The sequence below is a fragment of the Mchenga conophoros genome, linkage group LG9, assembly GCF_057382185.1.
Source record: "Mchenga conophoros isolate Kocher_MC1m ecotype Shallow Benthic linkage group LG9, M_conophoros_male_GT1.1, whole genome shotgun sequence".
Taxonomy (NCBI): Eukaryota; Metazoa; Chordata; class Actinopteri; order Cichliformes; family Cichlidae; genus Mchenga; species Mchenga conophoros.
Window position 1 is genome coordinate 30,772,745 of NC_140534.1, and position 144,179 is coordinate 30,916,923.

At 40.1% G+C, this 144,179-nt stretch overlaps 4 protein-coding genes and 1 long non-coding RNA gene across 7 annotated transcripts; 3 read left to right on the forward strand and 2 right to left on the reverse strand.

Moving 5' to 3' along the window:
- Window positions 1–1,464: 1,464 nt before the first annotated feature.
- On the forward strand, window positions 1,465–23,814 carry LOC146567551 (uncharacterized). Of its 3 annotated transcripts, none has more exons than XM_085287500.1 (4): window positions 1,465–1,554; window positions 2,984–3,086; window positions 6,503–7,099; window positions 22,983–23,814. In XM_085287500.1, exons 2-4 carry the CDS (start codon window positions 3,069–3,071, stop codon window positions 23,670–23,672), a joined length of 1,305 nt encoding a protein of 434 aa, XP_085143626.1. In that variant the 5' UTR covers window positions 1,465–1,554; window positions 2,984–3,068; the 3' UTR covers window positions 23,673–23,814. The 3 variants fall into 3 exon arrangements, with proteins under 3 accessions (XP_085143626.1, XP_085143628.1, XP_085143627.1); XM_085287502.1 differs by lacking the exon at window positions 1,465–1,554 and adding an exon at window positions 1,784–1,900; XM_085287501.1 differs by lacking the exon at window positions 1,465–1,554 and having other exon boundaries at window positions 2,784–3,086.
- Window positions 23,815–38,670: 14,856 nt separating this feature from the next.
- LOC146567552 (uncharacterized) lies at window positions 38,671–39,440 on the reverse strand. Its single transcript, XR_014893773.1, has 3 exons — window positions 39,363–39,440; window positions 39,099–39,165; window positions 38,671–38,818 (listed from the first exon to the last, which is right to left on the reverse strand). It is a non-coding gene; the product is annotated as an uncharacterized LOC146567552 (long non-coding RNA).
- A 2,847-nt stretch (window positions 39,441–42,287) lies between these two features.
- LOC146567553 (zinc finger BED domain-containing protein 4-like) lies at window positions 42,288–105,493 on the forward strand. Its single transcript, XM_085285856.1, has 8 exons — window positions 42,288–42,440; window positions 42,527–42,644; window positions 72,914–72,923; window positions 75,074–75,203; window positions 100,138–100,608; window positions 100,715–101,312; window positions 101,508–101,726; window positions 105,309–105,493. The coding sequence occupies exons 1-8, from the start codon at window positions 42,339–42,341 to the stop codon at window positions 105,491–105,493; spliced, it is 1,833 nt and encodes a 610-aa protein (XP_085141982.1). The 5' UTR covers window positions 42,288–42,338.
- On the forward strand, window positions 75,832–77,139 carry LOC146567554 (zinc finger BED domain-containing protein 4-like). The gene is made up of 3 exons (XM_085287826.1): window positions 75,832–76,429; window positions 76,467–76,711; window positions 77,131–77,139. Exons 1-3 carry the CDS (start codon window positions 75,853–75,855, stop codon window positions 77,137–77,139), a joined length of 831 nt encoding a protein of 276 aa, XP_085143952.1. The 5' UTR covers window positions 75,832–75,852.
- nanog (nanog homeobox) lies at window positions 82,248–84,004 on the reverse strand. The gene is made up of 4 exons (XM_085285980.1): window positions 83,970–84,004; window positions 83,121–83,479; window positions 82,947–83,030; window positions 82,248–82,551 (listed from the first exon to the last, which is right to left on the reverse strand). Exons 1-4 carry the CDS (start codon window positions 83,998–84,000, stop codon window positions 82,297–82,299), a joined length of 729 nt encoding a protein of 242 aa, XP_085142106.1. The 5' UTR covers window positions 84,001–84,004; the 3' UTR covers window positions 82,248–82,296.
- Window positions 105,494–144,179: the final 38,686 nt, after the last annotated feature.

The window sequence follows — 144,179 nt, forward strand, 5'->3', positions numbered from 1 at the left end:
ATGAGATTTTTGGAAAGTTCTTATCAAATCAATTAGTTGCCTCCACAAAGCAGGTGCAGACTTATTGTTAAAGAGTTGAATGTGGTTCAAATGGCACCTGACCAAGAAATATGTAAGATCTAATGTTCATAGAGTTTATATAACACCACATGGGCTCGTCCGGGAGTTGAACCCGGGACCTCTCACACCTGAAGTGAGAATCATTCCCGTAGCGCAAAATGCAACACGGGAGAAGAATGTATGAAAGATTGTGTTGAAAGCTGACTGAATGTCCTGCAGCTGTATGAGACGCATTCAGGGAACACTGCTCATTTAGAAATCTGTTTCAAAAGTGTTACAAATGCACACAGTATGATCCACAAGTGCAAACTAAGATTTTAAAAAGTATTCATCTTCAGTGAATGTTGTGTAACTTCTGAGGACTCACAAGCGTGCGCTTCAATCTGAACACAAAAACAAAACAATGTGACCACACGTAAAACTGTTTGACAAATTCCATAAAACATTCACGCTCCAGTGGATGCATCAGAAAGCAACTCGGAATTAGTATCTTGGCCAAGGATATGTGGCTTGCAGACTGGAGCAGCCAGGGATCAAACCACAAAGCTTCTGATCAGAAGGTGACTTGTGCTAAATGTTGAGCAACAGCCACACTGGGATGAGCCATTTTAGACATCCAAAATAAAATGTCACATTGGTTAATTACAGAGTTAGGGATTGTTACATGGAAGACAAAAGAAATGTTCCTGTCTCGTGTGTCTTTGTTATTCAGAGATTTCATGGCTTCATGGTGCTGATGAATGACTTTTTGCACCAACCAGGCCGAGTTTATCTGCAAAGCAACACAAGTTATTGTGAGGTTCATCAATCAACCAGTTAAAGATCTAACCTTATTCAGTGGGAACAAGTATCAATCTATACTTCTCCTATGAAAAACCTTCTAAAGCTGTCTATAATTTTACCTCCAAAGTTCATCAGCAAACAGTTTGAATGCCTGTAATTATCAGGCTGTACTCAAACCCATTAATTAAACCTGAAAACTGTGCTGTGACTCCAAACCCAAGTACCCTCCTCGGAAATTAAGGCTAATGTCACACTTGGATCTGATGATAGAGAAGTGAGTCAGTTTAACCTTTATTAAATCAGGAAAAACAACATGTATGCTGTGGCGGCCTGCAGAAAGCAAAACCTCTTAAAGAAATGGAGCTAATGGTAAGCTGAAGACATCTGATGTTTATGTTTATGAATAAAACACACTGAAACATTTTGTCCTAGTTTTTATTGTTTATTAAAATACTTTTAAATCTCTAGTTTTAGCTCACAAAGAGTGACACTCAATTAGTTTTTTTCTTTCATGAGAAACAATTTAAGCCATAAAAAAGGAATGATGACATTTAGGATATTATCCATCTAGTCCAGCAGGTGGCGGTAATGGACCTTAAAGCTTTAACCGCCAAAGAAAAACCCAAAAGAAGAAGAAGAAGCCACAGTTCCCGCTTGATTGCGTTTGTGTTTTAGTTTATTGTTCTGGCTCATCTAAAGAGAAGCACTAAGGTAACTTTGATGTGAGTTCGGTCAATCTTGAGTTTAGCTCCTGAGTGAAGTTTTCTGTTGCTCTCCTCGGTCTCTGTTGTCAGTTATTTGTGAACCCTGTGAAAGAAAAAGCCTCTACATCAAGTCAAGCTGCTATAAACTAATTTACAAGAAAATATCAACAAATGCTAATGAAACACAGAGAAGAAAACAGTGGTAATATTAGAAAAAATCTTTAAAATGAGCTAAGCTTCTATTATTTTTTGGTTTGTTACTAAGCGCTAGTTAGCATCTCTGTGGCACCTGCACAGTTTTTGAATGCAGCTAGCTAACCAAGCTAGCTAGCGCCACCCTTCATCCATTTAAGGTAACTTAAATTCCAAAAATTCTGACATGTTGGCATTAAAAGCGCTATAATAAAATACATTTATGAGAAATATAAAAATAAATGTATTCCAGGCTAAAACACAGCTGCCTTTTTCTTATCAGGGCAAAGTTGTGTCGGCCCACAGGGCATGTGATTGTAAAAACTGGCCTCATTGTGAGAGGCCTGTTATTAGAATCATTTCAAAGATTATTTGATATATACTGATCAGTATTCAGCGAGTGAGTCTGCTTAACTGTTAGCAAAATAATAATGATAGGCCAGAGATACCAGAGATGCATTTTTAAAACAAATACAGCCTCGGCCCCTAAGAGGGGATCTGTGCTCTAATTTTATCACATTTAGAAGTACTGCTGATTTTTTAAGCTCCATAATTTTTTGGAGGGTGAGATAATTTTCATGTTTGCAAACAAAACTGAAATGGAGGAACAAAGATAAATAGAATAGAATACAATAGAATAGTTTTTGTTATTTTCATTGTACATATTCAGCTAAATTGTGGGTGCTCCATACCAACTGTGCTTGGAAAACATTATAAATAATAAGACAGCTAGAATAAATGACAGAGAGGAGGAGTAAATACAAAGAGGAGGAAGGCACACATTAGAGGACAGGTTTCAGAATACTTGAAAGTAGTGCAGTGGACTTGATCCATGTATAGAATCCAAGTGTGAGTGGACTGAGTGATGAGGGTTATTCAGATCATGGCTCAGATTTCTACACCCACTCAGACAGGATAATCTTGTACGGCACACCTGATCATTTCTCACGGCACACGTATGTGCCCCACGGCACAGTGGTTTGGAAACACTGTACTAGTTTTTGCAGCTCCATTGATTGTTTTGTATTTGTTTTTGGCCAGGACATTCTTTAAACAGGAATTGCTCTCCTGGTACTGGTGTGCCATACTGCTAAATTTGGTATCGGTGCTCAAACCTTTTGTGTTTATTTCAACCAAGTTGCCCACCCAGGGAAGCTAAATATTTGTTCTTTGTGTTCTCAAATGAACATATGAGACACTTCAGTGCAGTGTGGAGTCTAACAAAGATCTGTTTTGTGTCCCAGCTGATCAGCAGGAGGAGAAGAGTCTGACGGAGCAGCAGAGGAACAACAGCTACTTGGACTCAGCTCAGCCACTGCAGAGAAAACAATGAGCTCAACACAGAAGGTGACAGAAACTAGTGTTAAGAAATACTCCATTAAAAGCTGAAGTACCGATATATGTTTTATGCTAAACTAACTGAACCTTGTGCTAGGGCTGCACGATTTTTTGGCTTAGAATTGAGATCACGATTCTCTCACGATTCTCTTTTCCAGTATAAATATTTATTGCGCTTATTAACTGCACATCAACTTCGTAACAGTTGAGACTGAACATAAAAACAATAAATAAACATAAAAACAACAAATGTCTCACATTTTGTCGTTGCCACAAAATGTTGTACTGCTTGAAATTCCATCTCCACCGTTGCTCGACACTGCGTGTATAGAGCAGGCAGTGCAACAATAGAAAAATTGTTGCGGGACGGCACTGTATAGCGTTTGTCTAGGGTGTTGATCATTTTCCTAAATCCCTCGTTTTGCACAGTGTTGATGGGAGCCATATCTTTGGTCAGGTGATAAGTAATAGCCTCCGTAATTTCTTTGTGCCTGCGGAAGTTCGACGTGTATAGGGAAGCGCTGTATAAGGTTCCCGTTATTGATGTTTGGGTGGTTGACTGGGACGGATTTTCTCCTGTCACTTTCTCGTCATCCCTGACGTGCTCTCCGCTGTTTTTTCCCTGCTAATTTTAGCATCACACGGCACAGCTTCTGTATCACGTGGTATAAGGCTCCGCCCTTGTCATTTGTTGAGCAGGAAGAGTGAGCGCTTGTTTTCATGCAGATTACGTCCCGGATCAAAATGCGGTACAATCGTCGTCGTCGTCATCTTTTTCTTTTTTTTAAAATTGTTGTCATTTGGAAATGAGATCGCACATAAGTATGAATCGAGATCGCGATTTTCTAACGATTAATCGTGCAGCCCTACCTTGTGCTATATTAATGTAATGTAATAATAATGTAATAATACAATGCAGTAAACAGTAAACTTACCTGCTTATCCTGCACTAACCTGCAGAGGATTTTTACAGCAGTCTTTAAATCACACTGAGACAAAATGCACATAAAGAGTTTTGTGTTTGCTGATATTTGTTGAGCTGATAGAAACGCTGCCACATAAAAAATATTTTCTTTGTTGTCTTTGTATTGCTAGATGTTGAAATACCGCGACTGCACCTTATCAGCACCTGCAGTCGTTCAGGTTTTGTGCCAAAAAACAAACACCGGCCCAATTTAACCCCTGACTAAAGCACACAGTTTTGCCTCTTTCATCTCTCATGATTAGTACATTATCATGATTGGATTTCACATGTTACTGTTTAGGTTCAAATCAATTTGATCTTTGATACCTGCAGTGATGAAATAACTCCCCTCAAATGCCTTAAACCAGAAGTAACAAGCCTATTTTGAAAAAGTAAGGAGTAGAAAATACAGATATAATTTTTTTAATGTAGAGAGTAAAAGTAAAAAAAAAACCCCTCAGGTTACAATCAGACTCTGACATCATCCTGCACTGAACCAAGCTAGTAACTGTTACATTTGATTCATTATCATTGAATAAATTAGACAATTACAGAATTATACTAGAAAGTGCATTTTCTGAAGAAACTGCAGTGTGAATGCTTGAATCTGAATGTATGCACTGAAATGAATTAATTGCTGAATTTTGAGTTAAAAACATTGAATGAGATTAAAAAAAAAACAAAAAAAAAAAAACGAATTTAACCTGAAAACAAAAGTGCTGAACTGCTAAAAGCTGAAGGTTACACAGAAGAAGGAGTTGGAAAAAAACTGAAAATGTTTTAAATGTAAATTAGAAAACCCTAAGAAATGAGAAAAGAACATTTAGAGTCAGAAAACATCTGAATGAATATTAAAAGGTCATATTCTTTGAATCACTGAATGACTCAAATGTGATCCCTCCACTTTGATCCACACAGTTTAAAAAGTTTAAATGCCTGAGCTTTGAAAGATACAGTGTTGGAAAGAGAACAATAATGGCGACAATTTGAGGGTAAAATGATGGCTGTAACACTGTGGACACAGCAGCAGTTGAAAGAGAAGTGCTTAAGATGAATCTTGGTACAGTGGCAGGCAGAGCTCGTTAAGCAGGCAGGTGTGAGCCTGGTTGCTATAGTGACCGCACCCAATGGCTCCATACACACGTACACAGACATGCGCCTCACTTTTGCTGCTTAAAATGAACAGAAAAGTCAGGCCGAAACAAATCGTTCCCAAATGAAAAGTAAAAGTCGTATTGACAAAATTCTTTCACCGTGAGCGACAGCAGCTTCTAGTCTACTGAATTCTCAGTTTTCATGCCTGTGGAGTTTATTATATGGACGTGGTGACAGTGGAAAGACACCATGCTCTTCTGATTTTCAAACGAACCTTCTGAGCCATTTTAACATTAGAGTCTATGGAAGAGTTGGAGGGAGGAGGCTGTGCATTGGTGACATTTACGAAAGAACCATAACACCTAGGACAATAGTAAACACATTGGATGAAAGAGGACAGCGATGGCTACGTTTTGAGGGTAAAATCATACCTGTAGAGCAAACGCTGCGGACACAGCAGCAGTTTTAAAAAAGATTTTAAGATTAATTTTTTTGCTCCTCTCACTCTAGCAGTTGAGCTGCCTCACTCTAGCCCCAACATTCCGTCCCATACACACCCATTATAAACTCTGAAACGGGTGAAAAAACATCATGAAACTTAAACTGGAACTGAAGAAAAAGTATAATAGATATTGAAAAGATAAATGCAAGTTGAATAGTTGAATGTCTTGTCTTCGTTTTAAAGTTTGAATGGTGGCTCTATGTCAATGTATGTGGAAGTAGTAAGAGTTTAAAAATGAGTAAGTTGAATGAGGATTTGAAGGGTCTCCCCATTGAAATACATGGGAAATTTTTGTTGAATAAAGTTGAATAAAATTAAAAATATAAATGTTAAAAATATGAAAAATGGAAGCAGTGTTGTCCAAAAGAATAGGAATCTAACGGTGTTTGAATGGTTTTTCTAAGTTGAACGGTTTTGAAGTTATAGGATTACAAAAAACGTACGGAATACAGAATAAAATATAATAATAATAATAATAATAATAATAAAGATTAGAATAACAATACTGTGAATGCTTTTCAAGCATTCACACTAATAATAAGAATCAGCAACAGGAAATATAAAAAAGTACAGACCTGGTAAACATTTATTACTATTCTGAGTGTGTTAGCATTAATATTTGTGTACAAGCAGGAGGGATGGGCATGATTTTAGAGTGTTTACAGTCATTAATTATCTTTAACAGCAGGTTGGATGTAATGTGTTACTACTAACAGTAGGTGGGGATAAGAGACCTTTAAGGTGTTTGGTGCCACGCTCCACCTTCAGGTTTAAAACTAGTGTTAATGGAGGGAGTTTGAAGCTTCAGTTTGTTTAATGACTGCATTTCACTCACTGCCTCTGTTTGTATCTCTGTCACTGCAGGACCAACGTGGACCGAGAAGTCAGCGCTCTCAGGAGGCCGACAAACCTCACAGAAGAAAGAGAGAGAAAAAATACACCTGTAACGAGTGTGGGAATGGTTTTACTTTGAAGTTTAAACTAAAACAACATCAGCTCATCCACACTGGAGAGAGACCGTTCAGCTGTGACTTGTGTGGAAAGTCGTTTTCCTGGAAGAAAGCCCTAAAAACACACCAAGTCATCCACAGTGGAGTTAAAGCGTACAGCTGTGATCAGTGCGGCAAAGCTTTTACTCAAAAGATCAGCTTACAGAGACATCTAGTTACCCACTCTGGAGTTAAGGCATACAGCTGTGACTTCTGTGGAAAAACCTTCAGCCAGCTACGGAGCCGAAATATACACCTACGCATTCACTCCGGAGAAGATGTGTACTGGTGTGATCAGTGTGGCAAATACTTTACAACAGACACACACTTACAAAGCCACATGTTTACCCACACTGAGGAGAGACCTTATCAATGTGACCTGTGTGAGAAGACTTTTAAAACTCCACAGTACCTGAGAAAACACCAACAGATCCACACCAGAAAGAGACTCTACAAGTGCAGTTACTGTGAGGTATGTATTTTTATTTTATTCTTGTAAGTTCAGTCTGACTGTTTGGAACAAGCCTGCTCATTAAATTGTGTTAGCATGTTAGCACTGCTACTGCACCGAAGAGTAGCTCTGAGCCATTATTCAGAGTTTCATTTCACTTATGATTTTTGTTTACACGATCATGAAAAACTAAAAATGCTGAAAATTGATATGTTGCTGTTATTTAATCTTCAGGCAGCTTCGTGGTATATCATGGTGTTATTTCTGTATAAATGGCCTTTGGTTTACAGCAGCTCATTCCTCTGTCAGGTGTAAATGGAATAAAATAAAACATAAATTAAGTACAAAACCAAACCATTCAGTAATCTTCTGATATCGTTAACAAAGTTGTATCGTTACGTAATGTTTCGTAGTATTGTAGCTGTAGTATCATTGCTTTCATATAGCTTTAGTACTTTTAGTGTTAAAATAGCCATTTAATGTTATAATTGCAGTGTCATTGGGGGTAATAGTGTTTTTTTGTGTCCCAGTCAGCTGAGTGTTATAACTGCACAATTACAGTGTTTTTAATGCAGTATTAAATTAGTATTATTGCAGTGTTACAGTAGTTTAGCACTATGTTCCATCTTGGGACCCCCTCTGTTTAACATTTACATGCTCCCACTGGCACAGATTATAAAGAACAACAAAATAAACTACCACAGCTATGCAGATGACACACAAATATATATCACAATGTCACCAGGAGACCGAGGCCCTGTACAGGCTCTTGGTAAATGCATTGAGGAAATTAATGACTGGTTGTGCCACAATTTTCTCCAACTAAACAAAAACAAAATTGAAGTAATAGTCTTTGGCGCCAAAGAAAAACGATTACAGGTCACCAGAGAACTTCAATCTATACATCTAAAAACCACAAACCAGGCGAGAAATTTGGGTGTAGTGATGGATGCAGACCTAAACTTAGAAAAACACATTAAGACAATAACAAAATCAGCTTACTATCACCTCAAGAATATTTCAAGGATAAAAGATCTGATGTCTCAACAGGACCTGGAAAAACTAGTCCATGCATTCATTTTTAGTAGGCTTAATTACTGTAACAGCATCTTTACAGATCTATCTAAAAAATCAGTCAGACAACTACAGCTCATTCAGAACTCTGCTGCTCGAGTCCTCACTAAGACCAAAAAAGTGGACCACATCAGTCCAGCTCTGAGGTCTTTACACTGGCTGCCTGTCCGTCAGAGGATAGACTTTAAAGTTCTGATGCTGGCCTATAAAGCGCTGAATGGTTTAGGACCAAAATACATCAGTGACCTCCTAACCCAGTATGAACCTTCCAGATCCCTCAGGTCATCTGGATCCGGTCTTTTATCAGTTCCCAGAGTCAGAACCAGACACGGAGAAGCTGCATTCAGCTTTTATGCTCCTTATATCTGGAACAAACTCCCAGAAAGCCTCAGATCAGCTGAGACACTCAGTTTATTTAAATCCAGGTTGAAGACTCACCTATTCTCAGCTGCATTTGAATAAAGCACCAAATCCACACTTTTAAGCTTAAATTTCAAAACTTACACTAACTACTGATCTTATCTATTTCTGATTTTATCTGTTTTGATTTTATATACTGTTTTGTTTGTTTGTTAATTAGTTAAGCTTAAATTTTAAAACTTACATTTAACTACTGATTTTATCTACTGTTCTGATTTTATCTGTTTTGATTTTATATACTGTTTTGTTTGTTTGTTTGTTTGTTAAGTGGGATTAGAGCTCTGGGTAGCTCCCCAGCTGGGTCTAGACTGGGTCTAGAGAGTATTTTAAATTCAGGGAATTTAAAATAGAAAGTAGCTCGTCCACAGAAGGACTGGTAGCTCCCCTTACGATAAGTGTCGAACAGGTCGCGCGAACAGGTGTGAAATGTGTGTGTTTAGTTAGTTTGTTTGTTTGCTTGTTTTAATCAATTTTAAATCATGCTTTTTATTTGTTTTTGTTTCTAATGTCTCTGTAAAGCACTTCGAATCACCTTGTTGTTGAATTGTGCTATACAAATAAATTTGCCTTGCCTATGTGGGTACTAGGGGTGGGGAAAAAAAATCGATACTGCGTAGTATCACGATATTTTGTTTGCTAATAATGTTCGGAGCCGGTAGCTGGCGCAAAAAGATATTTCTTGGCCAGGAGGCTCAGTGCTGGAAAAGCAACTTCATGTTCCCACCATTTGAGAGGGTCAGCATCACTCTCTACACAAACTGACAACAGGTAGCTAGAAAATTCGATTGCTTCCCTTTTTGTGAAACCAGTGTTGGTGGCTGTGCTGTGCTGGAAGAAGCTTGCCAGTGATCTCTTTTTTTTAGCTGTGTGTCCTACTGCTGCTTCTTCTCGGTCTGCAGACTCAGGCACGGCTGGATCAGTCAGCTCAGACAAACACGTACCCTGATAGCTGAGCAGAGACTCTGCCTCCAAGATGAGCTTATGTTTTAGTGCATTAATCTTCTCACTAGGGATGTATTTCGCCCTGAACCGTGGATCCACAAAAGAAGCCATGTCCAACAGGTCACTGGTGGATGGATCTGCATATTTATTGTTGAGGTAATCCACAATGCGGGTCTTGATGGATTTACACAGCTCACTATCCTCCTCTCCAGGTGCCAGGAGACTAGTGTTAAACAGGTGTAGCACAGGTCTGACATAGGACAAGGTCACATACTTCTCTCCTGAAAGTGCATCAGTGAAGTCCTGACAGGGTTTGAGAGCTTTCTGAACTGCATCCAGGACCTCTATGCCCTGCCAAGTAGGGACTAGAGGTCTGGTTTTCATGTCGACAGAGAGGACTTTAGAAAGTGCTCTTTGCTGCTCCAGAACTCTCTCTATCATGAGAAGCCTTGATCCCCAGCGAGTTGTTGCCTCTGTGAGTAGCTGGTGACTTGGAAGACCCACCTGTATTTGCACTTCAGCCAGCTCTCTTCTCTTCCTCCAGCTGTAGGAGAAGCTGCTGACGACTTTCTTACACAGAGAAATAGCCCGGGTAATGTGAGCATCATCCATAGCATGTCCTGTGACACACAAAATACAAACTTTTAAAATCACTTTAATTGTTATGTTAAGATGCAAATCACTCAAAGGCAAATTAACATCCATCTCAGTTGTATAGAATGTGATGCATAAGACTTAACAATATTTGCAAAATGTGTCGTGTATTGTATAACCTAGAAATGGTTCTAGTTAAACTATCTTGGTAAAATCACCAGATCACCAAATGATTAGAACATGTATTTTTTTTTTTTTTTTTAAACACCTTTTAATCTCACTATGTATTTAAAAATGTATCCCTGTCTTGTCTCAGCTGTGGTCCTCATTTAGTGTCACAACTCAATCTAATACAAAGACAAATACACCCCAATACGTTTATTGGATTTAATAGGGATAGTTTATTTATTTATTCAACTAACTTTCGATTTCTAAGTGATAGATGTATATGCTGGCTATGACTTATAAAAATATTTGTCTTGTGGTCCATAGGCATGTTTAGCTCTACAAGAGACTCTATACACTTTTCATTTATTAGCGTTTTTTTTTTCAAATCAACAAATTCAGTATTGCACTTACCAATGGCCAGATGAAGCCTGTGACCAAAACACTGGATCCTCGGCCACTTGTTCAGTTGAACCGCCTTGACAATATTAGCCCCGTTGTCAGCTGTTATAGCAACCAGTCCTGTCGGGTTGAGCTTCCAGGTTTTGAGCACATCCTGCAGGGCTTCAGCTATATGCTCTCCGGTGTGGTCTTGAGGAAAGTAGCTGGTCTGGAGACAGGCAGTTTTCAGTTCCCAGTCTTCCATGAAATCTATAGTCACACTCATATATGGCTCGCATGTCCTGCTGGACCACATGTCGGTTGTCAGTGCGAAGTGAGACACTTTGGTGAGCTGGGCAGCGAGACTCTGTCTAACTTCAGTATACATTTTTGGCAGTGCTTCTCTGGTGAAGTATTTCCGGCTAGGTAACTGGTATCTTCGGTCAAGAGTTTTTAGCAGCTGTATAAAGCCCTCTTGTTCCACATTTGAGATGGGGACCATGTCTTTAGCAATATGATAGGCCACTGCTTTAGTAATTTCCCCCCACAGCACGAGTATATGAGTGTTGTAAGGTGGTCTGTTTCACGGCAGGAACCTCGGAAGACGAAAGGTTTTTAAGCAAATCTGAGACCAGAAGTTTAGGTCTAAGTTAACTGATAAATCCGCTTCCCATTTTGCAATAGGAAGTGATATTAATTCATCTGTTTTAGAAAGCATTCAGTATATTTTGGATAGTAATTTGGGGGGTTTAAGAGTAAGAAATTGAACCACACTTGGTGGTGTTTGTAGTTCAACTTGACCCGGTTTAAATTTCTTTTTTACTATGGATTTAATTTGTTGATATTCTAAAAATCTTTTCTTGTTGATCCCATATTGTGTAACTAGTCCGTCAAATGAAATAAATTCTGTTCCTTCTAGTATATGTTCTAAATATTTGATTCCTTTATCACTCCAATCTGAAAAGTTTATCATATTATTGTTTTGTAATATGTCAGGGTTGTTCCAGATAGGTGTACGTTTGCATGGGATTAATGAAGACGCCGTCAATTTTAGAAACTCCCACCATGCTGTCAGAGAAGAGCTGATGTTGATGCTTTTAAAGCATTCATGTCGTTGGATGTTTGAGCTGATAAATGGTAGGTCTGAGATCTCTAGATTATTGCAGAGTGCTTGTTCTACATCTAGCCAAGGTTCATCTAAGAGGGTATGTTTTAGCCATCCTGAGATAAACTGAAGCCTGTTGGCTAAGAAGTAGTGCTGAAAGTTAGGCAGTTCTAGTCCTCCTTTATCCTTGGTCTTTTGTAGTGTTTTTAAGCTTATACGTGGGGGTTTATTTTTCCAAAGGAATTTGGACATACATGAATCTAAAGATCTGAACCAATCTTGTGGCGGTTTAGTTGGGATCATTGAGAATAAATAATTTATTTTTGGTAAGACCATCATTTTTATAGCGGCAACCCTTCCCATGAGTGATATGGGTAGACATTTCCATCTAGCCAGATCATCTTCTACCTTCTTTAAAAGTGGGATATGGTTTAATTTAGTTAGATCTGCAAGCTTGGGAGAAACATTAATACCTAAATATTTTATATTTCCCGATTGCAGTGGTGTAGAAGAGGAATTATGGAAGGAGCAATTAATCGGTAGGACTGTAGATTTTGACCAGTTAATTGAGTAATCTGATATTCTTGCAAAAGAGTTTATCAATTCAATCACCCCAGAGATATTGGTTTGTGAATTTTGGAGAAAGAGTAACACATCATCCGCATAAAGGCTGATTTTATGTTCCACGTTCTTGCATTTTATGCCCTTAATTACTGAATTCTGTCTAATTGCTGCTGCTAGTGGTTCAATAAAAATTGCAAATAGTGAAGGGGAGAGTGGGCATCCCTGCCTGGTGCCCCTCAAGAGACAGAAGCTGGAGGATGTCTGGTCATTTGTTCTAACACAAGCTGTTGGGGAATTATATAATATTTTTAACCAGTTTATGAAAGAGGATCCAAAACCAAATTTGTGTAAAGTTGCAAATAGAAATTTCCAGTTAACTCTGTCAAATGCTTTTTCTGCATCTAAAGAGAATATTGTAGTTTCTAGGTTTTTACTGTATGAGTAGTCTATCAAATTAAGTAATCTACGTGTATTTGTTGATGAGTGCCTACCTTTTATGAAACCAGTTTGGTCAGGATGAATTAAGAGGGGGGTTATTTTCTCCAGTCTCTTTGAGAGAGCTTTGCAGATTATTTTAAGGTCTACATTTATAAGGGATATTGGACGATAGCTTGAGGGATATACAGGGTCTTTGCCTGGTTTTAGCAGGAGATTAATGTTTGCAGAATTCATATTTGATGGAAGTCTGCCCTTTTCTTTAATTTCCAACAACGTTCTGTAGAAAACTGGTGCTAGAATCGACCAGAATTCTTTGTAGAATTCTGCAGGAAAGCCATCTGGACCTGGAGCCTTATTATTGTGCATACTTATCAGGGCTTCCTGGAGTTCACCTGGTGTCAGTGGTGAATCCAGTGCCATTGCTTGAGTGTCCAATAATTTTGGAAGAGTTATGTTGTCCAAAAACTGATCAATTTCTTTTTTAGATGGGTTTATTTGTGGTGAATACAACGTTTTATAGAAATCCCTGAAAATGTTGTTTATTTGTATCGGATCATATATTGTGTTCCCAGATGAATCTTGAACAGCACATATAGTTGTTTTTTCTTTATTTATTTTTAGCTGGTTTGCTAGAAATTGACCGGATTTATTACCATGTTCATAATTTTGTAGGCGCAGTCTTTGTACTAAGAATTTTGTTTTTTTATCAATTATCTCATTTAATTCTAGTTTTGTTTTGCGTATTTTGTTCAATGTTTCCTGATCTTGGTGGGATGCGTAGGCTTCTTCTAGTGATTTGATGTTTTTTTCTAATTCCTGAATATTTTTGTTTTCTTTTTTCTTTTTATGTGATGAGAAAGAAATTATTTTACCTCTCATCACAGCTTTCCCTGCTTCCCATAGAACAGAAGCTGATGTTTCGGGAATGTCATTATAGTTCAAATATGAAGTCCACTCTTTTTTAAAATATTTAATAAAGTCTTCATCTTTAAGTAGTGATATATTAAATCTCCAGTTTTTTCTTGGCGTAGTATTATTCTTGTGCATTAGTGTTAAAGATACAGGACCATGATCGCTGACAGCTATAGGGTGAATCTCAGTGTCTGAAATGTCGTTCAGCAGTGAGCTGCTGACCAAAAAATAATCCAGACGAGAGTAGGAGTGATGGACATGTGAGAAAAAAGTATATTCCTTACTGGTGGGGTGAAGGGAGCGCCATGCATCGCAAAGACCAAAGTCGCTCATATACTGTTTGATTATATTTGTGGACTGCCAATTACGCTGAGTTCCCGCTGTATTGAGCCTATCCATGTCTTCATTTAGTCCAAGGTTGAGGTCACCTCCAAGAACAAGTGTGCCATCTAAGTGTTCAGAGAGTGCACTGAAAAAACCGTGAAAGAATGAGGGATCATCAACATTTGGACCATATACACTTGCAATACATAGCTTTTTATCAAGTATAGATAGTTTAATGATTAAGAATCTGCCCTCTGGATCTATAACTGTATCGAGTACTGTGAAATTAATATCTTTATGTATTAAAATTGCTGCTCCCCTTTGTCTAGAATTATAACAAGCTGAGAACACATTAGGAAACTCAGGTGTTTTAAGTTCATTCGAACCTCTAAGAGGTCTGTGGGTCTCTTGTAATAGGACAACATCTGCCTGTAGTTTTTTGAGTTGGTTAAATATTTTTAACCTCTTTTCTCTGGAGCCAGCTCCATTTATATTCCATGTAATGAACCTCAGTGTACCCATAGATGTTTGTGTATAACTAGGGATGTATGCTATGTGCGTTGCTTAGACAGGTGGAGAGAATACGTCACTTGTTCATAAATAAAGAGAAGGAGAGAGAGAAAAAATGTGTGGCGAGATGCTCCCTGAGTCTGACTTTGTGTATGCATAGTTACTAATATGAGTAGGCTTGGCTTAAGTGTGTGTGTATCTTATATGACTGTGTGCGCTGTCTGACTGATGTAAATGTGCTGCCGTTGAGCGCATGGTGCGTATGTGTCGAAATAAAGGATGTTTGTGGATGAGTGTCGAAGCAGGTGATCGAGGCAGTGAAAGGAATAAAGAAAGAAACCAAGGACAGGGGTGAGCAGCATAAAACCAAGAGGGGGAAAAGAGAGGAGGAAAAAAAAAAAAAAAAAACGAGAAAAAAAAACAACCCAGAAACAAAACGTAAACATTCCAATTAAATCACTGACGGAGAGTGACGGTGTTAATTCTGCTATGAAATCACACTTTAAGATGCGATTTGATACTGGTAAGTTAAACAGATGTTAATGCAAGTTAGTGTGAGTGGATAGGGAAATGGTGTAGCTGATTCTTATCTGGTGTGAGGTTAATACAGCCACGGAGTGATGTTGGGGTCGCGGTGGAGCTGTCCGTCCACGTACAGCCGGTCCACAGCGATGACAGCGCGGGAGCCCTTCTGGATGAAGCCGCGTCGGATTGGGAAGAGGACCCTGCGTCGTTCCAAGATCTCTTTGGGGAACTGGTCGTTCACGCTGAAGTCCGTTCCTTTTAATTCCCTGCCGCGGCTTTTCACATGTTGCTTTTGTTTGAAGTGGCCGAATTTGGCCACGATAGGACGTGGTCTCCCGGCCGTAGCCCGAATGGGGCCGAGGCGATGTACCCGATCGAAGACGATGTTCTTCACAGTGTCCTCCGGCAGCTTCAGGTGGGTTTTGATGAAGCTTTTTACCGTGGTCTCCGCGTCCTCTCCAGCGGCTTCTGGAATACCAGAAAATACCAGATTATCACGCATGCTACGAGCTTGTAGATCGATAACTGTTTCTTTTATTTTTTTATTTTCTCTATTGAGCTGGGTAACATTATCTGTGAGACATTTCACCGACTCCCTTAGCGTGGCATTTTCAGCAGCAAGCGTTTCCACCTGCTGCTGGGACCATGCGCTTACCTGCTGCTCTCTGGCAGGTAGCTCCAAGCCCTCCTGGGTTTTAAATGCACCTTAGAACACACATGCATCAACATTACAATGAGCGGGTGGAGGGAGGTTCGGAGTCTTCTCTCACCCCCGTTCTCTGCGACCTGCTGGAGCAGGGGGGCTAGGACTAGGAGGAGGAGTTGGCCGTCCGACTGCGGTCTGGAGTGTGGAGCCTTCCTGCTGCTGCGGAGTCGGGGCGGTCTGCCTCCCCCCACCGCAGGGAAAAGGGAAACACCACCTGGGTCTGGGTGCAGTTCCCCCCTCCAGGGGCGGGGGCACCTAGACCCGGTTTGTAGAGTACGCTTGGGGAGTGTGATCGTGTGTACAACGTCTCTTTATGTCTGTCTCCACGTTGGTTGAGTGTGGAGTAAGTGCATATGAGAGCATGAGGGTGGGAATGGATGTTTGTATCTGTGTGTGCCTGTATGTCTGTGTCTATATGTCAGGTTGGGTGTCAGGCGCCACCTCTCTGGGGACATCTCAGGCCCTCCAAGGTTTGGAGGCCTATCTCCCCCTACCACCACTTCCCCTGCCAGTGGCGGACCCCCTCAGACATCGGTGCGTTGGTGGTTCTTTGTGTCCGGGGATGGGCGTCCAGGTACACACCGGCTCACTCCTTGGCGGCCGCTTATCGGGGCCTGGAGCCTGGGGCTCGCTCGGGTCACTTCGGAGGTGGGGTGCACCCGGCCTCTCGGCCTGGGGCTCGGTCACTCAGGCGCAGCTGGCTGCCGGCGGAGCTCACGGGCGCGTCACTGCAACTCCCCCTGGCTTCTGCTCCGCGGCTGCTGAGTGAGCCCTCATCTGGGACTCTCCTCAGCTCTTTCCGGGACAATGGCGCAGCTGCCCCTCTGTTGGTCTTCCTTGGTCTCTTGTGTTCTGGGGGCCTCTGGATGTCTGGAGTTTTGATCTCCTCCACACCTGCTTCACGCCCTGGAGGACGGGGCTGTGGCCCCCCCACACCCTCTAGCAGATTATTACATGAAGGAACCTTTTAAAAAAACAAAAAACAAGCGTGTCCATGCTCACAGGTGTACACACGGGTGATCACACCCACAAACTACACCCTTTTTGGCTCCTACCTCAAAGCACACTGTGTTCTGTTGATCTTATGTGCTGCACAATAATGTTTAACATTTAGTATTTACTGTCATATTCCCATATATCATTGTGATGTTGTTTATTCTATTACTCTTGTTCTCTTCTGCTTGCTTTCTTTTTTCTTTCTCAGCAGGTGATCCAGGTGATTGATATATGCATTTTTTTTCTCTGCCCGTTCTGTTGGTTTTTGTCTTTTGCCCTTCTCCCCCGTCCCTCTTCTCAGCTGTTTCTCTTTCCCTCTTTCTTTCTCCCCTTCTTTCCCCCAGTCAAGTCTGTCCCGTATTCATTAAGTGAAAATAAAATAAACAATAAAAGGTGAATCAAATGGACCATTACGGCAAGGCTGGGATGGTCAGTTTGGTAAAGTAAATCCGTTGGGCATCTTCCTTTGCCTTTAGACAACAATTCTGATGGCAAAAGAGCCAAACGGGACAGGCCAAAAAAACAAAAAAAAAAAAAAAAAAAAAAGGAACCTCGGAAGACTTTGCGGTCTGGGCTACAGCACGCAATTTCACACACTCTTCATACTGCACTTTATGGCGCAGTTGTAAATGGTGGAAAAGATTAGTGGTGCTCGAACCTTTCGTTGCGACGCTTTTTCGACATTCTCTACAGAATACATTACAGGGAGTGCAGAATTATTAGGCAAGTTGTATTTTTGAGGAATAATTTTATTATTGAACAACAACCATGTTCTCAATGAACCCAAAAAAACTCATTAATATCAAAGCTGAATGTTTTTGGAAGTAGTTTTTAGTTTGTTTGTAGTTTTAGCTATTTTAGGGGGATATCTGTGTGTGCAGGTGACTATTACTGTGCATAATTATTAGGCAACTTAACAAAAAACAAATATGTAAAATGTAAGAACATAGAACATAAAATCAGTCTATGCGGATGATGTGTTGCTTTTTCTGCAAAACACACAAACCAACCTCTCTGAGGTAATTACTCTAATAAACTGGTTTTCAAGAGTTTCAGATTATTCAATTAACTGACCAAAAGCTACAGTTCTCCCCATTAACTGCTCCTTCCATAATTCTTCCTCTGCCCCACTACAATCCGGAAATATTAAATATTTAGGTATTAATGTTTCTCCTAAGCTTTCAGACTTAACTAAATTAAACCACATCCCACTTCTAAAGAAAGTAGAAGGCAATCTGACTAGATGGAAATCTTTACCCATATCACCCATGGGAAGGGTCGCCACTATAAAAATGATGATCTTGCCAAAAATAAATTACTTGTTTTTGATGATCCCTAACAAACCATCACAAGATTGGTTCAGATCTCTGGATTCATATATTTCCAAATTCCTTTGGAAAGATAAACCCCCGCGTATTAGCTTAAAAACGCTACAAAGAACCAAGGATAGAGGAGGATTAGATCTGCCTAATTTTCACCAATACTTCTTAGCCAACAGGCTTCAGTTCATCTCAGAATGGTTAAAACATACCTTCTTAGATGAGCCCTGGCTAGATGTTGAACAGGCACTATGCAAGGATCTAGAGATTTCAGACCTACCATTTATTAGCTCAAACATCAAAAGACATGAATGCTTTAAAAGTATCAACATCAGCTTTTCTCTGACAGCATGGTGGGAGTTTCTAAAAATAACGGAGTCTTCATTAATCCCATGCAAACGTACACCTATCTGGAATAACCCTGACATATTACAAAACAATAATATGATTAATTTCCCAGAATGGAGTTGTAAAGGAATTAAATACTTAGAACATATATTAGAGGGAACAGAATTTATTCCATTTGACAGACTAGTTGCACAATATGGGATCAACAAGAAAAGATTTTTAGAATATCAACAAATTAAATCCATAGTAAAAAAGAAATTTAACCTCAGTCAAGTTGAATTACAAACACCACCAAGTGCGGCACATTTCCTTAGTCTTAAACCCCCCAAATTATTATCTAATATATACAGAACACTTTCTAAATTAGATGAATCAATAGCCCTTCCTATTGCAAAGTGGGAAGCAGATTTATCAGTCAGCTTAGACCAAAACTTCTGGTCTCAGGTATGCTTAAAAACCTTTAAATTGATTAAAAATCCCAGTCTGCAATTAATACAATACAAAATACTACATAGAGTGCACTATACAGGTCATCGGATGTTCAAGATGGGCTTTACATCTTCCAACAACTGCTCACACTGTCAAGGCAATACACCAGACAATTACTACATTCACGCTCTTTGGTTCTGTCCACCAGTGCAGAAGTTTGGGCACGAGATATGTGAAGACTTATCAAAGTGTCTGAAATGTAAAATTCCAACCTCCCCTTTAGTATGCTTGTTGGGAAAACTGGATGAGGTCACTACAGAAACTAATACAGTCCACATGGTTTTTACTGCCCTATGCATCGCCAAGAAAACGGTCCTCATGAACTGGAAAAATAAAAATAATCTTAATTCTAGCCAATATAGAAACCTTCTAATAGATCACATTAGTCTCGATATAGCCTCTGCCACCACATTAGATCAATCCCTCTGGGCTCCTTTGATCGGCTCCATCACCTAGCGGGGGTAGGGGGTCGTGGTTTGGTCCCGCCTTAGCTACTGTGGTTGATATGGAGTTGGGACGGGCTTAGGGTGCCTGGAGGACCCCTAGAGACGTTATCCCTGGAGGGCTTAACCCGGGGGTTGTGTTCATAACCTGGTTAGTGGCTCTGGTCACTCTTAGAGGTTGTTCTCCTCGTGGCTGCGTGCAGCGGGGCTGGAGGATGGTCTGTACATTGGCCTAACTGGGGGGCTCTTCAACTGGCGGGGAGGTTGTTCCGTTGCAGGTGGGGGAGAGACATAGGAGAGGTGGAGAATAAACTTAACCTGGGTGTCTGTTGTCTTGTGTAGTCTGGGAGACGATTGAATGTTGGGGTGCGTACAGTTTCCTCTGCGGTGGGGTAGGGTGGGCTGCCCCGGGTCCTGTGGGGCTTGGCAGTGCTACCGTAGGCCCGGTCTGGATGGACCTGGGCTCCCTTGCCTTGGTGGGTACCAGAGGACGGGGGTGCCTACTGGGGTCAGCGGGGGAGCTGGCCCTAGGGAGGGGCATCCTCCCCTCCCTCCTTTTCCTCCCCATCCCCGGCTACCTCCCTCTTCCCGCTCCACCACACTCACCCACACAGGTAGGGCCTTGGGGTGTGGGTGTGTCACGAGGGTGCAGGGGAGACATTCCCCCCCCCCCCCCTGTCCCCTTCTGGCCACCTGTGCCTCAATTTTATCTCACAACTTAGACATCCACATTACTTACACTCTCATAACACACACATATATATAGGGCCTTGAGGGTGGGCACGTTAACGGCGTCCAGTGGACGGTCTGTGTACTCAAACCTACCTCTGGCGCTGGTGCCCACCTCTCAATTTTAAATCCATGTAGACATTGAGGGTTCTCGGGAGGGGCCGTGCTAACTCTAGCAGCAGCACCATGCTCTCCCTTGTTTTAAATGCACTTTAGAACAACACGCAGCAACACTACACATGAGCGGGAGGAGGGAGGTATGGGGTCTTCACACACCCCCGTTCTCTGCTAATCATCGGGGCGGGTGGCTGGGAGGAGATGTTGGCTGTCCGATTGGCCTCCCTGCTGCTGCGGAGCCTGGGACGGTCTACTTGCCTCCACCCCGGGGGGAAGGGTAACATCTCTTGGGTCTGGGTTCCTTACGTTGGGTGAGTGCTGAGTGTTTGTATATGTGTGCATGAGGGTGGGAATGCATGTTTGTGTCTGTGTGTGCTTGTTTGTCTGTGTCTATATGTCAGGTCGGGTCTTAGACTCCACCTCTCTGGGAACTCCCAGGCCCTCCAAGGCCTATCTCCGCTCACCACACTCCCTGCCGGTGACTGATGCCCTCAGGGGTCGGTGCATTGGTGGTTCTTGGTGTCCGGGGCTGGGCACTCAAGTATGTACTGGCTCACTCCCGGTGGCTACCTGGCGGGGCCTGGCGCCTGTTGCTCGGTCAGGCCTCCTCCGGGGTGCGGGGGGCCCTCGGGCCTCCGGCCTCTGGGCCTGCAGCTCGGTTCACTCTGGCACAGCTGGCTGCCGGCAGAGCCGGCGGGCACGCCGGTGCAGCCCCCTCTAGCTTCTGCTTGGTGGCTACTGGGTGACGCCTCGTCTGGGGATCCTCAGCCCTTCCCATGAGGGTGGCACAGATGCCCCTCTGGTGGTCCTCCTTGGGCTCTCGCACTCTGAGGCCTCTGGATGTCTGGGGCCTGGATCTCCTCCATGCCTGCTTCATGCCCTGGGGGACGGGGCTATGGCTCGCTACATCATCTTGCAGACCATTACATGTGGAAACCATTTGAATACAAGCGCGCTGATCCACACAGGTATGCACACGGATGTTCACTGCTCGTAGACTTAAATTACACCTTTCTTGGCTGCTACTTCAAAGCACATTGTGCGCTGTCTGTCCTGCGTGCTGCACAACAACATTGAATATTTAGTATTTACTGCTGTTTACACTTAGCTAGATTAATGCGATGGTGTTGTGTTTAGTATGTTGCTTTGGTTTTTTTTTTTTTTTTTTGCTTGTTTTCTATTCTTCTTCTCTCAACAGGTGATCCAGGAGATTTTTTTTCCTCCCCCCCTTTCTCACTGTCCCTCTCCCCTTCCGTTTTTCTTTTCCTTCCTCTTTCTCTCTCCCTTTCCTATCCCTCACTGTCCAAATGTGTTTAATTTTTTAGGGCAGCAACAAACAGGACAGTTTACTTATTTTAATTTAAGAAATGTTTTATTTTATTTAAATTTAAAACTTTTTTATTTAATGTAAAATTATATTTTGTTTTAAGCTATAATTGTACCAGATATTTACGTTCAGTTAAGTTAGTTACTAGACTGTTATACAAACCGTTCACTTTGTCAGCAATAAAACTGACTGACATGAAAGACTGAGTGTGAGACTTTATTATTAGATAAAATGAATATTGATAAAGTTTACCTTTATGGACAAAATCTGCAGTAGAAAAAAATATGTGATAAATCACAAAATATCGTATTGCAATACCCAGAATATTGCAAAAATATATATTAAAAAAAAATCGCAATAATATCGTATCGTGAGTTAAGTATTGTGATAATATCGTATTGTGGGGTTTATGGTGATTCCCACCTCTAGTGGGTACCCTAAAAACATTAGTGTGGTAGTACTTAAGTGTAAGTGTTGCACACTTGGACAAATGACACTTCCAGGCGTGCATGAGTTCAGAATCGTTCTCTTTACTTGCTCTTTTGCAACTGCAAATACAAAACACAAGCACTTCAGTTCAGCGTAGCTGCGCTCTGCAGGCTATCTGTGCAGTAGAACACACGCGACCATTTTACATATAACTACTGAACACGTGTTAACAAAGTACTCATTTACTCAGTATTTTCCCACCAATGTTCATATTACAATATTCTGCACACTCGTATGCTCCTCCAACTAGTATTGTTGCGCATGGAGACTACCCTCTCGATCCCCTCATTTGCGATGTGACATCCCGTTTAACACCAGTTCAGGTACATCATGTAAATCACAAACTCCGACATTAGCGGTGTGTTCCATTAATGACAGTACCATACTCTAATACATTTCTCATACGTCAACATCATTCCGTTTATCAACACATAACTTGTGCTCACCTGCAAATACAAAACACAAGCACTTCAGTTCAGCGTAGCTGCGCTCTGCAGGCTATCTGTGCAGTAGAACACACAGGACCCCAAGGCTGCCCGATTCAGTGCCTGCGTGAGCCCGAAGCTGCCCGTTTCAGTGCCTGCGTGAGCACCACCCGTGGGAATCATCATTGATCAGAGTATCCTAGCTATATTGCCAGTTATCACAGTATGTGTCAGAAATAGTAATACAAAACTGAACGCATAACATAACAATGATAAGAATGCATGAGATTATGGAGGGGGGGCAATATCTATTACAATACTTCCATCTGTGCCCACCCATTACATGAGTCCCACATAAGTCAGATGTTACTATAATATTAAAGAAGTATTACTGTAGTATTATGGTGGTAGTATTGTAGTTATCGTAGCCCAGTAAACTGAGTGTGTTAATTGAAACAATTAAATATAATTGGACGTCCGCAGAGATGCTCTTTATTTCAGGCGACGTTCAGGATAAAAGTGTTGAAGGACTGACTTACACTGTCTTTGTGTCTTTGTTTAGAAGCAGAGCGACACAGATGGATCCACTTCTCAACCCTGTCATCGCTGTGGTGGTGGGAAAGACTTTCGTTGTGACATCTGTGGAAAAACTTTCAGTCAGCAAGCCGGCCTAAAAATACATCAACGTAAACACACTGGAGACAAACTGAAATACTGCAAACAATGTGGGAGAAGCTTCCCCACATCAGGTGACTTAAAACGACACAAACTCTTTCACAGTGGTGTCAAAAAGCACCTCTGTGATCAGTGTGGGTCATCCTTCACCACTGCAGGTCACCTTAAAACACACAAACGAGTCCACACAGGAGAGAAACCATACAAGTGCAGACACTGTGACAAAAGCTTCTCACGTTCAGATAATTGTAACGAGCATGAACGTACACACATGGAAGGAAACTACAGCTGTGAGCAGTGTGACAAGAGCTTCAAAAATCTCAGTTCATACTCTGCACACAAACGATCCCACGTTACTAATAAACTGTTTCACTGTTACCAATGTGCCAAAACATTCACTTCATTATCTGCTCTGTGCAAACATCAGCGCGATCACGCAGGGCTGAAATCGTTCCCATCACAGGATCAGAGTGAATCTGAAGAGAGAGAAACATCCTCTTCTGGTTTCAGAGTCCAACTTAAAACCCTGGAGATCAGGCTCCACAGAGTTCAGATAGACTCTGCTGTAAAGATCTAATGAGGCAGCTATGAATGAAAATGTTCCCGTAGTTCCATTTGAATCTTTGTAAACTGTTCTTCTGTGGTGTTTGTGTTCAGTGGTTACCTTTTTTTTCAGTGATTTCCGTTTTCTTTCTCAAAAGTTCAATGAAAAATCAGTTCCCTGTTCTTAAGTTTTTATTGAATTTATTTTGTTAAATAAAGTTAAATGAAGTTAAAAAATGTTAAATAAAGGAATAATTTAATGACAAAGATTTTGAGCCATGATGTCATTTCCTGTATTTCAGAGTAAAGACTGAAGTGACAAATGGAAACATGTTTACAGTCAGAGTCTGATGATCTGTTTTCAGTGGCACAGATGGAGGTTTATCAGAGGAGGAGACTTGGCTGTTCTCTACTCACACTGAACAGGGTTCCTGCAGCTTATGAAAAATCTGTCCTGAAAAATAAGATCTTTAAAATCTTTTATCTTTTATCAAACTTGCTGTAGGTATGAAAACTTCTGATTTTCTGTTTAAGCTGTCAAAAAGATTCATTTTGGAGAATAATCTTTTAAAGTTGTGGTTTCACTTGCTCAATTTATCAGCGTTTCCTGATACAAGGCAGGATGGATCCATGCTTTTGTTGTTTAAGACAAATTCTGGCACTAAAATCTGAGTGTTGCAGAAATTGAGACCCATCAGACCAGGCAGCATTTTTCAATCTTCTATCGTCCACTTTAGTTCAAAAATCATTTCATTTTCTATAAGAATGTCATTAAAAACCTGTGAGAGTGCTGTTTCAGTGGAATGTAAATGTTTAAAACTAGATTAAAAAACCTCCATAATACCATTAGTATCAAAATTTTATTGAATTGGGTAAATACTATGTTCTGGGAGTTTTGAGATCGGTCTACAATTTGAGCAAACTGAGGGTTCAAGGAAAGTTTTTTGTAATAAAGGATGTACAATTGCATGTTTAAAACCATCGCGAACCACACTGGAAGTCATACTGCTATTTATAACAGCAAGGACTGAGGTTCCAATCGAGGGAAAAACCTCTTTAAAGAGCCATGCAGGGATAACATCCAGGGCTCGCAAAATTTTAAAATCCCTGGTAGCCCTTCGGGCAGGCACTCTTTAGTTTTTGGTAGCCCGAAATAAATTTGAGTAGCCCGAATAAAAAAAGATTGTTTTTATTGTATAATATTGTAAAGGAAACAAAACATCAATCAAAAAATTGTTAAAACACAAATTACAACAACTGTGTAAACATTACAATCAACTCAAATATCTGGTTCTAATTAAACAGAATTTTCTGTGAACTTGTTAGAACTGTGTAGAACATGAATTAGTCTGTGTCAGATCCTGAATCTGAAATTTCCACTGAAGTCTCGGATGAGAAAATGCCACTCGACGTTGAGGGCACAGCATCTCCTTCATCAGCTTTCTCTTCGTGTGCATTGCCCTCCATTTCACTGCTCTTTGTTCTTGTCGGGGTTTTATGATCCAGGTGTCTTGAACCTTTTCCAGAAAACATCCAGAAACGAATCGACTTGTCAGGGCAAAAAGATTCAACTGTTTCCCCATTAATGGAGAGTTGCATGCAGTCATTCAGTGTTTCAGGGTGTAGAGAGGTACGATGTGTTGTCTTCACTCGGTTCATGCAAGAAAATCCTCTCTCACAGATGGCTGTCGATGGACTAAGTGTCAACATTAATTTCACCAGCAACAAGATATGAGAGAGGTGTTCTGGATTCTCAGAGAGGAGATCTCTGTACAAGCAATCTACTTTGCGACCCCGGCGTTCTGCAAGCCACACTTTTAGATCCATCCATTCTTGTGGAATTTTCTCTTTCTCTTCTGCATCTAGCAAACAGGCAAAATGTGTGACAAGATAATCCACCTCTTCATCCCCATAATTTGCTAGTTCTTCTCTGGGGTAGGGAAGAGTGGAAGGGTCAAAAACCTTGAAACAAGAGAGAGGCTTTTCATGGAGATTTTTAAATCTGTTGTCCATGTACTTGACTGTGTTGTCAATAATCTTCTGGATCTCTGCACCAAAGGTGTCTTTGTCTGTTCCCTCACCTCTTCTAGCAGGTCACTGACTTTTTGTTAGCTGAGTTCCACAGTAGCAAATGCTACCATCCTGGTTCGCTGTGAACTTTGTGTCCAAGGTTTTCTGATATTCGCCTGGTTTTGTTTTTGGGCTGAGTAAGCGTGATGTTGTGCTCTCAACTAACTGATTTGTTCGTGTGATGTTTAGGTTATCATGCTGAAAATCAGTAGAGCACTTGGATAAGATGGTACTGTAGTCCAACATGAAATGCAGGAAGCGAACAAATTTCTCAGTCTTCATCTCCTGCACCACCCCCTTAGCCTTGGCTGCATCCTCGGCTTTGACATCACTTCCTTCTGCCATGTTCTCCATATGAACAACAGTGGGAGTGTAATTTTTTTCCACAGCCTTTAGACATCTCAGCCGGCTTAGAAGCCACCGTGTGCTCTTCAGCCCACTGAAATGTGCCAGCCTCTCATTTAGCAGTTCACTTATTTCTGTCAGCTCTCTTCGCTTCTTTGGGGAATAGTAGTACATCTTAACCCTTGTGTGGTGTTCGTATTTTTGTTACTCAGCCAGTGTTCATGGGTCTGGTGGACCCGCTAGAGTTTTGGCTTTCCAAATTAACACTATCAAACAATTTTATGTTAAATTACTCAACAGATGTTTACTTCATCCCAATTACAAGACATATGAACAGCAAACATGGTTAATTTTTTCCCTTTACCTTTGTTAGATCACATTTATGAATTAATGTGCTTCTCGTTTTTCTTTTATATAAAATGTTATAAATAAATCAGTTATAATCAAGTGGAGTGAGTGGAAAGACACAACACATTTACACGTGAAAAAATAATTAATTGTTTAATTTTTCTTTTGAAAAAAACTGAACACGGGTCTCACAGACCCGAACACCATACAAGGGTTAAAGATGGTTTTCAGTGTATCTTCAAATTTCACCAGGTACTCACAGCCTTTCACGCTATCCAGCACGGCTAGCTCTAGTTTGTGTGCCACACAGTGGATTGTTATGATGTGGGGTATCCTCTGTTTCAGTCTCCCAGCTACTCCTGTTTTCTCACCCATCATCACTGCAGCACCATCAAAATTTGCACAAACTACTTTCTTTTTCCATGTGTCCTCTCTGATACCCATGGTGTTCACTGCTTCATCAATAGCCTCTAAAATACCTGCAGGATTTGCACTCTTGACTGGCTGACATTTGATCATGTATGTGGCTATGTCACCATTATCCCTCACATACCTGACGTGAACCAACTCCTGTTCTATTATACCAGTGTCTGTACTGCCATCTGCAAGAATGGATAAGAACCTGCTTTCTTGAATTTCCTTTTCAATCTGGTCTCTTGAAGTTTGTGCTATTGTTCCAATAAACTCTCTGCAAGCATGGTCATTGAGGTAAGTGGAACCAAGATCTAGGCCATTTGCTTTCTGAAGTTTGCAAAGACTGCTAAATTTTGCCAGTGGTAGTTCACTCTTTGCAACATAGTACGCAGTTCTAAACAGCTTTTTCAGGACTTCTTGTTGTGCTTGGTTTATTTTTAGTATGGTTTTTGCAATTGGTGTTTGTTCTGGGACAGATGCTGCAGACTGAGCACCAATGCATTTCTTGTGATGCAGAGATTTCTCATGAGTTCTGATGGGGTCTTTCCTAAAATTACTGGTCCCAGTAACAAAGGCGCTTGTCGACTCAGCAATAGAGGGAAACTCACGACACACCCGGCAGAACATCATGTTATTTACCTTGTCATATTCCAGCCACAGAAATTCTTTTGTCCATGAATCCAAAAAACTGCGCTTTCTTTTTGCCTCGTAATCTGATTTATCATAACTTTTCCGCTTTGTGGTAGGCCTTTCTTTGCCTGTCCCTTCTTCATCCTGACCTGTCTTTTTTGGCTCAGCTGAACTAAAATACCTGCGTAAATCCATCTGTCTTTACACATGCCAGAGATTTTTTTTTTTTTTAAAATTCTCTGCGCAGTCAACCTCTAGCACGTTTAAGCTTGCTGCGGAAGATTTCACGTGCCACGTTTGAAGAGTAAGCTAGTGAGTGATGTTGTGTCCTGTCTGACTATACCATATTGCACCACTAGAGGGTGGTGTCGTGAAATAAGAGGAAAGTGCAGTCGGGAAATTGTAGAGTTAGAATATAGTTAAGACGGCTATATGATAACTCGATATGTCTCCCTGTTACCTCTACGATGTAAAGTTATGTGCTGCATTCATTAAAGAGCACTGTTCTTTGATGAGGACTCAGCTACATTTGCAAAAGAAAGCAAAGGCATTGTCATATATTTTTACTTCCTATGATAGCCCGACGGGCAGGGCTGAGATAGATTTTGGTAGCCCGACTGGAAATATCACTAGGGCTAGCGATTTTGCGAGCCCTGACATCTGCAGGAGAATCAGAGGGTTTCATTTGTCTAACCAGCTCATTAAGAACTGTGAATGAAACAGGCTCAAACGAATGTAAAACAGCTGAGCAGAGAATAAACACTGATGGGTCATTTGTAGGAAGTACTATTGCTGACCTGACAGACTCGACCTTGTTTACAAAGAAATAAAGGAACTGATTACATGTGTCAGCAGAGGCTTCAGGGTTGTTTAGAGTAGAGCTGATAGTGTTAAAGAGAACACGGCGATTATGACAATTTAACACAATGATCTGAGAAAAATATCTGTTTCTCTCATTTTCATTTGTCTTTCTTCCACTTTCACTCTGCTCTCCTACACTGACGCCTGACTGCTCGGGTGGATTCATTTAACCAGGGCTGAGGAACACATTTTGAGAGCCTGGTTTTTAATGGGTTCACAGTGTTTAGGGTCTGAGTACAGGTTTCCTGGAACTGCAAAAGCAGCTCATCTGGGGTGGGCCCAATAAGTAATCTCGGGATCGGTAAAGATTTTCTTTATAAAAGTGGAGGAGAAGACAGCAGCGGCGGGGTGGAGCGCGAGCTTTAAACTCATGCACAAGAGAAATGTCAAATAAAACAGGTTTGTGATGAGAGAACACTGAATCCCACATTTCCAAATATAAAACAGATAAACCATATGATAACACCAGGTCAAGAGTCTGCTCCTGCTGGTGTGTAGGGCCTTCTACAAACTGTACAAGGTCAAAACACTGAATAAGATTTAAAAACTCCTGAGCAAGCAGTCCATCAGGGCAACAGACATGAATATTAAAATCACCAACTATTATAATCCGATCCTGTTTCGATACAATTTCAGCCCAAAACATGAAAAGTCATTTAAAAATCTTTGTTAAAGTTAGGCGCTGATAGATTACTGCACACACAACCGGTTGAGAGCGTCAAAGGTCAGATATGAGAAGTTCAACACTGGAGGGGAAACCAGTACATGGAGTTGTTTGTAGTGAAAGTTATTTTCTTAAAAACAGTCAATATTCCTCCTCCTCTACCTGATCTCCTTGGAGCATTAAGAAATGAGCAGTCGGAGGGTAACAGTTCAGAAATAAAGCTAGGCTCACCCACTCTCATCTGTGTCTCAGTCACAAACAGGAGATCCAATCCACTGGAAGAAAAAAAATTGTTTATAATGAACTCTTTATTTGCTAAAACCTCACATTTATCAGAGCCACCCTTGTTGGAGCTGGAGCCTGAGTAGAAGTTGTCTGTGTAGCCCACGTTAATGCGTACAAATTCAAAAGGTTTATTCAACGACTCTCAAGATGCAAAAAACAGTGGCGAGCAGGGTTATGGACACCTCAGCCCACAACAGGAACCAGACAGGAGAAAACAGGATCCAAGAGACGCCTTTGGATGTGACAGAAAGGACCATAACCATCTGGAGCGGCCATTGAAGAAAAGGTAAGGCAGCTTTAAGCTTCATGTTTGTGTTTATGCCTGTGTGTTTCAGTGGAGGCTGGAGGCACTGAAAGGCTTTTCTATCAGTTCCTGATGAAAGATTTTTGAGTTTTGTGATTATGTTTATTTGTAGCTTCATTTAAAGGAAGAAGAGCTTGTGAATTGGAACCACCACAGAGAAAGGGAGTGAAAACATATGTGCAGAGGAATGCTGTGACATACGATATTACTTCCTGTGTTAACAGACAAGTTAACTGTCTCTCTCTCTCTTTCTCTCCTTATAAGGGAATGTTTTGTTTTCTATACATACCAAGTTATCTCCTGTTTCAACGGACAAGCTAAAGGTCTCTCCTTTTAAGGAGATATGATCAGTTCCATACATGCCACTCCTACTGCTGTGGAAACTTGCTTGAAGTATAAATAAAGAATACTCTGAAAGCCCTGGGCAGTTTTTCTGTGTCACATCTGTTGTGCAAGCCAGTGCAAGGCAGATCGGACCGGGACCGCCCATGCGCATGTAAAAAATAGATATCTGAGTTGTGAGTTTCTTTATCTTCTAAACAATTTTCTCCTCACAGTTCCTGTTGAATCAAAGAAGAACCATAAAGGCTGCTGGACTGTATGATGGCCTTACCCCCGAGAAGCCTTCCTGTTAAAGGAGGAACCAATTAGAAGCTATTTTCAAAGTAGCTGAGCTGATTTCATCTCAAGTAAGTGAGGAACTGTTTGTTCATTTATTCTGCCACTTAAAGGACATTTAAGGACGTATTTTGGCTACGTTCACACTGCAGGAGAAAGCGCATATCCGATCATGCTATGACAGTGTGAACGGCGCAAATCCGATATTTTCAAATCCGATCTGGGTCACTTTCGTATGTGGTACTGAATCCGATACATATCCTATGTTTTAGAAAGCGACTGCTGTTTGAACGGTCAGGTCGCATTAAATCCGTCTTTTACGTCACCGACACAAGACAGACGCCAATTATCAGTGCCAGAGAAGCGCCCGAGAAGACATCGCGAACGCTTCCTGGCCATCCCGTGTAGATGTCAGTGAAACTGTTGGGAAGACAACGTTGGAGAAATGTGAACATTTTATTTGTACTGTATAATCTGCAGATTCTGACAGAAATCTGCAGCTATCCTTTGAAGCACCGCTCCTCTCTTAAACAGCAATAAGGATAATTATTAGGTTATTTACATTATTATGTAAATAACAAAATAACTTAAAGCAAAAATTGAGAAATGTAAAGTCCGAAGTCTTTATATTAACAGCCATCTGTCAAACAATACTGTTTGCTCTGGGTCTAAGCAGAGCGTGTTGTGTGTGAAGTCTTCTTTTGCGCATGCGGGCCGCTTTGAGCGTTCACACTAGAGCACGTTTGCTGTCGCATTTTATTTGTAGTGTGAACACGAAGACAAAAAAATCGTATTTGATCAAAAAATCGGAATTGAGCATTAAGACCTGCAGTGTGAAAGTAGCCTTTGTCTTGTGTGTCTAGTTGAATTTATTCTAGTGACTCTCAAGAAGATTTAGATTAGATTAGATTAGATAGAACTTTATTAATCCCTCGGGTGGGTTCCTCTGGGAAATTTGATTTCCAAAAAAGCACAGCACCGACAGAAGTTAGAGTTACAGAATATTATTTATATATATATATATATATATATATATATATATATATATACACACACACATATATATTTATATACACATACACACACACACACACACACACACACATATATATAAATACAGAGACAATATAAATAAAATATACGAAGGGGATAAATAGAATAAATAGGAATAAAAATAAAAATACAAGTGAATTGCACATCTCAAGTATTGAGTCTATTGCACCGTTGACTATTTACAAAAGTATTGCACAAGGTATTGCACAGTGAGGTGAAGAGGCACTACAGCTTAGTTGTTCCCCCCTCCTTTGTCCCCCTGTTTCCCCTCCCTCTCCCCTCCAGAGAGGAGTTAAACAGTCTGATGGCGTGTGGGACAAAGGAGTTTTTAAGTCTGTTAGTTCTTGTCTTTGGGAGAAGCAACCTGTCACTGAACAGACTCTTCTGGTTGTTAATGGCCGTGTGCAGAGGATGCCTGGCATTGTTCATAATGTCCAGCAGTTTATTTAATGTCCTTTTCTCTGCCACTGTCACCAGAGTGTCCAGCTTCATGCCGACCACAGAGCTAGCCCTCCTGATCAGTTTCTCCAGCCTGGATGAGTCCTTCTTTGCTGTGCTGCTCCCCCAGCACACCACAGCATAGAAAAGTACTCCAGCAACCACCGACTGGTAAAACATCCTCAGGAGCTTCCTGCAGATGTTAAAAGACCTCAGCCTCCTGAGGAAGTACAGTCGGCTTTGGGCTTTTTTATACAGGTGCTCTGTGTTGCATGACCAGTCCAGTTTATTGTCCACCCACAGCCCGAGGTACTTGTACTTGTTGACCACCTCCACCTCCTCCCCCTCTATCTGAACCGGTAGTGGACCTTCTCTGGACCTCCCGAAGTCCACAACCAGTTCCTTAGTCTTTGAGGTGTTGAGTTGCAGGTGGTTTGTGTGACTCCATGCGACAAAGTTCCTCACCAGACTTCTGTACTCCTCTTCCTGATCATCCCAGATACACCCCATGATGGCTGTGTCGTCTGCAAACTTCTGAATATTGGCATAATTCAGAGTTGTAGCAGAAGTCAGAGGTGTACAGGGTGAAGAGAAGAGGGGACAGCACAGTTCCCTGTGGTGCTCCTGTGCTGCTGACCACTGTGTCAGACGTGATGTCCTTCAGCCTGACGTACTGTGGTCTGTCGGTGAGGTAGTCGGAGATCCAAGCCACCAGGCAGGGGTCCACCTCCATCCTGTTCAGTTTTTCTTGAAGCATACAGGGCCGGATGGTATTAAAGGCACTGGAAAAGTCAAGAAACAGGATCCTGACCGTGCCTTTTCCCCCATCCAGGTGTGAGTGGGCTCTGTGTAGGAGGTACAGGATGGCATCCTCCACTCCGACACCCGCCTTGTATGCAAACTGTAGTGGGTCCTGGGCATGTTGTACCTGTGGTCGGAGGAGGTTGAGGAAGAGCCGCTCTAGAGTCTTCATAAGATGTGACGTCAGTGCCACCGGTCGGAAGTCATTCAGCTCATTGGGCCGGTTCTTTTTGGGGACCGGGACGATGCAGGACGTCTTCCATAGGGTGGGCACTCTCCCCAGTCGCAGTGATGGACATGTTTTTCATGTTCATCCAGCTATTTATTGTCTTCAAACCAGCAGACAAAGGCTTTGGAATAAGAAGTCGGGGAAGAAATTTAGGCCATGAGTAGTAATACGTTGCTACCTGTCCAATATGGCGGCCAACCAAACCGGTTTGACAACCTGTTTGACAGATTTCGTGCGTGTGCGCATGTGCGTTCAGGTGTGCTCGGGGCTATGCGTGTTCATGTGTGGAAATACACAGGGTGTCAGAGGGGCTATATGAGTTCATGTGTTTTTAACTGGGTTTTAATTAACCCTTTAAGACCTACCATAGAACCAAGTCCGCCAGAGCTTATATTATATTTTACAGCCTTCAGCTGTAGTGCCATTTTTGGGAGCATTTCAAGTTGATATACATCAATACAACCATTATAGCCTAAACTTTAATAATATGTATGCATTAAGTGCATAGTAATTGCATAAATTGCAAAAAAGTGCAATAAACTACAACGAAATATAAAATCGTTTTTGTCTTTTTAACATATATTTCTAGTTAGAGAAATTTAAGAGGCTTATCCCTCAAAACTGTAAATACAAAAAAGTTGCACAAAACAGTTTCCCACCACAGGAAATTTATTTTAAGTGTCTTCATAGTTTTATTTTTGAAATACACCAATTTTTATATACTGCAGGAAAAACAAAAAATAAATATTATAATCCAAATTTGCAAAAACACAGCATGTGCATCAAAATAAACTATTTCCAGCAGTGCAATATGAGTCCTGAGCATCCCAGAAACGACACGGAAAGTCATAAAGTCAAAGATAACTTTTAAAGACACAAGTATAGGCTCATGAGGCCTTGATGGTAAAAAACTACATTTCCGCGAAAATGACGTCACTTCCGGTTTCGGGCAGGTCATGGCGGACATGCGATAGTTCGCGCTGATGGACGTAGGAAGTGTTACAAACAGCTGATCGGATCGGCAAAGCATGTTTCTGGAATATTATGTTTTTGTTGCTGCAAGTGCTTTTTATGCAGTTTTTGCAAAGCTTTATGTGGAAGGAAACTGACTTAGGACAAGCTGATGGCATAAGATGTAAGTACAACTCCTTCGGTTTCATATGCAAAAACAATTTTTTTCGCTAGCTTACGTGGTTGCAGTGCTACCGGGATTTAAAAATAGTTACGCAAAACGGAGCGTGCCCGCTCTGACTGGTTTTAAAGGGTTAAAAGGTTATTCAAAATGTGCCAGAGCTCCTAATTTAAGTCGACTAAAGCGCTTACATTTATGAAAGTGCTGAATGAATATATATGAAAAAGTGTCATGAGTTAAGAGCAAAACTAGAAAAGTGCTACATAAATGCCAGTCCATTTCACTTCACTCAGGAAAAATCACAATCTGTAAAACTCTTTTCTGGCCATTATCCAATGTCACATCTCAGGACTAGAATGAAGCCTGTGGCACACCTTGTGACACTGGAGGAGAAGAGAGCAGCGGCGGGGTGGAGCACCAGCTTTAAACTCATGCACAAGAGAAATGTCAAATAAAACAGGTTTGTGATGAGAGAATACTGAGAGAACACCCAGCCACAAAGTGAACTCAGTTAAAGATAACAGGGGAGCACATGCACCTAACCAGCAGGACATTTCTTCCTTCTAAGTTAAATGAACAGATGGATGGAAGTTAAAAGTTCAGTTTTCTATTTTGATGAGCACCGTTTTTAAAAAAAAGTGTTGTTTTCATATTCTTTCTTTGAAAATCTATAAAGTTCCTGTTCATTTTCATTAAAATGACTTTTACATAATTGTTACCGTTTTATTTAAGATCCTCTAATGCTTATACTACACTGTACACGTCAACAAAAAGCTTAACATTGAAGGTCATTTTCTTCCCACTACTTACTATTTATGACGGCTTGGACCAATAATGTATTTCAATATGTTGCACACTGATCTCTTGCACAAAATCACTAACACACACCACAAATCCCACCAGTGATTCACTTCCTTATAAACCATTGAGTCAAGGACTAAAGCAGTGACGTACTGAATTAAACTTCAGACGTACCAATCCCCGACACAGTATTTCTGCAGCACAGTGATGCGGTCTTCAGCTTCAAACGGACCATCATTAACTGCTGTTGCTCACAGAATTGTACAGTTTGAGACAATTACATCACGTCCAATCAAAATTACAGTTCTGCACTTTTAACACTGTCATCTTTGCACTGATATTACAGGAAAAGTCTTAGAAGTAATGCAAATATTAGTTAAACAGGAGCCAAAATGTAGTTTAATTGCATTCTGTTTTGTTTGCTAAAAAAATCCATAATTTATTTTAATAAATCACATTTTTAAGCTCCTGTATAACTTAATTCCAGCAGGTAATGGTATGGGATGAGATTCACTTTTATTAGCTGAATCAATTGAGGTTCCTATATCATCATTATTTGATAATAAATAAAAATCGTTCAAGGGATTAAAGAAAAATATTTTTCCATGTTATTTATCATCAGTTTACTAGCGATTGAATTTTTCAAAGGCCCAAATATTGTATGTTTATTATATTCAATTGTAGTTAAACCAAGTCTTCAGAGATTATTCTCACAGCAGAGCACTTTATGGTTTGATGATGAATCCAAAGAACAGAAGAAGTCTAAGTGGAGGCAAATTCTTGTATGTTTTTGGTCTGTTATGTTTACAAATGTTAAATTACTAGTAAAGGGAGACCACACCATTGTTCATGTTTAAACAAATTTATTCATCACATTTATTCATGAGACAGACAAAATTGTGTCACACAGAGAAAAATACAGGTTCAAAGCACCACAACGTTAGCCTGATATCAGACAGAATTATCACATGATGTTAAACAGAAGCTGTGACTGGGCAATGATAATGAAGCAGTTCATTTCAAAGTTGTAGATTCGAGCTGCTCTTCATACTTTTGGCCAATACAAGCTTCAACACTTCAGAAAGCTTCATTTGGCCATCACTAACAGCAGTACTTGTAGTCTGGAGTATAAGTAGACTAGACTAGAGTGCAATCAAATACACCTGCCTTCAGTGAACCCAGCCCAATCACAGCCACTGGCTCACAGCATTTGTGAAACAAACCCACTCACACATCAGTGGCCATTTCCCACAGTAAATGTGGAGGCGAGTTAATATGCAGATGATACCAGGCTACCATCTTACACAGCTGATTACAAATTTATAAACGACCTCTTGCAGCATCACTTTGACATCACTGGTATAAAGAAACTGAAATCCTGCCGCCCAATACTACAAACAGGTCATTATCTGTGAGATTACACTTTTTCTTCAGACATCAGTGGTTAAAATGATAAATTGCAAACAAAGATGAATATTCAGAAAGATAAGGTGGAAGGTTTTAGGAGAGCTCATTTATTTGACCACTTTCTAAATGTTTTTTTTTTTTTTTAAGTTTTCTAAACAATGAATCAATGAATGTGGATCAATGAGGGAAAAATGATTTTTTCAGTCCTGTGCATTCTTGCCTACACCAACTCTAGGCCTTAAAATCCACTCAGCAGTTTACCCTGGTATAATTGGCTTTTCTACAGTGAGTCATGGCACCACAGATGAGCTGAGCCATGTGGACCATATAGACTTGTGGAGTTCTGGCGGCAGCCTTGAAGGAAGTCTCCCCATGGCAGAGCTCACTGCATGGGTGGGGAGTGCTCTCAATAAGGAGACGAGGAACAACATCTTTGAGGCTGCTGAAGCTGTTTCCAGCTCTGTCACAGAGGAACAGTTTTGCTGTCCCACAGAACCAGAATGTCAAAAGCACTGTGTGAGAGAATGAAGAAAAGACCCAGGTGGTCAAAGGAAGGACCCGGGGGCTGTTCTCAGACAGCCAGATAAAAACCTCTTGTCCATCACTTTAACCAAAAACGTTACCATGACCCATGGGAGATGACAGAGGTGACAGGACTGACCTACAAACAGGTGAGTGTTTTTCAAGGTTACTAGAACATGAGAAACTGAATTCATTTTGAATTTTGGGTCTATTGTACTCATTAAATATTTTCTGTTTTCTTCCATCTTTAGGTGAAGACTTGGTTCAAAACAGAAGGAGAAAGTTTAGGAGGAGTCCAGATTCTCAGCATCTCAATCAGGGCGTCCCACTTCATGCCAGTATCTCCAATTATTAAACAGAACTGTTTTTAATTCAGTCATTATCTTGGGAATTAATTGCATTTGGTGAAATGTATTGACTATAATTACACAAGAACTGACTCTGCATCTTTCAGTGATTCAGTTTCAGGGAGTACACCCAACACCTGGAGGTAAACTCAATCACAAAGGGTGCAAATTATCAGGGCCCCTATCATCATCCTGTGGGCAAGGTTGTGCCTGGACCTCAATGGACCCTCCACAAAAAAAAAAAACAAAACAACAACAACAACAACAAACAAACAAACAAAAAAAAACAACAACATACCAGATGTTTGGCTGGTCGATGCCACTGGACAACTGATATGAATTCAACCCTGTTGTTTTAAACACTGGTATGAATGTAAACAAATTCGGGCTTCACAATACAAGTTTTGAAGGAGCAAGTGGAGAGCCTTGCCAGCTGCTAATGCTCCTTTAATTACAGACACTAATGTATATCAGCTTTTTTGTATTAAATTTTACTATTTCTGCTTTTATGTAGCTCAACATAGCAGAGTCTCAGATTTGATCTCTTTTAGTAAATAGAAGTCAGGGTAAATTTTAGGTCCTTTATTTTTAATCCATTAGATTTTAGAAATATTTGAATTCAGTCGGCTCTGGCTATTGTAAATACATTTTAGTCTATCCAAAACACAAACTGGAAAATCAGAGAGAGCACCATCACAGGTTTTTTTTATATAACATTAAGAGATGAAAATGTGTTGTTTCATTTTCCAATAATTGTAGAAATAATGTAGATGATGATTGCAACACCAGTGTCTTCAGCACCGCATTGAATGTAAACAACCCCGGACTTCACAGTGCAAGTTTCTATACAAAGTGGAGAGCCTTGCTAACAGCATAAAGATGGCTGTAGCTGCTGTTACTGCCCCTTTTATTTGTGAATTCTCATTCTGGAGCCTCAAGATGAGGATTTTTGCCATACTGGTCTCAAAAACAACATGGCAGAAATATGATGCGTGGAGGTCTGATTATGAAACCACATGCTGGTGGTTTTCAGAGAAATTTAAAGCACTTCCACATCTGTGTTTTTCCAACATGGAAACTAGCTGGCACTGGCAGCATATCAGGTTTGCTGTGGATTTTATCTGACAGCCATTTTAAATGTTCTGTTCATGTTTCTTGACATGACAGACTTTAAGGCTGGAGGTTAGTCCAGGGTTTTTAATAAATATTTAAAGCCAATGATCTAGACCTGCATCTTTTCTGCTGTAAATATTGACTTTGTTAAATGAAGCACTGCCTGTTTCTTGACTGCCACCTTTTCTAGTACCAAATATTATTGAAATGCATGAATTTGTTGAAACTCAGAAATCTGGTGCAGTGTCTACACCTGCCAACTACAAAGAAGCATGAAGCCTGTCATGAAGTCAAGCTTCTTGTTCAAAGCCTTTACGTGCTTCCTCCAGGACACTGATATGGTTAGCAGATGTAGTTCAGAGGAAAGAAAAGAATTCCTACAAGGTCAGTAGATCTGTAACACAGTCTGGATTTCTTTAGGATGGAAACGTTACTTTTCAGAGACACGGAGCTCAGAGAAAACTACAAAAGTGGGTTGTCCATACCAAAATAATCTAGATGGATAAACTGCACCAAAGGCAAGAGGAGAAAATATTGGCACAGCACTGTGCAATATTTAACTTCTACAACTTCAGCTACACCAACACAAGGGAGGAAGTGGCCTTTCTCTACCCCCCCCCCCCCCCCCACCCTCTTTAACTGACCCAGTGTTTGGATACAAACAGGAAGCTCCATCACTGAAAAAGGTGTTCAGGTAAGGCAGGACCTGCTCCTGTCGAGCCACAGTGCTGAATTTTCTCTACATCATGTGCTGGTTTTCCTAAACTTCCTCCTTCAGTTCTGACAACAAGTCTTCGCCTAAACAAAAAAACAAAACAAAAAAAAAACGACAAGAGAAAAAGGAGGGATGATTATAACTATATGGTCCACATGGGTCAGAATATTTACCGTTATGCTTTGGCACAAGTCACTTTAGAACATTGAATGATACCAAAAAAGTAATTAAATAATGGCTAAATTGCTCACTCTTATACAGAATAGCATCACACAAACACTCTGCATTTTGGCTGCATTCCTACAATTTGCCACCAGATTTCACTTGAACATTGCTCATTGGGCAACAATGCTGAGTACATACCTGTTGAGATCCTCATTGATGAAAGCCATCAGAGTCTTCCAGTCTGCCATTTTTGCAGCTTCACAGACTGGAACACAAAACTGGTTTAAGTATCTCTGCTGGAGCAGGTGGTTTGTTGCAGAGGTTTCGAAGCATCTGTTTAAACCATCCTGTTTTGCAGCATTAACAACCACACTGATGTCAGGCTCAGTGCGAGTTGAAGACATGATAACCAGTCATGTGTTCATAAACTGCATTAGGATGTACCTGTTCCACTTCACCCACCTGAACCCAGGAGAGTAGGCACTGGAAAATCTCTTCTCCTGACCAGAGTCTGTGGCTGTAGAGCAGGGGTAGGGAACCTTAGTCCTCCAGAGCCGGTGTCCTGCAGGTTTTAGATCTCATCCTGGTTCACCACACCTGAATCAAATGATTAGGTCATTACCAGCCTCTGGAGAACTTCAAGACATGTTGAGCAGCTAATTTAGCCATTTATTTCAGCCTTGTTGGATCAAGGACACATCTAAAATCTGCAGGAAACCAGCTCTTGAGGCCTGGAGTTCCCTACCCCTACTGTAGAGCATCTCTTTGTCAGATGCCGTGGCGAGAGACAAAGAAACTGACAACGAGTAGTAGATTTTAAGACGAAAGCCGTTTATCAATTCAACTGAGAGAAAAGGACCAAAATCAAACTGTTAACTAACCAACATCCACCTTTAATTCAAGACAGTGTAATGTTCCAAGAGTTTCTGCCACATTCATGTAGGGAGAGCTGAAGCTCTTTTAAAGGCATGTAGGTCAATCTCAACACCTTCTTGACCAAACCATTGACTGCTGAGGGCCTTTTTAACTGAGGCCAGAGTGAGTGCAATGTGCAAGATCTTCATCTGAGTGGATCTATACCAGATTGATGTTGAAATGTGCCAAAGAGATTTAAACAGATGCTCTACACCCAACCATCTGATTCATGCTTCCCAACAGCTTAAACCAGTTTCTTCAAACTGGACTGAAGTGGACTCCCTGTTCAATTGTGGAGGGAGAAAGCAGTGTCAAGATTTCAGTACAAACACCATCATCGGTGCCCACGCACATTCAACTCTCAGCAATCAGCAGCAAACAATCCTGCAGACCAACAGCCCCAAACAGGCTATGCATGCCAAATCTTTTCAATTAACAGGGCAGCTTATTGTGCACATCCACCAGTAAATGAAGCTTCTAACTTCACTTCAGCAATTATTTAACCGTCAGGGCCTACCTCCGTGTCTGGATCCACATCTGCTGACTTTAATCCTCTCCATCCTTGATGCCATGCTCCATGTAGAGATTCTTCCATAGATGGATTTTTGTTGGCAAATTTAAGCAACTTCAGGATCAAATGAAAAGTTGCTGAGAAGGTGAGACTGGACCTGAATACTTTTGTGACGCCTTCCACAAAAACAGTGATTCACTGAGACAGAAAAGAACTTTAAATCTTTAACAATAACAGAAGAAAACTAAGGGAAACAAACTAAAGCGAAGCACGCAAGTAGAGCTGGGCGATAGAACGATAACGATATGTATCGCGATATAACTTTTACTCGATAGAGAAATTAAGCTATCGCGATAGACCTCGCCGCTCTTGTCCTCTTAAAATTAAAAAAAAAAAAAAAAGGTCAGCCAATCCAAACTAAGTAGCGCAGAGCCGAACCAATCACAGCCGCAGTGTCACGTCGCGTGACTTGTTACATACAGCACAAGTGCCAAGCCGCACGTGTGTTTGTTTGGGAAGCAGCCAGCGGGTAATGGAGCCAGCGCGTAATGGAGGAAATGAGTGTGCCGACTAGAAAAATCAACCGAGCGTGACCGAAGAGAAAACAGATGATGGTTCCAACGCCGGAGAGATTGTCGAACGGAAGAGCCATAGAAGTTCCGTAGTGTGAAGGTATTTCGGCTATTTCAAGTCTGACAAAAACAGAGTAGCGTGCACTGTAAATTGTGCCGAAAGCAAGTCTGGAAATACAATAAACTGGTGCATGCGTCACACTGTGCGCCACGTTATTGTTTCGGTGAAATGAATTTCTACAATACTGTTACTGTTAATTCTACTCTCTGCAGTGTTTAAATGCTTACATATACACACAGTTACTGTCCCTCCACACATACGACTCGGTTCTGCTTCTATGCCCCAGCTTTGTTTACTTTTTCCCACCGAGGCTTCTAGACTTCTGATTGGCCAACATTTCTGCACGGTTAGGAATCTAGCGCCACCTGCTGCTTTGGCATGTTCATAGCAGCGTTTTCCTTCATTTCTGCCTTTATGTGTGGACGGGATTATTTTTTAAAACGAAAACGGAAAATCTCCGTTTTCAAAAATACCCGTGTACGCGTGGACGTAGCCTCAGTCTCTGACTGGAAGCGCTAATTCGTCATTCGGCTTTTGTCAGACTAAAGTAACTGTTAAAAGTGTTTGAAAAGCTAAGCTATACAACAAGGAGAGATTGAGAATTTCCTTTTAGTTCTCAGTTTATTTGATATTGACAAAAGTTAGTCAGTTTTGTCTGTTCTTCTGTAAAACAAACTAAGATTTATTTTTAGAATTAATATTTTGTTTCTAAGTGGAATTGACAATTTAGTCTGTTTCGTTTGTTCTATTTTGAAACTTAAACGCTTTAGCGGCTGCCTTTTGTGTAGTTTGCAATATTTGCCTTTATTTATCTGAAAAAGTCTCATGTTCCTTAAGTACATCTACCCTGTTGAACTTATTATGGGAAATAAATATTTAAATAAAAACAAGCTGCTGATTATTTCACATTTTACTTGTGAGCAACGGCACATTTAAATCTTACAAATATAGTTATTTGGCTTATATCGTGATAGATATCGTTATTGCCTGAAATGAAAAAAACATATCTTGATATGAAAAAATTTCATATCGCCCAGCTCTACACGCAAGAGAACCAAAAACTCAGCAATCCTCTCTGCTCCAACTGACACTGCATTAGTGATGGGACGTTCTGTATCGAGGCTTCGAAGCGTGTGTCGAGTAATGGAGGGGGCGTTTCCGCGAAGCGCGTATCGAGGCTTGCTTCATTTATGGGAGGAGCTGAAAATGATGACGTCCGAAGCCTCGCTGCCCGGCTGTACCACGTGACTGGTTCATGAAGTGGTTCGAACTTTGCCGCGAGATATGACAGCGATATAAAGCCCTCAGACTTCATTCAAAATGTGGGTGTTTGATGGAGAGTTGCGGTTAGAGAGAGTTTGGAGACCGTTTGGAGGTTTATGAGAGTGAGGAGAGAAAGTCAGGAGAGAATGGAGCCAGCTAAGAAGAGGAGGATGTCCTCCCCTGTGTGGGAACATTTTGATTTTATTCCTCCCAACAAGGTATGTAAATTTCTACAGAAGATGTATTGTCATGATACTGATGGTGCAATACAATTTATGTTGAGCTGTCTTGACTTTTGTACAAGGTGAAGTGTTTGCTATGTGCCAGGGAGCTGGGATATAACAACAACACCTCATCCATGCTTAGGCACTACAGAGCTTTGCATGAGAATAAGAGGAACACCGATTGTGGAGCAAGACCAGGTGAGCCATCAAATGCAATGATAATATAGCATGCAGTAATGTTACTAAATGATATAACAATATTATACAACTGTTATAAGTTACGTGTGTGATATTTATATTTGTGCTTTGTCTTTATTGTCTTTCCTCAGGAGAACAATCTCAAATAGATGAAGACCTGGTCAGCATGGTGATTGAGGACTCCCAGCCATTTAGCATTGTGGAGGACAAAGGATTCAAAAGATTTGTTAAATCATTAAATCCCAGCTATGTTCTCCCCACTAAAAAGGACGTAAAAGCAGTGAAAATTTAGTTTTTACAGAATAAAATGTGAACAGGCAGGACTGAGGCTCAAAGCCTCAGTGTGTAGCTGTCCATACCTCAACGTTACAAAAGCACAACTACTGTCCACACCCCAACCACACCTCACCTCACAGTAAATGATCATTTCCATTTCAAGCATTTCCAAATAATCATTTCCCATACTGCCACTATAAATATACACAGTATACTGCCATCACTACAATATACATGTTTTACACACTCCTTTTGTTGTTGACATTTACAGGCTGTGTGCAAAATGCCACACTCTTCAAATTCATGCCAGCTATTATTTTTACGTCCAGTAGGTGTCCTGCTAGAGCAAATGAAGCTTCATGAAGCTTCGCGTTGGGGTGAACCAATTGGATGAAAAGCTTCAGTGCTTCATGGGGCTTCATCTGCCCATCACTACACTGCATGAACAGGTGCCTAAAATAAGCAATCAATACCGCCCAAATCACATGACCCACCATAAACTATCACAAAATACTTTCAATACAAACCTCTTAAACATAACCATCAGAAATGACACAGTTAACAACAGCATGAAATCTGTATATTAAGTTCAGACAGGCCTCTTACAATCATGATCTACAATATTTGGTGGGATTGTTGAAAAGTGAGTGAATCTTTCAGAAATCTTGCTGCCATGTTCTTCTTCTTTGGGTTTGGCAGGCTAGATGCATCACTGGTGTGTTACTGCCATCTACTGTTCATTATTTCCCAAGTCAGTCTTCTTCTGATTAAAAAGGCTGGACTCAAGCTAGAAGCACAAAGTCAGCCTCAGATCCCTAAACTGTCTTATATAGACTAGCACTGTGTAGATATTGTAACTGTCTTTGTTTTAGTGCAGCAGTGCAGGTTCAGAAGTGTGTGCACGTTGAACACAGTTTCTCCAGCGATCCAAGCTCTCTGAACAACTTTCTTCATTGATGGAAATACTTTTTGCACTCAGGATTTTTCTGACTGTATTGGTGCTGCCATAGTCACATTTGCCATCTTGGTGTTTTTCCTGTGAGAGCCAGCCCACTCATGAATCCATGGCAGCCAGGTCTCAGTCTGATAAATATAAGTGAGTCTCATCTTTTGCCAATAAACAACATTCAAAGTGCGACCTTGAGAGAACATTTAGGGCCTTTAGAATCCCTGAAGGAGAATGATAGACTGCTTTGAATTGAAAGAAGACAACAGAAACTACAATTACTACTTTTACAACTGAGGTGTGCAGAAGAGCATCTTTGAATGCACATCAGCAAGATGCAGCAGAAGACCACACCAAGTACCACTCATGTCAGCTAAATACAGGAAACTCGAGCTACAGGTCAAAAAAACTTGGAAAGTTGGACAACAGAAGATTGGAGAGATGTTTTCTGGTGTGATGAGTTTCAATTTCTGATGTAACATTTGAAAGGTCAGAACTGACTGTGTGCCATCTTCTGCTGAATGCTTCAAGAAGGATAAGTCATGTCACAAAGCTCTGACCATCTGGAGCTGGTTTCTTCAACATCACAAGGACTTCTATGGGCTCAAATTGTGGTCATAAATATTTTGTACTTGTAAATCAATTTTGTATGTTTAAAATGAATTTGTGTGTGCCAAGTACAAAACTGGTTTACAAGTACAAAATATTTATGACCACAATTTGAGCCCATAGACTTCACTGAACTCAAATACAATGGTGCAGCTTTAGGATGTGGTGTAACAGAAGTTTCACATGATTGATGTGCAGCCATCTAATTTGCAGCAACTGTGCCATGTTGTCATGTCAACAAGGATCAAAATGTCTGAGGAGTGTTTTAAGCTTGTTGTTGAATGTAAATCATGACTCAAAGAAGATCTGAAGGCAAAAGAAGATCCAACCTGGTGCTACCAAAGTGTGACTAATAAAGTTGCCATGTTCTTTATAACATTTCTTGAAAATGTGACATCATCAGCAGGAATCTTCTGGCTGTAATTTCTTCAGAGGTTGACGGCACTGTAATCGAACACACCAAGTTTGTTTGTAACATTTAGATGATAAACTCAAAGTATTTGAGCAGGCATGAATGACTTCGTGCCTGTCATAGTTTCAGATATACAGTGTTAGATTGGGTTGGGCACCTCTGGTGTTATCATCATCTAATAGCTGAATGTACAATATCAATCCACGTTCATTCAGTTAATGATTTATTCATTAATCTGTATTCACTTTGAATTTCTTTGCTCACATTCAGAAAATTAAAAAACACCTTATGTCATAATGCTTTTCAGAAACTCTCAAAGACAACATTACATGGATTATTAGACTCAGTGCTGCTCATTTATTAACTTGATGTTTCATTCCTGCAGCTCCTCTGTTCTGACAGCTCCACTCAGGCTCTGCTGGACACCACCGTGCTCCTGCTGCAAGGCGCCTGGTTGCTGGTACGCTTCCCAGTCATGATCATGGGTGGGATTGTGAGCAAGAACCTGGCAACCTCCAGCCACCATGCCCCATCCGTAACATCCCCTGACAGATCCCAACACAGCCCTGATACAAACATACATGTCCATCAGCAGCATCCTACACTTTAATTGAGCTGATTTCAGGTGTTCAGTAAGGGGAAGATTTAATAATATTGCACGTTTCATTTCAAGACTTCAGTTTCATAGGGCAGACAGTAGAAAAGGTGACAAAATGCTTTTTGGAGGCTTTACTCCAAACATCAGACTTGTGAATAATTAAAAGCAAACCCAACATTTAGAGTCTTAGGAAGATAATCACAGAGGCAGAAACTTTTCAACGTATCATCTCGGGTTTTTTAAGATGAAGTATTCAAAGCTAGGGATGTTATTTGAGGTATTCCTGGGAAAATCTTTGATCCAGGTCCAGATTCTTCAGATGAACTTTAGTGTTTAGTCATACTTCCAGCCTCCTTTATTGACGTTGCCTGGTGGCATTGACCAGCCAAACATCCGGGGCGAGGTGGGGAAGGTCCATTGAGGTCCAGCTGCAAAATGGTCCACAGCATGATGATAATATGCACCATTTGTGATTGAGTTTACCTCCAGGTGCTGGGTATACAACTCCCTGAGTGGGGGCTGTCCCTCTCCCTGAAATTGAACCACAGATTCACTGTCAGTAAAACCAGAATACTTCTTTTAAATTATTGACATTACATTTCATTAAATACAATCAATTCCCCAGATAATGACATAATCAGAAACAGGGCTTTTCAATAATAGGAGATACTTACATGAAGTGGGACGCCCTGATTCACATGCTGAGGATGTGACCTCCTCCTAAACTTACTCCGTCTGTTTTGAAACCAAGTTTTTACCTAAAGATAGAAGAAAACAGAAAACATTTCATGAGTACAATGGACCCAAAGTTCAATTACTTAGATTCTAACAAGTTGAAAAACACTCACCTGTTTGTAGGTCAGTCCTGTCATCTCTGCCAGCTGTTTCATCTCTCTTGGCTCATAGTAATGTTTCGCATTAAAGTGTTAGACAAGAATAATCAACTGTCTCTCTGTGAACACCACCCGGGCCTTTCCTTTAGGTTTCTCTGGAGCAGTGCTGGGATGGTGCAGAGTGGCAGAGATGTTGCCATCCTGGCTTCTTGGGACAGCAAAATCTTGTTTCTGCTCTGAGACTGAACTGGAAACAGCCTCAGAGGTATCAGTAGTTTTGTTGATCATCTCCATTTGTAGAGCACTCTCCGCCCATGTAGCGAGTTCTTCCAAGGAAAGACTCCCTTCAGGGCCGCTGACATATCTCCACAAGTCTGTGAGGGTAAAGACACAATAGGACAAGTAAGCACAAGTCTATATGGTCCACATGGGTCAGTTACTGATATGTTTTGGCACGACTGACTTTCTAATAGAAATAATAAACAAAAGTTAAATTGATAAGTCTTAAATCCCAAAAGGTCTCAGACTGAAGAAGTCACTCATTTGAGTGACAAAACATTTCTTCCATTGAAAACATTACATCCAGGTGAACTGAATCAACCTTTACGGATTTACTTACCTGATGACTGAGCATGCATCAACACAATGCTGAAGCTGTTTCCAGCTCCGTCATGGAGGAGGAACTGGTTTTTGCTTCCCCAAGAAACCAGGAGGGCAGCAACACTGTAACAAGTACTACGTGTGTGAAGGAAGAAAAGGCCAAGGTGCTCAAAGGAAGGACCCGAGGGCTGTTCTCAGACAGCCAGTTAAAAACTCTTGACCATCACATTAATCAGAAAATTTACCCTGACCCACAAGAGATGACAGAGTTGGCAGAGCTGACAGGACTGACCTACAAACAGGTGAGTGTTTTTCAAGGTTACTAGAACATAAGGAACTGAATTCGTTTTGAATGTTGGGTCTATTGTACTCATTAAATTTCTTCTGCTTCCCTCCATCTTTAGGTGAAGACTTGGTTTCAAAACCGAAGAAGAAAGTTTAGGAAGATTCCAGATTCTCATCATCTCAATCAGGGCGTCCCGCTTCATGTAAGTATCTCCAATTATTAAAAAGAACTGTTTTTAATTCAGTCACTATCTGGGGAATTCATTTAATTAGATGAAGCGTATTGATTATAATTTAAAACAAGAACTCTGTATTGTGGTTTTACTGACTGTGCATCTGTCTGTGATTCAGTTTCAGGGAGCATCCTCACTCAGCGAACAACTGGACATCAACTTCATGAGAAAGGGTGCAAATAATCAGGCCCACTATCCTGATGCTGTGGGCAATGTTGTCTCTGGACCTCAATGGACCCTCCACAACTCACCCCAGATGTTTGGCTGGTCGATGCCACCAGGCAACGGACATTATGATTGCAACACCGGTGTCTTAAGCACTGCATGGAATATGAACGACCCTGGACTTCACAGTGCAAGTTTTTGCAGAGAAAGCGGAGAGCCTTGCTAACAGCTAAAGATGGCTGTAGCTACTGTTACATCTCTCTTTCATTTCTCAACTATCATTCTGAAGCCTTAAGATTGGTATTTCTGATATACTGGACGCTAATGTTATTTTTTTTATGTTTTCATTTTAATGTAAAGTTATTTAAAAGTTAACACAGAGGCAGGTTTGATAAAACTCAGTGAACTTCTTCGTCATTTACACTTTTACAAAACCAGGAAAAATTAGCTTGGTCATAGTTGGTGGGGTAGATTAAGGCTTGTGTGAGTGATTGATAAAGTCCACTTTTTATATGGTGTAACTGTTGTAAAGTCAACATGAATCTGTAATGATTTTTCTTCCAATAAATGAGGACTTTGCTAAAACAAAATACTTTCTCCATGCGTCATTTTTATTGAGTCTCAAACATATTTGGTGTTAAAAAGTGTAATGAAATCTCATGTTTGGTTTCTTGTCACAGGTGGGTGTGTGCTTTCTCCTTCACACATCAGCCAAGGTGGAGAGCCTTACAACAGTTAATGTTCAATATCACAGATATTGTAAATAGTAGCTAGTATCAATGACTGAGCTGACAGGATATCAGGATTCTGATCTGTTCTGTTTTCTGTACTTTTAGTAAATGGTAGGTATGGGGTGAACATTAGGCCCTTTATCTTAAAACCCATTGATTTTAGAAATATTAGAATTCAATAGAATCTGTGGCTTCTGTAAATACCTTGATGCGTGCTCAATCATCCAGGTAAGGAAATCCCAAAAAGTTGATTCTGTTCATCTGGACCTAACGTTTTCAGTAGGACAAACTGGTGTATATCATGATTTTTATGGGTATTTCTCACTGGTGAGTTGAGAACAGTTTTGCTTGTTCTGCTTTCATGTCAACTAGATCTGTGTTAGATGATTTTGATTTAACTTCCTGCTCTGGTTGTTTCAGACAAGAAACCAGTTTGATCTTTTGCACCAATGATTAATTTGCTTTCTGTTATCAGGAGATTTGTGCAAATAGTTTATAATTTCAAATGTATCAGAGCAAATACAGCTGCTCTTTAAATATATTTTAAACAAAATGTGTATTATTAGTATTTAAACCTGATATTTATTAAATGTTTTAAAATAAGCCAAATTGTACCAATATTACATACAAATAATGACTTACACCTCTAATTTAGATCTTTGTAATCATGTGGAGAACATTACTGAGTTTATAAGATAGCAAAAGGTAGTTTCCCCCTTCTTTGAAAAGCACCTCTAAATGTGTGAAAAGTGAAATTAAAAGACCCACATAAGCCAAGGTCAACAAAAGCAAGGCTAACGATCCACATCAACACATCTGGCCCCCTCTGGCTCATTCAGAATTCGAGACGAATTCGAGACGCATCCAGTTCACCCAGTGACCACTAAACATACGCTAATGTGTCTTTTAGAGTTCCTGTATCACACCCTGCTACCTCTGATTAATTATCAAGTCAATGCAGACAGTTGGCACCAGGGCCATGAGAGATAAGTGAGGGTAAAGGTGTTTGTATTGATATGTCTTAATTTGAAGTAACTGCAAAGACACAGAAGTCATATTGTTTGCAGACGATACAAAGTTATTGTGGAAGTAACATGGAACAACTTCTGAATGAACTAGAAAATCAATTTAAGAAATTGAAGAGTTTTTCTGCAATCATATTTCACTGGATATGAGCAAAACAAAACTCATACTATGTTGGAGTCGTAGAAATTCTATCATTAATAAACTGATGATAAATAACAGACTTACGATCGTAAATAAAACTGCTTCAACAGAACCACCAAACCCACTTTTCAGCCTTTTCATTAAATACTCTTAAATTTAAAGACTTGGTTGACCTCAGACCTCTACACACAATTTATAAAGCAACAAACAAATCTTTGTCCCACAACATTTAGAACTTGATCAGGATAAAAAAAGAGAACGAAAGAAATAACATGTAATGTATGTCTGTATGTCTGACAGCATATCAGGTTTCTGTGAGTTTTTAGTAAAAAAAAAGAAATCGTTCTTCTCTTCATGTAGCTCAATCTAGTCCTATAGAATTAACCCAAAACTGATTCAGCCAATAAAAGTCCCACACCTTTACCTGCTGGAACTAACTTACATAGGAGTATAAAAAATGTGACTTTTTAAACTTCTTATCTATTTTTCATCAAACAAAACAGAACTGTACAGTTTCTGACTCAGGAGTATTGTTCTTAAGTCACTCTAATGATGCTACTGGAGTTAAATACAACTCTGGTTTACAATGTGTAGAATAATAAAATTCTAACTGCACTTTCTTTTTTTCAGACCTGAGAAACAGTATTTTAAAGAAATGTAAATGATGCCAGTTGGTAGAAACTGCCTGACTGCTTTGTAAAGTACCTCACAAAAGAAGAAGCTCAACCCCCCACATTCCTGCCCACACCCACAAACCTCCTTAAAAGCCCAGAATTGCTCTTAAGTCAGTCTTAGGACACATAGCACCTTCCTGCCTGGTTTGGAGCTCTTTCAGCAGATATAGTTTTTCCAGCTTTCCTGTTTTAATCACTGGGATTTCAAAGATGGAAGATTATGGGATGCACTTTTCTCCAGGTATGTACTCAGCATTGTTGTCTAGTGAGCTAATGTGAACAGAGTTGGCTAACCTCGAAGACATCTTTGAGCAAAAATACCCTTTCACTCTGTGTTGTAAGTCCTGATGGCAGAAGTCACCATTTCTCCCTCCACAGCTGAACAGAGAGTCCACTTCAGGACCATCTGGGCTTTGAGTCACTTTTTAAACTTTCTAATTGGCAACATCTGGTGGCACATTTTAATAATTCAGCAAGTAAAATCAAGTGACATTGTGTGTGGGAAATTGATTAAGGCTCATCAGTTGATCCCTTTTGTATTATTTTCTGTTAAAAAACTCAACTGTGCCAAAACATATCAGTAGCCACGGTGACCCATGTGGACCATATATATTTGTGCTTACTTAGCCTCTGTCTTTCTGTCCTCATAGACTTGTGGATTTCTGGCAGCAGCCTGCAAGGGAGTCTTCCCTTGGAAGAACTTGCAGCATGGGCTGAGGCAGCTCTCGCTAAGGAGATGAGCAACAACATGTCTGAGGCTGCTGAAGCTGTTTCCAGCTCCGTCACGGAGGAGGAACTGGTTTTTGCTTCCCCAAGAAACCAGGAGGGCAGCAACACTGTCACAAGTACTATGTGTGTGAAGGACGAAAAGGCCAAGGTGCTCAAAGGAAGGACCCGAGGGCTGTTCTCAGACAGCCAGTTAAAAACTCTTGACCATCACTTTAATCAGAAAATTTACCCTGACCCACAAGAGATGACAGAGTTGGCAGAGCTGACAGGACTGACCTACAAACAGGTGAGTGTTTTTCAAGGTTACTAGAACACAAGGAACTGAATTCGTTTTGAATGTTGGGTCTATTGTACTCATTAAATTTCTTCTGCTTCCCTCCATCTTTAGGTGAAGACTTGGTTTCAAAACCGAAGAAGAAAGTTTAGGAAGATTCCAGATTCTCATCATCTCAATCAGGGTGTCCCGCTTCATGTAAGTATCTCCAATTATTAAAAAGAACTGTTTTTAATTCAGTCACTATCTGGGGAATTCATTTAGATGAAGCGTATTGATTATAATTTAAAACAAGAACTCTGTAATGTGGTTTTACTGACTGTGCATCTGTCTGTGATTCAGTTTCAGGGAGCATCCTCACTCAGCGAACAACTGGACATCAGCTTCATGAGAAAGGGTGCAAATAATCAGGCCCACTATCCTGATGCTGTGGGCAATGTTGTCTCTGGACCTCAATGGACCCTCCACAACTCACCCCAGATGTTTGGCTGGTCGATGCCACCAGGCAACGGACATTATGATTGCAACACCGGTGTCTTAAGCACTGCATGGAATATGAACGACCCTGGACTTCACAGTGCAAGTTTTTACAGAGAAAGCAGAGAGCCTTGCTAACAGTTAATGCTCCTTTATTACTAGATATTCTAAATGATGCCTTCTAGCAATGATGATTGAGCTCGTAGCATCAAGTTTTAGCCTCAACAGCTAAAGATGGCTGTAGCTACTGTTACATCTCTCTTTCATTTCTCAACTATCATTCTGAAGCCTTAAGATTGGTATTTCTGATATACTGGACGCTAATGTTATTTTTTTTATGTTTTCATTTTAATGTAAAGTTATTTAAAAGTTAACACAGAGGCAGGTTTGATAAAACTCAGTGAACTTCTTCGTCATTTACACTTTTACAAAACCAGGAAAAATTAGCTTGGTCATAGTTGGTGGGGGAGATTAAGGCTTGTGTGAGTGATTGATAAAGTCCACTTTTTATATGGTGTAACTGTTGTAAAGTCAACATGAATCTGTAATGATTTTTCTTCCAATAAATGAGGACTTTGCTAAAACAAAATACTTTCTCCATGCGTCATTTTTATTGAGTCTCAAACATATTTGGTGTTAAAAAGTGTAATGAAATCTCATGTTTGGTTTCTTGTCACAGGTGGGTGTGTGCTTTCTCCTTCACACATCAGCCAAGGTGGAGAGCCTTACAACAGTTAATGTTCAATATCACAGATATTGTAAATAGTAGCTAGTATCAATGACTGAGCTGACAGGATATCAGGATTCTGATCTGTTCTGTTTTCTGTACTTTTAGTAAATGGTAGGTATGGGGTGAACATTAGGCCCTTTATCTTAAAACCCATTGATTTTAGAAATATTAGAATTCAATAGAATCTGTGGCTTCTGTAAATACCTTGATGCGTGCTCAATCATCCAGGTAAGGAAATCCCAAAAAGTTGATTCTGTTCATCTGGACCTAACGTTTTCAGTAGGACAAACTGGTGTATATCATGATTTTTATGGGTATTTCTCACTGGTGAGTTGAGAACAGTTTTGCTTGTTCTGCTTTCATGTCAACTAGATCTGTGTTAGATGATTTTGATTTAACTTCCTGCTCTGGTTGTTTCAGACAAGAAACCAGTTTGATCTTTTGCACCAATGATTAATTTACTTTCTATTATCAGGAGATTTGTGCAAATAGTTTATAATTTCAAATGTATCAGAGCAAATACAGCTGCTCTTTAAATATATTTTAAACAAAATGTGTATTATTAGTATTGAAACCTGATATTTATTAAATGTTTTAAAATAAGCCAAATTGTACCAATATTACATACAAATAATGACTTAGACCTCTAATTTAGATCTTTGTAATCATGTGGAGAACATTACTGAGTTTATAAGATAGCAAAAGGTAGTTTCCCCCTTCTTTGAAAAGCACCTCTAAATGTGTGAAAAGTGAAATTAAAACACCCACATAAGCCAAGGTCAACAAAAGCAAGGCTAACGATCCACATCAACACATCTGGCCTCCTCTGGCTCATTCAGAATTCGAGACGAATTCGAGACGCACCCAGTTCACCCAGTGACCACTAAACATACGCTAATGTGTCTTTTAGAGTTCCTGTATCACACCCTGCTACCTCTGATTAATTATCAAGTCAATGCAGACAGTTGGCACCAGGGCCATGAGAGATAAATGAGGGTAAAGGTGTTTGTGTTAACATGTCTTAATTTGAAGTAACTGCAAAGACACAGAAGTCATATTGTTTGCAGACGATACAAAGTTATTGTGGAAGTAACATGGAACAACTTCTGAATGAACTAGAAAATCAATTTAAGAAATTGAAGAGTTTTTCTGCAATCATATTTCACTGGATATGAGCAAAACAAAACTCATACTATGTTGGAGTCGTAGAAATTCTATCATTAATAAACTGATGATAAATAACAGACTTACGATCGTAAATAAAACTGCTTCAACAGAACCACCAAACCCACTTTTTAGCCTTTTCATTAAATACTCTTAAATTTAAAGACTTGGTTGACCTCAGACCTCTACACACAATTTATAAAGCAACAAACAAATCTTTGTCCCACAACATTTAGAACTTGATCAGGATAAAAAAAGAGAACGAAAGAAATAACATGTAATGTATGTCTGTATGTCTGACAGCATATCAGGTTTCTGTGAGTTTTTAGTAAAAAAAAAGAAATCGTTCTTCTCTTCATGTAGCTCAATCTAGTCCTATAGAATTAACCCAAAACTGATTCAGCCAATAAAAGTCCCACACCTTTACCTGCTGGAACTAACTTACATAGGGGTATAAAAAATGTGACTTTTTAAACTTCTTATCTATTTTTCATCAAACAAAACAGAACTGTACAGTTTCTGACTCAGGAGTATTGTTCTTAAGTCACTCTAATGATGCTACTGGAGTTAAATACAACTCTGGTTTACAATGTGTAGAATAATAAAATTCTAACTGCACTTTCTTTTTTTCAGACCTGAGTAACAGTATTTTAAAGAAATGTAAATGATGCCAGTTGGTAGAAACTGCCTGACTGCTTTGTAAAGTACCTCACAAAAGAAGAAGCTCAACCCCCCACATTCCTGCCCACACCCACAAACCTCCTTAAAAGCCCAGAATTGCTCTTAAGTCAGTCTTAGGACACATAGCACCTTCCTGCCTGGTTTGGAGCTCTTTCAGCAGATATAGTTTTTCCAGCTTTCCTGTTTTAATCACTGGGATTTCAAAGATGGAAGATTATGGGATGCACTTTTCTCCAGGTATGTACTCAGCATTGTTGTCTAGTGAGCTAATGTGAACAGAGTTGGCTAACCTCGAAGACATCTTTGAGCAAAAATACCCTTTCACTCTGTGTTGTAAGTCCTGATGGCAGAAGTCACCATTTCTCCCTCCACAGCTGAACAGAGAGTCCACTTCAGGACCATCTGGGCTTTGAGTCACTTTTTAAACTTTCTAATTGGCAACATCTGGTGGCACATTTTAATAATTCAGCAAGTAAAATCAAGTGACATTGTGTGTGGGAAATTGATTAAGGCTCATCAGTTGATCCCTTTTGTATTATTTTCTGTTAAAAAACTCAACTGTGCCAAAACATATCAGTAGCCACGGTGACCCATGTGGACCATATATATTTGTGCTTACTTAGCCTCTGTCTTTCTGTCCTCATAGACTTGTGGATTTCTGGCAGCAGCCTGCAAGGGAGTCTTCCCTTGGAAGAACTTGCAGCATGGGCTGAGGCAGCTCTCGCTAAGGAGATGAGCAACAACATGTCTGAGGCTGCTGAAGCTGTTTCCAGCTCCGTCACGGAGGAGGAACTGGTTTTTGCTTCCCCAAGAAACCAGGAGGGCAGCAACACTGTCACAAGTACTATGTGTGTGAAGGACGAAAAGGCCAAGGTGCTCAAAGGAAGGACCCGAGGGCTGTTCTCAGACAGCCAGTTAAAAACTCTTGACCATCACTTTAATCAGAAAATTTACCCTGACCCACAAGAGATGACAGAGTTGGCAGAGCTGACAGGACTGACCTACAAACAGGTGAGTGTTTTTCAAGGTTACTAGAACACAAGGAACTGAATTCGTTTTGAATGTTGGGTCTATTGTACTCATTAAATTTCTTCTGCTTCCCTCCATCTTTAGGTGAAGACTTGGTTTCAAAACCGAAGAAGAAAGTTTAGGAAGATTCCAGATTCTCATCATCTCAATCAGGGCGTCCCGCTTCATGTAAGTATCTCCAATTATTAAAAAGAACTGTTTTTAATTCAGTCACTATCTGGGGAATTCATTTAGATGAAGCGTATTGATTATAATTTAAAACAAGAACTCTGTAATGTGGTTTTACTGACTGTGCATCTGTCTGTGATTCAGTTTCAGGGAGCATCCTCACTCAGCGAACAACTGGACATCAGCTTCATGAGAAAGGGTGCAAATAATCAGGCCCACTATCCTGATGCTGTGGGCAATGTTGTCTCTGGACCTCAATGGACCCTCCACAACTCACCCCAGATGTTTGGCTGGTCGATGCCACCAGGCAACGGACATTATGATTGCAACACCGGTGTCTTAAGCACTGCATGGAATATGAACGACCCTGGACTTCACAGTGCAAGTTTTTGCAGAGAAAGCGGAGAGCCTTGCTAACAGCTAAAGATGGCTGTAGTTACTGTTACATCTCTCTTTCATTTCTCAACTATCATTCTGAAGCCTTAAGATTGGTATTTCTGATATACTGGACGCTAATGTTATTTTTTTTATGTTTTCATTTTAATGTAAAGTTATTTAAAAGTTAACACAGAGGCAGGTTTGATAAAACTCAGTGAACTTCTTCGTCATTTACACTTTTACAAAACCAGGAAAAATTAGCTTGGTCATAGTTGGTGGGGTAGATTAAGGCTTGTGTGAGTGATTGATAAAGTCCACTTTTTATATGGTGTAACTGTTGTAAAGTCAACATGAATCTGTAATGATTTTTCTTCCAATAAATGAGGACTTTGCTAAAACAAAATACTTTCTCCATGCGTCATTTTTATTGAGTCTCAAACATATTTGGTGTTAAAAAGTGTAATGAAATCTCATGTTTGGTTTCTTGTCACAGGTGGGTGTGTGCTTTCTCCTTCACACATCAGCCAAGGTGGAGAGCCTTACAACAGTTAATGTTCAATATCACAGATATTGTAAATAGTAGCTAGTATCAATGACTGAGCTGACAGGATATCAGGATTCTGATCTGTTCTGTTTTCTGTACTTTTAGTAAATGGTAGGTATGGGGTGAACATTAGGCCCTTTATCTTAAAACCCATTGATTTTAGAAATATTAGAATTCAATAGAATCTGTGGCTTCTGTAAATACCTTGATGCGTGCTCAATCATCCAGGTAAGGAAATCCCAAAAAGTTGATTCTGTTCATCTGGACCTAACGTTTTCAGTAGGACAAACTGGTGTATATCATGATTTTTATGGGTATTTCTCACTGGTGAGTTGAGAACAGTTTTGCTTGTTCTGCTTTCATGTCAACTAGATCTGTGTTAGATGATTTTGATTTAACTTCCTGCTCTGGTTGTTTCAGACAAGAAACCAGTTTGATCTTTTGCACCAATGATTAATTTGCTTTCTGTTATCAGGAGATTTGTGCAAATAGTTTATAATTTCAAATGTATCAGAGCAAATACAGCTGCTCTTTAAATATATTTTAAACAAAATGTGTATTATTAGTATTGAAACCTGATATTTATTAAATGTTTTAAAATAAGCCAAATTGTACCAATATTACATACAAATAATGACTTAGACCTCTAATTTAGATCTTTGTAATCATGTGGAGAACATTACTGAGTTTATAAGATAGCAAAAGGTAGTTTCCCCCTTCTTTGAAAAGCACCTCTAAATGTGTGAAAAGTGAAATTAAAAGACCCACATAAGCCAAGGTCAACAAAAGCAAGGCTAACGATCCACATCAACACATCTGGCCTCCTCTGGCTCATTCAGAATTCGAGACGAATTCGAGACGCACCCAGTTCACCCAGTGACCACTAAACATACGCTAATGTGTCTTTTAGAGTTCCTGTATCACACCCTGCTACCTCTGATTAATTATCAAGTCAATGCAGACAGTTGGCACCAGGGCCATGAGAGATAAGTGAGGGTAAAGGTGTTTGTATTGACATGTCTTAATTTGACGTAACGGCAAAGACACAGAAGTCATATTGTTTGCAGACGATACAAAGTTATTGTGGAAGTAACATGGAACAACTTCTGAATGAACTAGAAAATCAATTTAAGAAATTGAAGAGTTTTTCTGCAATCATATTTCACTGGATATGAGCAAAACAAAACTCATACTATGTTGGAGTCGTAGAAATTCTATCATTAATAAACTGATGATAAATAACAGACTTACGATCGTAAATAAAACTGCTTCAACAGAACCACCAAACCCACTTTTTAGCCTTTTCATTAAATACTCTTAAATTTAAAGACTTGGTTGACCTCAGACCTCTACACACAATTTATAAAGCAACAAACAAATCTTTGTCCCACAACATTTAGAACTTGATCAGGATAAAAAAAGAGAACGAAAGAAATAACATGTAATGTATGTCTGTATGTCTGACAGCATATCAGGTTTCTGTGAGTTTTTAGTAAAAAAAAAGAAATCGTTCTTCTCTTCATGTAGCTCAATCTAGTCCTATAGAATTAACCCAAAACTGATTCAGCCAATAAAAGTCCCACACCTTTACCTGCTGGAACTAACTTACATAGGGGTATAAAAAATGTGACTTTTTAAACTTCTTATCTATTTTTCATCAAACAAAACAGAACTGTACAGTTTCTGACTCAGGAGTATTGTTCTTAAGTCACTCTAATGATGCTACTGGAGTTAAATACAACTCTGGTTTACAATGTGTAGAATAATAAAATTCTAACTGCACTTTCTTTTTTTCAGACCTGAGAAACAGTATTTTAAAGAAATGTAAATGATGCCAGTTGGTAGAAACTGCCTGACTGCTTTGTAAAGTACCTCACAAAAGAAGAAGCTCAACCCCCCACATTCCTGCCCACACCCACAAACCTCCTTAAAAGCCCAGAATTGCTCTTAAGTCAGTCTTAGGACACATAGCACCTTCCTGCCTGGTTTGGAGCTCTTTCAGCAGATATACTTTCTCCAGCTTTCCTGTTTTAATCACTGGGATTTCAAAGATGGAAGATTATGGGATGCACTTTTCTCCAGGTATGTACTCAGCATTGTTGTCTAGTGAGCTAATGTGAACAGAGTTGGCTAACCTCGAAGACATCTTTGAGCAAAAATACCCTTTCACTCTGTGTTGTAAGTCCTGATGGCAGAAGTCACCATTTCTCCCTCCACAGCTGAACAGAGAGTCCACTTCAGGACCATCTGGGCTTTGAGTCACTTTTTAAACTTTCTAATTGGCAACATCTGGTGGCACATTTTAATAATTCAGCAAGTAAAATCAAGTGACATTGTGTGTGGGAAATTGATTAAGGCTCATCAGTTGATCCCTTTTGTATTATTTTCTGTTAAAAAACTCAACTGTGCCAAAACATATCAGTAGCCACGGTGACCCATGTGGACCATATATATTTGTGCTTACTTAGCCTCTGTCTTTCTGTCCTCATAGACTTGTGGATTTCTGGCAGCAGCCTGCAAGGGAGTCTTCCCTTGGAAGAACTTGCAGCATGGGCTGAGGCAGCTCTCGCTAAGGAGATGAGCAACAACATGTCTGAGGCTGCTGAAGCTGTTTCCAGCTCCGTCACGGAGGAGGAACTGGTTTTTGCTTCCCCAAGAAACCAGGAGGGCAGCAACACTGTCACAAGTACTATGTGTGTGAAGGACGAAAAGGCCAAGGTGCTCAAAGGAAGGACCCGAGGGCTGTTCTCAGACAGCCAGTTAAAAACTCTTGACCATCACATTAATCAGAAAATTTACCCTGACCCACAAGAGATGACAGAGTTGGCAGAGCTGACAGGACTGACCTACAAACAGGTGAGTGTTTTTCAAGGTTACTAGAACACAAGGAACTGAATTCGTTTTGAATGTTGGGTCTATTGTACTCATTAAATTTCTTCTGCTTCCCTCCATCTTTAGGTGAAGACTTGGTTTCAAAACCGAAGAAGAAAGTTTAGGAAGATTCCAGATTCTCATCATCTCAATCAGGGCGTCCCGCTTCATGTAAGTATCTCCAATTATTAAAAAGAACTGTTTTTAATTCAGTCACTATCTGGGGAATTCATTTAATTAGATGAAGCGTATTGATTATAATTTAAAACAAGAACTCTGTATTGTGGTTTTACTGACTGTGCATCTGTCTGTGATTCAGTTTCAGGGAGCATCCTCACTCAGCGAACAACTGGACATCAGCTTCATGAGAAAGGGTGCAAATAATCAGGCCCACTATCCTGATGCTGTGGGCAATGTTGTCTCTGGACCTCAATGGACCCTCCACAACTCACCCCAGATGTTTGGCTGGTCGATGCCACCAGGCAACGGACATTATGATTGCAACACCGGTGTCTTAAGCACTGCATGGAATATGAACGACCCTGGACTTCACAGTGCAAGTTTTTACAGAGAAAGCGGAGAGCCTTGCTAACAGCTAAAGATGGCTGTAGCTACTGTTACATCTCTCTTTCATTTCTCAACTATCATTCTGAAGCCTTAAGATTGGTATTTCTGATATACTGGACGCTAATGTTATTTTTTTTATGTTTTCATTTTAATGTAAAGTTATTTAAAAGTTAACACAGAGGCAGGTTTGATAAAACTCTTCGTCATTTACACTTTTACAAAACCAGGAAAAATTAGCTTGGTCATAGTTGGTGGGGTAGATTAAGGCTTGTGTGAGTGATTGATAAAGTCCACTTTTTATATGGTGTAGCTGTTGTAAAGTCAACATGAATCTGTAATGATTTTTCTTCCAATAAACGAGGACTTTGCTAAAACAAAATACTTTCTCCATGCGTCATTTTTATTGAGTCTCAAACATATTTGGTGTTAAAAAGTGTAATGAAATCTCATGTTTGGTTTCTTGTCACAGGTGGGTGTGTGCTTTCTCCTTCACACATCAGCCAAGGTGGAGAGCCTTACAACAGTTAATGTTCAATATCACAGATATTGTAAATAGTAGCTAGTATCAATGACTGAGCTGACAGGATATCAGGATTCTGATCTGTTCTGTTTTCTGTACTTTTAGTAAATGGTAGGTATGGGGTGAACATTAGGCCCTTTATCTTAAAACCCATTGATTTTAGAAATATTAGAATTCAATAGAATCTGTGGCTTCTGTAAATACCTTGATGCGTGCTCAATCATCCAGGTAAGGAAATCCCAAAAAGTTGATTCTGTTCATCTGGACCTAACGTTTTCAGTAGGACAAACTGGTGTATATCATGATTTTTATGGGTATTTCTCACTGGTGAGTTGAGTAAAGTTTTGCTTGTTCTGCTTTCATGTCAACTAGATCTGTGTTAGATGATTTTGATTTAACTTCCTGCTCTGGTTGTTTCAGAAAAGGCAACCAAGTTGATCTTTGCACCGATGATTAATTTACTTTCTATTATCAGAAAATTTGTACACATAGTTTATAATTTCAAATGTATCAGAGCAAATACAGCTCAGTTTTAAATATGTTTTGCATGGAATCTGATTTATTTCAGTGAGTATTGAAACCTGATATGTATAAAAATGTTTTAAAATAAGCCAAATTAAACCAATATTACATACAAACAATGACTTACACCTCTAATTTAGATCTTTGTGATCATGTAGAGAACATTACTGAGTTTATAAGGTAGCAAATGGTAGTTTCACCTCTACATTGTAAAACAATAGCAAGGCTAATGAGCCACACCAACGCCCATCATAAACCCCATAGACACATGCATCTGGCCCCCTCTGGCTTATTCAGAATTAGAGACACACCTAGTTCACCCAGTGACCACTAAACATACGCTAATGTGTCTTTTAGAGTTCCTGTATCACACCCTGCTACCTCTGATTAATTATCAAGTCAATGCAGACAGTTGGCACCAGGGCCATGAGAGATAAGTGAGGGTAAAGGTGTTTGTGTTGACATGTCTTGATTTGAAGTAATTTTAAAGACACAGAAGTCATATTGTTTGCAGAGTAACACAAAGTTATTGTGGAAGTAACATGGAACAACTTCTGAATGAACTAGAAAATCAATTTAAGAAATTGAAGACTTTTTCTATAGTCGGTTAACACTGAATCTGAGCAAAACAAAACTCATACTATTTGGAAGACGTACAAATTTTGTCATTAATAAACTGATGATAAATAACAGACTTAGAATCATAAAAAAAACCCCACTTCAAATGAACCACCAAATCCACTTTTTAGCCTTTTTATTAAATACACCTAAATGTAAAGACTTGGTTGACCTCAGACCTCTACACACATAATTTATAAAGAAACACACAAATCTTTGACACATAACATTTAGAACTTGGTCAGAACAAGACCTGAAAGGAATCTTTATGTTCAGCAAGCTGGTAGTAAGGACTAATGTAACATATCAAGTCTTTGACGTTGATGAATTGATGTAGTTTAAAAAGTCATGAAAGAGAACATCATCAGAGTTTTGGATATAACATTAAGAGATGAATTCATGAAATTGTGTTTTGTTTAATTTTGTTTTTTCAATATTTGTAACAAATAATGTACATGAAGAATATTATCTGCCTTGTGTTTGAGAAACTGTAAATAAAATATTAGTTTCACCCATTCAAAACTTTCTACATGTCTCCAAACCTTCTGTCAGAGACTGAATACCCAAATGTTTTAGAGACTTTAGACCTCTATCTTTCCATGTTAACTTGAGCTACAATCCTCTATATTCACAATTAAAGTATGAGACAGTCAATCTAAAGAATCCGGAGCTTTAAAATAGACCTCAAAGATTTTCCCAGGAATACCTCAAATAACAACCCTACCTCAGACTTTGAATACTTAGTTTTAAGAAACCTGAGATGATACAGTGCAAGCTCCTTGCAAGCTCCTTTGAATACAGTGGAAAGTTTCTGCCTCTGTGATTATCTCCCTTAGACTCTAAATGTTGAGGCACCTGTTCATGCAGTGTCAGTTGGAGCAGAGAGGATTGATGTGTGGCTTTTTGTTTTGGGGTTGTTGAGTTTTTGGTTCTCTTGCGTGCTTTGCTTTAGATTTGTTTCTCTTAGTTTTCTTTTATTTATAAAGATTTAAGTTTCTTTCTGTCTCAGTGAGTCACTGTTTTTGGAGAAGGCGGCACACAAGTATTCAGGCTCACTCTCAGCTCCTCAGCAGCCTTTTCATTCTGAAGTTGCTGAAATTTGCCAACAAAAATCCATCTATGGAAGAATCTCTACATGGAGCATGGCATTAAGGATGGAGAGGATTAAAGTCAGCAGACATGGATCCAGACACGGAGGTAGGCCCTTACTGTTAAATGATTGAAATGACATTAGAAGCTTCATTTACTGGTGGATATGCACAATAAGCTGCCCTGTTGGTAACTGAAAGGATTTGGTATGCACGGCCTGTTTGGGGCTGTTTGTCTGCATGAGGATTCTTTGCTGTTGAATGTGCGTGGTTGTACTGAAATCTTGACACTGCTTTCTCCCACCACAGTTGAACAGGGAGTCCAGTTTGAAGAAACTGGTTTAAGCTGTTAGGAAGCATGAAGCAGATGGTTGGGTGTAGAGCATCTGTTCAAATCTCTTTGGCACATTTCAACATCAGTCTGGTATAGATCAGGCCACATGAAGATCTTGCACATTGCACTCACTCTGACCTCAGTTAAAAAGGCCCTCAGCAGTCACTGGTTTGGTCAAGAATGTGTTGAGATTGACCAACAGGTCTTTAAAAGAGAGCTTCAGCTCTCCCTGCAAGGACCTGGTAGAAATTCTTAAAGCATTACACTGATGTCTCTTTCCATTGATGATTTTTTTTTTTTGTGATTTTTGTTGTTAGCACATCTAACTATGTGAAGAACAAAGTATTAAGAATATTTTAATAATTTACATTTGGGATGTCATCTTTTTGTGTTCCCTTCATTTTTGTTATTTATTTTATTTTATTTTATTTTTGAGCAGTCTATATTCACATTGGTTTTTTGGGAGGGTTGTTTTCTTAAAGCCTACTTTCTTTGTCAATTTCTTTCTTTCAGTCCACAGCATCTCACAAGTAAGGCACACACCCACATCAAGAGCTGCTCTACAGTCACAGACTCTGGTCAGGAGAAGAGATTTTCCAGTGCCTACTCTCCTGGGTTCAGTGGGTGAAGTGGAACAGGTACATCCTAATGCAGTTTATGAACACATGACTGGTTATCATGTCTTCAACTCTCACTGAGCCTGACATCAGTGTGGTTGTTGATGCTGCAAAACAGGATGGTTTAAACAGATGCTTCGAATCCTCAGCGACAAACCACCTGCTCCAGCAGAGATGCTTAAACCAGTTTTGCGTTCCAGTCTGTGAAGCTGCAAAAATGGCAGACTGGAAGACTCTGATGGCTTTCATCAATTTAAATCTCTCAGAATCTCAACAGGTATGTACTTAGCATTGTTGCCCAGTGAGCAATGTTCAAGTGAAATCTGGTGGCAAATTGTAGGAATGCAGCCAACGTGCAGAGTGTTTGTGTGATGCTATTCTGTATAAGAGTGAGCAATTTAGCCATTATTTAATTACTTTTTTGGTATAATTTTCTGTTCTAAAGTGACTTGTGCCAAAGCATAACAGTAAATATGCTGGCCCATGTGGACCATATAGTTATAATCATTCCTTTTTTCAGTTGAAGACTTGTTGTCAGAACTGAAGGAGGAAGTTTAGGAAAACCAACACATGATGCAGATAAATTTCAGCACTGTGGCTCGACAGGAGCAGGTCCTGTCTTACCTGAACACCTTTGTCAGTGATGGTGAAGGCCACTTCTTCCCATGTGTTGGTGTAGCTGAAGCTGTAGAAGTTAAATATTGCACAGTACTATGTCAATATTTTCTACTATTGTTTGGTGCAGTTTATCCATCTAGATTATTTTGGTATGGACAACCCACTTTTGTAGTTTTCTCTGAGCTCTGTGTCTCTGAAAAGTAACGTTTCCATCCTAAAGAAATCCAGACTGTGTTACAGATCTACTGACCTTGTAGGAATTCTTTTCTTTCCTCTGAACTACATCTGCTAACCATATCAGTGTCCTGGAGGAAGCATGTAAAGGCTTTGAACAAGAAGCTTGACTTCATGACAGGCTTCATGCTTCTTTGTAGTTGGCAGGTGTAGACACTGCACCAGATTTCTGAGTTTTAACAAATTTATGCATTTCAACAATACTTTCGACTGACTTCAGCTGTTGTTAGAATGTATTTAATATTGATTTCTAGTATCATCTGATGTTTGCTGGAGCCACAGCTGTAAAAGCTGCTGGTTAGTTGGTGAGAGGGAAACATGAAGATGAAACCAGGAGATGTCCTTACTGAATCACCAGAGCTGAACAGGTGATGGAGAAACAGGTTTACCTTTTAGGTGACATGAATGAGTTGAACAGAAGTTCTGAACTGTTTCTGAGAGACAAATAACACCAGCTGACAGCTGGTAACTGTGCAGGGGCGGGTCTAGCAAAGTTTTGCGAGGGGGGCCAGGTAGGGCATTAACAGGGAAAGGGGGGCACAAAGAAGTACTTATTCTCATTTAAAATGTCTAGCTTTTAAAAAAAATAATTATCTGAATCTTACAACAAACGATTGATGGATTGATGCATATATACATCAGAAAAGTGCACATCACTGTCACAACAGCGTTTGTTTTCATTCAAAGGCTTTATGATTTATTTTTTTTTCCTATAATGGTGGGCCGGTCGATTAATTTTTTTTTTTAAATTTTATTTATTTAATTTTTTTGTCCCAGTCCAGCCGCGTATGTTGTTCATCTGCAGTCTGGTGTTACCTACATCTTCCTATTCGGAAGGCAGAATTTTCGAGTTCTGAGTACAATTGAAAGCACCATGACTGCAGTTTTCGTGTTGGATGTAAAAAGCGCACATGACACTGTGACGTAGGCTAGAATCATGGCAGCGGTCAACGGCGGTCCAGGCGTGGGATTTCTCTCGTGTAAATATACAGATTATTTTTATCCTTTCTATTGGTAGGTGGCACGGTGCACTTGTGGCAAGTAAGCAAGCTAGAAGACTGCCAATCTTGCTTGGTATCCAGTTACGGAAGCAACACATTAACAAGAGAATTCTGAGTAAAACCAAAAATTACTTTTCCTAGTAACTAGTTACTTTGAAAGTAACGAGTAACTTGAAGTAACTGAGTTACTTTTGATAGAAGTAACTAGTAATGTAACTAAGTTAATAATTTAAAGTAACTTACCCAACACTGGTCAAGAAACATGAAAGGAACATTTAAATTGGCCGTCAGATAAAATTTACATTAAACCTGATATGCTGCCAGTGCCAGCTAGTTTCCATGTTAGAAAAATACAGTTGACGCAGAAGTCCTTTAAATTTCTCTGAAAACCACCAGCATGTGGTTTCACAATCAGACCTCCACGCATCATATTTCTGCCATGTTGTTTTTGAAACCAGTATTTCAAAAATCCTCATCTTGAGGCTCCAGAATGACCATTGACCAATAAATGGGGGCTGTAACAGTAGCTACAACCAACTTTATGCTGTCTAGGCTAGAACCTGATACTATCATCTCAATCATCGTTATTAGAAAGCATCATTTAGAACATCTGGTAACAAATTTATCTTTTTAACCACCAATGTCTCAAGAACAGAAAGTGTAATCTCCCAGATACAGTGCGGCAAAAAAGTATTTAGTCAGCCATCGATTGTGCAAGTCCCCCCACCTAAAATGATGACAGAGGTCAGTAATTTGCACCAGAGGTACACTTCAACTGTGAGAGACAGAATGTGAAAAAAAAAATCCATGAATCCACATGGTAGGATTTGTAAAGAATTTATTCGTAAATCAGGGTGGAAAATAAGTATTTGGTCAATAACAAAAATACAACTCAATACTTTGTAACATAACCTTTGTTGGCAATAACAGAGGTCAAACGTTTACTATAGGTCTTTACCAGGTTTGCACACACAGTAGCTGGTATTTTGGCCCATTCCTCCATGCAGATCTTCTCGAGAGCAGTGATGTTTTGGGGCTGTCGCCGAGCAACACGGACTTTCAACTCCCGCCACAGATTTTCTATGGGGTTGAGGTCTGGAGACTGGCTAGGCCACTCCAGGACTTTCAAATGCTTCTTACGGAGCCACTCCTTTGTTGATCCAAAACACCACGTGTTTTGGATCATTGTCATGTTGGAAGACCCAGCCTCGTTTCATCTTCAAAGTTCTCACTGATGGAAGGAGGTTTTGGCTCAAAATCTCATGATACATGGCCCCATTCATTCTGTCCTTAACACGGATCAGTCGTCCTGTCCCCTTAGCAGGAAAAACAGCCCCATAGCATGATGTTTCCACCCCCATGCTTCACAGTAGGTATGGTGTTCTTGGGATGCAACTCAGTATTCTTCTTCCTCCAAACACGACGAGTTGAGTTTATACCAAAAAGTTCTACTTTGGTTTCATCTGACCACATGACATTCTCCCAATCCTCTGCTGTATCATCCATGTGCTCTCTGGCAAACTTCAGACAGGCCTGGACATGCACTGGCTTCAGCAGCGGAACACGTCTGGCACTGCGGGATTTGATTCCCTGCCGTTGTAGTGTGTTACTGATGGTGACCTTTGTTACTTTGGTCCCAGCTCTCTGCAGGTCATTCACCAGGTCCCCCCGTGTGGTTCTGGGATCTTTGCTCACCGTTCTCATGATCATTTTGACCCCACGGGATGAGATCTTGCGTGGAGCCCCAGATCGAGGGAGATTATCAGTGGTCTTGTATGTCTTCCATTTTCTGATGATTGCTCCCACAGTTGATTTTTTCAACTTAGCAAAAAAGCTATAGGTATATTACTACTGCTACATTTGTTACAAGTATCATTACTGCTAAAGGAGGCTGAGGAGTAACTAAACATCTGACACAATAAGCAGGAAAGTGCAGGAGGGACAGATGAAGTAGCCATGGTGCTAACGAGTCAGCTACGAGCTAAGCTAGCGAAACAGTACAGACACAGTGAGTGAATACTTTGGCTACAAATTAGGTAGTGAGTACATAGAAAGTGTGCTTCGGATGAAGCACATGAAGATTATACTGTGAAAAAGAATGTATTTAAAAGTTTTTTTATTAAATTGCTAATTGCAGATAAGCTACTCAGAAACACCACTGTGTTTGAGCAGGAACAGGAAGTGATACTCTACCATAGAGCAAGCAAACACCAAGTGACAGTAATCCGATTACTTTTTTTCAAGTAATGAGTAAAGTAAGGGATTACTATTGCAAAAAAGGCCATTAGATTACTGTTACTTTCCCATAAGCACGCTGCGTTACTGTGTTACTAAACCATGATTTTGTTTGCGAGAGTGTCTCATGACAATGACGTAAGCAAGTGCTACGTTCGTGGCAACAGCTGTGTGCAGATAACAATGGATAATATAACTAGTGTGGGAGAGAGTATGAGCGTGCAACGTTTAAAGCGCGGAAGTACTGACCTTACTTTGAGTTTGATTCCGTAAAAAGCGGCAAAAACATTAGCGTATGTTGTTCACTGCGTGGGAAGAAAACTTCTTTTTACAGTGAAAAAGCCAGTGCCATCCATGAGTTTTCAGCCTCAATGTTTTCTTTTACTTTCACTGAGTCTCATAACATAATGAACTATAATATTTGAGTACATGCATTTTTAGAAGTCATGGAATCTTGTTTAGCCTGTCATCACAGGTGGGTGATGACAAGCTACAGGGAAAAACATAATGAGGTGACACAGAGGATGACGTGTGGAGAATGGAGAGCAGAGAGCCACAGAGGTTTATCAAATTAAACAGACAGAGTGACAACAAAAAGAGGCAAACACACACTATAAATACACACCAGGCAATGAGGAAATGACACGCGGGGTGGACACAGCTGAAACTAATGGGCATAACGAGACACAGACCTTCAATGTAAAACCGGAAACTGTTTTGAGACACAAACTCAGAGATACAAAGAGAACACCGGGAGAGGACACAGGTAGAGATATCAGAAACACTAAATACAAGAACCAAAACCCAAGGAACTAAGAAAACAAGAATGAACCCAAAACACAAGACAATACTAATACTGAACACAAAACACTGGGTCTAACGACCCAGGACCACGACAATTTTTGTTTAAACTCATGTAATTCAAATAATCTGTCAGACTTAGTCTCTTTCAGTAAATGAAAGACACAAGGTGAATTTTAGGCCTTTTATCTTAAAAACTGTGGATTTTAGAAATATTAGAATTTTGTAAAATCTGTGGATACTGTAAATATATTTTTTACATTAAAAAAAAATACTTTCTGGGTGTTACGTCCCTCTGTAGCCTCTAATCTACTCAGTGTGTTCAGGTGGTGCTAATTGGCCACACCTAGTCAGGTGTGGATAAAAGCATACCTGAGGCAAGCTTCCCAGGGAGCTCACTTGTCTTTGCTTTGTATGCCATTTTAAGATAAAACCTCTTCTCACCCATACTCTGGTGTTCATCTCCTTTTGTATGTTGCGGCTTTTGAGGCGGGTCGTAACATAAGTGGCGGCTCGTCCAGGATATTTGGACATTTTAGTGGAGATTGAATATCAGTTTTTTTGTATTGCTTTTAAGTGGGTGAGTGAAGGTGCTCACTGTGATTGAGTAACGTCCCTTTAGTCAGTGTGTTTCAGCTGGGTGGCTGTGCTGCCCTTCCATCAAAGCACTTGTTTTGCTTTATTGTTTTAGTTTATTGTGTTTGGTGGCTATCCTGGGTGGGGGGTACGCTTCAGAGTTTGGTAGGAGACTATCTCTGGTCTGCTGCCTGCTCTCGAGTTCGCCTTTAAAGTTGCCTCGAGCCTGGTACACCACTGAAGACTAGGGTAGGTAAAGTTAGGGTTTTGTTGTTTTTAGTGTTTTAGGCTAGTAAATCAGTTGCACCAAACTTGGTAGGAGGTTTGAGACTATTCATGATTATGGTCTTGTGGCTGAGGCAGGTAGACCATTTTGAAGTTGGCATTGTGTGTACACCATGTGTGTGCATATGTCAGTGTTGATGGATGCTAATGAGATCCTTGTGAGTTGAGTGTTTTGTGCTGTGACTTTTAGTGTTGTGGGGAATATGTATATTTTGTTGGATCCCTTGTGAGTGTTGTTGGCCAGGTGATGGCAATAACACTGTGGGGTGCTGAGCCACCCTTGATGTGATCATTGTGTGGCCATAGCTCTCCATTTTGTGGTTGGTCACTAGTGTGCTTGATTTTCTGAACTTTTTGGATTAAAGTAACTTGTTGTGGTATAACGCCACTTGTGACTGTTTGTGTGGTGGAGACAACAGTTCACTTGTGATTATTTGTTGCTACTTTTGGTTTTGTGTTGTAGCAGATCAGGTAATCATTTTGGGTTTGACTGTTGTGCTCCTTTGTGTTGGTCACATGTTACTTTTTGTGTGTTCAGTGTGGCAACTTCAAATCCTCATGCTTAGGGATGCCAACTATAATGTGAACACTGTGCTTCTGTTATTCCAGGTTTGTGGGTCAAGGACCTGAAGGCTTCAGAGGGGCTTTTAATAAATTTAGGGGTCCTAGAGGAACCCTTTTAAGGGAGGAGGTCTTACGTCCCTTTGCAGCTTCTAATCTGCTCAGTGTTCAGCTGGTGCTAATTGGCCACACCTAGTCAGGTATGGATAAAAGCATACCTGAGGCAAGCTTCCCAGGGAGCTCACTTGTCTTTGCCTTGTCTTTTAGCCAACCTGCTATTCCATTTTAAGATAAAACCTCTTCTCACCCATACTCTGGTATTCATCTCCTTTTTTATGTTGCAACTTTTGAGCCAAGTGTAACACTGGAAATGAGAGAGAACACCATGTTTTAGAATATGTCTTGTGCATGAGAAGCTGGAAATAAAACACAAATCTACCACCTGCAAAACTGGACTTTCCATGTGCCTCAAAATCTGACAGACTGAACATCCAAATATTTTACCGACTTTAGACGTCTATCTTTCTATGTTCTGCCACAATAGTCTATAGTATAGTCATAGTATGAAGTGGTTGATCTAAAGAATCTTGAGAAAATGGTTCTGCAGTCTGAAACAATCAGTCCTAACTCATCATGATGTAAGCACATGTCTTCAGAGGTGGACGGCACTGTAGCTGAAGTTTTGCTGTAACATTTAGATGATAAACTCGAAATATTTGAGCATGACTTCCTTTCTGTCATAGTTTCAGATATACTGTGTTAGACTGGGTTGGCCATCTCTGGTGTATTATCATCATCTAATTCCTAAATAAACAATATCAATCCACATTCACTCAGTTAATAATGTATTCATTAATCTGTTTTCAGTTTGAATTTGTTTGTTTAGATTCAGGAGATTTAAAATGTTCTTAACTCTTATCTTTTACACATTATTCTATTATGCTTTTATGTATTTCTCTTGTCTGTGTTTTTTAATGCCATCAATTCCTAGCATGTTTGGTACTTTGCCATGCCTTCATCTCTCTCTATTACTTACATTTGACTCTCCTATGTTAAGCACTTTGTTATACCACTGGTTTTTAAATGGGCAATATAAATAAAGTTTGCTGTTGTTGAAAAACACAACGTTGCAGGGCACGTGGTTGCTGGTGGGCTTCCCAGTCATGATCATCATTGGCTTTGTGAGCAAGCAAAGGAACAAAAATCAAAATAAGATCTTAACTTCCAAGGTAGAGGTCCCTGAAATGGACCCTGCTTCACCTCGAGAGCCAACTTCCTCATCAGTCTATGAAGGAGGCTCTCGATGGCTTAGGCCTCACCGTAGAGAGCATTCTTTTATGTATTGTGCACCATAAACCGAATAAAGTAGACTTAAGTAAAACAGTGTGGGTAAACCTCAGTTTCCTGAGGGAGAAGGTGCCATCCTCCTGAAGGCTCTGAATTTTTCTTTGCAGCCAGGATCTCGCTTCTTGTTCAGCACTGCGCTCATTGGTTCTCTGCCCACCTTGCTCCAGGTTAGCTGCTTCAGTTCCAGAGCGGTTTCTGGTGATTGAACGACTTTCACAGCATTACCTCTACTAGACATGTCTTCAGTGGCTTCAGCTGCCATGTTCTAAATTTTTGTTTTATCAGTATATTTCACCTTAAGCCGAGCTGGGAAGGGAATCTGCTGCTCTTTCAGAATCTTGGGCACATCTGTGTATTCTCTTCGTTTATTTAGAATCTGGGTGGGGGGGGACATAGTCATGATTCAAACTGGGAGCTTCCAGCCTCCATGCTGCATCTGTAACATTCCCTGACAGATTGCAATACAACCCTGGTACAAACTTACATGGCCATCAGCAGCATCCTACACTTTAGTTGAGCTGACTTCAGGTGTTTAGTAAGGGGAAGATTTAATAACATTGCATGTTTTATTTCAAGACTCTGTAGTCACAGAGCAGAGAGTAGAAAAGCTGACAATAACTTATTTTTCTTTAGGCTTTACTCTCAACATCAGACTTGGGACCAATAAAAGTAAACCCAAAATTTAGAATCTTAGGAAGATGAGATAATATCAGTAACCATGATGACAAATGTGGAGCATACTGACTTGCGCTTACTTGCCTTCTGTCTTTCTACCTCACACACTTGTGGATTTCTGGCAGCATCCTTGAAGGGAGTCTTCCTTTGGAAGAACTTGCTGCTTGGGCTGAGGAAGCTCTTGCTAAGAAGATGAAGAACAACATCTTTGAGACTGCTAAAGCAGTTTCCTGCTCTGTCATAGAGGAGGAACAGAGTTTTGCTGTCCAGAGAAACCAGAATGGGAAACACACTGCAACAAGTGCTAGGTGTGAGAATGAAGCAAAGGCCAAGGTGCTCAAAGGAAGGACCGGGGGGCTGTTCTCAGACAGCCAGATAAAAACTCTTGTCCACTGACCTACAAACAGGTGAATCTTTTTCGAAGTTACTAGAACATTAGAAACTGAATTCATTTTGAATTTTGGGTACATTGTACTCATTAAATTTATTCCGTGTTCAGTCCAGATTCTTAGCATCTCAATCAGGGCGTCCCGCTTCATGTAAGTATCTCCAATTATTAAACGGAACTGTTTTCAATTCAGTCATTACCTGGGTAATTAATTTCATTTGATGAAATGTATTGATTATAATTTCAAAGAAGAAATCTATTGTGGTTTTACTGACTGTGTATCTGTCTGTGATTCTGTTTCAGGGAGCGTCCTCACTCAGCGAGCAACTGGACATCAACTTCATGAGAATGGGTGCAAATAATCAGGCCCACTATCCTGATGCTGTGGGCAATGTTGTGCCTGAACCTCAATGGATCCTCCACAACTCACCTCACCTGTTTGGCTGGTCGATGCCACCAGGCAACGGACATTATGATTGCAACACCAGTGTCTTCAGCACTGCATGAAATGTGAACAACCCTGGACTTCACAGTGCAAGTTTTTACAGAGAAAGCAGAGAGCCTTGCTAACAGTTAATGCTCCTTTATTACTAGATATTCTAAATGATGCCTTCTAGCAATGATGATTGAGCTCGTAGCATCAAGTTTTAGCCTCAACAGCATAAAGATGACTGTAGCTACTGTTACGTAGGGATGGGTATCGTTTAGTGCCAAACCGGTACTTTTGAAACTGTGCCGGTGCTTAAATGGTGCTCGAAACAGTGCTTAAAGAATGGAGAACACAAACTTTGTCCAAAAACCTCATGTTTAGCATTTCTTTTTGTAAAAAGATAACAATGTTAGCATTTTCTACAGCTATTGGCAGGGCTCTAGACTAACTTTTTGCCATGGGCACACCAGTGTGCCTAACTTGAACAATTTACGCACACCGGCACAAAAGTTAGGCACACTCAAATTTTTCAACCGCATCGCTTAACACCGCAGTGCTACATGTGCACTTTTTTGGGGGGGAATTGCAGTCCATACAGACAATATTCATTTCTAAATTATTAACTAACAATCTTGTGCTTAAAGTGCTTTGTCAATATTGTAGAAAATGTTAAACTTAATCATCATCTCGGCTCCTCTGACGACCTGTTTGCTGTTGCATGCTGCTGAAAGGCAGTGGGGAGAGGGGACACTTGGGCAGTGCATTTATTGCAACATATAATGTGTTTTCTGGATACTGTGCTTTTTCAGCATTCAAAGATTGATGGCACCGTGTCAGAGCACTGGCTATGAATTTCAGACGGATCAGGCCTTATATTAACAAAAAAGTTATCAATAGTTGTTTTCATCTTTTCTTATTACCCACAGCTACATCCACTTCTGTCGGGCCTACGCTGCTCACTAGGGCTGGATATCATCACTGATATAATCCATTCGATTCCGGTTCTCAAAGTCCTGATTTGGTTCAATTTAGCCTCAGGCAGTCAGAAATATTATAATTCTGATCATTTATCAGTACTGATATATGTGAGACTGCATCAGAATTGTGAACATCACAGCAGATGCCTGTTGTTAGCTGTCCTAAAAAACAGACTGCTCAGCCTTGGATTGTCAGAACATGCAATAGCGTGGTTCTCAAATTATCTGAATAATAGAACCCAGTGCATTAAACTTGAAGGTCTTTGTTCTAAATTTGTTGCTGTCCACAAGGGGGTGCCACAGGGCTCAGTTTTGGGTCCCCTTCTGTTCCTTTTATATATCAATGACTTGGGTCAAAATGTCTCAGACACAAATTTGCATTTTTATGCTGACGACACAGTTATTTACTGTTATGGATCATCTCTTGCTCAGGCCATTGAAACCCTACAGAAAGCCTTTGTTGCTTTCCAGCATTCACTTATTCAGCTAAAATTAGTTCTCAATGCTGACAAGACTAAGCTAATGTTGTTTTCCAAGTCAAAGAAGGTCCCGGAGCCTATTCCAGTGGTGTCCACCCTTGAAGGAAATGTCATAGAGATAGTTCATGAATATAAATACCTTGGTGTCTGGATTGATGACTCATTCACCTTTAAACCACATATAGAGAGACTTGTAAAGAAACTGAGACTTAAACTTCGTTTTTTCTTCCGTAATAAACAGTGTTTTTCTTTTGCAGTAAAAAAACGTCTTGTCACTGCAACCTTTTTATCTGTGTTAGATTATGGTGACATTCTGTATATGAACTCTTCTTCATGTCTTCTAATATTGGACACGATGTATCATGCTTCCTTGAGGTTTATTACCAACTGTAGATATCTGACCCATCACTGTGACTTGTACTTAAGAGTAAAATGGCCTTCTTTGGCCATTAGAAGACAGGGGCATTGGTACACTTTTATTTACAAAGCTATGCTTGGATTGCTGCCTCCTTATATTTGTACTTTGGTCACAAGGACAAATAGTGGTTCTTACTCCTTGCGTTCAAATGATCAGCTGCTGCTGTCTGTTCCCCTTGTCCGCACAGAGGTGGGTAAGAAAGCCTTTGTCCACTCTGCGCCTTTTTTGTGGAACCTGTTACAGAAAGACTGGAAACTGACTGAACTGTTGTCTTTAAATGTTTTTAAAACTAAACTCAAAGGCCTACAGACTGCCTCAATAATGTGTAATTGTTTTGTGTAATTTTAACTTTGTTTGTTCGTATGTATTTGTCTTGAAATGTGCTGCCTCTTGGCCAGGACTCCCTTGAAAAAGAGGTTTTTGATCTCAACGGGACATTCCTGGTTAAATAAAGGTTAAATAAATAAAAAAAAAATTATATTCCCCATGTAATTCATTAATATTTGGGTTGTATTTACTGATATATGTAATTTCTTAATGTTTTTTTGTTGTATCAGGGGAGAGGAATGATGTGGATGAGGCCTTGGTCAACATGGTGATAGAGGATTCCCAGCCCTTCACTATTGTGGAGGACAGTGGGTTTAGGAAGCTTGTTAAAGTTTTGAACCCTAACTATGTTCTCCCCACAAGACAGGTGTGTATCTTAAAATATGAAGCATGTTTCCATTTTGCCTTTATTTCCATATTAAGTACTTTACTTTCATTTGTTTAGGCTTGAAAAGCTATGGTGGACCAAAGATACAAAGAGTCCAAACAAAAAGAAAAACTGACTGTGGCCAAGGTTTCTGCAGTTAGTTTGACATCTGATATGTGGACCTCCATTAACACAGAGGCTTACCTAGCCGTCACCTGCCATTTCATTGACTGCATTGCATTCTGTAGTGTTAGGTGTTTAGCACTTCCCTCAAGCTCATACTGCTATCAATTTGTCACAAGTAACAGCATCGCTCATGTCAGAGTGGGGCATTACAGACAAAGTTAGATGTTATGTGACTGATGGAGCAGCAAACATGGGTGCTTGTGCTAAGGAGCTTCGTTTGCGTCACAGTAATTGTGTGGCACATACATGGTCAAAACAGCTCTTGATCAACACACCACGCTGTCTGACATCCAGACTACCTGTAGGAGGATGGTGGGATATTTCAAGAGCAGTACAACTGCTAAGGTTTGTTCCATTATTTCACTACTGCTTTAAGGTGCTGCTGCAGTAACACAGCTTGAATGAATCAATTTTGTTTTGTTGGCTGTTTTTCTAGGAGAGGCTGACAGAGGTGCAGGAGCAAATGGGCCGGCCTGCACTGAAGTTAATTCAAGAGGTGGATACACGTTGGAACAACACATTCCAAATGCTTCAACGTGTTCATGAACTCAGGGAAGCTATTGGAGCATCGTTAGCTGGCCTGCACACTGATATTTGCCAACTATCCTCTGAACAGTATGACCTTATGGCAGAATGGCTTAAAATACTCTCCCCATTTAATGATGCCACCACTGAGCTGTCAGAGGAAAAGCGAGTGTCTGGATCCAAAGTAATTCCACTTCTAACAATGTTGCACCATGCACTACATGAAGAGGAAATGGGAGTTGTCCTAACTCCAGAGAGCTCCACCGTGGTTGAGAATCTAAGGAGACAATTAAAGGAGACGCTCTACACATTGCAGTCAATGAGCATCATGTCACTGGCAACATTGCTGGATCCAAGGTTCAAAAAAATAGGCTTCTTTAGCCTAAATAAAGCAATGGATGCTGAGAAGAGACTTATTTTTGAATATGCTGCTTTTGTGCAGCACTTGGCTCCCTTATCAGCAGCCTCATCAGCAGCAGCCTCATCATCAAAAGCTTCTCAGCCTGTGACTCAAGGTATATGAGCACATTTCGATTATTATATTGTATTTAGTTACTTACATTCTGTTTGGTAGCAAACTGTGGCATCGTTTGGACACCACTGTTCTGGAGACAAAGACCCCAAATGCTTCTGCTGATGCAACAGCTGAAGTGCAGAAATACCTCCATGAACCAAATATCGGCAGACTGGAGAATCCGCTGGAGTACTGGGCTGGACACAAATTTCTTTATCCAAACTTGTATAAACTTGCTGTGGTTTTTCTTGCAACCCCTGCTTCATCTGTGCCCTGTGAAAGGGTATTTTCAAAAGCAGGAGAAATCCTCTCAAAAAAGAGAAACTGTCTAAAGCCCAGCACTGTGGAAAAGCTGCTATTTTTGAGTAAAAACAAATGATAACTTTTCCCTAGTGTCATGAGCACTGTTATAAAGTCACAAGCACATTCACATCACAAGTCCCTCCCTTTTTGTTTCCATGTACATTCCTGTGTTAAGCTGCCAATGTATTATACACAAACATTAATATGATATTAAATATAACTAATATTTAGAGTTTAGTTAGTGGTGTCATGAACAAAAGTAATTTCTTTATTTATTCAATTTGAAGCGCCACACACTAGTTTGTGTCATTATTCAGATGTACATAAGCATGATTACACAGTTACACAATCATCCCCAAAACTCTGTCTTGATAGTTTCCCCTTTTTCTTTTGTATCAGACATACTGAGCCAATATTCGGGATAAATAACCATAAAGACCAATTTATTTATTCAGTTGAGAGGTTTACACATCACATCATTATAATCATTGAGCCTGTTTCACTTGAATCGTCCACTTGATGGCGCAGTAGAGCAAATGAATCATCACAACGCTTCAAACCATGAGTTGACTGCTTGAATGGGAAGCTTCAGTTTATCACAAGGCTTCATCTCACCATCACTAGTTGCAGCCATGTTCTGTATAAAATAGAATAGAATAAATTTCAGTGTTACAGAGCTCTTACAGCAAGGGAAAATAAAAATATAAAAGGAAGACACAACGTGGTCCTAAATACATGAGCAACTGATTTCGTATATACAGGTAACAATGTACTGTACAGAATATGTATAGAAAAATTTATGGACATTTCACAGCGTACACGCTATGAAATGGTTGTGCGCAGACAGGAGAAGGACCCAAACGCAAAACTCACCATGCAGGAATTAAACTCAAAAAAATACTTTATTGCAGAACAGCATGAAAAACATAACAAAATTAAACTGGGACATGGCTAACCTGACACACAGGGGAACAAAGCCATGAGGAGAGACTACGACACTGACCAAAAGAAACACAGGGCTTAAATACAGTGAGAGATAACGAGGGAATGAGGCACAGAAGGAGAGCACAGCTGGGAGTAATCAGGCTGGACCAGACAAGGGAAGCAAAACTAGAATCACTGACATGAGACACAGAGCTTCAAAGTAAAACAGGAAACACACTGACTGAACTCTAGGAATTTAAACCTCCTCTTCCCCTTCCTGGCTAAACTGTGCATCACACTGCCCACAGGGGAGAAAAAGTGGCTTCCGTCTGCTTCAGAAGCCGATAATTTCGTGCAGGGCTTGAGGAACGAAGCTGAAGCTCAAAGGCCACAGTGACTGTCAGCTGCAAGTAAAGTGACTTGAATCCTTGCTGACTTACAGGCAATCGGACAATTACAGAGAAGACAGGCAAGCACTATATGTTTCTGTTATTTCATGGTATACTAGTTGTCACCGTCTTAACACCTAGTTCTTATGTTTCTTTGGTAATATTTTGAATTAATGTTCACTGATCCCTAGAAGGTTTGATTTATGATGGGATATATACTTATTACTCCAAAGTTAAGGTTGTATGCAGTTTCTAGGTATCAGGAGTTTGGGCTAGGATGTTGAAGTTGTTGGGGATATACTGTGGTCACCTTAGTTCAGAAATGGGACAGAAGTGGGTGGGGGGAACTATGGCTCACAGATGTGGTTGTTACACCCTGAGTTATTTTTCCTGTTTTTGTTTGCCTTGGCTGTATGTGGATTTGTTTGTTTGCTTTTTTTGGGGTGGGGTGGGGGGGGGGTTCCCATGTATGGTCATTTTGTCATAAACCATATTTCAGTAAAACATATATATGGCTGGTTATAGCACCAACGATAGTACTATTAGATTTTTGTCTTGGATTGTGAAAGGCTTGAACGGTCCGGTAAAGAGATCTCGGGTTCTCAGTCACTTAAAACATCTCAATGGAGATGTTGTTTTTCTCCAGCAGACTCATTTGTGAGTCAAAGATCATAATTGACTTAAACCTCCATGGATAGGTCATATGTTTCACTCAGACATAGATAGTAGAGCCAGAGGAGTGGCAATCTTACATTTTTCTCTTACTAAATTGATTGCTGACAAAAATGGATGATATCTAATTGTTGTAGGGACCCTCATGAATAACCCAGTTGTCTTAGTGAACGTCTATGCCCCAAACTTTGTGTTGCACCAATGCCCCAAATGCTGTGTTTACTAATAATCTTTTGAGGATGATTCCTGACTTAAAGACGCACCCTCCTGATCTTCGAGGTGATTTAAACTGTGTTATTGACCCAGCTTTAGACAAATCTGCCACTGGCTCCAAAGCATCATCTGCTATGTCCAGGGCTTTCTCACACTTTATCACCCAAAATGGACACATTGATTGGAGGTTTTTTAATCCCCAAGCCAGAGAATATTATTTTTTTCAAATGTTCATCACACATATTCTCGCATCGATTACTTTTTTATAAATGGCTCCATGGCTTCTAAAGTTTGCAACTCTGAATGTATTCCAATTGTTATATCTGATCATGCTCCATTAGTCCTGCTTATGGTATTGTCCCCTAGCTATAGACCTCAGCATCCATGGAGGTTGAATTCTCTACTCTTGCCTGATTCAGCTTTCTGTGACTATATCTCATCTGCAATTGATGGTTTCTTAACTACGAATGTTTTAGAAGACATCTCAAATTCTCTACTATGGGAAACACTTAAAACTTACCTCAGAGGACAAATAATTTCCCATTCATCTCACCTATATAAATCAAAGAAAGCTAAGCAAAATGAACTTTCTGCCAAAATTCAAGCTCTAGACCGGACACACACTCAAACTCCCTAACCTAAAATATATAAGCAGTGTCTTAAACTACAATCTGAGTTCAGTCGCCTGTCAACCCATGATGCAGAGCAATTGATATTACAGTCCCGTGGCAACTATTATGAACATGGTAATAAAGCCTCTCGTCTGCTAGCCCACCAGCTACGTCACCAATCGGCATCTTGCCAAATTTTGCAAATTAAAAATGAATCAGGAATTTTGACTTCTGATCCAACTGAAATCAACTAAATTTTTAAGCCATTTTATAGTGCTCTGTATGCATCATAGTTCCCCTCTAATTTTATAGATATGAACCAGTTTCTTAACAAATTGGACACCCCTACAATCGCAACCTCAACAGCAGCAGACAATGACGCTACCCTCACTTTACATGAGGTTACGTCATCAATCACATCCTTACAGTCTGGAAAGTTCCCTGGTCCTCATAAGCGCACCCCCCCCCCCCCCCCCCCGAATTTTATAAAAAGAAAACTGGCCCCTTTGCTGTTGTCGGTTTTTGAGTAGTCACTGAAACAAGGCTCTCTCCCTCAGACACTAAGACAGGCTTCTGTCTCATTACTGCATAAAGAAGGAAAGGATCCTACCTGTTGTAGCTCCTATCGACCAATAAGCCTTCTTAATGTAGACTTTAAAATCTTATCCAAACTGCTAGCAACCCGTTTGGAAAGAGTTCTCCCTTCTATTATATCAGACGAACAGACAGGCTTTATTAAAGGAAGACATTCCTTTTTTAATATACGGTCCCTTCTTAATATAATATCCTCCAAAAATCATAGCACCGTCCCTGAGGTGGTGATCTCATTGGATGCTGGAAAAGCATTCGATTGAGTGGAATCGGGGTATCTTTTTGCGGTCTTGAGGAAATTTGGTTTTGGTAACAATTTTATATCTTGGATTCATCTTTTATATACTACGCCACTGGCATCTGTTTGTACTAACACTGATTTCGGAGTATTTTACTCTCACCTTTACTTTTCACTTTAGCAATAGAGCCTCTCTCTGTGGCTCTCAGAACCTCGCCTCTGTTTCAAGGGGTTATTCGTGGTGGTACGGAACATAGGGTTGCTTTATATGCAGGTGACTTATTATTATATGTTACAAATCCAACAATTCATTTATCCTCTATAATGCAAATACTTCTACATTTTGGCTCTTTCTCTGGGTACAAGATTAATATATAAAAAAGTGAATGTTTTCCCATAAACCCAGCTGCACAAGAGCTTAGACAAACCGATTTTGATTTCCAACTAGCTTCTTCAGGCTTTAGATATCTAGGAGTGCGTATTACCAGTTCATTTAAAGCTTTGCAAGCAGTAAAATTTAACCCTTTGCTGACCTGTGTAAGGTTGTCTTTTCAAAGAAGGGTGAACCTTCCTGTATCACTTCTTGGCACTATTATTTTCATCCCTTCCTGTTTCCCTGTTACGATTCACAGACAACCCCTTTCTAATTGGCTCTCTAAAAATATGGTATCAATTCCGGCGTCACTTCAATTCAGTCTCTGCTTCTGCTCTGACCCTAATCTGCAACAACTACCTCTTCCCCCAATCGCTGGTGGACTCCTCCTTTTGCATATGCACAAGAAAAGGTATCAAATGTTTTTATGACTTTTGTAAAGATAACATTTTCTCAGCTTTAGTGACCTTTGTTCTTTGTATGATTTGCCCTCGTATCATTTGTTCTGCTACTTTCAAATAAGACACTGTGCATCTTCTATCTTGCCAGAGTTTCCAAGTCAGCTTCTCAAGCCTTGGTGGGAAGACTTATTCCAGTTGAAGCCTCACAGTAAGGCTCTAATATCACAAGTATATACTTTAATTATGGCATCGAGCAATTACTCAACCAAATAATTGCTTTGAATTGGGAAAAGGAACTGGGTCTTACGTTTGGGGAAGGTTACTGGGACAAAATAGTTGACAGAATTCATTCTTCAGCCTCATGTGCAAGACTCCCTTATTCAGTTTAAGACGGTATACAGATTACACATCTAGATTATCTAAAATATACCCCAGCATTCCTGACCTGTGCAACAGATGCAACGCCTGTTTTTTGCCTTCCCGACACTTAAGTTATACTGGACTTTTTATTTTGAAGTGCTCTCTCATGTTTTGAGCGTTACACTCCAACCATGCCCACTAGTTTGGTGTTTCTGAAGATGCCACCCTAAACCTTAGTCATAAACAGCTGGATGTTATGTTCACTTCACTGCTGGCACGACGTAGAATTTTGCTGTCTTGGAAAGCTCATCACCTTCCAGCCCGAGCACGTTGGCTGGAAGATGTTATGTTCTTTTTAAAAATGGAGAAAATAAAATTCAGACTCAGAGGAAATGTTAATAAGTTCTCACAGATGTGGCAGCCTTTTATTATTTACTTCAGTTCATTGAAAACACTTCCAACAGACTAAACTTTAGTACCATGGGGTTTTCTTTTGTTCTGGTTCTGGGGGGAGTGTTTTTTTGTTTGTTTGTTTGTTTTTGTTTGTTCTTTTTTTCTTTGCTTTTTCTTTTGTTTTGTTCTCTCTCTGTGTGTTTTTCCCACTTTTTCCTTTATTTTTATTTTATTTATTTATTTATTTAACTTTAATGGCCTAATCTGTATTGAGATATATCTTTGTGTCTGTGGTACCCTCTTTATTGGGCCTGATATGTCAACTTACATGTAAAAACTCTATAAATAAAGAGGGGGAGGTTCAGTTTTGAATGGGTGTAAATATTTTATTTACAGTTTCTCATACAAAAGGCATATAGTATTCTTCATGTACATTCATACCAGCAGCAGGGTTAAATTCATGCTGGCCGTTGTCTGGTGGCATCGACCAGCCAAATGTCTGGGGCGAGTTGGGGAAGGTCCACTGAGGTCCAGGAGCAAAACTGTCCACAGCATGATGATAGGGGCCCTGATGGTTTCCACCATTTGGGATTGGGTTTACCTCCTGGTGCTCGGTGTACTGCTGCCTGAATGGGGGCTGTCCCTCTCCCTGAAACTGAAACACAGACAGGTGGACTGTCAGTAAAATAAGAATACTTTAAGAATACTTCAATCAATTCCCCGGATAATGACAGAATCAGAAACAGCGCTTTTTAATAATAGGAGATACTCTAATAGGAGATGTCTCTCTCCCTGAAACTGAAGGGGACAAGGGGACTGTCAGTAAAACGAGAATAGTTGTTTTAAATTATTGGCATTACACTTTTTTAAATACAGTCAATTCCCCAGATAATGACAGAATCTTCATCATCATCGTTTATTTGTATAGCACTTTAAGAACACACCAGGCAGACCAAAGTGCTGAACAACACAGATCAAAACAACAACCAAATTAAAAATACCATAAAATCAAATCATAAACAATTTTGTTCAATAATAGGAGATACTTACATGAAGTGGGACGCCCTGATTCACATGCTGAGGATGTGACCTCCTCCTAAACTTACTCCGTCTGTTTTGAAACCAATTTTTTACCTAAAGACGGAAGAAAACAGAAAACATTTAATCAGTACAATGGACCCAAAATTCAATTTCTTATGTTCTATTGAATTGAAAAACACTCACCTGTCTGTAGGTCAGACCTGTCATCTCTGCCAACTGTTTCATCTCCCTTGGCTCATAGTAACGTTTCAAATTAAAGTGATGGACAAGAATATTCAACTGCCTCTCCGTGAACACCACCCGGGCCTTTCCTTTAGGTTTCTCTGGAGCAGTGCTGGGAGGGTGCAGAGTGGCAGTGATGTTGCCATCCTGGCTTCTTGGGAGAGCAAAATCTTGTTTCTCTTCTGAGACTGAACTGGAAACAGCCTCAGAGGTATCAGCGGTTTTTTTGCTCATCTCCATTTTTAGAGCAGCCTCTGCCCATGTAGCGAGTTCTTCCAAGGATAGACTCCCTTCAGGGCCGCTGCCTGAACTCCACGAGTCTGTGAGGGTAAAGAGACAAGAGGACAAGTAAGCACAAGTCTATATGGTCCACATGGGTCAGTTGCTGATATGTTTTGGCACGACTGACTTTCTAACAGAAAAAATTAACAAAGGTTAAATTGATGAGTCTTAAATCCCAAAAGGTCTCAGACTGAAGAAGTCACAAAACATTTCTCCCATTGAAAACATTACATCCAGGTGAACTGAATCAACCTTCAGGGATTTACTTACCTGATGACTGAGCATCAACACAATGAATCTTAAAAACAAAAGTTTCCCACAAAGTAGAAAAAAATAAGTCGGATATTTGTAGATTCTTTAAAACCAAAAAGAATTTAAAGTGGACTCTGTTCAGCTGTGGAGGGAGAAATGGTGACTTCTGCCATCAGGACTTACAACACAGAGTAAAAGAGTATTTTTACAAGTTTTCTTAGAGGTTAGCCAACTCTGTTCATATTAGCTCACCAGTCAACAATGCTGAGTACATACCTGGAGAAAAGTGCATCCCATAATCTTCCATGAAATCCCAGTGATTAAAAGAGGAAAACTGGAGAAAGTATCTCTGATGGAAGAGCTCCAAACCAAGCAGGAAGGTGACTTAAGAGCAATTCTCCTGGGCTTTTAAGGAGGTTTGTGGGTGTGGGCAGGAATGTGGGGGGGGGGGGGGGGGGGGGGGTTGAGCTTCTTCTTCGCTTTACAACCAGTCAGGTTGTTTCTACCAACTGGCATCATTTACATTTCTTTAAAATGCTGATTCTCAGGTCTGGAAAAAAAAGTACAGTTAGAAAGCTGCCGTGCAAAATGAGCTTTACCAAATCTTTCCACCTCACACTTTATAAAATATGAAACACTTAATGCCTAAAATTAGCAGCTAAAATTAGCAGCTAATTACTGAAATGAACTCACTGCATGTTTGCATCAATTAACGCAGTATTAGATCACCCAAAGAACTTTCCACTCACATAGAACATTTTTGCAAAAACATCTTCACGTTATTTGACCTGCAGCCGTTCAGTTACACCTCTGTGTAAACTCCCACAGCAGCTTTTTGAGGCAAAAATGGTTTTTGTACTCACAAATGTGGCACAGAATATCACAATGACCGCTGACCACTCATTTTGTCTTTATTAACTTTAATAATTGAGTCTGAAAGTGGCAAGTGAAATTAAGTCAATTTATCAAGGTCTGCATAGTTAATCATGTGTTTAAAACGAAACAAGGTGGTCTATATAATGTGAAGAATTTATTTAATAAAACAAACAAATAAATCTAATGAGTTTAGATTGTTCTGCTTTCATGTCAACTAGATCTGTGTTAGATGATTTTGATTTAACTTCCTGCTCTGGTTGTTTCAGACAAGAAACCAGTTTGATCTTTGCACCAATGATTAATTTACTTTCTATTATCAGGAGATTTGTGCAAATAGTTTATAATTTCAAATGTATCAGAGCAAATACAGCTGCTCTTTAAATATATTTTAAACAAAATGTGTATTATTAGTATTGAAACCTGATATTTATTAAATGTTTTAAAATAAGCCAAATTGTACCAATATTACATACAAATAATGACTTAGACCTCTAATTTAGATCTTTGTAATCATGTGGAGAACATTACTGAGTTTATAAGATAGCAAAAGGTAGTTTCCCCCTTCTTTGAAAAGCACCTCTAAATGTGTGAAAAGTGAAATTAAAACACCCACATAAGCCAAGGTCAACAAAAGCAAGGCTAACGATCCACATCAACACATCTGGCCTCCTCTGGCTCATTCAGAATTCGAGACGAATTCGAGACGCACCCAGTTCACCCAGTGACCACTAAACATACGCTAATGTGTCTTTTAGAGTTCCTGTATCACACCCTGCTACCTCTGATTAATTATCAAGTCAATGCAGACAGATGGCACCAGGGCCATGAGAGATAAGTGAGGGTAAAGGTGTTTGTGTTAACATGTCTTGATTTGAAGTAACTGCAAAGACACAGAAGTCATATTGTTTGCAGACGATACAAAGTTATTGTGGAAGTAACTTGGAACAACTTCTGAATGAACTAGAAAATCAATTTAGGACTTGGTTTTTCTATAATGATTTAACACTGAATCTGAGCAAAACAAATCTCATACTATTTGGGAGTCAAGCAAATTATATCATTAATAAACTGATGATAAATAACATAGAATTAGGATAATAAACCAAACCCACTTTTTAGCCTTTTTATTAAATACTCTTACATTTAAAGGCTTGACTGACCTCAGAACTCTACACATAATTTATAAAGCAACAAACAAATCTTTGACCCACAACATTTAGGACTTGATCAGGGCATGCTTGTGTGGAACCTTCTTTAAATCTCAGTGATTCACCGAGATAGAAAACAATTTGAAAGAGTGAGTGGTGAATCAAAGAGAAGACATTAAATAAACTTAATGCAAACTGCACAAAAGAATGTAAAACTCAGCAATACATCTAGTGAGCAGCACTTCTCTGAGCGAAACGAGCTTCTTGATGTCAGAGGTCAAAGGAGAAAGACCAGATGACTTCATGCTGATAGGAAGGCAGCAGAGACTAAAAATAACCACTCATTTAAAGCAAACTATACAGAAGACCATCTCTGAGAACACAACATGTCAGAATTTGAAGCACATGGGCTAGAAGCAGCAGAAGACCACACTGGCTACAACAGCTGTCAGCTAAGAACAGCAAACTGAGGAAACAGACTCACAAATATTAGACAATAAGAGATTGGAGAAATGTTTCCTGGTCTGATGAGTCTCCATTTCTGCTGTGACATTCTGGGTCAGAGGTTAAACACAAGATTTCATGACTTTCACTTTTTAACATCCTCAAATATTGTAAATTATGATGTTAGAGACTCAATGAAAGCAAAACAAAAATGCAGACAGTATTTAATCATAGCAAAGTCATCACTTGTTGGAAGAAAATGGATGGCACTGACTGCAACATTTACAATATATATAAAAAGTTGACTTCATCAGTCTCCTACTCGAGCCTTCATCTGCCCCACCAACTCTGGGGAAAAGAAGGGAAAAAAGATGTACATTACATGTTAATGTTTTTCTTATTGTTTTATTTTAACTGAGATTCACTGAGTCTTATCAAAACAGCCTCTGTTTTATATTTAAATGGAAAGAAGATAAAATCTACAAGAAATAAAACAGTTAAACAGGATAAAACATGTGTGTAGCTTCCATGTTGAAAAACTGCAGATGAGTTTTAAGTCTTTTAAATCTTTGTGAAAAGCACCAGCATGTGGTTTGGCAAGACCAAGATTGAATAATAATAATGGATTACATTTATAATGTGCTTTTCAGGACCCCTCAAAGCGCTTTACAATACCACTATTCATTCACTACAGTTGTAGCCATGGCTGCCATATCGCGCCATCGGCCCCTCTGTCCATCACCAGTAGGCGGTAGGTGAAGTGTGTTGCCCAAGGACACAACAACCGAGACTGTCCGAGCCGGCAACCTTCCGATTACAAGACGAACACCCAACTCTTGAGCCACGATCACTCACGATGGAAGAAATCTTCATCTGAAGCTTTGCTGAACATAAGGATTTCTCTCCGGTCATCACGATTCGGCCTTTATCCTGATCAAGTTCTAAATGTTTTGGCCAAAGATTTGTTTGTTGCTTTATAAATTATGTGTAGAGTTCTGAGGTCAACAAAGTCTTTAAATTTAAGAGTATTTAATAAAAAGGCTAAAAAGTAAGTAGATTTTAATTTTGAGATTGGACTCTCACTTTTATAAAACTTGTGTGTACTGCCAAGCACTGTTTTAATATACAAATATATTAAAACAGTGCTTGGCAGTACACACAAGTTTTATAAAAGTGAGAGACATCTGAAGAGAGTTCTTAGGGGACACACTCGTCACAAAAGCGTACTCTGACCTGCAAGTCTTGGTTAAATTCATTGACAACCAGTTGCAGTACTCTGGTAGCTTCACGCGTACTGATGGATATATGCTAAATGCAGAGAACATTGACTACGCGTGAGGAAAGAGGATGTGCACTTGGTGTTGACTGAGCTGGATCCCTGAGGGGTGGCATTGAGGCACACAAGACGTCTCAGGCGAAGGCGAACTATTTTTCAAAAGGGCTGAACTTCATCTGGCACCTGTACTCCTACGGCAAACTTAAACCATATGGCATCTCAATCAATGAGAGTGTTGATGGTTTGTCGAGAAAAATAATCTGTCTTAATGCATACACAACAAATAGTAATCTGAAAGTGATCGGGGGGTGTTACGTAGAAGCGGTGCAGCGGTGTAGAGTTGCCAGAGGTGATCTTGGAACTGAAAATGGCCATGTTATAGGCTTTCAGTGTTTCCTTGTGCCCGTGGCTCCTTACGACACCTTTGAGAGTTACCTGGAGGGAGGAAGTACTTCCAATGAAAGAATTGAATACTGGTGGCATTTTCTTCACAGCCAGTGTCTGGAGTTCTGGTTATTCTTATTTGCAGACATCAGAGACAATGGGTACTTTGATGGTGGGTTTCCGGACAAAAACCTTCAGTTTGTTTTGCATGGGTCTTATCCAGGTGAGCTAATAAATTATGTTTTTTTGCATGTATGGATGCATGCATTTGTGAGTGAGAGATAAAGGGAATGGAGGAAGTGATAGAGAGGGAGTAGAAAAAGTATAGTGAGTGATGAGATGTGGACCAGATTGAGGGAATGGAGAGACTTGCAGGAAGAAAGAGACAAGAGAGGGAGAAGAGGTGGAGAGCAGCAGGGAGTAAATGAAATGAAAATTGTGTAAATACTATAATTTAGGCTTAAGAAATCGGCTACCTTAAAGAACAGTGTAACAACCAAGACTAGAGAAAGATCTGTGTTCAAGATGTTGACGTGGCATATGTAAACTTCTTATCTATAATATTAACTCTTTACAATAAACGCTATCCCCTGGTGAATAAAGCAAAGAAAACTGAAAACATGGCTAACAAACGCATGTAAGAAAAAGAATCTGTTATACAAGAACAAACTTATAAAAGGTATAAGATAAATTCATAATAATTATGAGAACGAGTAAAATAAATTACTACAGTAAACTTTTAGATAAAAAAAATATGAAAAGCGTGGACAGTACTAAATGATATTGTAAATAAAGGAACTAAAAGATTGGAATATCCCAATAACTTTCAAACACAAAATACACTGATCAGTGACATAAAACAATTTGCAAATGGTTTTAATGACTTTTTTTCTTAATGCTGGTCCTGGCTTACCTAAAGAAATTGTAAAAACTGGACACCCTTCTAAAAATAAAACATTAACTATTACTGTAGCAAACTCAGCGGGAGTAGATGAACCAAGCCAATGGTAAAGACTAATGTAAAATATCACAGCATTACAATCACAGGAGTTAGTGTGTGGAACACCTGTACGTATGAAATTAACAAAAGTACATCAATACAAAAATTCATACGATTGTTTAAAAATAATAAATTGCACAGTGGGGCAGCACAACTGACACAGCAACACACACGGGGAAACAAGGAACCAGGAGAAGATCACACCACAACCATAAATGATTAAGAAAGATGAATAAAACTCATATATATAGTTATATATATATATATAGGGCTGTTTTAATTTTATGCATTATGTGTTTTATTTCTATATTTTTGCTGTTTTCTGTTATTCTATTGTTTTTAACTTATTTTCTGTACAGCACTTTGTTCCTGTGCTGGGTATTTTAAAGTGCTTCATAAATAAAATTGGATTGGAACTTTGTGTTGACAAGATTGTTAGTTAAACAATTACAAGTCTACAAATCAGTATTGTTTGCATGGACAGCAACTTTTTTTAAAATTTGTTTATTAAGAGATTATACAAACTTATATACGTTGTATTGTATACATCTTACGTGACATATTTTATCAAACATTTCTTTCCCAATCATTTTAACGTTTTCTTGTTAAACAAAAGACAAGTTAAAATACAAAAAACATCATACCAACACAAGAACAGAAAATTCAGAAAAGAAAAAAAGAAGAAAAAAGTGAGTAAATTAGAAAAAATATTAAATAAATAAATTTAAAAAAATTAAAATTAAACACTATATAAATACAATTTAAAAAATTAAATTAAATTAAAAAAGAATAGAGGGGGGGGGGGGGGGTAGATCCTATGCCTACCTTAAAAAAAAAAGTACATTTCAAATTCTTTTCAATCTATTCGGAGGGTGGGTAAATTGCATTGTTCTAAGGAAAAGATTTGAGATATTCCACAAGAATGTCCGGACAGTATTAAGCCATTGCAATGCAGATGGAAGTAAAATACAGCATCTAGCAAGAAGGGAACAAAAAGCTAAGATCTCAGTTTGCTGGGGAGTTACATTAAGAGGGATCTTTGGAACTCCAAATATGGCAATTAAAGGCTCTTCTCGGATCTGACTTCCAAGAACCCCTGACAGTACAGAAAAGAAATCAGTCCAAAATTGGTTCAAACTTGGGCAGAAGAAAAACATATAATAATAATAGATTGGATTTATATAGTGCTTTTCAAGGCACCCAAAGCGCTTTACAATGCCACTATTCATTCACACACTGGTGGAGGCAGCTACGGTTGTAGCCACAGCTGCCCTGGGGCAGACTGACAGAAGCCAGGATGCCATATCGCGCCATCGGCCCCTCTGGCCAACACCAGTAGGCGGTAGGGTAAAGTGTCTTGCCCAAGGACACAACGACCAGGACAGAGAGCCCGGGGATCGAACCGGCGGCCTTCCGGTTACAGATACGCTTCCCAAACCCCTGAGCCACGGTCGCAAGGGGAGGTGTGACATCTGTCACATTGGTCTATAATTGAAGGAAACTTTAAACTGTATAAGCTGTAGCCTAGCACATGGTGTACTTGAACGCATGATGAGATTCACCTTATCCCACCATGATTCAAACAGTTCAACACCTAATTCATGCTCCCAGGCGGTTCTGATTTTACCTGATGGATTAGATTCGGTCACCATAAGCATACAATATATATTTGATAGAGGTGATTTTTGATTAGGCGTAACAGCCAGAAGGTCAACCCATGATGGATCAGCAGGGAGAATTGGGGAATTTGGAAACAGTGATGAGACACAGTCTAATTTGCAAATAGAGAAGGGGCCTGTAGGACTCACAGGCCGTAGGCTCTTTGCCTTTCTTCAGTAAAACTGAAATAGATGCCTTCGTTAAAGTGGGGGGCAGCCAGCCTTTTCTCAGTGATTCATTATATAGATCAAGAAGGAGAGGGGCTAGCTTGTCTTTAAATTTTTTTAACAACTCAGCTGGAAATCTGTCGGAGCCTGGGGCCTTACCGCTCGCATACACTTGATTGAGCCAAAAACGTCCTCTATTTTAATAGGAGCGTCGAGCTGCAACTTTTTTTTTTATTTTTAAAGTGAACATATAAGGAGAAGCGTCCACCAAGTATTTCCTGCCATGGCGTCCACGTCACCATGGTAATGGCACAGCCAGATAACAACATGAGATTTCAAAACATATGTACATTTAACGAGTTACTTTTAATGAACCTCAACATAATTACTTTTATAATTCTTTGTTATTTATCAGACTCCTGAATAGTATGAGTTTTGTTTTGCTCAGACTCAGTGTTAACTGATTATAGAAATAACCGAGAACTCAGTTAAATTGATTTTCTAGTTCATTCAGAAGTTTTTCCAAGTTACTTCCACAATAACTTTGTGTCATCTGCACATAATATGACTTCTGTGTCTTTGAAATTACTTCAAATCAAGACATGTTAACACAGAAACCTTTATTTATCTCTCATGGCCCTGGTGCCAACTGTCTGCATTGACCTGATAATTAATCAGAGGTAGCAGGGTGTGATACAGGAACTCTAAAAGACACATTAGCGTATGTTTAGTGGTCACTGGCTAAACTGGGTGCGTCTCTAATTCTGAATGAGCCAGAGGAGGCCAGATGCATGTGTCCGTGGGTTTATGACGAGCGTTGTTGTGGATCGTTAGCCTTGCTATTGTTTACATCGACTTATGTGGGTGTTTTAGTGTCAGAGACTTTTACAATGTAGAGGTGCATTTCAAAGGTGAAAGCTACCATGTGCTACCTTATAAACTCAGTAATGTTCTCCACATGATCAAAAATATCTTAATTATGTAAGTCATTAGTTGTATGTAATATTGGTATAATTTTGCTTATTTTAAAACATTTTCAAAGATGCTGAGTTCAATTGGTGTAATTTCAGTTGCCACTTTTAAACTGCTTCATTTAATAAAGTTAATGAAGACAAAACGAGTGGTCATCGTGATATTCAGTGTCAGATTTTTTTAATGGTTTGTCAGAGTTTGAAAAACTTGTTTTGACCTTAAAAAGCTGCTTTGGGGGTTTACACAAAGGTGCAACTGAACGCCTGGAGATCAAATTAGTGTGAGGATGCATTTGCAAAAATGATCTATGTGAGTGGAAAGAACTTTCCACTCACATAGACACTTAATCTTGCTTTCACTCACCCACTGACTGAACAACAGTGGCGTGTCTAGAAAATTTTTGTTGGGGGGGCCAGGTAGGGGCACAGATTTGGAGAAGGGTGGCAGATTTAATTGGCAGATAATGTTTTAAAAAAAAATTCTACCAACCCTTAACCATAATTCAATAATCCTATAAACCTAATAACCAAATGCACTTTTAACTCTTATTAGAATGAGATTTTAACCACTACGGTGCAAAGTTTTTAGATACTGCGTTGATAAAGTACAAGAGATACAATCAGTGCTTTGTCAGTGTTTACTCAGTATTCAAGGACAGCAATATTTGCATAGTATTTTTACTGACATGTAGTGCACATATGTTTTGGGCAAAAACATTTTTGAAAATTAAAATACGAACATTTGTAACAAACAATTGACAAATTAGCCAATGCCAATGCAAAACTTTATCTGCCTGTTAAAAAAAGAAGATAATCTTCTCACAAACTGGTGTTTGATTTTGAAACAGGAAGAAAGTGGGGAAACAACTGAAAAGACTAACATTTGAATGAAACCTGAAAGCAAGTAAATACTTTCTATGCTGCCTTATCGTAAACTTTGGTAATATTGATAAAGAACAACACTGGCTGATGATAAAATACAGTCAGCTGGCATGGTGACACTGCCAGTATTAACCTGCAGGGCTGGACTGGGACAAAAAAATTGGGCATTTTTACTACAGACCGACCCACCAGGTAGTAAAGCCATAAAGACTTTGACTGAAAACAAACCCTGTTGTGACAGTGATGTACAGTCTTGTTGGTATATGTATGATTTCTATACATTTTACGTCAGATAAAAACTTTGGTTGTAAGATTTAGATAATTATTTAATAAAAACTAGGTATTTTAAATGAGAATAAGAAAGAAAAGTATTTCTTTGTGCCCACCTTTCCCTGTTAATGCCCTACCTGGCCCCCTGGCAAAACTTTGCTAGACCCGCCCCTGCACAGTTACCAGCTGTCAGCTACATAAAAAAGGATCCTGGTGTTATTTGTCTCTCAGAAACAGTTCATAACTTCAACTCATTCATGTCACCTAAAAGGTAAACCTGTTTCTCCATCACCTGTTCAGCTCTGATGATTCAGTAAGGACATCTCCTGGTTTCATCTTCATGTTTCCCTCTCACCACATATCTAAACAGACATCATGACCAGCAGCTTTACAGCTGTGGCTCCAGCAAACATCAGCTGATACTAGAAATTAATATTAAATACATTCTAACAACAGCCGATCAAGCTTAAACGTGCTGCTGTTGTTTAGCGCAACATCTGCTGGTTTCCTCTTTCTGGCGCAAAGTGGGCGATAAACAAGAGAGAAAAGCCGATCAGCTGATCATTGATCAGTTTCATGATTGAAGTAGCAACAGGAGAGGGAGGGGGAGAGAATGAGAGAAGAGGCAGCTGTGCAGCGTAAAGACAGAATAAATCCAGCTTTGTGTCTTTTTTCCATTCTAGCTAAAGTCCGGGACAAACTGCGTCTCTTCTCAGCTCAATACGAAACGTGTAATATTTTCTCTGAATGAGGGACCATTCCATTTTTTTAAGGAGCCGTTGGCAACTCTACTAACCTTATGAATAAAATAAAGTTCACTATCAGTAACATCATAGCACCCACCCAGCTGTATAAAAACTCCGTCAAACTGGCTAGAACGCAGTATGAGTTATTGCAACTGACAGTAAAAAGTCAGCAACATGAAAATAAACTCCACCTAAACTTAGTTCATATCTGACCCAGATAGACTGCAGGTCATAACTTCTTACCTGAAGTTCAGTTCACCTGACACTCGGACTGGTGGCTGCCTCGGGGCTCTCCTCCTGCCTCCCCTTCCCTCATCCACCTGTTGCCTCTGTGGAAGCCCCGTCATAGCCACCACCAAACAACGGAGTTATTTCTACACATCGACCTGCATCTGGCCAATCCACCACCTCTCATTGTTCATGCCATTACAAAAAAAATAAAAAATAAGTCACTGGGGATATGCCCGGTATGCCCGATGGCCAGTCCAGCTATGTTAACCTGCAACCAAATCTGCAGCTCCATACAGCAATGTTACGACTTAGATTATATCTTATAACGCATAACTCTTATGTTAGCTGCCCTCAGTAGCATACTGTCTGAAATATTCCACAGCTGCAATAATTCTTTAAGTGTTATTTTTTTCCTTGGTATTCTAATTTCACCGAAGTTTACTAAACTCAACAAACTTGATATTACTTACCGGGACATTTATTCTGTCCTCATTTTCTTTCACCGAAAAATTGTTTCCTGCAGTGCCGTCTTTCGCGCTTGGCTCTCCTACCTTTGCTAACGTGATGCGCATAGCGCAGAAGCGATGCTGCATTCACTTACACTCGGATATCTGAGCGTCACCGTGAAAACATAATCGGACATTTGATATTTGATTGAATTTTATTGTTTTGCCTTTGGGGTGGCACCTGGGGTGGCCAGTCTGGTTTGGGGGGTGGCCTGTGCCCCCCCAGGCCACCCCGCTGGACACGCCATTGCTGAACAACCCAAAGAACGGCCAAATGAAAGACCCACTAAACAACCTACTGAACAACCTACTGAACAACCCACTGAACGACCCATTGAACGACCCATTGAACGACCCACCGAACTGAATTTGGTGTTGAATTTTTTTTTTTTGCTAATTTAAGAGCAGTTAAAACGGACACTAAAGTAATGGGTAAGAGGTTAAATTGAAAGTAAAACAATAATTTTAGGCATTACATTTTTGAGATTTTATAAAGTGTGAGGTGGAAGGATTTGGTAAAGCTCATTTGTACGGCTGCTTTCTAACTGTACTTTCTGTTTTCAGACCTCAGAAACAGCATTTTAAAGAAATTTAAATGATGCCAGTTGGTTGAAACTTGGTAGGGTAAAGCGACTCACAAAGGAAGAAGCTCAACCCCCCACAATCCTGCCCACACCCACAAACCTCCTTAAAAGCCCAGAATTGCTCTTAAATCAGCCTTAGGATACACAGCACTATCCTGCTTGGTTTGGAGCCCTTTCATCAGAGATACTTATTCCAGCTTTCCTGCTTTAATCACTGGGACTTCAAAGATGGAACATGGGATGCACTTTTCTCCAGGTATGTACTCAGCATTGTTGCCTGGTGAGCTACATGAACAGAGTTGGCTAATCTCTAAGACAACTTGCAAAAATACTCTTTCACTCTGTGTTGTAAGTCCTGATGGCAGAAGTCACTCTTGGTTCTGAATAATGTATAAATATCCCACTTTTTTTTGGGAAACTTTTGTGTTTCAGACTCAGCAATTTACTTTTTAAAAACTTTTTTTTCCTGCTGTCTCAGAAGAGAAACAAGATTTTGCTGTCCCAAGAAGCCAGGATGGCAACATCACTGCCACTCTGCACCATCCCAGCACTGCTCCAGAGAAACCTAAAGGAAAGGCCCGGGTGGTGTTCACGGAGAGGCAGTTGAATATTCTTGTCCATCACTTTAATTTGAAACATTACTATGAGCCAAGGGAGATGAAACAGTTGGCAGAGATGACAGGTCTGACCTACAAACAGGTGAGTGTTTTTCAACTTACTACAACATAAGAAATTGAATTTTGGGTCCATTGTACTCATTAAATGTTTTCTGTTTTCTTCTATCTTTAGGTAAAAACTTGGTTTCAAAACAAACGGAGTAAGTTTAGGAGGAGTTCACATTCTCAGTATGTGAATCAGGATGTCCCACTTCATGTAAGTATCTCCTATTATTAAACAGAATTGTTTCTGATTCTGTCATTATCTGGGGAATTGACTGTATTTAAAAAAGTGTAATGCCAATAATTTAAAACAACTATTCTCGTTTTACTGACAGTCCCCTTGTCCCCTTCAGTTTCAGGGAGAGAGACAGCCCCCGTTCAGGGAGCGGTACACCCAGCACCAGGTAAATTCAATGAGAATGGGTGCAGATAATCAGGCCCACTTTTCTCATGCTGTGGGCAATTCTGCGGCTGGACCTCAATGGACCCTCCCCGACTCCCCTCAGATGTTTGGCTGGTCAATGCCACCAGGCAACGGGCATCACGAATACGACACAGCTGTTCAAAACCCAGCAAAAATGTCCAATATGATCGAAGCAATGGGAAGAGCTGTGAGTACTCAGACTGTTCTCATTGAACACAACATGGATAAGATCTTGGAGAAGCTCACGGCTCTTCAACAAGAAATTGACAGACCTGGTGACGAGTGACAGACATTTAGACTGTCTGTGAAATTGGAGGCACCAAACCCAAACATCGTCTCTCCCCTGCATACCGATGTCCCTGGAAAGCCCATCAAGACCTTTTTTTTACTGTTACTGTTTTAGAGGTCCTTTTTTTCCTCTTGTCCCTGATGTACGAATTTTCACTGTCTTTTTGTCTTTTTGGTTTCTTCCTGGTGCGGCTACATCCGCAGCCCCAGGACACAGGAATTTCATTGCATGTTGTACTTTGTATGACTGTGTATTTGACTAATAAAATTTGATTTGAACACCAGTTCAGCACTGAATGGAATATAAACAACCCAGGACTTTTTTTAAAATTATTTTTATTGTCTTCATGTAGCTCAACAGTCTCAGATTTGATCGCTTTCAGTAAAGGGGGAGGGGGGAATTCAATATCCAATGGATTTTAGAAATATTAGAATTCAGTAGGCTCCGGCTACTGTAAATAGTCAAAATAGCCAAAATACATACTGGGATATCAGAGAAAACACCATCAGAAATTCTGCATATAAGATTAAGAGATGAATTCATCAAAATGTGTTTTGTTTCATTTTGTTGTATTTGTTGTAAAAAATATTGTACATGAAGAAAATTCTCTTCCTTGTGTGTGAGAAACTGTAAATAAAATATTAGTTTCACCCATTCAAACTGAACTTTCTACATGTCTCCAAACCTTCTGTCAGAGACTGAACATCCCCATATGGAAAAGAAATAGTAAAAACTTATATGTGATTTACTCATGAAAGTGGCCACTTTCTCATTACTTTCATATATTGTTTTAGTAAGTATCCAAAACATACAAGTTTCATTATCTAATTTTTCAAGGGATCTTATATCTGTTTTCACTCTTATATGCTTTTCATACAAGTTTCACACAAGACAGATCCAAACTTTATAAGATTTATATATATCTTTTCCATATGGGTCCAAATGTTTTAGAGACTTTAAACCTCTATCTTTCCATGTTAACTTGAGCTACAATCCTCTATATTCACAATCAAAGTATGAGACAGATAATCTAAAGAATCTGGAGCTTTCAAATGGACAAAAAGATTTTTCCAGGAATACCTCAAATAACAACCCTACCTCAGACTTCATTTTAAGAAACCTGAGACGATACAGTGGAAAGTTTTTGCCTCTGTGATTATCTTCCTAAGACTCTAAATGTTGGGTTTTATTTTAATTGTTAACAAGTCTGATGCTGATTACTTGGTAAAGCTCCAAAAACATTTTATTGTCACCTTTTCTACTCTCTGCTCTGTGACTACAGAGTCTTGAAATGAAATGTGCAATGTTATTAAATCTTCCCCTTACTGAACACCTGAAGTCAGCTCATTTAAAGTGTAGGATGCTCCTGATGGCCATGTATGTTTGTACCAGGGCTGTGTTGGGATCTGTCAAGGAATGTTACGATGGGGCATGGTGGCTGGAGGTTGCCAGGTTCTTGCTCACAGTGCCACCATGATCATGACTGGGAAGCGTACCAGAAACCAGGCGCCTTGCAGCAGGAGCACAGTGGTGTCAAGCAGAGCCTGAGTGGAGCTGTCAGAATAGCGAAGCTGCAGGAATGAAAAATCAAGTCAATAAATGAGCAGCACTGAGTCTAATAATCCATGTAATGTTGTCTTTGAGAGTTTCTGAAAAGCATTATGACATAAGGTGTTTTTCAATGTCCTGAATTTGAGCAATGAAATACAAGAGGCATACAGATTAATGAATGCATCATTAACTGAGTGAATGTGGATTGATATTGTACATTCAGCTAAGTAATTTCAAAGACACAGAAGTCATATTGTTTGCAGATGACACAAAGTTATTGTGGAAGTAACTTGGAACAACTTCTAAATGAACTACCAAAAAACTAAGAAATTGAAGACTTGGTTTTTCTATAATCAATTAACACTGAATCTGAGCAAACAAAACTCATACTATTCAGGAGTCTGATGATAAATAACATAGAATTAAAATAAATTATCTGAAAGAACAAACTTCTTCCGGTGATAATAAATCACAAACCATCATGGTCATTATGAATATATCGATAACCTGTAAAGCACACACAAAGTGTAATAGGGATCATAGATAAAACCACATCAACAGAACCACCAAATCCACTTTTTATTAAATACTCTTAAATTTAAAGACTTGGTTGACCTCAGAACTCTACACATGATTTATAAAGCAACAAACAAATCTTTGGCCCACAACATTTAGGACTTGATTAGGATAAAGACCAAATCATGACGACCTGAGAGAAATCTTTATGTTCAGCAAAGCTTCAGATGAGGATTTCTTCCACCTTGGTCTTGCCAAACCACATGCTGGTGGTTTTCACAAAGATTTAAAAGACTTCCATGTCATCTGCAGTTTTCAACATGGAAGCTACACACATGTTTTATCCTGTTTTACAGGTTTATTTCTTGTAGATTTTATTTTCTTGCCATTTAAATATAAAACATAGGCTGTTTTGACAAGACTCAGTGAATCTCAGTTAAAGTAAAAAAAAGAAATTTAAGAGTATTTAATAAAAAGTGGGTTTGGTGGTTCTGTTGAAGTGGTTTTATTTATGATCCTAAGTCTGTTATTTATCATCAGTTTATCAATGATAGAATTTGTACATCTCCCAAATAGCAGAGTTTTGTTTTGCTCGTATCCAGTGTTAGTTCATTATAGAACTTTGTATCATCTGCAAACAATATGACTTCCGTGTCTTTGCAGTTACTTCAAATTAAGACATGTCAACACAAACACCTTTACCTAGTGATGGGACGTTCTGTATCGAGGCTTCGGAGCGTGTGTCGAGTAATGAGGGGGCGTTTCCGCGAAGCGCGTATCGAGGCTTGCTTCATTTATGGGAGGAGCTGAAAATGATGACGTCCGAAGCCTCGCTGCCCGGCTGTACCACGTGACTGGTTCAGGAAGCGGTTCGAACTTTGCCGCGAGCCATGACAGCGATATAAACCCCTCAGACTTCAATCAAAATGTGGGTGTTTGATGGAGAGTTGCGGTTAGTGAGAGTTAGAGACAGTTTGGAGAGAGTTAGAGACAGTTTGGAGAGAGTTAGAGACAGTTTGGAGAGAGTTAGAGACAGTTTGGAGAGAGTTAGAGACAGTTTGGAGAGAGTTAGAGACAGTTTGGAGAGAGTTAGAGACAGTTTGGAGAGAGTTAGAGACAGTTTGGAGAGAGTTTGGAGGTATAGGAGAGTGAGTAGAGAAAGTCAGGAGAGAATGGAGCCAGCTACGAAGAGAAGGATGTCCTCCCCTGTGTGGGAACATTTTGAGCTTATATCTCCCAACAAGGTATGTAAATTTCCACAGAAGATGTATTTTCATAATACTGATGGTGCAATAAAACCTATGTTAAGCTGTCTGTACTTTTGTACAAGGTGAGGTGTTTGCTATGTGCCAGGGAGCTGGGATATAACAACAACACCTCATCCATGCTTAGGCACTACAGAGCTATGCATGAGAATAAGGGGGACACCGATTGTGGAGCAAAACCAGGTGAGCCATCAAATGCCATGATAATATAGCATGCTGTAATGTTACTAAATGATATAACAATATCATACAATGCAATAAGTGACGTGAGTGATATTTATATTTGTGCTTTGTTTTTATTGTCATTCCTCAGGAGAACAATCTCAAATAGATGAAGACCTGGTTAGCATGGTGATTGAGGACTCCCAGCCATTTAGCATTGTGGAGGACAGTGGATTTAAAAGATTTGTCAAATCATTAAATCCTAGTTATGTTCTCCCCACTAAAAAGGTCATAAAAGCAGTGAACATTTAGTTTCTACAGAGTAAAATGTGAACAGGCAGGACTGAGGCTCAAAGCCTCAGTGTGTAGCTACACTACACACTGCTTCACAGCCACGTCGTACTTGTGAACAAAATGTTTCTACTTTCCTTTAGGCCCTGAAAGTCATGGTGGAGGCCAGGTACCAGGAGATGAAGGTGAAAGCTAAGGCCAGCATTGAGAAGGCAGCAGCTGTGAGTCTGACATCAGATATGTGGACCTCCATCAACACAGAGGCCTATCTTGCAGTCACCTGCCATTTTGTTGATGAGTCCAGCACATTAAACACCGTTGTTTTAGGAGTGCAATATTTTCCTAATGCACACACTGCAGAAAACATTGCACATGTGAAAGGCACACTCATGGCAGAATGGGCAATTACTGACAAAGTCACATGCCTAGTAACAGATGGGGCTGCCAACATGGGGGCTTGTGCAAGGGAGCTAAGACTTAAACATGCCATATGCATAGCTCACACCCTGAACTTAGTGGTGAAGAAGGCCCTTGACCAGACCCCTGAGCTCTCTGACATCCGAGCCAAGTCCAGGAAGATCGTGGGATATTTCAGGAGCAGTACCTCTGCAAAGGTAACTTCTTAAGTGGCTTAATTACAGTTTCTTTAATGCTACTTATGTGTATAGTTCTGCTCCCTTGACAATCTAATGTATGCTTTTTCAAATTGTATTTTGTAAGGAGAGGCTTTCAGTCGTGCAGGAACAACTAAGGAAGCCTCAACACAAACTACTACAGGAGGTGGAAACCCGCTGGAACAGCACTTACAATATGCTGGAAAGACTTTTTGAGCAAAGGGAGCCAGTGGGTGCTGCTTTGGCAAGTCTCACAACAGACATCCCACCTCTGTCATCTGCGGATTTTGGTATAATTTCAGAGTGTCTGGTTGTCCTAGCACCATTTAACGATGCAACCACTGAGCTCTCTCAGGAAAAAAGGGTGTCTGGGTCAAAGGTCATACCTTTGCTCACTATGCTGGATCATTGCCTCAATGAACAAATGGTAGAACCACCATCCATTGGATCTTCTCTGGCTCAGATGCTGAGGATGCTATTGAGAGAGAGGCTAGATAAAATACAGACCATGAGCATTATGTTCCTTGCGACACTGCTGGACCCAAGGTTCAGAAAACTCGGGTTTCTCAGCCCTACAAGAGCTAGCGAAGCAGAAAAAAGACTGAAAGCAGAATGTGCTTCCGTAATGAGGGCCTCCACCACCTCTTCCTCCGCACCACCACCACAGCCATCAACGTCACAATCTGTTGAGGCTGTTTCCCACGGTACCATTGTTATTGCATTGTAGTTGCATTTATATAAACTGAATGTTGGGTTTTCCACTGTATCTATTATTGTATGATCTACTGTACAATATAAAGCGCCTTGAGGTGACTGTTGTTATTATTTGGCACTATAGAAATAACATTGTATTGGAAATTGAATTGGTAGTATCTCATGAGACTCTCCTTTTTGTTTAGGTAACAACCTGTGGCGTCGCCTGGATGAGAGTGTCAGGCAGACACAGACACAAAATGTGACAGCAGACGCAAATATTGAGGTCCAACGGTACATGATGGAGCCAAATATTGGAAGGCTGGAGGACCCCCTTAAATACTGGGGGAGGCAGAAATATGTCTACCCTCACTTATATAAGTTAGCACTGACATACCTGTGTACCCCTGCCTCATCTGTGCCCTGTGAGCGAGTGTTTTCAAAGGCAGGGGAAATATTGTCCAAAAGAAGAAATCGCCTACGACCTGCCACAGTGGAGAAACTGTTGTTTTTAAATAAAAACCAATGATGTGTCCCCTAAACATTATTCACTGTCCTTGCCTCAATGTTACAAAAGCACACCCAATGTCCACACCTCACCTCACAGTGAATGATCATTTCCATCTTAGGCATTTCCAAATGATCATTTTCCATACTGCCATGACTACAATATAGATGTTTTACACACTCCTTTTGTTGATGACATTTACAGGCTGTGTGCAAAATGCCACACTCTTTAAATTCATGCCAGCTATTATTTTTACGTCCAGTAGGTGTCCTGCTAGAGCAAATGAACCTTCATGAAGCTTCGCGTTGGGGTGAACCGATTGGCTGAAAAGCTTCAGTGCTTCATGGGGCTTCATCTGCCCATCACTACCTTTACCCTCACTTATCTCTCATGGCCCTGGTGCCAACTGTCTGCATTGACTTGATAATTAATCGGAGGTAGCAGGGTGTGATACAGGAACTCTAAAAGACACATTAGCGTATGTTTAGTGGTCACTGGCTGAACTGGGTGCGTCTCTAATTCTGAATGAGCCAGAGGAGGCCAGATGCATGTGTCTGTGGGTTTATGACAAGCATTGATGTGGATCGTTAGCCTTGGTATTGTTGACATTGACTTATGTGGGTGTTTTAGTGTCAGAGACTTTTACAATGTAAAGGTGCTTTTCAAAGAAGGTGAAAGCTACCATTTGCTATCTTATAAACTCCAAATGACCTCCACATGATCAAAAATATCTAAATTAGAGGTTTAATTTATTATTTGTATGTAATATTGGTATAATTTGGCTCATTTTAAAAAATTTTAAACATCAGGTTTCAATACTCACTGAAATAATGCAGAACATATGCAAAAATATATTTAAAGAGCAGCTGTATTTGCTCTGAAACATTTGAAATGATAAACTATGTGCACAAATCTTCTGATAATAGAAAGTAAATTAATCATCGGTGCAAAGATCAAACTGGCTGCTTGTCTGAAACAACCAGAGCAGGAATTTAAATCAAAATCATCTAACACAGATCTAGTTGACATGAAAGCAGAACAAACTAAACTTTACTCAACTCACCAGTGAAAAATATCCATAAAGATCCTGATATACACCAGCTCACAGTCAGCAACTCAACAGGTTTGGCTTTCTTTACAAAATGAGAATTTTTCACATCATATAGTCCATCATGTATTTCAAACACATGAGTAAAGATGTGTTTATTTAATTGATTTAAGCGGATTAAGTATATTAAGTGTTTCATATTTTATAAAGTGTGAGCTGAAAGGATTTGGTAAAGCTCATTTGTATGGCTGCTTTCTAACTGTACTTTCTTTTTTCAGACCTGGGGTCCGTTCTTCGTACCTCGCTTACTACATCCAAGATCAAATCATCGCGCTAACTTTGAGCTCGCTAATCCGGTTCTCCGAACACACCTGTTGTTGACGATTAGTACAGCTGGATGAAGTAATGTGAGATCACTGGGTGGCTTAACAGGGGCTACGCATCGATAGTAGAAACATTGATTGGCAACCCTTTGATTGGTCGGCGAAAATGTCGAAGGAGCGAGTTCGGTATTTTTCGGCAGCAGAGCAAGAACTCCTGATTGAGGGATTTCAGGAGTTTCAGAGTTTAATTAAAACGCAAGGGAACACTGCAAAGGCTGCAAAAGCAAGGAGAGAGGGCTGGCAGAAAGTTGCTGACAAATCAAACTCGTAAGTAATGTAATAATAATGGATTGGATTTATATAGCGCTTTTCAAGGCACCCAAAGCGCTTTACAATACCACTATTCAGTCACTCTCACATTCATACACTGGTGGAGGCAGCTACGGTTGTAGCCACAGCTGCCCTGGGGCAGACTGACAGAAGCCAGGCTGCCATATCGCGCCATCGGCCTCTCTGGCCAACACCAGTAGGCGGTAGGGTAAATTTATTATATTACACTATATTATATTATATTATATTATAGTATATTACATCATATCCTCTTTCACATTAGAGCCACGACAGGACCCACTAGAACATGGGAACAAGTAAAAGTGAAATATAGGAATATTCTACAGAATGATAATATTTATCACTTATATTGCTTTTAGTCTCTTGGAAAGAGACCCTGAAACAATCTGTTTGTTTATAACAGCAACCAAGAAAAGGGCAGAGCAAAAAAAGACAGGTGGTGGTCCTGCACCCCCTCGTCAACAAGTTGGTTAAGTAAATAATACCCTCACGGGAAAATCGATATCTCTCTATGAGCACACTGTCGCACTGAGCTAAAGGATCCTGACTATCCCGCAATATACGCTGAATTCTGAAAACTCTCCTTATCAATCTTGCACCTTCCGCAATGGGTGGCTCGCGTATACGGACAGGACATGGCTGCGACAGACTTCCCAAATCCACCTTCGCTTTTATAGCCGTGGTCTCTCATCTTGATTACACGAAGTAATTTACTATTACTACTCTAAAATATGAATTACATCTGAAATAATCAAATACATGAAATAGAATGATTAATAGTACATTTCCCTTTTTTTTTAGGAAATGACCTGTATGTATCTGTATGAAATCAATAAAAGGATCAAGTACTGCATTAACTTTAGTTACATTGATAATATTTATTTATGGTAAAACAGTGGTAAAATATCGCTGTTGCTTTCATATAAATGAAGCGGACATACCTGAGTGGCCACGATCTAATCCTGTTTACGTAAAGTAAACCTGCTCCCGAGCAGGTTTACGCTTACGGATCTGTTGCTATGACAGCAAATCCCAGATGAGCTTCGGGGAACCGAACGATCCAAGATCACGCGAAATCGTCAACAATCAAATCCAGCTAACTTAGCGAGGTACGAAGAACGGACCCCTGAGAAACAGCATTTTAAAGAAATGTAAATGATGCCAGTTGGTAGAAACTGCCTGACTGCTTGCAAAGTGACCAACAAAAGAAGAAGCGCAAACCTCCACATTCCTGCCCACACCCACAAACCTCCTTAAAAGCCCAGGACAATTGCTCTTAACTCCGTCAGTCTTAAGTTCCTATCCTGCTTGGTTTGGAGCTCTTTCATCAGAGATACTTTCTCCAGCTTTCCTGTTTTAATCACTGGGATTTCAAAGATGGAAGATTATGGGATGCACTTTTCTCCAGGTATGTACTCAGCATTGTTGCCTGGTGAGCTAATATGAACAGAGTTGACTAACCTCTAAGACAACTTGCAAAAATGTTCTTTCACTCTGTGTTGTAAGTCCTGATTGCAGAAATAACCATTTCTCCCTCCACAGTTGAACAGAGAGTCCACTTTAAATCCTTTTTGGTTTTAAAGAATCTACAAATATCCGACCACTTTCCCCCCCCCCCCCCCCCAAGGTTGTGTCAAACTGTTGTGTTTAAGACTCATCTATATAACCTTTGTTAATTTTTCTGTTACAAAGTCAGTTGTGCCAAAACATAACAGCAACTGACCCATGTGGACCATATAGACTTGTGATTACTTCTCTTGTGTCTTTACCCTCACAGACTCGTGGAGTTATGACAGCGGGGTTGAAGGGAGTCTTCCCTTGGAAGAACTCGCTATATGGGCAGAGAGTGCTCTACAAATGGAGATGACCAACAAAACTACTGATACCTCTGAGGCTGTTTCCATCTCAGTCTCAGAGCAGAAACAAGATTTTGATATCCTGATCGTCGGTCGTGCTCAATAACACTAGTTTTATGGGTGAGGGCAAACTCATCAGCCAGTGCTGCAGCCTGCTGTAATGAGGAAACCTGTTCACTGAGGTATACTGCAATCTGCTTAGAGATACGGTTCTTAAATTCCTCCACCAACATTAATTCACGCATCAACGCCAGGTCAGTAGCTTTGCTGGACACACACCACCGATCAAAAAGCACACTTTTCTTCCTTGCTAAATCTCGGTAGGATTGATCCTGTCCCCTTTTTAATCCCCGGAAACGCTGGCTATAAGCTTCTGAGACTAGCTCATAAGATAGCAGGATGGCACTTTTCAGCTTGTCATAATTCAGACTGTCCTGAGCTGACAATGAGGAACAAACTTCCTGAGCCTTACCTACCAGCTTAAATAATAGCAAAATAGCCCAAGAATCCCGTGGCCAGTGCAAGGCTGCAGCTATATGCTCAAAGGACTCAAAATAACTGTCAACCTCGATGTCGTGAAACACTGGAACCAGACAAATGTTTTTCCCCCACATCAAATGGTGTGTCTGCCTGCCGAATGGAGGCAGTCGGAGGAAGGGAAGCCTGCTGGAGTTCCAACTGTTGCAACTTAACAGCTGTGTCCACCTTTTTCAATTCAACCTCCTTGGCTCTGGCAAGCTCTGCGTCTAAACGCTTAAGCTCCAACTCCTTTAGCTGGAACTGCCTCTCATGATCCTCCTTTTCCAACTGAAGACGAGCCAGGCGGACATGTAGCATAGCATCGTGCTTTGAACCTACGGATGACTCTATGGAGAGTGGTTCAAAGTGAGGCAGTGTCATTGGCTTGTCCTGAGGCAGCCACTGAGCAACAGGTGTAGACAGTGATGGAGCTACAGCTTGAGCTGGCACCTGCGGAACAGGCTGAGACGCTACACCATGCTCAAGTGGACTGGCAGACACTGGCAGGGCCACTATCCCTTTCTCCACCAAGCCAGACACAAGAGCAGCTTTCAGCTCAGCCTTACGTAGAGCCGTGGAGACAGAAATGCCATAAAATGATGCGACCTCATGCAAATCCATCTTCCTACAGGCGTCCAGCTGGACAAGCGAAGGGTTTTCCTTAAACACGGCAATTTCAAAGGTAGCCATTAAAACTGAAACTAAAACTACCTGAGGCTAACAGTAACAACAAAGAAGCACCACCTCCAATACACAAATGAAAAACAGGTGGGAAATGTTTGGCCACAGGTTAACCAATAAATAAAAATACCACCGACCCTCTCCCCAGACCTACCTACTAAAATCTTAGCCTAGTTAGCTTCTGGAGTGTACCAGGCTCGAGGCAACTTTAAAGGCTAAGCATCAAGTGCACAAAGCACCGACAAGCCTGCCCCCGACAGGGAACTAATCCCCACCCGGGATTACTCCGAAAATAAAAAAGGCAAAATAAAAAATGAGTGCCTGAAGGAGGAGCTTACGCTCAGCTAGACACTCCCCTTTGCTAACTGGAGAGAGAGCGTAGCAGATACCATACAACTAAACAGGCCACCAGCAAACAACTCACTAATACTCAATTGCTGTTCCTTCCATTCATATTCCGGACGAGCCCCCACATTGTTACGTCCCCCCCGAAGGGGTCTAGGCATACAAGTGAGGGGACCAGTAACAAATGAGTCCAGAACAGAATGAAAGGAAAACAGACAGGTGTTTTTAGTAAATAAAATAGTCTTTATTATAGATAATCTTAACATAAAGAGCTGGCAAGGCCTTTTTACCAATAACACTTGGAAAAAGGGAAAAAGGTTGCAACAACACAGAACACAACAACCAAACAAAAACTCCACACCACGAGGAGGCACTTCCAGGGGCCCACAAGCTCACCCTGTCACTAGCAGCAGCTAGCTTTACTGCCACCAAGGCCCACAAGCCCACACTACTCACGTAAAGCAGGCATACTGCTTACACACTATAGGCAGGACCTTCACACAACTAGCACACAAAGCGGAGACACCAGAGAAAACTCCCTTGCTCAGAGCTCATCCCCAGCTTAAATAGCCTCAGAGGTGATTGCTGACTGGATTCAGGTGGCAAACAAGGCTAACCAAGAGCAGCTGTGTCCTGGGGAGAGAGGAGAGTGAGAGAAACAGAGGGGGTAGGAGTGGCAAGAGAGGAGGAGGTGGAGAAAGACACCACGCCCACACAAGGGCAGTTTCAGGAGGCCCAGCTAGGGCTGTAACAGGGAGGTTTACAAGGAAGTGAATTGGAACAGGTACATCCTTTTGCAGTTTATGAATACATCACTGATTGTCATGCCTATGTCTTCCACTCACACTGAGCTGACATCAGCATGGTTGGTTATGTTGCAAAACCTTATAGTTTAAACAGAATCTGTGCAGCCTCTGCAACAAACTACCTGCTCCAGCAGAAATACTTAAACCAGTTTTGCCTTTTAGTCTTAGAATTCTGGCAGCAGCCTTAAAGGGAGTTGTCCCCTGGTAGACCTTACTACATGGGCTGAGAATGCTCTTGATAAGGTGATTTACCATGACCCATCAAAAATGAAAGAGGTGGTAAAGATGGCAGTACTATCCAAACAGTGTTTTTATTTTTATGTTTCTAGAATACAAGTGAGAGCCAGCCCCCACTCGAAGAAATTCTACAACCAGCGCATGATAGAGGCAAACTTGAGGAGGAAAAAGGGTGGACTAATTAGAGGAATTGTGTAGTAATAACAATAATGTATACTTTATTGATCCCCGTAGGCCAATTACTCACCAAGTGAATTATGGGGCAACCACTTTACCTACTGAGCTATCCCTGCCCCAGATGACACAATCACACATGCACGCCTGTTTTGAAGTCAGACATGCATGAATCACCAATGATTTTTCTTCTAAAAAAATGAGGACTTTGGTAGAATGAAATACTGCTTCATGTGTCTATGTGAAAATCAATATTTTTTAATAAAGTGTTAAAAAGTTCATTAATCTTTCTGATTTTCTCCAGACGCCAGAAACACTCCATGTACATGGACAACAGTGACACCTACTGGTCCAACATTATATAACAAGTGTGTGTGGTCAAAGTCGCAGCAATGTCCTCACTGCACACACACACACACACACATACACACAAAATCAAAGCTACACTTGAACAATTAGCATCCTCATTCTCACATTTAACAAGCAAAATAAAAAGATATTTGATGTACAGTGTGTTCTTCTTGCAGGTTTATACAAATTTTATGTTTTTTATTTTTTTAAAAGAGTGGGACTGCCAGCCAGGACAGAAAGAATGAAAACCAGAGAGGAGGTTCATTGATGTAGTGAAGGAGGACATGCTGAGGTTTTGTGTGACAGATGATTAACCATTGAATTCAAAAGGTTCCAGAAACACTTCATGTACATACTCAACAGTCCAGCCTAGTGGTCAAACATTAAACAAGAAGTGTGTGTAGTTGAAGTCGCAGCAACAACAGATCATCTTCGTCCTCATGGCATGAAAACTCAGTGGGCAGATAAAATGAGGAAAAGAACAGGAAAAAAAGTCAATGCTTCACTTAGTTCACTTGAGCTGTTTCTCATCACACACGAACTGGATCAGGGCGTCATCCCATCGGCCTTCACTTCAGCTCCAGCAAGTGAAGGCCGATGTACTGCAGGATGGAACTGAAGTGCAACTCCTGAACGTAGACCCAATATGTGATTAAAACTGACATCATATTTAAGCTTTAAATTTGCAGTTTATCAAGCGTCACTGAGCACTTCAAATCTACCTTTAAATCTGTAACATAACAGCTGGACATCCGCTTGCAACACACTGTGTGACAAACGACACAAAAGCATTGTCAGCTCAGACATCAGCAAACGCACAACCTTTGAATTTGAAATTATCTGACTAAGGTTTGATTCATGTTACAGCAGCTCATGAGTAAATGAACACGGTGCATTAAAACAACTTTTAGAAGTACATTTTTCCAAATAGATTTACTTTAATTTACTTGCGTAGGGTTAGGGGTTGCCACCTCAGCGCACAGTCAAGTTTCGATACCATCTGTGATCATTAGTGCCATGTGTGATGTGGCCTGACAAACCAGTTTTAGGTGACCCTAAAACTTAACGTTCATGGAATAAAAATACAGTCTACTGGAAATCCCTATGAAAACCAAAACAATATATTTCATCATTCAGTGATCAAGCAAGACCCAATGTTCTCTCCAAGGGATGGAAGATACAAAATAACATTTAAAAAAAACATTGCTGTAGGATGTTTTTTTCAGCCACATTACATTATCAGAAAAAGTCAATAAGCCCGTTTTTCTTCTCTTTGTCAAAACAGACTGTCTAATTCTAATTATGAGCTTGAAAGAGCATTTGACATGCCCACTTTTATTTGTCAACACTTCCATCTAATACCTCACCCAAAGTAACAACTTTTAAAAAAAGAAAAGAAAAAGAACCCACACACAAAACAAACAACCCACGATACACAAAAAAGGTTGTACTTAATTTTACTGTGGTCATAAAATAGTTACGTTAAAGACAGTCTCCGTTAAGTCAACATCAACAGAACATTAAAACGGCTTTCAGAGAAAATCCACAGAAAATCTGATACACTCAGCTCAGTCATTGTTAGTAGCCGGCGTCATTTACAATAGCTGTGATGTTTAGTGATGTTCCCTCTTATCCATGAGAGTGTAAACACTGGGAGATGTGTATAAACCACCATTTAGGTGGTTGTGTGAGTCACGGGCGAGTAACAGGTGGTACCCCTTGGGGAAGCAACGTAGAGGAAGGAGTGCCAAAGTGGCCAAATTAAACAGTTTTGAGCTGCTATTTTAAATAAAGCAGCGAGAGGCCACAAACCTTGTTCTTTTAAGCAATGTGTGGTTATTAAGAGTTTAAATTAAAAGGTCTGGTGGTATTGCAAGTACTGCCATTTAATTTGCTGCGTTCGTTTATTTTTTATGTTTATTTTATTTATTTTATTTATTTTATTTTTTAACATTTCACCGCAGTTCTATATTCTCAGGTAATTTAATACATTTTATATTAATTTGCCATGCCTCTGTCTTGTCAGTACAGAGTCTGTGTGCCTTTGTAACTGGAAAACCTTTGCAATGGCTAATGTAATATTTCCTGAGGCATAACTGCACGCCCAAATGGTGTTGTCAGTACCATTTAGTTACCCTTTCCTCTTCTCCTCCTTCAGGCCACCACACTTGGGACAGTAAAAACCTGTTTCTCCTCTGTGACAGAGCTGGAAACAGCTTCAGTTTCAATCAATGAGTCAGATTGACCCAAAATTAAACATGAATTCACCTGTTTGTTGGTCAGTCCTTTCACCTCCTGTGGGTCATAATAACATTTCAGATTAAAGTGATGGACAAGAACTTTTAAGTTAAGGTTAGGGCTAAGCTAGGGCTCATATGTAGCGCTTGTCCTCTGTACACCATGCAAAGTGGCATTTTTGCTGTGGTCCTCCTTCCTTCGCACAGAGCTGGAAACAGTTCAGCAGTCTCAAAGATGTTGTTCCTCATCTCCTAATCAAGAGCTCTTTCAGCCCACATAGTGAGGTATGCCAGGGGGAGACTGCCTTCAAGGCTGCTGCCAGAACTCCACAAGTCTGTGAGGATAGGAAGACACAGGCCAAGCACGTCTATATGGTCCACATGGGTCAGCATGGTTACTGATGTGTGTTGGCATGAGTGACTTTAGATCAGAAAATACAAAAGTAAACCTCAGAGCTTTAAGGTTTTATTCTGGTGGCACGCTTTAAAACTTTGCCACCAAGTGTCGCCATTTGGGGGAAAAAAACAAAACAAAACCAAAACAGTGGTGGTATAATTGGAAACAGGGATAGACCCCCTTTTCTAGTCTGGAAAGTACTTCTGGGAGAACTACTGAAACATGGCCTTACAACACAGAGGGTATTTTTGTAGCAGGTAATAGGTTAGCTAACTCTGCTAATATTAGTTCATATTACCAAAGAAAAAAAAAAGTCTTCCTTATAATATAAAGCACCGTGAAGTGACTGTTAATGTGATTTGGCGCTGTATAAATAAAAAATGAACATGCATACATACTATGATGAGCCACTGGCAGACAGCTTGGCCTGGCTTTCCTTTGTATACACTGGCTGAGTCCTGGTAGTGAAACTGGCCGTCCATGGTTTGCTGCTCAGAGCTGTGAGATGGGAGCTCTTCCTTGGTTCTGGCAGTAGCAGCAGCATTGTAGTACTTGGGTTCCTGTCTCCTGAGCTCCCGTGGTTCTCCTCTGGAAAGATGTGATGCAGGTAGCATTAAGCAGGATAAAAGGAAAAGCTGAACATCATCAGCGTCTTCCAGTCCACCAGCTTTGCAGCCGTGTATTAAAACTGGCTTCAATTTATCTGCTTGCGATCAAGCTGCAGGAAGCTCTGTGTGCTAAATTGGACTTAAGGAGTAGCTCTTGAGGCGTTCAGAGGGCGTGGGGAAAGACCAAGAACTAAACTTAGTATTTTACAGTTAAGCAAAGCAAATGGGGGGGGCAATGCTTCCATGTTTACAATACTATTATTATGCATCTCAGGTCATACCCCTGTTGCAATGGTGTAACCCTGATTTGAAAGCTAAGTCAAAATCTATAGAATTTAATACAACCTCTAAATTTCAACTACCAGCCTCAATTCCGGATTAAAAAAACAAAACAAAAACTGGCAGACCATTTAGAACATAGGTGTCAAACTCTGGCCCGCGGGCCAAATTTGGCCCGCAGCCTAATTCGGCCCGCGAAGCCATACCAAATTACTATTAGAGCAGGCCTACTGGTATTATACAGCTAATATATATATTGTTTAGTATTAAGCTTTGCTGTTCCATATTCAGTTTTTCAGCTAAACTTGTTTGAGTCCATAAGAAAAGATTCATTCTTATATCTGGAGGAAGATTTTTTTTTTCAATAAATATTAATGTTAGCCCGTGACTTTGTTCCATTTTGAATTTTGGCCCACTGTGTATTTGAGTTTGACACCCCTGATTTAGAAGGTAAAGGAACAGGGATAAGCTACACTCTAAAAATATGGAATAAAGTGATTAAAATATGTGGTAGGGAACAAATACTAAAAGAATTTAGATGGTGTGCTCACGATACAGATTTTAAACCAAATGAAAGTGATAAAAGATTTCAGTCTTGGATAGAGTGGACTAACAACATTCCATTCCTTCACACATAAAGGGACACTGCAGAGCTTTCACTCTTTATAAATAAGAAATGGCTTAAGACAAGCAAAGGCTGGGAGAACTGGGAGAGCAGGGGCGATTCTAGGATCAGAGCTTTGGGGGTGCTGAGCACCCAGAGAGCTGCCCAGCCAGGCACGTTAAACCTGTCTCTGTCAGTCCCTGCATCCTTAAATGTTGTCCCGAGTTCTCTCTGACTGTCACTTTGGTGCATTTAAACCCCTGTTCCTCTCTGTCCTCATCGTCTGTTGTCTTCGTCTCCGTTATCAGTCATCATAATTTTACCATCTCTGTGCAAGTCTGCAAATTTCTTTGTTAAATCATAAGATTCTTGAATTCATCAAGTCTCTCTGTGCCTGGGTCCTCGTCACAAAACACGACATCACTGTTTTGTACATTTTAACACAATTTAATCCCCACATTTGTGAAAGAAAAGCAAAACACTTTTTTGAAAAGTCTGTAACAAAACCATCAAATCTGATAAAGGTTTTTTTAAATGCTACAAAAGAAGAATGTATTGGAATAAAAAAATACATATCCTAACCTTAATTACTGGGGGAGAATAATGAATGATGCTCATAGTGAGTAAGAAGTAAACTGAGTGCATTTTTTGGACAGAGATTCACTTTTAATGTGTTTGTATAATATAATACAGATACATAAAAAACACTCCCAAAACAGAATTATTACAAATAAATTATTACAAAATATTAATAAAAACTATAAAAATGGAGGCAACTTTGCCTGTGGTAGAATGTATACAATGTATGAAAAAAATCTTTACTGCAGATGCTAATTTTACTAATTTAATAACACTAATTTTGTGTTGTAAGATTTATGAGTTTCATGCTTTCATAGTGGTCCTTAGGAGAGCTTGACATTTTATCAGGTGGTACACACTGTAAAAAGTGTGAGAAACACTGATAAGTTAAGTGTGTGTGTGCTTTTGGAAAACATTTAAAGCTGCAGTACAGAATCTTTGAAACAAGCTTAAAACATGTTTAGAATATAAACAGAGCATCTGCTTCTCTTTACAGCTCCTCACTCCACCAGGGCTGTTTGGCTCTTTCTGATAGTGTGCAAATGTGATGTACGTACTGCGGCAGTCATACAGACAACTGGACGGTCCAAAAGTTGGCCTACCTATTACTGGCTGAGGTTTCAGTAGAGTTGTGGCTGAACCACATAAAAATATATCATTAATTTTAATCTCTCCGATTAATTACAATGTTATGTTGGAATGTTGTTAAAGAGGCTCAAAAATGTTTCTGTCAGGGCTCTGTGTGCGGGCAGGCGGAGAGGAGGATCCAAACGCAGGACTCAGACACTAACTTGAAACTCAAAAACCTCAGCTTTATTGCTGGTACGAAAACAAAACATGACGTGAACATGGAATATGGAGAACCGAAACACACAGGCATAATCTGATGGTACGACGCGACACCGAGCATTGGAAAACACAGGGCTTAAATACACAGGGTAGTAATGAGGGAATGGGCAACAGAAGGGAGACACAGCTGGGGGAGATCAGGGCTAACGAGACAGGGGAGCTAAGCTGCACACACTAACATAAGACAAAGACTTTCACAATAAGACAGGAAACAAGAATTACTAAACCAGATGCAGACATGACACAGAGACAGACTAGACACTGAACAGAAACTGTAATACACATGAGAACCCAAACCTAAGAACTGATCCCTCACCAAGAATAACAGAAACAGATCTATAATGATAATAATAAACAAAGCACCAGAACATCAGAAAACAATCCATAATGCAAAAATAAACCAAAACATAATAAACTCAAAATACTGGGTCCAACGGACCCAGAACCATGACAGTTTCAACCCAGTTTGTCTAGCAGATTCTGTATATCAGCTTTATTATAGGGAGGACACAATTTCCAGATTGTGTTGAGTAAAATCAGGTTTTTTTTCTTTGTCAGTTTAACAGTTTCTGTTTTTCCTATCACTATTCCCTGTCTGTTTTCTTACCTGGTTCTTCCTGACCTTGTACTTTCTCCTCACGGTCCCCTCTTTCCTCTCTCCCTCTTTGGACTGACAATCATACACAAATAGATTGTATTCAATTAGATGAAAAATGACATTAATATGAAAAAAAAATTCTATTAAGATCACTAACAAAAAGTCCTCTCTCAGTGTACTTTCAACCAAAAGGCAAATAACCAAACCACATGAACATCTAATAAAAGATATAAACATTGAAACACTGATCCAACATTATTCTTGATTGACGGATCATTTGATCTTACACTTTCACCTGAATGTGGCTCCTTTTTTTGCAAAAACTTCCTCATATCCATTATGAACCTGGCTGTCTCTCTGTACACAAACACACACACACACAACAGGAGGGTTAATGGGCATTCAGTCAGTTAGCTAGTTAGTATCCATTTCAAACAGGACAGTGGCAATTCTTCAATTCTTTATTTATTTGTCACATGTAGTTATAACTAGTACAACACACAGTGAAATGTTTTTTCCGGCTAAAAAGTACTCCCCCCCCGACTGTGCATCTTACCGTGCAAAATATTACGCTGTAATAGTTAAGAGCTATAGTGTACGTATTTACATAAATACAGATGTAAATGATAAAATACAAATAAAAATAAGGATAAAACTCAAAAGAAAATTATATACTGTGTATGGAATTGTCCATCGTGTTGTCCGATTTGTGTTTTGATTGAGGAGTCTCACTGTTTGTGGGTAAAAACTCCTCCTGAACCTTTCAGTTCTTGTTTTCAGGCTACAGAGGCGTTTCCCTGACCTCAGTGGCCTGAACAGTTTGTAAGCGGGATGGCTGGAGTCGTTAGTGATCCTGATGGCCCGGGATCTGCACCTTTCAGCGTAGATGTCCTGCATTGTTGGTAAAGATGTTCCCATGGTGCGTTCAGCTGTGCGCACGACCCTCTGCAGGGCTTTCTGTTGCTGTACTGTGCAGTTCCCGTACCACACCGTGATGTTATTACCCAGGATGCTCTCAATGACCCCGGTGTAGAATCTCCTCTGGATGTTCTTGGAGATCTTAAACCTCTTTAAACGCCTCAGATGATAGAGGCGCTGTCTGCCTTTGCTGATGAGGAAGTCCGTATGTGTGTTCCAATTAAGGTCCTCGTTGATATAAACACCGAGGTATTTAAAATTAGAGACTTTCTCCACAGGGTTTCCATTGATCTGAATTGGGGTGTGAGTTTTCTCGCCTCTCTGTCTCCTAAAATCAATCACCATCTCCTTTGTTTTGCTGATATTCATGGAGAGGTGGTTTGCCACACACCACTTTGCTAATCCGTCCACCTCGCTTCGGTAGGCCCTCTCGTCATTCCCGGAGATGAGTCCTACCACCACTGTGTCGTCAGCGAACTTCACAATGGAGTTAGTGGGGTATCTGGCCGTGCAGTCCGCGGTGTAGAGGGAATAAAGAAGAGGGCTAAGCACACATCCCTGGGGGGCCCCTATGTTCAGTGAAAGGGTATGAGAGTACACATCCCCTATTCTCACCGACTGTGGTCTCGCAGTCAAAAAGCTGTGAATCCACCTGCACAAGGATGTGCTGAATCCCAGATCCCGGAGCTTATCCGTAAGGATGTGGGGCACTATGGTGTTGAACGCTGAGCTGTAGTCTATAAACAGCATTCTCACATAGTTCCCACGTCCCTCATCTAGATGGCTCAGTGTGGTGTGCAGGACCTGTGCTACAGCATCTCCAGTGGATCTATTTGTCCGGTATGCAAACTGCAATGAGTCCAAGTCGGGAGGGAGGAAAGAACTAATAAAGGGTTTCATGAGCCTCTCAAAACATTTCATCACTACAGATGTTAGGGCCACTGGGCGATAATCATTTAGGCTGGCTGGGCGGGTGTTCTTAGGGATCGGAACAATCACTGATGTTTTAAAGCAGGTGGGGACTACCTGCTGGGCCAGGGAGGCATTGAAGATGTTAGTGAAAACTGTAGTTAGCTGATCTGCACATACTCTTAGCACACGTCCCGGTATGCTATCTGGTCCCGCTGCCTTCCTGCAGTTGGTTGCCCTCAGAGCTCTCCTCACGTCATGCTCAGAGAGTATCAGTGGTGCTGGTTCAGCAGCGGGGGCGGGTGCAGGGCTCTGAGATTGAAACTGAGGCGCCTCAAAATACATCTCACCGTGCTGGGTTTATGATCTGTGATTGTTCGTAGCCCGTCCCATATACGTCGGGAGTCGCCATATTGGAAATGCGACTCCACCTTGTCCTTGTAACGCCTTTTAGCCGCTTTCACAGTCTTCCTTAAACCATAAGAAGCTGCTTTATAGTTGGTCATATCGCCCGATGTGAGCCCCATATTGTAGGCCGTGGTCCGTGCTTTGAGAGCTCTCCTGACAGTAGAGTCAACCCAAGGTTTTTGATTGGGAAAGGTCCGAATTGTAGTCGAGGGGATGATGGTATCCACTAGCATTCCAATGAAGCTAATCGCTGTGTCCGCAAACTCGTCAATGTTTGCGGAAGTATCCTGGAATACGTCCCAGTCTACATCACCGAGTACGTGGGACAGGTAACATGCTGGTGAAAATTAGGCATGACCTGTTTTAATTTAGCCCTATTAAAATCCCCCGCCACTATGAGGGCGGCATCTGGATGTTTAGCCTGGTGGCCGCTCAGCACATCATGGAGGTCCAATAGCGCCTTGTTGTTATCCGCTTGTGGCGGGATGTAAATCGCAGAGATAATCACAGCCGTGAACTCCCGAGGGAGGTAAAATGGCCGACAGAGGATGGTGAGAAGCTCCAGATGGGGTGAGCATGACCGGGACAGGACCGTGATATTCTGAGGGTTACACCATCTGTTATTAACCATAAAACAAACCCCACCGCCCCGCAGTTTACCGGATTCCGCAGTTCTGTCCGAGCAGAAAATAGAAAATGATTCCGCCGGGGTTATCGCATGGTCCGGCACAGAGCTGGTCAGCCAGGTTTCGGTCAGGCAGAAGATGTTGCAGTCCCTGATGTCTCGCTGGTACCTGGTTCTCGCCCTGATGTCGTCCAGCTTGTTCTCAAGTGACTGGACATTAGCTAACAATATGCTAGGCAGTGGAGGGCGGTATGCTCTGGTACGCAGCCTGTTCCGGACCCCTGCTCTTCTACCTCTGTATCGCCGTCTCCTTTGTCTCCAACATCCTCTGGAGTCATTGTTCTCGTCACGGAGGATCTCTTCCGGCCACAACGTTGTGTCCAGTAAACCCGTAGCAGAGGTGAGTGAAAAGTGTTGTCCTATATCCAAAAGTGTGCCAAAGTCATATTGAGTCCGGCCTAGTGCAACACGAGCAAAAAAACCAATAAAAAACATAAATAAAACGAAATAAAAGCACAGTCGTCGCAGAGCTGCCAGGGCGGCAGCCGAACTCAACGGCGCCATCTTGATCACCCTAGCCTGCAACAACAGCAGGCTAGGGACAATTTTAAGTCTTAGATTTTAAATAGGCTGTATACATTTCAATGGGAGCAACAGGACTGTCAAATGTCGCTGAATTTACTACAGAGCAGGACGGATTGTAGAGTAGCAAACATTGTCGGAAAACACGTTTTTAACACTGCAGGTTACCTGGATGTAATGCTTTTCAGCTAAAAAGAAACATGGTCTGACTCCTACCTAACTATATAAAGAGTAACTGAAGGTTAAATGCAGCTAATATGTCCTGTTTTAAGCCAGGCACTTACACCTCCGCTCCGTCTCAGCCACCATCGCTCTGGCAGCAAGATCGCTAGAGCCAGAGTAGGGGAGAGGCGAGATGGAACAAACCATTTTGGGAGGGGGGGGGGGGTATCTATACTTTTGTTGTTACAATGTTACGTCTCAAACAAATATAGTACTGTATGCTTTTTATATTTTTAGTAGTGTGTCACACAAACAGCAAATAATGTAAAAAACAAAGTAAGAAATCTTTGGGGGTGCTTTGATTCATTTTGGGGGTGCTGAAGCGCTATTAGCAGACAGCAAAAAATCAATAACCAGAAAGTGGCTAAATCCAACTCCGCCAACATTTGAGGATTGGTTTAGTGTGTTTTTTGAAATATTTAATATGGAAAAATTAAAAAAGACAAATTCTATAAAATATGGAATAAGTGGATTAGCTTTGTGTCCCCCCTCCGCCCTGAATTTAGGTAAGACCAACCCTGAATTGGTGTATCTCCCATGTATTGTACAATGTCAGGTCGACCCTCTACTTCATAATATGTATCGGATGTACTTTATGTAAATAAGTTATGTAAACACTGTCAAGACACCGAGTTACTTTTCGTTACCTGAAGGTAAAACAAAAGGAATAAGAAAGTCGTTCTTTATTTTATTTTATTATTATTATTTTATTATATTATATTATTATTTTGGGACTAAATAAAATCAGTGCACTATTGTAATAAGTCTTTTTTTCAATAAAAATTTAATAATAATAATAATAAAAAGAAGTTTTGTATAAAACATTAGGGCATTAATTGATGAAAATGTTTTTCTTTATTTTCTTGTATCATCCAGTATTTGTAAATAATGTACACAAAGGTTGTCCAAGAAACCCCTCAAACAACAACCCTACCTCAAACTTACTGAATTTTTAGAAACATAAGAGATAAGATGCATTGGGAATTTTTTTGCCTCTGTGAAATACAAAGTGAATACAGATTAATGAATAACTCATTACCTGAGTGGCCATGGATTGATATTGTACATTCAGCTATTACATGATGATGATGATAATACACCAGAGTTGCCCAACCCAATCTAACACTATATATCTGAAACTATGACAGGCAGGAAGCCATTCATGCCTGCTGAAAATACGTTGAGTTTATCATCTAAATGTTACAAACAAACTTGGTAGGTTCAACTACAGTGCTGTCAACCTCTTAAGACATTACAGCCAAAATGTCTGCTGTTGATGTCTGTTACGACCCAAGATAATGCAGGTATTATGTGTGTTTATGTTTGACCCCTCCCATCAGAGGATGGCTGTGGGATTTTTTTTTATTATTATTAATTTCATTTAATGAAACTATCTGATAGGGGCAACTGAAATCAAACCAATGCATTTTTAAAGTGTTTAAAATATGCCAAATTATACCAATATTACTAATAAATAATGACTTAATTTAGATCTTTGTGATCATGTGAAGAACATTATTGAGTTTATAAGGTAGCAAATGGTAGTTTCACCTTCTTTGAAATGCACCTCTACATTGTAAAAGTCTCTGACACTAAAACACCCACATAAGTCAATGTAAACAATAGCAAGGCTAACGATCCACACCAACGCTCATCATAAACCCCACAGACACATGCATCTGGCCTCCTCTGGCTCATTCATAATCAGAGACGCACCCAGTTCAGCCAGTGACCACTAAACATACGCTAATGTGTCTTTTAGAGTTCCTGTATCACACCCTGCTACCTCTGATTAATTATCAAGTCAATGCAGACAGTTGGCACCAGGGCCATGAGAGATAAGTGAGGGTAAAGGTGTTTGTGTTAACATGTCTTAATTTGAAGTAACTGCAAAGACACAGAAGTCATATTGTTTGCAGATGACACAAAGTTTAACTAGAAACAGAGAATGAATTTAAGAAATTGATGACTTTTTCTATAATTGGTGAACACTGAATCTGAGCAAACAAATCTCATACTGTTCAGGAGTCTGATGATAAAAAACATAAAAGTAAAATAAATTATCTGGAAAAAAAAAACTTATTCCAGTGATAATGCATCACAAACTACTGTGGTCTCCCACATTACAAATATATCGATGACCTATGAAACACACCCATTTTCTGCAACAAAGAGTAATAAGGAATTAAGGATCATAAATAAAACCACTTCAACAGAACCACCAAATCCAATTTTTAGCCTTTTTATTAAATACTGTTAAATTTAAAGACTTGACTGACCTCAGAACTCTACACATGATTTATAAAGCAACAAACAAATCTTTGGCCCACAACATTTAGGACTTGATTAGGATAAAGACCAAATCATGACGACCTGAGAGAAATCCTTATGTTCAGCAAAGCTTCAGATGAGGATTTCTTCCACCTTGGTCTTGCCAAACCACATGCTGGTGGTTTTCACAAAGATTTAAAAGACTTCCATGTCATCTGCAGTTTTCAACATGGGAGCTACACACATGTTTTATCCTGTTTTACAGGTTTATTTCTTGTAGATTTTATTTTCTTGCTATTTAAATATAAAACATAGGCTGTTTTGACAAGACTCAGTGAATCTCAGTTAAAGTAAAAAAAAGAAAGACAGAATTAACATGTAATGTACGTCTGTTTTTGCTTTTTTCCTCAGAGTTGGTGCAGTAGATCAAGGCTCATGCAGGAGACTGATAAAGTCAACTTTATATATGTTGGAAATGTTTCAGTCAGTGCCATTCATTTTCTTCCAACAAATGACGACATTTCTAGGATTAAATACTGGCTCTAACATTATAATCTACAATATTTGATAGGATGTTAAAAAGTGCATGCATGTTACACTTTACAAGTCGTTAAATCTTGTGTTTAGCCTCTGACCCAGAATGTCACAGCAGAAATGCAGACTCATCAGACCAGGAAACATTTCTCCAATCTCTTATTGTCTAATATTTGTGAGTCTGTTTCCTCAGTTTGCTGTTCTTAGCTGACAGCTGTTGTAGCCAGTGTGGTCTTCTGCTGCTTCTAGCCCATGTGCTTCAAATTCTGACATGTTGTGCTCTCAGAGATGGTCTTCTGTATAGTTTGCTTTTAATGAGTGGTTATGTTTAGTCACTCCTGCTTTCCTATCAGCATGAACTGGTCTGGTCTTGTTGCTCTGACCTCTGACATCAAGAAGCTTGTTTCATCCAGAGAAGTGCTGCTCACTGGATGTATCGCTGAGTTTTACATTCTTTTGTGCAGTTTGCATAAAGTTTATTTAATGTCTTCTCTTTGATTCACCACTCACTCTTTCAAGTTGTTTTCTATCTCGGTGAATCACTGAGATTTAAAGAAGGTTCCACACAAGCATGCCCTGATCAAGTCCTAAATGTTGTGGGTCAAAGATTTGTTTGTTGCTTTATAATTTACGTGTAGAGTTCTGAGGTCAGTCAAGCCTTTAAATTTAAGCGTATTTAATTGAAAGGCTGAAAAGTGGGTTTGGTGGTTCTGTTGAAGTGGTTTTATTTATGATCCTAAGTCTGTTATTTATCATCAGTTTATCAATGATAGAATTTGTACATCTCCCAAATAGCAGAGTTTTGTTTTGCTCATATCCAGTGTTAGTTCATTATAGAAAGGGTCCCAAATTGATTTTCTAGTTCATTCAGAAGTTGTTCCAAGTTACTTCCACAATGACTTTGTATCATCTGCAAACAATATGACTTCCGTGTCTTTGCAGTTACTTCAAATTAAGACATGTCAATACAAACACCTTTACCCTCATTTATCTCTCATGGCCCTGGTGCCAACTGTCTGCATTGACTTGATAATTAATCAGAGGTAGCAGGGTGTGATACAGGAACTCTAAACGACACATTAGCGTATGTTTAGTGGTCACTGGCTGAACTGGGTGCGTCTCTAATTCTGAATGAGCCAGAGGAGGCCAGATGCATGTGTCTGTGGGTTTATGACGAGCGTTGATGTGGATTGTTAGCCTTGCTTTTGTTGACATTGACTTATGTGGGTGTTTTAGTGTCAGAGACTTTTACAATGTAGAGGTGCTTTTCAAAGAAGGTGAAAGCTACCATTTACTATCTTATAAACTCCAAAGGATCTCCATATGATCAAAAATATCTAAATTAGAGGTGTAATTTATTATTTGTGTGTAATATTGGTATAATTTGGCTTATTTTAAAACATTTTAAACATCAGGTTTCAATACTCACTGAAATAATGCAGATTTCATGCAAAAATATATTTAAAAAGCAGCTGTATTTGCTCTGAAACATTTGAAATTATAAACTATGTGCACAAATCTTCTGATAATAGAAAGTAAATTAAACATCGGTGCAAAGATCAAACTGGTTGCTTGTCTGGAACAACCAGAGCAGGAAGTTAAATCAAAATCATCTAACACAGATCTAGTTGACATGAAAGCAGAACAAGTTAAAATGTTCTCAACTCACCAGTGAGAAATATCCATAAAAATCACGATTTACACCAGCTGCAGCTCACAGTCAACAACTCAACAGGTTTGGCTTTCTTTACAAAATGAGAATTTTTCACATCATATAGTCCATCATGTATTTCAAACACATGAGTAAAGATGTGTTTGTTTAATTGATTTAAGTGCATTAAGTGTTTCATATTTTATAAAGTGTGAGTTGAAAGGATTTGGTAAAGCTCATTTGTATGGCTGCTTTCTAACTGTACTTTCTTTTTTCAGACTGGAGAAACAGCATTTTAAAGAAATGTAAATGATGCCAGTTGGTAGAAAGAGCCTGACTGCTTGTAAAGTGACTCACAAAAGAAGAAGCTCAACCCCCCACATTCCTGCCCACACCCACAAACCTCCTTAAAAGCCCAGAATTGCTCTTAAGTCAGTCTTAGGACACATAGCACCTTCCTGCTTGGTTTGGAGCTCTTTCAGCAGAGACACTTATTCCAGCTTTCCTGCTTTAATCACTGGGATTTTAAACATGGAAGATTATGGGATGCACTTTTCTCCAGGTATGTACTCAGCATTGTTGTCTAGTGAGCTAATGTGAACAGAGTTGGCTAACCTCGAAGACATCTTTGAGCAAAAATACCCTTTCACTCTGTGTTGTAAGTCCTGATGGCAGAAGTCACCATTTCTCCCTCCACAGCTGAACAGAGAGTCCACTTCAGGACCATCTGGGCTTTGAGTCACTTTTTAAACTTTCTAATTGGCAACATCTGGTGGCACATTTTAATAATTCAGCAAGTAAAATCAAGTGACATTGTGTGTGGGAAATTGATTAAGGCTCATCAGTTGATCCCTTTTGTATTATTTTCTGTTAAAAAACTCAACTGTGCCAAAACATATCAGTAGCCACGGTGACCCATGTGGACCATATATATTTGTGCTTACTTAGCCTCTGTCTTTCTGTCCTCATAGACTTGTGGATTTCTGGCAGCAGCCTGCAAGGGAGTCTTCCCTTGGAAGAACTTGCAGCATGGGCTGAGGCAGCTCTCGCTAAGGAGATGAGCAACAACATGTCTGAGGCTGCTGAAGCTGTTTCCAGCTCCGTCACGGAGGAGGAACTGGTTTTTGCTTCCCCAAGAAACCAGGAGGGCAGCAACACTGTCACAAGTACTATGTGTGTGATGGAAGAAAAGGCCAAGGTGCTCAAAGGAAGGACCCGAGGGCTGTTCTCAGACAGCCAGTTAAAAACTCTTGACCATCACTTTAATCAGAAAATTTACCCTGACCCACAAGAGATGACAGAGTTGGCAGAGCTGACAGGACTGACCTACAAACAGGTGAGTGTTTTTCAAGGTTACTAGAACACAAGGAACTGAATTCGTTTTGAATGTTGGGTCTATTGTACTCATTAAATTTCTTCTGCTTCCCTCCATCTTTAGGTGAAGACTTGGTTTCAAAACCGAAGAAGAAAGTTTAGGAAGATTCCAGATTCTCATCATCTCAATCAGGGCGTCCCGCTTCATGTAAGTATCTCCAATTATTAAACAGAACTGTTTTTAATTCAGTCACTATCTGGGGAATTCATTTAATTAGATGAAGCGTATTGATTATAATTTAAAACAAGAACTCTGTATTGTGGTTTTACTGACTGTGCATCTGTCTGTGATTCAGTTTCAGGGAGCATCCTCACTCAGCGAACAACTGGACATCAGCTTCATGAGAAAGGGTGCAAATAATCAGGCCCACTATCCTGATGCTGTGGGCAATGTTGTCTCTGGACCTCAATGGACCCTCCACAACTCACCCCAGATGTTTGGCTGGTCGATGCCACCAGGCAACGGACATTATGATTGCAACACCGGTGTCTTAAGCACTGCATGGAATATGAACGACCCTGGACTTCACAGTGCAAGTTTTTACAGAGAAAGCGGAGAGCCTTGCTAACAGCTAAAGATGGCTGTAGCTACTGTTACATCTCTCTTTCATTTCTCAACTATCATTCTGAAGCCTTAAGATTGGTATTTCTGATATACTGGACGCTAATGTTATTTTTTTTATGTTTTCATTTTAATGTAAAGTTATTTAAAAGTTAACACAGAGGCAGGTTTGATAAAACTCAGTGAACTTCTTCGTCATTTACACTTTTACAAAACCAGGAAAAATTAGCTTGGTCATAGTTGGTGGGGTAGATTAAGGCTTGTGTGAGTGATTGATAAAGTCCACTTTTTATATGGTGTAACTGTTGTAAAGTCAACATGAATCTGTAATGATTTTTCTTCCAATAAATGAGGACTTTGCTAAAACAAAATACTTTCTCCATGCGTCATTTTTATTGAGTCTCAAACATATTTGGTGTTAAAAAGTGTAATGAAATCTCATGTTTGGTTTCTTGTCACAGGTGGGTGTGTGCTTTCTCCTTCACACATCAGCCAAGGTGGAGAGCCTTACAACAGTTAATGTTCAATATCACAGATATTGTAAATAGTAGCTAGTATCAATGACTGAGCTGACAGGATATCAGGATTCTGATCTGTTCTGTTTTCTGTACTTTTAGTAAATGGTAGGTATGGGGTGAACATTAGGCCCTTTATCTTAAAACCCATTGATTTTAGAAATATTAGAATTCAATAGAATCTGTGGCTTCTGTAAATACCTTGATGCGTGCTCAATCATCCAGGTAAGGAAATCCCAAAAAGTTGATTCTGTTCATCTGGACCTAACGTTTTCAGTAGGACAAACTGGTGTATATCATGATTTTTATGGGTATTTCTCACTGGTGAGTTGAGTAAAGTTTTGCTTGTTCTGCTTTCATGTCAACTAGATCTGTGTTAGATGATTTTGATTTAACTTCCTGCTCTGGTTGTTTCAGAAAAGGCAACCAAGTTGATCTTTGCACCGATGATTAATTTACTTTCTATTATCAGAAAATTTGTACACATAGTTTATAATTTCAAATGTATCAGAGCAAATACAGCTCAGTTTTAAATATGTTTTGCATGGAATCTGCATTATTTCAGTGAGTATTGAAACCTGATATGTATAAAAATGTTTTAAAATAAGCCAAATTAAACCAATATTACATACAAACAATGACTTACACCTCTAATTTAGATCTTTGTGATCATGTAGAGAACATTACTGAGTTTATAAGGTAGCAAATGGTAGTTTCACCTCTACATTGTAAAACAATAGCAAGGCTAATGAGCCACATCAACGCCCATCATAAACCCCATAGACACATGCATCTGGCCCCCTCTGGCTTATTCAGAATTAGAGACACACCTAGTTCACCCAGTGACCACTAAACATACGCTAATGTGTCTTTTAGAGTTCCTGTATCACACCCTGCTACCTCTGATTAATTATCAAGTCAATGCAGACAGTTGGCACCAGGGCCATGAGAGATAAGTGAGGGTAAAGGTGTTTGTATTGACATGTCTTAATTTGAAGTAACTGCAAAGACACAGAAGTCATATTGTTTGCAGACGATACAAAGTTATTGTGGAAGTAACATGGAACAACTTCTGAATGAACTAGAAAACCAATTTAAGAAATTGAAGAGTTTTTCTGCAATCATATTTCACTGGATATGAGCAAAACAAAACTCATACTATGTTGGAGTCGTAGAAATTCTATCATTAATAAACTGATGATAAATAACAGACTTACGATCGTAAATAAAACTGCTTCAAGAGAACCACCAAACCCACTTTTTAGCCTTTTCATTAAATACTCTTAAATTTAAAGACTTGGTTGACCTCAGACCTCTACACACAATTTATAAAGCAACAAACAAATCTTTGTCCCACAACATTTAGAACTTGATCAGGATAAAAAAAGAGAACGAAAGAAATAACATGTAATGTATGTCTGTATGTCTGACAGCATATCAGGTTTCTGTGAGTTTTTAGTAAAAAAAAAGAAATCGTTCTTCTCTTCATGTAGCTCAATCTAGTCCTATAGAATTAACCCAAAACTGATTCAGCCAATAAAAGTCCCACACCTTTACCTGCTGGAACTAACTTACATAGGAGTATAAAAAATGTGACTTTTTAAACTTCTTATCTATTTTTCATCAAACAAAACAGAACTGTACAGTTTCTGACTCAGGAGTATTGTTCTTAAGTCACTCTAATGATGCTACTGGAGTTAAATACAACTCTGGTTTACAATGTGTAGAATAATAAAATTCTAACTGCACTTTCTTTTTTTCAGACCTGAGAAACAGTATTTTAAAGAAATGTAAATGATGCCAGTTGGTAGAAACTGCCTGACTGCTTTGTAAAGTACCTCACAAAAGAAGAAGCTCAACCCCCCACATTCCTGCCCACACCCACAAACCTCCTTAAAAGCCCAGAATTGCTCTTAAGTCAGTCTTAGGACACATAGCACCTTCCTGCCTGGTTTGGAGCTCTTTCAGCAGATATACTTTCTCCAGCTTTCCTGTTTTAATCACTGGGATTTCAAAGATGGAAGATTATGGGATGCACTTTTCTCCAGGTATGTACTCAGCATTGTTGTCTAGTGAGCTAATGTGAACAGAGTTGGCTAACCTCGAAGACATCTTTGAGCAAAAATACCCTTTCACTCTGTGTTGTAAGTCCTGATGGCAGAAGTCACCATTTCTCCCTCCACAGCTGAACAGAGAGTCCACTTCAGGACCATCTGGGCTTTGAGTCACTTTTTAAACTTTCTAATTGGCAACATCTGGTGGCACATTTTAATAATTCAGCAAGTAAAATCAAGTGACATTGTGTGTGGGAAATTGATTAAGGCTCATCAGTTGATCCCTTTTGTATTATTTTCTGTTAAAAAACTCAACTGTGCCAAAACATATCAGTAGCCACGGTGACCCATGTGGACCATATATATTTGTGCTTACTTAGCCTCTGTCTTTCTGTCCTCATAGACTTGTGGATTTCTGGCAGCAGCCTGCAAGGGAGTCTTCCCTTGGAAGAACTTGCAGCATGGGCTGAGGCAGCTCTCGCTAAGGAGATGAGCAACAACATGTCTGAGGCTGCTGAAGCTGTTTCCAGCTCCGTCACGGAGGAGGAACTGGTTTTTGCTTCCCCAAGAAACCAGGAGGGCAGCAACACTGTCACAAGTACTATGTGTGTGAAGGACGAAAAGGCCAAGGTGCTCAAAGGAAGGACCCGAGGGCTGTTCTCAGACAGCCAGTTAAAAACTCTTGACCATCACTTTAATCAGAAAATTTACCCTGACCCACAAGAGATGACAGAGTTGGCAGAGCTGACAGGACTGACCTACAAACAGGTGAGTGTTTTTCAAGGTTACTAGAACACAAGGAACTGAATTCGTTTTGAATGTTGGGTCTATTGTACTCATTAAATTTCTTCTGCTTCCCTCCATCTTTAGGTGAAGACTTGGTTTCAAAACCGAAGAAGAAAGTTTAGGAAGATTCCAGATTCTCATCATCTCAATCAGGGCGTCCCGCTTCATGTAAGTATCTCCAATTATTAAAAAGAACTGTTTTTAATTCAGTCACTATCTGGGGAATTCATTTAATTAGATGAAGCGTATTGATTATAATTTAAAACAAGAACTCTGTAATGTGGTTTTACTGACTGTGCATCTGTCTGTGATTCAGTTTCAGGGAGCATCCTCACTCAGCGAACAACTGGACATCAACTTCATGAGAAAGGGTGCAAATAATCAGGCCCACTATCCTGATGCTGTGGGCAATGTTGTCTCTGGACCTCAATGGACCCTCCACAACTCACCCCAGATGTTTGGATGGTCGATGCCACCAGGCAACGGACATTATGATTGCAACACCGGTGTCTTAAGCACTGCATGGAATATGAACGACCCTGGACTTCACAGTGCAAGTTTTTACAGAGAAAGCGGAGAGCCTTGCTAACAGCTAAAGATGGCTGTAGCTACTGTTACATCTCTCTTTTATTTCTCAACTATCATTCTGAAGCCTTAAGATTGGTATTTCTGATATACTGGACGCTAATGTTATTTTTTTTATGTTTTCATTTTAATGTAAAGTTATTTAAAAGTTAACACAGAGGCAGGTTTGATAAAACTCTTCGTCATTTACACTTTTACAAAACCAGGAAAAATTAGCTTGGTCATAGTTGGTGGGGTAGATTAAGGCTTGTGTGAGTGATTGATAAAGTCCACTTTTTATATGGTGTAACTGTTGTAAAGTCAACATGAATCTGTAATGATTTTTCTTCCAATAAATGAGGACTTTGCTAAAACAAAATACTTTCTCCATGCGTCATTTTTATTGAGTCTCAAACATATTTGGTGTTAAAAAGTGTAATGAAATCTCATGTTTGGTTTCTTGTCACAGGTGGGTGTGTGCTTTCTCCTTCACACATCAGCCAAGGTGGAGAGCCTTACAACAGTTAATGTTCAATATCACAGATATTGTAAATAGTAGCTAGTATCAATGACTGAGCTGACAGGATATCAGGATTCTGATCTGTTCTGTTTTCTGTACTTTTAGTAAATGGTAGGTATGGGGTGAACATTAGGCCCTTTATCTTAAAACCCATTGATTTTAGAAATATTAGAATTCAATAGAATCTGTGGCTTCTGTAAATACCTTGATGCGTGCTCAATCATCCAGGTAAGGAAATCCCAAAAAGTTGATTCTGTTCATCTGGACCTAACGTTTTCAGTAGGACAAAGGTTTTCAGTAGGAAAAACTGCAGCTGGTGTAAATCATGATTTTATAGATATTTCTCACTGGTTAGTTGAGAACATTTTAACTTGTTCTGCTTTCATGTCAACTAGATCTGTGTTACATGATTTTGATTTAACTTCCTGCTCTGGTTGTTTCAGACAAACAACCAAGTTGATCTTTGCACCGATGATTAATTTACTTTCTATTATCAGAAAATTTGTACACATAGTTTATAATTCCAAATGTATCAGAGCAAATACAGCTCAGTTTTAAATATGTTTTGCATGGAATCTGCATTATTTCAGTGAGTATTGAAACCTGATATGTATAAAAATGTTTTAAAATAAGCCAAATTAAACCAATATTACATACAAACAATGACTTACACCTCTAATTTAGATCTTTGTGATCATGTAGAGAACATTACTGAGTTTATTAGAGACGCACCCAGTTCACCCAGTGACCACTAAACATACGCTAATGTGTCTTTTAGAGTTCCTGTATCACACCCTGCTACCTCTGATTAATTATCAAGTCAATGCAGACAGTTGGCACCAGGGCCATGAGAGATAAGTGAGGGTAAAGGTGTTTGTGTTAACATGTCTTAATTTGAAGTAACTGCAAAGACACAGAAGTCATATTGTTTGCAGATGATACAAAGTTATTGTGGAAGTAACTTGGAACAACTTCTGAATGAACTAGAAAATCAATTTAAGAAATTGAAGACTTTTTCTATAGTCGGTTAACACTGAATCTGAGCAAAACAAAACTCATACTATTTGGAAGACGTACAAATTTTGTCATTAATAAACTGATGATAAATAACAGACTTAGAATCATAAAAAAACCCCACTTCAAATGAACCACCAAATCCACTTTTTAGCCTTTTTATTAAATACACCTAAATGTAAAGACTTGGTTGACCTCAGAACTCTACACATAATTTATAAAGAAACACACAAATCTTTGACACATGACATTTAGAACTTGGTCAGAACAAGACCTGAAAGGAATCTTTATGTTCAGCAAGCTGGTAGTAAGGACTAATGTAACATATCAAGTCTTTGACGTTGATGAATTGATGTAGTTTAAAAAGTCATGAAAGAGAACATCATCAGAGTTTTGGATATAACATTAAGAGATGAATTCATGAAATTGTGTTTTGTTTAATTTTGTTGTTCCAATAGTTGTAAAAAATAATGTACATGAAGAATATTATCTGCCTTGTGTTTGAGAAACTGTGAATAAAATATTAGTTTCACCCATTCAAAACTTTCTACATGTCTCCAAACCTTCTGTCAGAGACTGAACATCCAAATGTTTTAGAGACTTTAGACCTCTATCTTTCCATGTTAACTTGAGCTACAATCCTCTATATTCACAATTAAAGTATGAGACAGTCAATCTAAAGAATCTGGAGCTTCAAAATAGACCTCAAAGATTTTCCCAGGAATACCTCAAATAACAACCCTACCTCAGACTTTGAATACTTAGTTTTAAGAAACCTGAGATGATACAGTGCAAGCTCCTTGCAAGCTCCTTTGAATACAGTGGAAAGTTTCTGCCTCTGTGATTATCTCCCTTAGACTCTAAATGTTGAGGCACCTGTTCATGCAGTGTCAGTTGGAGCAGAGAGGATTGATGTGTGGCTTTTTGTTTTGGGGTTGTTGAGTTTTTGGTTCTCTTGCGTGCTTTGCTTTAGATTTGTTTCTCTTAGTTTTCTTTTATTTATAAAGATTTAAGTTTCTTTCTGTCTCAGTGAGTCACTGTTTTTGGAGAAGGCGGCACACAAGTATTCAGGCTCACTCTCAGCTCCTCAGCAGCCTTTTCATTCTGTTGGGAGAAAACTCTGTAAAAAACCCAGGAGAAATAAAGACACAATGAGACAAAGTTACTTTCTTTGCTAAACGTGTACACGGGTGAGCTGCTGAGAACAACTCACATCGTGAACAGAGGCTTGGCACTTTTTATAGGAAAGACAGTGAGAACAGGATAAGAAAATAATAAACAGATAAAATAAACAACTCCATATGTGGCGCTAGTCTCGTCAGCAGAGAGCTGGGAGAAAGCTGTGAGAGATAAAACAATCTAAAACAATATGTCCCAAAACAATATGTCTTCGCTGGGAAAGTCTAAAAGGATAATTCTAAACTAATCTAACCATAGACAAAAGGCAGAGAAAAGGCATCTTTGTACATTTAAAAGAAGGTAAAGAAACATAGAATCATTTTCCACTAACATTCCCTCCTGTTTTAACTTATTTTAAATGTATACAACAATTGTCTGTGAAGGTTATTTATTAAGTATCTTTAGCAATTTTTTAATGGTCAAAATGTCAACATAGCAGAAATGTAAATCATGTGGCCTAAAGAATAAAACAATAAAAGAATAAAAGAATTAAGGAAGACACAGTAAAAGAAAATACAAAAGTGATAATGAAAGAAAATAATAAAACTAAAACTACAAAAAATAAAAGAAAATAAAAGAATAAGAAAACCTTATGTTGTACCTGTATAAACTACTAATGTGTTAATCAGTGCATGATCACTTGACAAGTCATTTTTAATCACCACGTCATTTATTAGCAGCTATTACAAGTTCCTCTAACAGAATTTCAACGGGATGCTGTTCTTCTTGAGGCACAGCAACATAAGCAGTCATTGTAGTTGTTATCATCTTTGAAATCATTACTCTTAGACATGGCAACACACACAACACTAATATTAGCAGTGCTACCATGATGAAACCTAGAAAGACAAACGGCTTCGCTGCAGCAGCCAACCACGAGCCGCCAAATAGCCAGTCCAGCCAGCCTTGTGATGTGGCTGCTCCAGATGTGTGGTCAGCGACATATTTCTGCAGAATGGTCAAATTCTGCAAAGCTTCATAAATGTCTCCTCCAGCTTCGTATCCATCAGGGATAAACGTGCAACATGTCTCCCCGATCAGCTTACAAACTCCTCCTTGTGATGCTGTTAGCAGGTCCAGTGTCAGTCTGTTCTGCAGCACCATCGTTCTGATGGCCTTCTGTTCTCCTGCTAAGGCCGTTCCCAGGGTCTTAGTTAAGTTGATGTGTCATAGCAGAGCATATCGGTTGATTTCCACGTGATCCCGCACCTCGGCAACTCCAATGCCGGGGATCAAGCTCTGTAAGAATTTCACTCCTCCTCCCCAGATGCGAAACTCTCCCGGCACTCCAGTGTCCACTGTAATGCCGAAAGAATTGGGTGAGGCGATGTCCACTTCACGTCTCTGTCGGCTGCTTGGGTGATGTGCAACACTTTGCATGAAGAAGACGTGATCTGATAATTGCACCAGGGCGCACAGACCCCCCCAACCTTCAGGGAGTGACAGATAAGCCTTATTGCCACATAGGAAGTACCAGTCAGCCAAAACTCTGGTTCCTCTACTGCTGGGTGCACATCCTGTCTGGTACTGAGTCTTTGTTTGTAGTGGCATTCGGTAGCTGTAGTCGGAGCGACAGTTGAGGCTCATCAGCGTCGCGTTACTGGCACAGGTTGTGTTGGTTGAACAGGCCATACACTTCCTCTCATTCCTCGGTGGGCAGAAAGTGTATATGTATTTACATAGGTGAGTAGGCAGCTCCCCCACTGCCCGCGATCCATTGTTCATCACACATACTGGCAGTTGTGATGCGTTCAGTTTGTTCAGTAGAATTACATCAGGCAGTGGGTCTGAGACTTGGGGCCAGGTCAGTAGGTAGGTCTGTCCGGAACAGTTCACATTTGTGGGTGATGATGACCTCCAGGTTGCTTTTGCTGGGATGCTGTAGTTGGCCTTGGACCAAAGAGTACCGTAGCCTGGGTGTGTTGCCAGGCCCAACAGGCACCAACTGCGATCTTCAGGTATGCTGTATGGCCACAGGCCAGACGTCTGTGAGGATAGGGGCATATGGGTACATGCATAGCAGTCAGTTTTGTTATTCAAGTGAGCTGTAGTGTTCATAAACTGCCACCAGAAGTTAGTGGCGTAGCCATGGGGAAACTTGGTGTACTTTCCTTTGTCATACAGTGTCTGCCTTTTCTTCATATAGCGTGACTTGTTGTCCCTCACGGAAGCAAAGATGAGGAGCCCGGCCAGGGTCAGGGCCGCTGCAGTTATTAGGAGCCACCACCTCATGACAACAGGACACACCCTCCTGTCGTGAGTAGACCCCCCGGCCAGAAAGGCTGTTCCCTCCACCGGGCGAGATCACAACAATTGGGCGAGCCTGTGTCGACTGAGTTTAGATGGCTTCACTTACTCGCCTGCAGTGACTCTGATGGATCCAGGATGGTCGTTCCGCAATTTTGCAAGCGGTGGGCGTGGTGAGGAGAACCTGATGTGGTCCCTCCCACCTGGGTGCGCTCTAGTTTTTTCTTTGGAGCACCTTTATCAGAACCCAGTCACCGGGCTGTAATCTGCAAGACACTGGAGAAACATCATCAGGTTGTTGATTATGTACAATGATCTCCTTGTTTTCTAACAGCTTAGACATCCATTCTGCTAATGTGTTTTCTCTGATTGATTTGTCTATTGGTTGACTGGTGATGGGCAGTGGGAACGGCCTACCATGAATGATTTCAAATGGAGTTAGTTTATTGGAGCCTTGCGTTAAGCGCATCCACATTTTCACTAAACCCAAACATTCAGGCCACGGCCTTCCTGTTTCTGCCATGCAATTACTGAGCCTTTGTTTTATAGCGCCGTTAGTTCTCTCTACAAGGCCTGCGCTCTGAGGGTGATACGCACAATGGTGTTTTATGCTGAAACCGAGTGCTTCAGAGACCTTAGTGATGACATCATTTACAAAATGAGTGCCGTTGTCTGATCGTATCAAAGCTAGGATGCCATATGTGGGTATGAAGTGATTGCACAGGCACTTTGCTACTGAAATTGCATCTGCCTTTTTCACTGGATAGTTTTCCGGCCATTTTGAGAACACATCTATAACCACTAGGGCGTATTTCGACCCTTGACATTCGCTTAGCTCAATAAAATCCATATGAATTGTGTGAAAAGGGTGAGGTTTTTGACACGTCATGCACGTTCTGACAAATTGTTTTGCTGAAGTTTCAAAATTTACAGTGTAGAAATGAGAGTTGACAATACAGGTCATTCCCCCCGATGACAAATGCGTACAGCCATGAGTCACTAATGCCGCCATCTTGTGGAGAGATTTTGGCAACACTGGCTTGCCATAACACATCATTAAGTCGTTTGTCAGAACTGCACCGTGTTTTAGCCATTTTGTCTGTTCGGCTGTGCTTGCTGCTTTTTGTTCATTTTGCAACACATCCAGTGGAATCTGATGTGTGTTAACTGCCATCAATGTGATGTTTGTCATTTGTGCCGCCTGTTTTGCTGCTCTGTCAGCAAAGTTGTTGCCTGTAGTAATGAGTCAGTAGGCGTTGTAAGAGGTTGGCATACTGAACCGGTTTTCCGGTTGATGTAATCATTCCTCTGTTTTGCCAAATTTTTTGCAAAATGATGCACAGCAGAGAAAACATACTGGCTGTCTGTATGTATATTTATTAGTTTGTCTTTGTGTATTTCACATGCGCGAATCACAGCTATCAGCTCAGCGCTCTGTGCAGAATATGAAGAAGAAAGTGGTTTTGCTTCTATTATCCTACTATCTGTGGTTACTGCGTAACCTACACAATTTCGGCCTGTGCTGTAAGGTCAAATGCTGTTCTCCTAGCTTCCACACTTGCTGATCATAAGGTGGATCTGGGCCTGGAGTTTGTTTAAATCTCAGAATGTTGTGATACTCGGTTGGTTTCTGGAAAGTGGATGTGGCGGGTGTGTGTTGATGGGCCACATCGTGTAGTGCTTTTAGCTCTGGTGGGGTGTCATTTAGCATGCACTCAGCAGTTAATTGTTGTACAGTTGTGTGGCCTGCAGCTGACTGTACAACTAATTTGTCCTTTGAAAACTGTAAGTTCGTAAGTGGCTGCCTCAAAACTGTTTTGCATTATTTCTCTGTGGCCTACTCCTACAATCTCGTGTGAAGTGACTTTCCTCTCCACGGTTCTAGCAGGCATTGTCTCTATGTTATCTGCTGTTTCTGCGTGGCTGTCTACAGCCTTGGTGTCTGTGACCTTGCTTGCCTCTCTGTTCCTGATAGCCACCTGCAAATGAGTCTCTTAGTCTATTGTCAACACGTCAGCCTTATTTTTAAGTTATAGAATGCTTCTTCTTTTTTCTCTTCTCTATAGATGCAACACTACATTTTCACTTAAGGCATTTTTAGATAATTTCTAGTTTTTCAAACAATTCATGCATCTCACACATTTCAAACTTTGAAGTTAGGGTTGTTTCCCATTTATACACATATATATATATATATATTTAAACTTTGCATTGCTCACAGCTCATAGCTCACAGCTCTAAACCTAGGCATTTTTCAATCATATGCCTAATCACTATGTGTCATTGTGATTCTCAAGTATTGTCACAAGTTCGTTTAAATTCGTTTCCAAAACCAACAAAATAATCAAACAAAAACAAAAAACATACACGTGTCAGGACACAAAAGAAAAAAAGAAAAAAATGCTGCCACCCGAACAAGGCAGAAGTCTGCACATGTTGGCTTTTAATAGCATGCAGCTTCTGCTCTAAAAGAAACAAATAAATAAAAATAAAAGAAAATGTGTAACATGCTCATCAGCTTAGCAGTGTCTACATATTTAATTCAGCTTCTCAATCCTGTAGTTTTAGCTGTTGTCTACAGGGTTTTGCTTATTGGTTGTTATTATAGGTGTGCTCTATATCTCAGCAATGTGTCATTCTAGGATGATAGGTTTCAAGCTGGTCAAGTGCCTCTATGCACTTCATTAGTTTAGTTATTCTCTGTATTGTCTTCATCTCACATGTCATTACACTGAGTTTCAGCAAACCTTAAACTTGATGCAGACTACTGTTTAACAATTATCCACCTCACATCATAACCGATTAAGGTGCCTCTTCATATTAATATTATGTCATTGTTAATATTATCCTCTTTGTCTTATATGACAGCAATAGCATATTATAATATTTTATCAGTGTGTACCACTATACTACTACTGAGCCAATTTGATAGTTAGGATCATCTTATTCAGCAAACAGATAATTTAGAATTCATCCAATCTGCGGTCACATTTGTTCTCTCTGTTGCATGGCAGACCAGGCAGTTCTATTATATTATTTATATTTTATTTTGTATCCATCAAGGGCTTCAGATGACCTGCAGTATCATCCTTTTCCCAAGGTGGAGACAGTTACCTTTTCACACACTGTCCTTGGCTGAACAATGACACAGCCTTAATATACTTTATTTATGTTATTAAAATATTTTCGTGTGAATTATTTGCTTTATATCCATTTTATACATTGTGGGCATGGTCATCATGCCAACTGTGTTTCATTGTTAATATCACTTTACAGGTTGTTATCCTTGCTATTATTAATTTCAAATACTCTAAAGATAATTTCTACTGTAATTTTCCCTTTGTTTATCTTTATTTCGTACTTTTTATATTTATATCTACTCAGTGGGGTCTGTTTTCAACCCTTTTAAACTACCTCAAACTACTGTGATCTCTAGTTTTCACTTAATAAGGGATTATTATGTTCTTCCTGATATGGACTTTTCTTTTCTCACCACTGCTCGTCAGCAGGAGTGAGTTTTAATTTCACTTGCTTGATTACCCATCTTATTTGTGTATTTACTTATTTTTGTTTAAGTAATGTATACGCGATACAGCTGCTATCACCTTCGCTGGTATTAGAGACGAGAGTGGTTGCTCACACGCCCTTCGACTTTCGGACTAGTTCCGAAAGCGGTGTGAACTTTACGAGACGGAACTCGACCGTTCTCTCAACTCACCAGCACGTCAGTGAATAGCAGTAAAAGAAAAACACAGTAGGAGCAGCTCAGTCTCTTATTGGACCGTGAAAATTCAGCTTGCTCCGTAAATTAAAACAATATACACACACATTCACATTCACAGCTTCGACGCGCGCGCGACCGGAACCCTTATGATAAGGGGAGCTCCCAGAGCTACTTACTCCCTAGACCCAGTCTAGACCCAGCTGGGGGAGCTACCCAGAGCTCCAAAGCTACCAGTCGACGAGCTCCCAGAGCTACCAGTCGACGAGCTATGCTACCAATCGACGAGCTTCCAAAGCTACCAGTCGACGAGCTACTTCCGCTATTTTAAATTCCCTGAATTTAAAATACGTTTTTACGCAAGATTGTGTCAGTGTGTCTGTATCTACCTGGTCAGTGTCGCCGGATCTGGTCCACCTCGATCGGGCCCCACCACCGTGGGTCGCTTTCTAAGATGTTGGCCAGGACCCGAATGTAACGCTCCTGGACTTTTATCACACACCTAGTGTGTGAGCTGTCGACAGTCATTCAACGTGGACTGGTCACGGAGATGGGACACGATGGAGGTGCTCCGGCTCGAAGGACCAAGAAATGTTGGGAGAAAACTCTGTAAAAAACCCAGGAGAAATAAAGACACAATGAGACAAAGTTACTTTCTTTGCTAAACGTGTACACGGGTGAGCTGCTGAGAACAACTCACATCGTGAACAGAGGCTTGGCACTTTTTATAGGAAAGACAGTGAGAACAGGATAAGAAAATAATAAACAGATAAAATAAACAACTCCATATGTGGCGCTAGTCTCGTCAGCAGAGAGCTGGGAGAAAGCTGTGAGAGATAAAACAATCTAAAACAATATGTCCCAAAACAATATGTCTTCGCTGGGAAAGTCTAAAAGGATAATTCTAAACTAATCTAACCATAGACAAAGGGCAGAGAAAAGGCATCTTTGTACATTTAAAAGAAGGTAAAGAAACATAGAATCATTTTCCACTAACACATTCTGAAGTTGCTGAAATTTGCCAAAAAAATCCATCTATGGAAGAATCTCTACATGGAGCATGGCATCAAGGATGGAGAGGATTAAAGTCAGCAGACATGGATCCAGACACGGAGGTAGGCCCTTACTGTTAAATGATTGAAATGACATTAGAAGCTTCATTTACTGGTGGATATGCACAATAAGCTGCCCTGTTGTTAACTGAAAGGATTTGGTATGCATGGCCTGTTTGGGGCTGTTTGTCTGCATGAGGATTCTTTGCTGCTGATTGCTGAGAGTTGAATGTGCGTGGTTGTACTGAAATCTTGACACTGCTTTCTCCCACCACAGTTGAACAGGGAGTCCAGTTTGAAGAAACTGGTTTTGTCACGGTCCGGGGCAGCGGCCGTGTGGAGAGTGGAAGGAGGACTCAAAACGCAGCACTTATTCAGGTGTGAGGGTGATTTATTGATAATATCAAATATAAAGTGGGGATGGTAAAACAGAACTAAGGATGAACTAACTGGGAGAAACTACACAAAGAAATAGCAAACCTGAGCATGAAGGGAGAACAGCAGGGAGAGCACGCAGGGGATTACACCAGGTATGAACACAGACGACGCGACGAGGAGCAGAGGAAATCACACTATAAGTACACAAAGAGACACTGGGAAATCACACACAGGTGGGGGAAACAGCTGGACCTGATTAACCTGACGAGACAGGGGAACACTAACACCAGGGACCAACAGAGGGAGCACAAACCCAGAACCCAGTGTCTAAAATCCCAAACACAAACCATCCCAAAACAGCCATGAATAAAAATGAAAGTAATAACAATAAAGAACATAAACATAAAGTCACTGAGTCATGGTCGCAGGACCATGACAGGTTTAAGCTATTAGGAAGCATGAAGCAGATGGTTGGGTGTAGAGCATCTGTTCAAATCTTTTTGGCACATTTCAACATCAGTCTGGTATGGATCAGGCCACATGAAGATCTTGCACATTGCACTCACTCTGACCTCAGTTAAAAAGGCCCTCAGCAGTCACTGGTTTGGTCAAGAATGTGTTGAGATTGACCAACAGGTCTTTAAAAGAGAGCTTCAGCTCTCCCTGCAAGGACCTGGTAGAAATTCTTAAAGCATTACACTGATGTCTCTTTCCATTGATGATTTTTTTTTGTGATTTTTGTTGTTAGCACATCTAACTATGTGAAGGACAAAGTATTAAGAATATTTTAATAATTTACATTTGGGATGTCATCTTTTTGTGTTCCCTTCATTTTTGTTATTTATTTTATTTTATTTTATTTTTGAGCAGTCTATATTCACATTGGTTTTTTGGGGGGGTTGTTTTCTTAAAGCCTACTTTCTTTGTCAATTTCTTTCTTTCAGTCCACAGCATCTCACAAGTAAGGCACACACCCACATCAAGAGCTGCTCTACAGTCACAGACTCTGGTCAGGAGAAGAGATTTTCCAGTGCCTACTCTCCTGGGTTCAGTGGGTGAAGTTGAACAGGTACATCCTAATGCAGTTTATGAACACATGACTGGTTATCATGTCTTCAACTCTCACTGAGCCTGACATCAATGTGGTTGTTGATGGTGCAAAACAGGATGGTTTAAACAGATGCTTCGAATCCTCAGCAACAAACCACCTGCTCCAGCAGAGATGCTTAAACCAGTTTTGCGTTCCAGTCTGTGAAGCTGCAAAAATGGCAGACTGGAAGACTCTGATGGCTTTCATCAATTTGAATCTCTCAGAATCTCAACAGGTATGTACTTAGCATTGTTGCCCAGTGAGCAATGTTCAAGTGAAATCTGGTGGCAAATTGTAGGAATGCAGCCAACGTGCAGAGTGTTTGTGTGATGCTATTCTGTATAAGAGTGAGCAATTTAGCCATTATTTAATTACTGTTTTGGTATAATTTTCTGTTCTAAAGTGACTTGTCCCAAAGCATAACAGTAAATATGCTGGCCCATGTGGACCATATAGTTATAATCATTCCTTTTTTCAGTTGAAGACTTGTTGTCAGAACTGAAGGAGGAAGTTTAGGAAAACCAGCACATGATGCAGATAAATTTCAGCACTGTGGCTCGACAGGAGCAGGTCCTGCCTTACCTGAACACCTTTGTCAGTGATGGTGAAGGCCACTTCTTCCCATGTGTTGGTGTAGCTGAAGCTGTAGAAGTTAAATATTACACAGTTCTGTGTCAATATTTTCTACTATTGTTTGGTGCAGTTTATCCATCTAGATTATTTTGGTATGGACAACCCACTTTTGTAGTTTTCTCTGAGCTCTGTGTCTCTGAAAAGTAACGTTTCCATCCTAAAGAAATCCAGACTGTGTTACAGATCTACTGACCTTGTAGGAATTCTTTTCTTTCCTCTGAACTACATCTGCTAACCATATCAGTGTCCTGGAGGAAGCACGTAAAGGCTTTGAACAAGAAGCTTGACTTCATGACAGGCTTCATGCTTCTTTGTAGTTGGCAGGTGTAGACACTGCACCAGATTTCTGAGTTTTAACAAATTTATGCATTTCAACAATACTTTCGACTGACTTCAGCTGTTGTTAGAATGTATTTAATATTGATTTCTAGTATCATCTGATGTTTGCTGGAGCCACAGCTGTAAAGCTGCTGGTCATGATATCGGTTTGGTTATCTGGTGAGAGGGAAACATGAAGATGAAACCAGGAGATGTCCTTACTGAATCACCAGAGCTGAGCAGGTGATGGAGAAACAGGTTTACCTTTTAGGTGACATGAATGAGTTGAACAGAAGTTCTGAACTGTTTCTGAGAGACAAATAACACCAGCTGACAGCTGGTAACTGTGCAGGGGCGGGTCTAGCAAAGTTTTGCGAGGGGGGCCAGGTAGGGCATTAACAGGGAAAGGGGGGCACAAAGAAGTACTTATTCTCATTTAAAATGTCTAGCTTTTTAAAAAAATAATTATCTGAATCTTACAACAAACGATTGATGGATTGATGCATATATACATCAGAAAAGTGCACATCACTGTCACAACAGCATTTGTTTTCATTCAAAGGCTTTATGATTTTTTTTTCCTATAATGGTGGGCTGGTCGATTTATTTATTTATTTATTTATTTTATTTTATTAATTTTTTTGTCCCAGTCCAGCCGCGTATGCAGTTCATCTGCAGTCTGGTGTTACCTACATCTTCCTATTCGGAAGGCAGAATTTTCGAGTTCTGAGTACAATTCAAAGCACCATAACTGCAGTTTTCGTGTTGGATGTAAAAAGCGCACATGACACTGTGACGTAGGCTAGAATCATGGCAGCTGTCAACGGCGGTCCAGGCGTGGGATTTCTCTCGTGTAAATATACAGATTATTTTTATCCTTTCTATTGGTAGGTGGCACGGTGCACTTGTGGCAAGTAAGCAAGCTAGAAGACTGCCAATCTTGCTTGGTATCCAGTTACGGAAGCAACACATTAACAAGAGAATTCTGAGTAAAACCAAAAATTACTTTTCCTAGTAACTAGTTACTTTGAAAGTAACGAGTAACTTGAAGTAACTGAGTTACTTTTGATAGAAGTAACTAGCAATGTAACTAAGTTAATAATTTAAAGTAACTTACCCAACACTGGTCAAGAAACATGAAAGGAACATTTAAATTGGCCGTCAGATAAAATTTACATTAAACCTGATATGCTGCCAGTGCCAGCTAGTTTCCATGTTAGAAAAATACAGTTGACGCAGAAGTCCTTTAAATTTCTCTGAAAACCACCAGCATGTGGTTTCACAATCAGACCTCCACGCATCATATTTCTGCCATGTTGTTTTTGAAACCAGTATTTCAAAAATCCTCATCTTGAGGCTCCAGAATGACCATTGACCAATAAATGGGGGCTGTAACAGTAGCTACAACCAACTTTATGCTGTCTAGGCTAGAACCTGATACTATCATCTCAATCATCGTTATTAGAAAGCATCATTTAGAACATCTGGTAACAAATTTATCTTTTTAACCACCAATGTCTCAAGAACAGAAAGTGTAATCTCCCAGATACAGTGGGGCAAAAAAGTATTTAGTCAGCCACCGATTGTGCAAGTTCCCCCACCTAAAATGATGACAGAGGTCAGTAATTTGCACCAGAGGTACACTTCAACTGTGAGAGACAGAATGTGAAAAAAAAAAATCCATGAATCCACATGGTAGGATTTGTAAAGAATTTATTCGTAAATCAGGGTGGAAAATAAGTATTTGGTCAATAACAAAAATACAACTCAATACTTTGTAACATAACCTTTGTTGGCAATAACAGAGGTCAAACGTTTACTATAGGTCTTTACCAGGTTTGCACACACAGTAGCTGGTATTTTGGCCCATTCCTCCATGCAGATCTTCTCGAGAGCAGTGATGTTTTGGGGCTGTCGCCGAGCAACACGGACTTTCAACTCCCGCCACAGATTTTCTATGGGGTTGAGGTCTGGAGACTGGCTAGGCCACTCCAGGACTTTCAAATGCTTCTTACGGAGCCACTCCTTTGTTGCCTGGGCGGTGTGTTTTGGATCATTGTCATGTTGGAAGACCCAGCCTCGTTTCATCTTCAAAGTTCTCACTGATGGAAGGAGGTTTTGGCTCAAAATCTCACGATACATGGCCCCATTCATTCTGTCCTTAACACGGATCAGTCGTCCTGTCCCCTTAGCAGAAAAACAGCCCCATAGCATGATGTTTCCACCCCCATGCTTCACAGTAGGTATGGTGTTCTTGGGATGCAACTCAGTATTCGTCTTCCTCCAAACACGACGAGTTGAGTTTATACCAAAAAGTTCTACTTTGGTTTCATCTGACCACATGACATTCTCCCAATCCTCTGCTGTATCATCCATGTGCTCTCTGGCAAACTTCAGACAGGCCTGGACATGCACTGGCTTCAGCAGCGGAACACGTCTGGCACTGCGGAATTTGATTCCCTGCCGTTGTAGTGTGTTACTGATGGTGACCTTTGTTACTTTGGTCCCAGCTCTCTGCAGGTCATTCACCAGGTCCCCCCGTGTGGTTCTGGGATCTTTGCTCACCGTTCTCATGATCATTTTGACCCCACGGGATGAGATCTTGCGTGGAGCCCCAGATCGAGGGAGAATATCAGTGGTCTTGTATGTCTTCCATTTTCTGATGATTGCTCCCACAGTTGATTTTTTCAACTTAGCAAAAAAGCTATAGGTATATTACTACTGCTACATTTGTTACAAGTATCATTACTGCTAAAGGAGGCTGAGGAGTAACTAAACATCTGACACAATAAGCAGGAAAGTGCAGGAGGGACAGATGAAGTAGCCATGGTGCTAACGAGTCAGCTACGAGCTAAGCTAGCGAAACAGTACAGACACAGTGAGTGAATACTTTGGCTACAAATTAGGTAGTGAGTACATAGAAAGTGTGCTTCGGATGAAGCACATGAAGATTATACTGTGAAAAAGAATGTATTTAAAAGTTTTTTTATTAAATTGCTAATTGCAGATAAGCTACTCAGAAACACCACTGTGTTTGAGCAGGAACAGGAAGTGATACTCTACCATAGAGCAAGCAAACACCAAGTGACAGTAATCCGATTACTTTTTTTCAAGTAATGAGTAAAGTAAGGGATTACTATTGCAAAAAAGGCCATTAGATTACTGTTACTTTCCCATAAGCACGCTGCGTTACTGTGTTACTAAACCATGATTTTGTTTGCGAGAGTGTCTCATGACAATGACGTAAGCAAGTGCTACGTTCGTGGCAACAGCTGTGTGCAGATAACAATGGATAATATAACTAGTGTGGGAGAGAGTATGAGCGTGCAACGTTTAAAGCGCGGAAGTACTGACCTTACTTTGAGTTTGATTCCGTAAAAAGCGACAAAAACATTAGCGTA

Bases quoted from the DNA above. Each gene is read 5' to 3' on its own strand.
- LOC146567551 (XM_085287500.1), top strand. The intron at 7,100-22,982 runs GTATGTATTTTT...GTCTTTGTTTAG, and splicing joins ACAAGTGCAGTTACTGTGAG to AAGCAGAGCGACACAGATGG.
- LOC146567553 (XM_085285856.1), top strand. From the start codon at position 42,339: ATGAGAGTGAGGAGAGAAAGTCAGGAGAGAATGGAGCCAGCTAAGAAG. The intron at 42,441-42,526 runs GTATGTAAATTT...CTTTTGTACAAG, and splicing joins ATTTTATTCCTCCCAACAAG to GTGAAGTGTTTGCTATGTGC. The intron at 100,609-100,714 runs GTAACTTCTTAA...GTATTTTGTAAG, and splicing joins GGAGCAGTACCTCTGCAAAG to GAGAGGCTTTCAGTCGTGCA.
- LOC146567554 (XM_085287826.1), top strand. From the start codon at position 75,853: ATGGGCCGGCCTGCACTGAAGTTAATTCAAGAGGTGGATACACGTTGG. The intron at 76,430-76,466 runs GTATATGAGCAC...TATTGTATTTAG, and splicing joins TTCTCAGCCTGTGACTCAAG to TTACTTACATTCTGTTTGGT.
- nanog (XM_085285980.1), bottom strand. From the start codon at position 84,000: ATGGAAGATTATGGGATGCACTTTTCTCCAG. The intron at 83,031-83,120 runs GTGAGTGTTTTT...TTCCGTCTTTAG, and splicing joins CAGGTCTGACCTACAGACAG to GTAAAAAATTGGTTTCAAAA. The intron at 82,552-82,946 runs GTAAGTATCTCC...TCTGTGTTTCAG, and splicing joins ATCAGGGCGTCCCACTTCAT to TTTCAGGGAGAGGGACAGCC.